Source organism: Lynx rufus, unplaced genomic scaffold (genome assembly GCF_022079265.1).
Source record: "Lynx rufus isolate CCGP_SWC_20201006 ecotype Redwood Valley unplaced genomic scaffold, mLynRuf1.p SCAF_4, whole genome shotgun sequence".
NCBI lineage: Eukaryota > Metazoa > Chordata > Mammalia > Carnivora > Felidae > Lynx > Lynx rufus.
This window is the reverse complement of record NW_025814856.1, coordinates 115,954,585-116,087,076: the sequence shown is the minus strand read 5'-3', so window position 1 is coordinate 116,087,076 and position 132,492 is coordinate 115,954,585. Positions and strand designations below refer to the sequence as shown.

The window sequence follows — 132,492 nt, the reverse complement described above, 5'->3', positions numbered from 1 at the left end:
ATTTGTTTTTCATGAGAGTTATTGAGGTTGGACCACTTGAGTTTCTTTTTCTAAAGTAATTCTAAACATAAACTAAAATTTGGGGCAAAGAAAATGCCTTCATTCATTTGTTTCATACTCTAAAGCCTCCTTCTTAAAAGATTCCATCACATTTTTAAAGCCTTCAAGTGTTCTTTTTTTAAGGAATGGAAACAAAAGTGGAAAGGCAGAACTGAAAGAATGGGGTTGGAAGAGAGCCAGGAGAAGCATCTACCATCACCCCAGTTGGGAGAATGTCTTAGTCTTTTTCCTACACTGTTCCTTTGCTGAGGGTAAAAGAAACAGAATTGGAAGCTCAGGGAGGGAAGAAGAGCTAAGAAGTTTGTACCTTCTGAGTGTCTCATTTATCTTGGATTTTAGGGGAATGAATTTAACTTAAGTAACTAATCCTGCTAAAATTAAGCCTTTGCATCTAAAAGTCTTATGCTCCATCCTACAAATTCCATGCCTATAAGAAAAATGGGAGAAGGTAATGCACATGTATTATAGAAAAAAGCAAAAGGCAAAAAGCAACAAGCAAACAAACAAAAAAGAAATATCTCCCCCATAATCTAATATCTAGTATAGCATGGTAGTTAAAGGCATGCACTTTTTTTTTTTCTTCCAAGTTTTTATTTAGATTCAAGTTAGTTAACATATAGTGTAGTATTGGTTTCAGGCGTAGAATTTAGTGATTAATCACTTACATATAACACCCAGTGCTCATTACAACAAGTGCCCTCCTTAATGCCCATCACCCATTTAACCCATCCCCTGCCCACCTCCCCTCCAGCAACCCTCAATTTGTTCTCTATAGCTACTCTATACCTAAGAGTCTCTTATGGTTTGCCTCCCTCTCAGTTTTTATCTTATTTTTCCTTCCTTTCCCCTATGTTCACCTGTTGTTTCTTAAATTCCACATATGAGTGAAATAATATGGTATTTGTCTTTCTCTGACTTATTTCACTTAGCACAATACACTTTAGTTCCATCCACGTCATTACCAATGGAAAGATTTGGTTATCATCGATAGTGTTGCCATGAAGATGGAGGTGCGTGTGCCCCTTCAAAACAGAACACCTGTATCCCTTGGATAAATACCTAGTAGTGCAATTTCTGGGTCATAGGCTAGTTCTATTTTTAATTTTTTGAGGAAACTCCATACTGTTTTCCAGATTGGCTGTACCAGTTTGCATTCCTACCAGCAGTGCGAAAGGGTTCCTCTTTCTCTGCATCTCGCCAACATCTGCTGTTGCCTGAGTTGTAATTTTAGTCATTCTGACTGGTGTGATGTGGTATCTCATGGTGGTTTTATTTCCCTGGTCATGAGTGATGTGGAGCATTTTTTCATGTGTCTGTTAGTCATCTGGATGTCTTCTTTGGATAAGTGTCTATTCATGCTTTTGCTCATTTCTTCACTGGATTATTTGTTGTTGTTGTTTTTCCAAAACATACTAGATTTTGTTTTTATTGCAGAGCACACACATCAGGGCAAAGTGCTGCACACACAACTACAAATCATTTTGGGGAAAAAAGCTGTAAAAAAATAAAATAAAACTGCAACCAGTTTAGTTATGCAGTCCTGACTTGAATCCACGCTGGCAAAGGAGTTCTGGCCTTTGAAAAGGGATGGTAACTGTCCCAGATTTCTGCACTCTCAGGCCTGGACCTCTGTAAGACAGGGTCCCTGGGGTGGTGGCAACCTGGGTACTGGGAGGACCTCTGCTCTCAGCAGGTCTGGGGCTTGGCCCTGGCTGGCAAGGAGACATTCCTAATGAATCTACGTCATCAAAACCTTGCAGCCTTTGAGGATCTGAGTAGGTGGAAACTGTCAAACACTTTATTTTTCTTATTTCTTAAAAGCCCCTTCTTAGCTCCCACGCTCCTGAGGCAGAGGAGCCACCAACCCAGTCTGCAGTCCTGAGCTCTGGCCTTGGATACATGCTATAGGCAGACAGAAGGGGTGGGTGGGTGCCTTCCTACGGGGGGGGGGGGGGGACATGGAGACAAGGCCCAAGCTGGCCAATGTAGGAGAAAGGAAAGGGTTAGGAAAAAGACAGAAGACCAAAGGAAAAAATAAAGACTCAAAAACAGAAGAAAACAAAAACCCTACCACACACCACAATTTTCCATACCCCAAATGCTCGACTTGGGAGGACACTAGTCCCTCTAAGCTAGAAACAATTCCTAAAACTGTTCCATACAATCACATGCATATGCTAGAAAGGAACAACCCAGCAAAGAGGCATACCCTTGGCAATAAAGGTCAGGACCACTGTAGCCAGCCCCTCTGCAGCCCAGGGACCTGTGGGCAGAGTAGGCCAATGGGCATGGAGGAAGCCTGGGGTCTCAGCCAATAACTTTGGGGTGGCAGAGGACTGCTGGAACCTCCACCCAGTCATTCTGAACAACGCTGCTACAGGAGGAAGAGGGTGTTTGCATGAACTTTCTAGGGTCTGTAGAGCAGGTGAGAGGTATACACACACACACACACACACACACACACACACACACACACACACCACATCTTCTTTATCCACCCGCGAGTCGATGGACATTTGGGCTCTTTCCATAGTTTTGCTATTGTTGATAGCACTGCTATAAGCATTGGTGTGCATGTGCCCCTTCGAATCAGTATTTTTGTATCCTTTGGATAAATATCTAGTAGTGCAACTGCTGGGTTGAGGGTAGTTCTATTTTTAACTTTTTGAGGAACTTCCATACTGTTCTCCAGAGTGGCTGCACCAGTTTGCATTCCCACCAACAGTGCAAAAATGTTCCCCTTTCTCCACATCCTCGACAACATCTGTCGTTGCCTGAGTTGCTAATTTTAGCCATTCTGACAGTGTGAGGTGGTATCTCATTGTGGTTTTGATTTGTATTTCCCTGATGATGAGTGATGTTGAGCATTTTTTCATGTGTCCATTAGCCATTTGTATGCCTTCTTTGGAGAAATGTCTGTTCATGTCTTTTGCCCATTTCTTAACTGGATTATTTATTTTTTGTGAGTTGAGTTTAATAGGTTCTTCATAGATTTTGGGTACTAGCCCTTCATCCGATATGTCATTTGCAAACATCTTCTCTCATTCCATTGGTTGCCTTTGAGTTTTGTTGATTGTTTTCTTTGCTGTGCAGTTTTTAAATTTTTTTTTAAGTTTATTTATTTTAGAGAGAGAGCAAAAGTGAGTGGGGCAGGGGCAGAAAGAAAGGAAGAGAGAGAGAATTCCAAGCATGCTCCCCACTGCCAGCATGAAGCCCGATATACTGTTGGATTCAATTTGCTAGTTATCTTGTTGAGAATTTTTGTATACATGTTCATCAGAAAAGCATGTGTTTCTAAGTCCTGTGTTTGAATTCCAATTTAACCATTTGCCAGTTGAGTGACCTTGGATAGGTCATTTTCTCACTTAGAAAATAAGGATCATGATAATAGGACCTAGATCATAGGGCTTGAGGATTAAATTAGCTAATAGATGTAAAATATTTAGGACACTGTTTGAAACACTGCAAAAGCTCATTAAACCTACTGGTTTATGGAGCTATTGGAAATGACATCAGTAAGATGGTAGAAAAGGAAGCCCTTCCCCCTTCTTCCCCCTATGGAGACACAGATTTAACAGTAATGCCTGAACCAATTGTCTGAAAAATCTAGAATTCAGTCAAGAGGTTCCTGCATTCCAGGTGAGTTCAAAGTCAATAATATTAAAGCCTGGTAGGAAAATATGTGGCAATTTCTCTTGCCAGAGCCCCTCCTTCTAATAGTGCTAATAGTGTAGCACTATCGGGAGGAAAGACTTAATTCCCATCTCCTTCATGTGCAAGAAAGAAGCAGAATGTGTGTCCAACATTCTTTTATGTAGACTGCCCAAGGGCCTAGTTTACATTTTGCCTGACAACCAGGAGCCAGGTTGGGAGCTTCAACTCTGAGAACAAGTGATCAACGTGCACCAGAGTCTGCAGTACCACAGATAGACACTAGGTGGAGCTCCAGTGTCATGTGGCATACTACAGCACCAGGATGGCCACCAGCAGACATCAGGTGGAAGTACTGCGTAAACATAGGCAAACCTCTTTAATTAAGTTACACACAAGCCCAAAAAGGACACATCCCCAGAAAAGGCTTGAGAAGTCCAGAATCTCTAGCAAGGTTGAATTGAGAATGTCATTCCTGTACAAAACCAGACTAAGAAGTCTGAGAGGGATGGGTGATTTTTAAAATGCCAAAATTTCAACAGTAGATAACAAGACATACAAACATACAAGGAAATATGACCAATTTAGAGGAAAAAATTAAATTTCCTGAAACTGACCCCAAATAAATGGAGACATATGAGTTACTAACAAATATGAAATAAGCATCAAATAAATGCTCACTGAATTAAAAGAGAGCACAGACAACTAAACAAAATCAGGAAAACAATGCATGAACAAAATGAGGATATCAATGATGAGATAGAAACTATGAAGAAGAGTCAAACAGAAATTCTGAAAATGAAAACAACAATAATTGCACTGAAAAATTCACTATTCAGCATCAGATTTAACCAGGAAGAAGAAAGAATCAATGAACTCAAAGATAGGAATTTCAAAATTACTTAGGCAGAGAAGTAAAAAAGAAAAAAGACTGAAGAAAAATGAAAAGAGCCTAAGTGACTTATAGGATACTATAAAGCAGAACGACACACACATTATGGAAGCCTCAGAAAAGGAAGAAAGGAAGGAAGGAAGGAAGGAAGGAAGGAAGGAAGGAAGGAAGGAAAAGAAAGAAAGCAAGCAAGCAGAAAGCCTACTTAAGGAATTAATGGCCTTAAATATCCTAAATCTAAAAATAGAAATGGACATACAAATTCATGAAATTAAAAAAACTCCAACTAAGATAAATCTAAAGAAAACTATACCAAGGCATATCATAATCAAACTGTCAGAAGCCACAAAGAGAATCTTGAAAATGGAAAGAGAAAAGTGCCTTGTCATGCACAAGGGACCATCTATTAGATTACCAGAAGATTTCTCAGCAGAAACCTTGCAGGCTAGAAGGCAGTAGGATGATATATTAAAAATACAGTAGAGGCACCAGGTGGCTCAGTCAGTTAAGTGTCTGACTTCGACTCAGGTCATAATCTCACTGTTAGTGAGTCTGAGCCCTGCATCGAACTCTGTGCTGACAGCTTGGAGGCTGGAACCTGCTTCAGATTCTGTGTGTCTCTCTCTTTCTCTCTGCCACTTCCCCACTCACACACACTCTCTCTCAAAAATAAAATAAACATTTAAAAAACATTTTTTAAATACAGTAAAACCTTGGTTTGTGAGCATAATTCATTCCAGAAACATGCTTGCAATCCAAAGCACTTGTATATCAAATCGAATTTCAAGAACCATTGGCTCAGTTGTGATCATGTGACATTTGGCATCATGTGCTACTCGTATTACAAGACACTGCTCATTTATCAAGTTAAAACTTATTAGAAATGTTTGTTCATATTGCACAACACTCACAGAACAAGTTACTCACAATCCAAGGCTTTAATGTATTGAAAGAGGGGTGCATGGGTGGTTCAGTCAGTTGAGTGTCTGGTTCTTGATTTCGGCTCAGGTCATGCTATCAGGATTGTGAGATCAAGCTCTGAGTCAGGCTCCACACTGAGTCAGGCCTGCTTAAGATTTTCTCTCTCCTTCTCCCTCTGCCTTTCTTCCTCTCATGAATACTCTCTCTCTCAAAAAAAAAATTACTGATAGAAACAATTGCCAGCCAAGAATACCATATCCAGCAAAACTACCCTTCAACAAATGAAGGAGAAATTTAGATTTTTCCAGATAAATGAAAGCTGAGAGAGTTTCTCATCACTAGAGCTGCCCTATAAGAAATGCTGATGCACTCTTTCCCTTGGAGGTGGCAGAGATGGCTTGTGCAGCCATGGCCAAGATTAAGCCCCAAGACCTTCAAGGTAAGAAGGAGGAACTGCTGAAATAGCTGGACAACTAGAAGATGAAGCTATCCCAGCTGTGTGTCACCAAAGTGACAGATTGGCATCCAAGCTAAGATCAAAGTTGTTCATAAATCCATCACCTGGGTTCTTGCCACATTGACCAGACTCAGAAAGAGAATCTCAGAGAATTCTACAAGGGCAAGTAGTACAAGCCTCTGGAACTGCAGCCCAAGGAAATGTGTGCCAGATGTTGCTGGCTCAACAAGCATGAGGACTGAAGAAACTGAGGACTAAGAAGCAGCCGTGGAAGACACTGCTGTGCCCACTGTGGATGTATGTGGTCAGAACCTGAGCACTGCAGTGTCAATAAACTGGCTGGGAATAAAAAGAAATGCTGAAGGGAGTCCTTTAAGTTGAAGTCAAAGGATGATAAACTGCAACCAAAACCATACAAAAATATAAAACTCTTGTGGTGAAAGTAAATACATAAATGTAGAACTATGTAGTGTTGAAATGCAGGTGCATCTATCACTTTCTGGTATAGAATTTTAAAAACAAAAACATGAAAAGCAATTATATATAGATATATGCTAATGGATATGTGATATAAAAAGAGGTAATTTGTGTCTCAATAACAAAGGGGGGGTGCAAAGATGTAAAGGGGCAAGTTTTTATGTGATTGAAGTGAAGCTATTAACAGTTTAAAATATATTGTTACAACTTTAAAATGCTTTTACAATGATAACCACAAAGAAACTATTTATAGAATATACTCAAAGGGAAAATGAGAAGGGAATCAAAATATGTCACTAAAAAAATTTTATAAAATTTTTTTTAACCTTTATTTATTTTTGAGACAGAGAGAGACAGAGCATGAACGGGGGAGGGTCAGAGAGAGGGAGACACAGAATCTGAAACAGGCTCCAGGCTCTTAGCTGTCAGCCCAGAGCCTGACGCGGGGCTCAAACTCACGGACTGCGAGATCACGACCTGAGCCGAAGTCGGACGCTTAACCGACTGAGCCACCCAGGCACCCCCCAAAAAATTTAAAAATTAATGAAATATTAAATAAGGTAGCAGGAAGAAAAGAAGGATAAAACAGCCATAAGATAGGCAGAACACAATGAACAAAATGGCAATAGTAACTCCTTCCCTGTCAGCAATTACTTTATAGGTAAAGGGATTTTAGATGTACCAACTGAAAGATACAGATTGGTTGAATGGGTAAGAAACAAGATCCAATTAATATACTGTCTACAAGAGATACATTTTTTTTATTTTATTTTATTTTATTTTATTTTATTTTATTTTATTTTATTTTATTTTATTTTATTTTATTTTATTTTATTTTATTTTATTTTATTTATTTTTTTGGGACAGAGAGAGACAGAGCATGAACGGGGGAGGGGCAGAGAGAGAGGGAGACACAGAATCAGAAACAGGCTCCAGGCTCTGAGCCATCAGCCCAGAGCCTGACGCGGGGCTCGCACTCACGGACCGCGAGATCGTGACCTGGCTGAAGTCGGACGCTTAACCGACTGCGCCACCCAGGCGCCCCAAGAGATACATTTTATATCTAAAGGCACCATAGGCTAAAAGTGAAAGGTTGGAAAAAGATATTTTATGCAAACAGGAAGCTGAAAATAGCAGGGGAGGCCATATTTAGACAAAATAGCCTTTAAGACAAAAACTATCACACAATACAAAAAAAGGACATTATATAATGCTAACAGGGTCAATTCACCAGGAAGATAAAACAAGTATAATATATATTCCCCTAACATTAGGGGTCCCAAATATATGAAGCAAACATTGACAGAACTGAAGGAAGAAATAGACAGCAAGACAATATTAGGAGATTTCATACTCCACTTTCACTTATGGATACAACAACCAGACAGAAGATCAGTAAGAAAACAGAGGACTTGAACAACACTATCAACCAACTGGACCTAAGAGATATACATAGGACAGTTAACATAAGAAGAATACATATTCTTTTGAAGTGCACATGGACATTCTGTAAGGTATACCACATTAGGCCACAAAACAAGTTTTTTTTAAATATATATATACTTATGTTTATTTATTTTTGGGAGAGAGAGAGAGAGAGAGAGAGAGGCAGGCAGAGTCCAAGCCGGGAAGGGACAGAGAGAGAGGGAGACACAGACTCCAAAGCAGGCTCCAGACTCCTAGCTGTCAGCAGAGCCCAATGTGGGGCTCAAACACACAAACCGCAAGATCATGACTTGAGCCAAAGTCAGATGCTTTAACTGTCTGAGCCACCCAGGTGTCTGAGGCCACATAACAAGTTTTAGCAAATATAAGAAGATTGAAATTATACAAAGTATATTCTCTGACCACAATGGAATAAAACTAGAAATCAATAGAAGGAAAATCCACGTATATGTGGAAATTAAACAATGTTCTTAATGAATGGGTTAAAGAAAAAAATCACAAGGGAACTTAGAAAATATGTAGAGACAAATGAAAACAAACACAACATACTCAAGCTTATGGGATGCACAAAAACAGTACTAGGAGGGAATTTTATAATGGTAAGTGCTTACATTAAAAAAGATCTTGGGGCACCTGGATGGCTCAGTCGGTTGAGTGTCTGACTTCGGCTCAGGTCATGATCTCGCAGTTCATGAGTTCAAGCCCCACGTCAGGCTCTGTGCTGACAGCTCAGAGCCTGGAGCCTGCTTTGGATTCTGTGTCTCCCTCTCTCTCCACCCTAACCCCACACGTGCTCTCTCTGCCTCTCAAAAATAAAGAAAACTAATAATAATTAAAAAAAAAAAGATCTCAAATCAATAGCCTAACTTTACACCTTGAGGAGACAAAGAACAAACTGAATCTAAATTTAGAAGAAAGAAAGAAAGAAATAATAAAGATTAGAGCAGAGGCAAATGAAATAGAGAACAGAAAAATAAAAGAAAAAATCAATGAAACCAAAAGTTGGTGTGTTATGGACTGAATGTTTCTGTTTCTTCTCAAATTCATATATTGAAGCCCTAATCCCCAATGCAATAGTATATGGAGGTCGGACCTTTTGGAGGTAATTAGATTAAGATGAGGTCATGAGGATGGGAACCTCATGTTGGGATTTATGGGCTTGTAAGAAGAGGGAGAGAGAGAGAAATCTCTGTCTTCATGCACACACACCAAGAAAAGGCTGTGTGAGCACACAACAAGAAGGCAACTATCTGCAAGCCAGGAAGTGGGTTCTCACCAGCACCTGATCATGCTGGTACCTTGGGCTTTCAGCTTCCAGAACTGTGAGAAATGCCTGTTTTTTAAAGCCACCTAGTCTATGATATTTTATGGTAGCTTGAGCAGACTAAGATATTGTCTTTTGAAAAGATTGACAAAATTACCAAAGCCCTAGCTAGACTAAGAAAAAGAGATAGAAGACTAAAATAACTAAAACTAGAATTGAAACTGTGGGTATAACTGATACCACAGAAATTAAAAGGATTATAAGAGACTACTATGAATAATTCTAAAACAACAAATTGGATAACCTAGAAGAATTGGATAAACTCCCAGAAACAACCAGCCTACCAAGACCGAATCATAAAGAAATAAAAAATCTAAACAGACCTATAACTGGTATGGAGATTCCAGCAGTAATCAAACACCTCCTAACCAGGACCAGATGACTCACTGAAGGATTCTACCAAACATTTAAACAGTTAACACCAATCCTCCTCACAACCTTCCAAAGAATTGAAGAAGAGGAAACACTTCCAAACTCATTCTATGAAGCCAGCATTATTCTGATATCAAACCTAGGTAAAGACACAAGCAAATAAAACTGTAGAAAAATATTCCTGATGAGTAACAATGTAAAAATACTCAATAAAATACGAGTAAACCGAACTAAACAGCACACTAAAAGGATTATACACTATAATCAAATGGGATTTACGTGTGGAATGCAAGAATGGCTCAATAATAAAAAAAAATCAATGTAACACACTACATTAACAAATGTAGGACAAAATCCACATGACTATCTCAACTGATGCAGAAAAAGCATTTGACAAAATATAACACTCTTTCATGATAAAAACACTCAAAACTAGGAGTAAAAGGAAACTACCTCAACAGTGAATACATATCATACTCAACCATGAAAGACTAAAAGTTTTTCCTCTAAGATCAGAAACAAGGCTGGGGTGCCTGGGTGGCTCAGTTGGTTGAGTGGCCAGCTTCGGCTCAGGTCATGATCTCGCAGTTCGTGAGTTCGAGCCCTGCGTCGGGCTCTGTGCTCGCAGCTCAGAGCCTGGCACCTGCTTCAGTTTCTGTGTCTCCCTTTTTCTTTGCCCCATCCCCACTCATGCTCTGTCTCTCTCCGTCTTAAAAATAAAACATTAAAAAAAAAAAAAAAAAGAAACAAGGCAAAGATGCCTCCTTTCAGGGCGTCTGGGTGACTCAGTAGGTTAAACATCTGACTTCAGCTCAGGTCATGATCTCATGGCTCCTGAGTATGAGCCCTGCGTCAGGCTCAGAGCCTGAAGCCTGCTTCAGATTCTGTGTCTCCCTCTACCTTTCTCTCTCTGCCATTCCCCTGCTAGCACTCTGTCTCTCTCTCTCTCAAAAATAAACTTAAAAAATATTTTTAAAAAAGGTGCCTCCTTTCAACACTACTATTCAACATAGTATTAGAATTGCTAGCCAAAGCAATTAGACAAAAAAAATAAAAGGTACCTAAATTGGAAAGGAAAAAAGTAAAATTATCTCTGCTCACAGATTATTTGATCTTATATGTACAAAACCTTAAACACTCAACACACACACACACACACACACACACACACAAACTGTTACAATTAATAATTTCAGCAAAGGGGCACCTGGATGACTCGTCGGTTGAGCTCTTGATTTTGGCTCAGGCATGATCTCATGGTTTGTGAGGTCAAGCCCTGAGTCAGGCTCTGTGCTGACAGTGTGGAGACTGCTTGGGATTCTCTCTCTCTCTCTCTCTCTCTCTCTCTCTCTCTCTCTCTGCCCCTCCCCCCACTTATGTTCATTCTCTCTCAAAATAAATAAACTTAAAAAAATTTTCAGCAAAGTAGCAGGATACAAAGTCAACACAAAAATCAGTTACATTTATATACACTAGCAATAATTAATACAAAGAGGAAATGAAGAAAATAATCCCATTTACTATGGCATCAATATTTAGGAATAAACATATCCAAGGAGGTAAAAGACTTGTACACTCAAAACTATAAAGCATTGCTAAAGAAAAGAAAGAAAATACAAATGAATAGAGACATCCCATGTTTATGGAACAGGAAACTTAATACACTTAAAATATACATACTATCCAAAGTGATGTAAATATTCAATGCCATCTATATTAAATCCCAATGGCATATATATATGTATATTTTTATATACATGTATACATACATACATGTATGTATATATGTGTGTGTGTGTGTGTGTGTGTGTGTGTATATATATATATATACTTTTTTTTTTTTTTGCAGAAGTAGGAAAAAATCCTAAAATTTATATGGAATCTTAAAGTATCCCAAATATACAAAACAATCTTGAAAAAAAACAAAACTGGCAGCCTCACAGTTCCTGATTTTAAAGCATAACACAATGCAACACTAATGAGACAGTATGGTACTGGTATAAAGGCAGATGTATTGACCAACGAAACAGAATGGAGCCCAGAAGCAAACTCTTGCATATATATACCCAAATAATTTTTGACACAGGTGCCAAGACTACAAAATGGGGAAAAGACAGTCTTTTCAACAAATGGTATTGGGAAACCTGGATATCCACATGCAAAAAAAATGAAATTGGACTCTTACCTTACACCATATATATAAATTTAAACGGATTAAATACCTAAATGTAAGACCTAGAACTATATAATTCCTAGATGAAAACATAGGAAAAATCTTCATGACACTGGAGTTGGCAATGGTCTCTTGAATATGATACCAAAAGCACAGACAACAGAAGCAAAAATAGACAAATGGGACTACATCAAATGAAAAAACTTCCATCTGTGCAAGGAAACAATCAAGAAAGTGAAAAGGCAATCTATGAAATAAGAGAAAATATCTGTAAATCATATATCTGATAAAGGGTTAATATACAGACTATATAGAGAATTTCTACAACTCAAGAAGAAAACATAACTGGACTAAAAAATTGGCAAAGGACTTAAATAGACGCTTCTCCAAAGAAAATATACAGATGGCCAAGAAACAACTGAAAAGATGCTCAATATCACAAATCACAAGAGAAATGCAAATCAGAACAACAATAAGATATCACCTCACACCCATTAGGATGGCTACTATCAAAACAAGAAAGTAAGTGTTGGAGAGGATGTGGAGAAATTGGAACTCTGCTGGGAATGTACAATGGTGCAGCTGCTGTGAAAAGTGGTGTAGAGGTTCCTCAACACACTAAACATAAGAGTTGCATTGACTTATCAATTCCCCATCTAGAAATATATCCAGAAGAATTTAAAGCAGGATCTCAATGAGATATTTGCACACCCGTGTTCATTGCAGCATTATTACAGTAGCTTCCATTGGGTGGAAGCAACCCAAATCCCATCAACAGATGAATGGTTAAAGAAAATGCGGTTCATACAAACAGTGGGATAGTTTCAAGTGTGGCAAGATGAAAGAGATCTAGAGATCTGTTGCACAACAATGTGAATGTTGTACACACCACCTAACACTACTATACACTTAAAAATAGTTAAGATGATAAATTTAATATTGTGAATTTTTTTTTACAGTAATAAATCTGAGCTATTATGAACTTTCAGGCTTTCCTCTCCCTATGAATATACAATTTCCCCCTAAAATGGACCACACTATACATACTATTTTATAATAGGCTTTTGTCCATTGACTACAGAAGAAAGTCTTTTCCAAGTTATTCTCTATCTTTTAGGTCATTTAAGTTTATTTGAGAGAGACAGAGACAGAGGGGGAGGGGAGAGAGAAAGGGAGAGAGAGAATCCCGAGCAGGTTCTGCACTGTCAGCGCAGAGCCCCATGCAGGGCATGAACTTATGAAACTGTGAGATCATGACCTGAGCTGAAACTGAGAGTCGGATGCTTAGTCAACTGAGCCACCCAAGCACCCCTCTTTTAGGCCATTTAGAAAGGCTGTCTAGTATTGTTGGACACTAGACTGAATTATTTTATTCTTATGAATAATACTGTGTAGCTAAATCATGTTATGCCTTTTTAACAGTGATAATCTCAGCTTTTTTTCTCTCCTTTTCTAATCAGCTCTCAGCTCTTAGACTTCTAATCTGTGATCAGACAACCAAGCTGGTTAAATAAGTTTACTTGTAATAAAACCTTATTTGCAATTCTGTAATTTGCTCCCATCCTGGGTAAACAGGGACAGCCATTGCAGCAGCTGTGAAGGGAGGTGGATTTTGCTTATTTGGGGGTGTACCTTCCAGTTAGACCAGCTCACCCAGAATTGGTTCCTGCCTTACTGAATAAATCTAGATGGTAGCACATGCTCTTGGGGTTGCTTTTTCCCTTCCACTCGCTCTCAGGGTCTTGAAATTCAATCTACCTGGCCACTACCTCATTGGTACCTGTTTCTATTTTCTGAAGCACTGCTGCCTCTTAGCCAGGTCTAAGCTGGCCTTCTTGGACTCCTGATACTGGCATGCACGCACACTGCTGGTTTCTACTGTGTAAACATCTTTGCTTTAGTTCCTCACACTGTTAAGTAACCCATAGCACTTCTTTGTGCTTTTTGACAGCAGCACTATTTGACAACCTTGAATCTCATTAAGTTCACCACACCGTGTGTGGGGGGTGGGGGAGGTGAGCACGTGTGCGTGAAAGCACATAAAATACACTTCAGCAATTACAACAGAACTCCCAAATCACGTATTACGGAGTAGTGTATATGCAACTAGATAGGCCCCTGTTTCCTAAATTTGCTTGTAGAATCTCATGAAACACTTGGTAAAAAACACATCCCCAGGTCTAGCCCTATGGATATGTATTATTCTGGATATATAATTTAACAAATACCTCAGGTAATCCTTCTCATCAGGCAAATTTAGAAACACTAGACCCTTAACCTGCATCCTCAGAGCCTCCAGGACACTGGGAAGTTCAGCTGGGACCCATGGGAGACTGGTAAGTCTGGTAGCACAGGGTTCATTCCATTAGGGTAGGAAATTCCTGGCGTCATCTGTAAGTTGGAATAAACATTGAAAAGTCTTTAGAGCTTGAGACCAAAGCAGAAACTTAGGATCTATTTACCATTTCAACACCAAGAATGGTTCCAAACATATACCCCTTGGCTATAGATTCAATCCCAAATTTTGGGTTTCCAGAACTGTTAGCTGGGAGTCATATAGTTCTTTGAAAGAAGTAACGACTGGATCCTCTGAGGACTGAATGCTTTGCATATGTGCTAAAATCATTTGGGGTGCCTTTTATTAGGGAAGATTCTGTTTTCACTTATATCAGCTCAACACCAGATCTATGTCAGGTAACTGCTCTTGTAGTGCTAGCTATGTCCTTCTGGAGGCTTGAGGGAGGAGCACAGAACTCTGATACATATGCCTCAACTCATGACAAGTCTTTGGCTTCTTGTGTCAACTGTGCATAAGAGATAGAAGCATTCCTCTCTCAATCTAAGGACACAGGGAGACCCAACATGTATGAGAATTCTAAGAGAAGTTCACTAGAGCTGGTGAATCTTGACCCCACCACAGACACTATTTATTCACATGAGACCACAATTTCCATTTCTCTTACAATCCTGGGCCCATTTAAGAATTTGCCTAAAACTGATGATGAATACTCAAATAGTGGTCCATGAGAAAGTTAAAACTGAGGGGGAAACAAAATTATGAGGGGAAAATGTCTCCACAGACCTGAAAAATACATTTTTGCCGTTTAAAAACTTATTTCTCTTTAAGAGAATTTTAACATAAAGGAAAGTGATGCTACTGATGTTTATTTGGTAAATAAGCTACATATTTAAGCATTTTTTCCCCTAATGGCTTTAGGAAAGATCTCCTTCCTAAAAAAAAAAAAAAATGTTTACAGGTAAACCTTTAAAGGGTATGACAGTAAAGTGATGTAGAATGAGAAAAGCACTTTATTCAGTGCACACGGACAGTTTTTCCAGTTCCATTCATAATTAAAGTAAAAAAAAAAAAAACCTCTTGAGTATTTTTTATGAAAAAAATATTGAATTTCAAAACCCCTGAAGTTACTATTGAAAGCTTATATTCCTTAAACGTGTATATGTACATATATACGTATATATTTGAACCACTCAGAGAAATTATATATGAACCACTCAAAACAACTTTAAGAGCTGTTCTTTCTGTATTTAAAATTGTCCTTTCAGATATTTAGAAGTTCCACAGGTGGTGGCTTTAATGGAATTTTTCCCAGAGTAAATTTCTTGGATTGAAACTGCTCCAGTTCTTCTGCTGTTAGTTGATCCTTGGGTGTGAATAACACATTATCTGTTGTGATGCTGCCATTTGAGACTGGTAAAGAGGTGGATATGCTGCTATTTCCAAAGGTGTCACTGGATGACTTGGAAAAAGCACTGTGAGAATGTGAGCCTAGATTACCAAAACCAGCCACAGAATTGCCACTTCCAAAGGCTGGGGCTCCAACAGAGCCTGCTGCCATGGGAGCTGGAAATCCTGAAAATCCAGGTGATCCAAAACCGGAAGCTGCAGGACTTTTAAAAGAAAATGAAGCAGCAGATGTGATTGCAGGTTTCCCAAATCCAAATGTTGGAGTGGAAGTAGTGATGGCAGAACTGGCAGGGGGTGCGGCTCCAAACGCTGGAGTATTCCCAAACACAGAAGGACTTCCAGAAGCGGCAGAGGCAAATCCAGAGCTTGGTTTAAAACTAAAATTCTGAGCATTAGCACTGCTGCTGTTATGCACTGGAAAACCTACAAAAACCAGAAAAAGGAAAAAATAACCTATGATAAGTCAGAAAATGTAACCATATTAACCACCCCTCCTTTTTTTCTTATTTCTGCCATGTTTGAATGTTGAGAAGCTTTATTGGAAAAAGTGAAAAGAAGCAGCTAGAACAAACCCATTAAAACCCTGTCGTCCTGTCTTTCTGCTGTACTGATCTCATTTGTACCATGATTATCCACACTCATGGAAACAGCTTTGAGAAACTTCTGGGATTAGGAGGTGGACTTTCGCTTTCTGTGCTCGTGTGCCCCAAGTAAATCAGCTATATCCATTATCAAAGACTCTTTCCTCAGCTATATTCTTTTATTTAAAAATTTTTTAATTTAAAAAGATATTTATTTTGGGGAGGGGGGAGAGAGAAAGAGACAGAGAGAGATGGAGAGAGAGAATCCCAAGCAGGCCCCATGCTGTCAGTGCAGAGACAAACGCAGGATGTGATCTCACCAACCGCAAGATCACGACCTGAGCCAAATCCAAGAGTCAGATGCTTAACCGACTGAGTCACCCAGGCGTGCCAGCTATATTCTTTTAAGCAAATACAGAGTGGTCACTTCATCTCAGTTTCCTCCTGTATAGATGGAGTGATTCTCAAGCCCCTTCCAGCTCTCAACTAAGATGAATATGATGAAATCATACTCTAATAATCGACATCTCTAGGTTTTGCCTAAATTTTTCCTGAGTTGCCATTTTTTGCATACTTTTTATGACAGTTGAAACCCTCAGTCCTACTTTGCATTTTATTTGTCTCTAAGAACCATTGTTCACCTGTGTCCTAACTTAAAAAATTTGTCCTTTAAACTAAAAAAAACCCCAAAACAAAAAGTGACACAGTATTGCCACGTGAGACAATACTATGCTGTTATACACAGTGAAAAGAAGGTCCTCAATTGTGGTGCTGCTACAACAGTTACTATGTATTCCTATAAAACTTTTGAAAAAACTCCTAAAATACACTTTGAAAGCTTGAGCCATAGGGTCTTTCAAAAAACATGCTCCATCTGACCTCCATTTCACAAATGACTGATGAGCCAAATTCTTTGAAACTCCATTATGGAAGACAGTAGAATCTGCAATGGTAATTTAATGTCCCTAAACACACCTTCAGACTTTATGATCTGAAACCTCTAAAATCCTGTTTCCAAAATGGATAAAGTCTTGCATCACTTTATCATTTACCTGGTGGCCCAAATGTTATTCCTTGCATACTGCCAAATCCAAATGTAGCTGCTGCTTGATTTACTCCACCCTTTACATCTGAGAGCTGTAAAAAAAAAAAAAAAGCAGGCAAATAATAAATTAGTTGATGAATAATTCTCAATTCACAGCCAAATTAAATTTTAAAAATGTGCACTTACCAGGCGCATAGGTGGCTCAGTTGATTGAGCATCCGACTTCAGCTCAGGTCACGATCTCATGTTCTGTGAGTTTGAGCACCGCATTGGGTTCTGTGTGAACAGCTAGCTCAGAGCCTGGAGCCTGCTTGGGCCTGTGTCTCCCTCTCTCTCTGCGCACCCCGCCCCCCCAACTCTCTCTCAAAAATGAATAAACGTTAAAAAAATTTTTTTAAATGTGCATTTAAAAATGTTTACCATAGAAAAATGCCCACAATATGAATACGCATAGGAAAAAATGGACTAATTTCAATGAGTTAAGAGCAACTCATGAATTATGAGTGATGAATTATGGGTGATTTTAATTTTACTTATGCTTCCAAAATATTTTCTAAATTTCTTCAATGAATTTATATTAAAATCAGACAAAAAAATTTAATAATACATTTTAATGACTAGGTTGATTATCAAAAAATCTAGATTTCAGGCAAAGGGCCTTTGGAGGCTACCTAGTCTACTTATTCTGATGCCTGAACTGAATTGATTCACAATTACATAATTAAAAACTTACTATTAAAATCTATTGAACATTTCCTATTCCTTGAAAATACTTTATGTTCTTACTATTTTCTACTCTAGAAATATCTTTCATCTCTGCATAGTGAAATCTCAATCTCCCTTTCTTTTATTTTATTTTTAAGTTTTATTTATTTAAGTGATCTCTACACCCAATGTAGGTTCAAACTCATGACCCTGAGATCAAAAGTCGGATGCTCTACTGACTGAGCCAGCCAGGCACTCCTTTAAAATCCCTTTCAAGGAACTTTTCCCTTACTCCTTACCTCCAAGAAGTTTTTCCTAACTAACTCAAACAGATATGATTTCTCTTATTTGGAAGCCTCAATAGCATTTTCTAAAAATCAATTTCATTGAGGTATAGTTTACACGCAATAAGATGCATCCATCGTATATATGTATTTCAGTGAGTTTTGACAAACTTCTAGTCACCACCACAATCAAGATTTAGAACATTTCCATCACCTCTAAAAGTTCCCTTGTGTTTTTTTCAGTCAACTCTCTCCCAAACGCTAGGTACAGGGAAGAACTCATCTCCTATCACTATAGATGAGGTTTGTTTTCTTTAGTGTTTCATATAAACGGAATCACATAGTATGTAGTTTTTTTTTTTTTTTGGTCCAGCTTCTCTCCTTCAGTGTAATATTCATTAACAGGTAAACAGATAAACATATATTCATACACTGGATTAAAAGAATAAAGAATGAACTACTCATATATGCTAAGCCCACTGTGGGTGGGGCTGTCCAAGATCTTAACCTATGGAGGGGCACCCAGAAAAGTGGCAAAGAGCAAGGAACTTCTAACCCTGAGGGTAGTTGTGTAGTTCTTTGGACTCAGTTATCCCCTTTACATCAGTAATGGTGATGGTGGGCTACCTCTCATGTACGGACAGAATCCTTCAAGAAGTCCTACTAAACTTAAATGGCATTATAACAACTAAATGGTGGAGAAATTAGCTTACCCAAGAGTCTATTTAGGAAGTACATATTTAAGAAAGGGGTGGAGCACTGCAACTGTCACACAGTCATTTACTAAGTTAGGCAGTGACAACCATCATATCCTTTTTAGAAGGTAGAGATATAAATCGTCTGGGAAACTCTAAATATCTTGTTTCAAAATAAGGTCCTTAAGAAGTTTTAATGGGAATAAAAACATCATAACTTTATTGACCAAGATAATGAATATGCTATAGTCAGGATCATGTATCTTTGGAGACAAGTGGGTATACATCTACTAAAGGCATTTCTATATAGGTCAGGGAATAGATGGTGAGTGTTTTCCAGTCACAAAAGCAAACAGTAGTCTAAATGTGTATTCAGATCATTTTTTAAGGCAATTTCTTTGTAAATGCTAATAACCTGGTATATTTGAATTTATGTAACATTTTCAAAACTAGACTACTTAAGTCAAAAACTTTACCCTAAGGAAAGCAAAGTTACCTGTGCTTTTCTGACTGAGGAACAGAGAGAAAGCAATTCCAGGACTGTGATTTTAAATGATACAATCCTGAGAATGTGTATCATAATTCTTGACAGAGAACTTTAGCTTTGCTTTCTAAATCCAAAGTGAAATTCTCTGCAAAAAAAGTAATAGATAAGACACTTCCCTGTAGAAAACTCTCCCAATACTCACCGAAGCTATGTTAGCCGATGTATTTAGATTTTTCAGTTCATTTACTCTGTTTCTCCACTGATTTATTAACTGTTGGAGGGAATTTAGCTAAAGAGAGAAGACAGAAAAATAATCAGTCAATTCTGAGTGTTTAAGTTAGTCTCTCTAACTTCATGTCTTTATTTGCTAAAATCACAAGTTTAGAAAACATTTTTATGGCCCATTACTCGTACAATTTGCCCAAGATGCTCCAGCTATAGTTCCCTCCCTGTTCTCCAAAATCTTGTGTCACCTGGTTTAGAATTTCAAGTAATGTGGCAGCACAGAGGTAGTTATATCTGGATGGGAACAAACATGTATACTAGTTGAAATGCATGATCATGACCGTAAACAACACAAAAATATACTTCATGTCATTTCTTTTAAGCACTAACTTATTGAACTCCAGCTTTTTTATTTTTTGACATCTCATATGTGAGAATGTTAATCTGTACCACAGACTGTGTCTTATTTCACTGCTTTTCTAGAATTCATCATGGTGTCTGTACCTAACAGATGCTCCATAAGTGTCAAATGATGAAAGGGTCTGACTTCTATGACCGATCACTGGATAATTTGCAAGAAAAATAGTGACATTCCTAGTTATATAGTCAAAATATATTATTACCATTTTAGATAACCAACCAATTTCAAAGAAAGTAATTTAGAAAATAAAAATAGCCTTGTCTTGAGAAAAATTATTAGACCTCATCCACTTTGCCAATGTACAAGCAAGCCACTACAAACAGAGAAGACTATAATTAACAGCTAATCTGGTATTAAGGTAGATGAATAGGAAACAAACTTACATAACTCTGTAAGTTATTGCTGGTTAAGTAGTTATGGTATTCAAGCCTCAATTCCTCTGGTGAAATGTCTGTAAAACCTGAAGTGAGGAATCAATTGGAATCTTTAAAATAAATACCAGTACTTTTGATAGTATAGTAAAGCTAGAAGTCCTAGACAAGAATATATGCTAACGTTGATCATAAAAAAATTTTCATAATCATAAGGAAAAATTTCAAAGCCTATATGTTTAATAAAGTGTAAGATTAAAATAAAATATAGTTGTATATTTGATATTTAAAGGGGGAAATTTTCTAAAGATAAATGGAGTGTAAGGAATAATACAAGAGTTAACTACATATACGTTCAAATTTCTGTCTAAAATAATATTCTGTATGCCAGAAACTATAATAAGCAAAATTAAAAGGCAAATGGAAAACAGTAACTTTAACATATATGACAGGAAAAGAGCTAATGTCAATGTGTAAACAACACTTACAAATCCATAGGACAAACAAATAGGAGCAAACATAATAAACAGGCAATTCACAAAAAAATTCAAATAGCCAGTAAATAAGTGAAATAAAAAAGTTCAGTTTAGGGGCGCCTGGGGGGCTCAGTCAGTTGAGCATCCGACTCTTGGTTTCTGCTCAGGTCATGATCTCAATTGGTAAGTTTGGGCCCCACATAGGGCTCTGTGCTAACAGTGTGGAGCCTGCTTGGGATTCTCTCTCTCCCTCTCTCTGCCCCTCCCTGACTTGATCTCTCTGTCCCTCTCTCAAAATAAATGACTAACTTAAAAAAAATTCTTTAAAAAAAAAGTTCAATTTAAAAATACAACTTAAAATACAGATAAGATACTTTACTTGATGGCAAAAATTAAAAATGGATGGTATTTATTGTTAGTAAGGGTGTGGTAAAATTGACATTCTCCTAAATTGCCTTTAAGGGAACCAGAAAGGCACTTTTCTAGGAGGACAATTGTCAGTACGTGTCAAATGCCTTAAATATGTTTGTACCTTCTGTCCTTAATAGAATTTCTAGGATTTAACCTCAGAAAATAATCAGACCTATAATCAAAGAGTTTTATGTATGAAGGTGTTCATTCTAGTATTTTTAGTAATAGAGACAAACTGAAAACAACAAAGTAGAATACAAAACTAGATTATGGTCCTAATTATATATATACAAACAGGAAATATGGTTGTGTGTGCGTATTTTGAAAGGAATAATCTGAAATATTATAGTTATCTTTGTGACACCAGGTGATCTTTATTTTATTTATGTATTTCTGTGTTTTTCAAGTTTTCTATGCCAACAGCTGTAAATTTATAATTAGGAAACTTTTTAAGAAAGGAAAAACAACATTCAGGATATTTCCTACAGATAATTACTTGTAACCCAGATATCATTAACTCCATGGACTTCTACACCCCAGAATAAAGAAAAGACTAAATGTTCAAATTAGAACCTTGGATTCCCTCTAACAACTTGTCGTTATACCATCTTTAATAACTGTTCAGGCCAAAAAACCTAGGAATCTCCTTGTATTTATCTCTTTCCCCACATCTAATTAATCAGCATCCTGCCAAGTTCTAATTCCAAAATGCACTACGAATTTGACCAATTCTGTCTCCACTGCTAGTGATTCTAACCCAGTCAGTCACCAGCATTTGTCTCCTAACTCATCTCCTTGCCACTATTTTAGTTTTCACCCCACAGCACTCCCTACAGACCACTTCTTTCATACAACAGTCCAACTGAGTTTTTTCTAATCAGATCATGTCCTTCTGCTTAAAGCTCCACATGGCTGTCCTGTACAGTTAGTCCAACATGATCTGGCTCTTGGCTGACTCTATGGCCTTATGTCCTATTACTCTTTCTCTCATTCACTCTCCTCCAGGGGTTCTGGCCTCACTTGTCTTCAAACTTGCCAATCTTGTTCCTACAAGGGTCTGTGCACTAGCTATTCCTACTGCCAGGAATGCTTTCCCCAAATCTTCCCATAAGAGACACCTTCTTCTCACTTAGGACTCCGCTCCAATCCTGCTTTGTAAGAATGGATAACTTACTCTAAAGAAAAACTGTCCCTCCAGTTACTTTATCCTCCTTCCAGCTGTTCCTCATCTGAACCACAGAACACAGAAAATTATCTGAGTGACTATTTTCACAGTTATCCCAAGGGGGTAAAAAAGCAGTATCATTTTAGATGCATAGAGAGTTAATTCATTACAACTGATGTCTAAGAACAGTTCTCCAACTTTTTGGTCTCAAAACCCATTTATATTCTTAAAAATCATTAACAATGCCAAAGAGCTTTTGCTTATATAGGTTATAATATACATATTTACCATATTTAAAATGAAAAATAAGAAATAATAGAACATACTTATTAATTCACATAAAAATAAGAATGCCAGAATTAAACATATGTTGAATTACATATCAACATAAATGAAAAAACTATTTTTCAAGCAAAAAATAAAAATTTAGTGAGATGATGGCACTGTTTTATGTTTGTAAATGTTTTTTTGCATACTTTAATGTAAAAATATTTTATTGCTAAAAAATGCTAACCCTCTTTTGAGCTTTCAGTGAGTCATCATCTCTTTGCTGATGGAGGGTCTGTTTGTAAATTTTTTTAATGTTTGGTTTAAGAGAAGACTGCTGGATTATTATATCTACTTCTACATTCAGTCTGTTGCAATATACTACCTGGCTGAAGTGTATGAAGAAAATCTGTTCTAACACAGATAGGGAGTTGGGAAGGAGGACTTTAATAATCTTTTCAGGTAACTGTGGTGTTAGGTTCTTACAAGTTTAGCTATAATGTAAATTTAAGCCTTAATATTAATTAACTTTTTGTATTATTATATTAAATCCAGTGGTTTATCTTGTGCTTAGAATGAATTTTTCAGCCATGCATGTTTTTATAACATCGTACATTGTCATTTAGAAACTACTGGTTCATTGAGTCATCTAGAACTTTCAAATATTGCCACATGCCATTTTACAATATCAAAAAACTCTTATTTGTTAATGTCACTGTCCATCTCATCAGAAGAGACTTAAAGAGATATTTAAGTCATCAAGCTGATAGTGGCAGAAAACAGTTTTCCATAATTCTAATTCTCACATGAAAGTTGAATTTTGTCACTGGCAATAAACAGTTGTTTTCTTTGAAGCAACAAACTCACTCCATTTGTTTTTTTAGAAAATGCTGCCAAATTCCTAAGTCTAGATAACCATAGCTGTCAGTCATTCTTTCAAGTAAAAACGGTCTATGGAAAAAGTGGCTGGTTCAGCTCACAACTCAAAGGATCACTCTGTGTCTTCCCTCAAGGAAGATAACCATCATATCTGAGTACGTGGCAGAAGCATTTCATGTGTGCTTCTCATTTTGTCACACAGATTAAAAAAAGTGTGCATACAGGACACCTGGGTGGCTCAGTCAGTTGAACATCTGACTTTTGATTTCAGCTCGGGTCATGATCCCAGGGTCATGGGATGGAGCCCCGCATGCTGCTCAGTGCTGAGTGTGGAGCCTGCTTGATTTCTTCTCTCTCTGTCTCTGTCTCTCTCTCTCTAAAAAATAGTGTGGGGCGCCTGGGTGGCTCAGTTGGTTAAGTGACTGACTTCGGCTCAGGTCATGATCTTGCAGTTCATGAGCTTAAGCCCCACGTTGGGTTCTGTGCTCACAGCTCGGAGCCTGGAGCCTGCTTCAGATTCTGTGTCTCCCCCTCTGTCTCTGCCCCTGCCCCACTCACATTCTGTCTCTCTCTCTCTCTCTCTCTCAAAAATAAATAAACATTAAAAAAAAATTTTTTTTAAGGTGTACACTCAAGGGTCGTGATTAATAAAATCAGTATTTTTACCTCTTCATCAAAAACTTTAAGTGAAAATGGCATTAAAAAGTTTTTTTTATTGGGGTGCCTGGCTGGCTTGGTCAGAAGAGCATGTGACTTTTGACCTCAGGGTCCGGAGTTCAAGTCCCATGTTAGGTGTAGAGATTACTCATAAAAATTAAAAAAAAAATTTTTTTTTATTGACTACTGTAGTCTGCTAGTACAGTTATGTTGCCTCTGCCTTGATTTATGCTAAGATACAAGGAGTTTGACCCATCAATGCTTTTGCACCAACAGTGCAAATGTCAACAGAGTGAAATGGCAATTAATGTCTTGGTATTATTATGAAAATATTTTTGAATTTGTAGAGCCTTTTGAAAATTTTTTAAAATTTATTTTTTTTAAAAGTTTATTTTTGAGAGAGAGAGAGAGAGAGAGAGTGCAGGGAAGGGGCAGAGAGAGAGAGTGCGAGGGAGGATCTGAAGTGGGCTCCATGCTGACACAGAGAGCCTAATGCGGGGCTTGAACTCACATACCTTGAGATCACGACCTGAGCCAAAGTCGGACGCTTAACCGACTGAGCCACCCAGGCGCTCCTGTAGAGGCTTTTTAAAAAAAGTTTGACAGGGGCGCCTGGGTGGCGCAGTCGGTTAAGCGTCCGACTTCAGCCAGGTCACGATCTCGCGGTCCGTGAGTTCGAGCCCCGCGTCAGGTTCTGGCCTGATGGCTCAGAGCCTGGAGCCTGTTTCCGATTCTGTGTCTCCCTCTCTCTCTGCCCCTCCCCCGTTCATGCTCTGTCTCTCTCTGTCCCAAAAATAAATAAACGTTGAAAAAAAAAAAATTAAAAAAAGTTTGACAGAAAGCATGTGTGTGTGCACTCAAGTACAAGTGAGAAGGGGAGGGCAGGGGGAGAAGGAGAGAGAGAGAATCTCAAGCAGGCTCTATGCTGTCAGCACAGAGCCCACCGTGGGGCTGGATCTCACAAACTGTAAGATCATAACCTGAGCCCAAATCAACAGTTGGACGCTCAACTGACTGAGCCACCTAGGCACCCCAAATTTGTACAACCTTTAAAAGGGTCTCAGGAATAGGGCTGCCAGATTTAGCAAATAATACAGGATGCCCAGGGGTGTCTGGGTGGCTCAGTTGATTGTTTGACTTCGGCTCAGGTCATGATCTCACAGTTTGAGAGTTCAAAGCCTGCACTGGGCTCCCTGCTGTCAACGCAGAATCCACTTCAGATCCTCTGTCCTCACCACCCCCACCTCTCCCCCGTGTACAAGCACTCTCTCTCTCTCTCTCTCTCAAAACAAACATTAAAAAAAATGCAGGATGCCCAGTTAAATCTCAATGTCAGATATATAACAAATACTTTTTTAGTATAAGTATGTCCTAAATATTACATGGGATTTCATATACTAAAAATATTTTTTGTTTACCTAAATAAAAAATAATTTAAATTTAACCGAGTGTCCCATATTTTATCTGGCAATCCTTCGTAGGAATCTATATTCCACAGTTTGAGAACCATTGCTTTAGGGCATTAGACATTAGGTTTAATTCCAAACTGATTAAAAAAGGTTCAGTACTTCTTTATTTTCTTTATAGAAAACACTATCTAAAACTATCTGATTTATTTGTATTATTTACTGTCTCCCTCCCTCAAGAACATAAGCTTTGTAAGCATGGGAACTTGTCTATCCTGCTCATCACTATATTCTTAGAACTTAGAATAGGGCCTGGCACAAAGGAAATTCAGTAAATATTTTGGTGAACAGCTGAGTGAATAAATAACTAAGGACTGGTGTGACAAATGCTCAGAGGGAATAAGCAGGCAGAGCTGAGACAGAGTAGGGATCCCAGAGTTCTGAGGGATTGCAGGGGCTCTCATCTGCGAGGTACTTGCTATTTACTCAACAGCACAGAGGTCCCAGGACCACCCAAAATAGGATTAGAAAAGTGTGGTGCTCTAGGTTTGAGTTCAGAAAGGGCTTAGGGACTACGCACAAAAGAAAACAGGGAGGAAAAAGGGTATTCTAAAGAAATGCTATCCCTGTAGCCAAGCTAAAGCTCTTTACCTTCACATGCTATCTCCAGAATAGGTCTCAACATGCTTTACAAAAAATAACTATCTTTGGAAGAAAATACAGGGAAGGGAGAAGAGAATCAGGCAGCCAAGGCCTTAATGACAAAAACGATGTGAATCTTCTATTCACTGTTAGCAGCTAAGAGTTTTGAAAGTTGTACCTATAGGGAACCAAGAAGGCAGAGACTCTTTGGGGCTTACAGAATTGGAATTGGGGTGGGTCCTGATTTCACTATTTTCCCATGAGAACTACATACTTTAAAAAAACTGTATCTTCTTTTAATTTTTTTTAATGTTTATTTATTTTTGACAGAAAGATACAGAGCATGAGCGGGGGAGGGGCAGAGAGAGAGGGAGACAAAGAATCCGAAGCAGGTTCCAGGCTCTGAGCTGTCAGCACAGACCCCGATGCGGGGCTCGAACTCACAGACCGCGAGATCATCACCGGTCATGATCATGATCGGATGCTCAACGGACTGAGCCACCCAGGCGCCCCCTCAAAAAACTGTATCTTCTAATCTCTATCTCTGAATTATGAAGTTCCGCCAGAAAAATGGAATACTTTAAACAATGTCTAAACTCTCCTAACTGTAGCTAAGTTTGAGATTAGTTTATTAAGCATGACCTTCGTTTTAGAAACTAAGAGTTATAAAACACAATTTCTCAATTACCTGAAATATTAGGCTTCTTTTTCACTGGCGAATAAACAGAAAACATCCACTGCCCTGATGATTCCCAAACTTCCATATCTTTTATAATTCCTTCTCTGGAAAAAAAAGAGCAAAGGAACTTTTTAATCTGCTTGTTAAAATTTATTGTTTATAATTTTCAATGACTCAAATTGTAAATTATAGTAAACATATAATTTCAGATTTTTTCAATTGTATTTTCTGAAGAGTATTCTTTTTTTTTTTTTTTTTAAATTTTTTTTTTTTCAACGTTTATTTATTTTTGGGACAGAGAGAGACAGAGCATGAACGGGGGAGGGGCAGAGAGAGAGAGGGAGACACAGAATCGGAAACAGGCTCCAGGCTCTGAGCAGTCAGCACAGAGCCCGACGCGGGGCTCGAACTCACGGACCGCGAGATCGTGACCTGGCTGAAGTCGGACGCTTAACCGACCGCGCCACCCAGGCGCCCCTGAAGAGTATTCTTTAAAGCAGAATTTATAGAATAAGAACTATATTTCATGATTTTAAATATTGTAATATTGGGGTACCTGGGTGGCTCAGTTGGTTGAACATCTGACTCTTGGTTTGGGTCAGGTCATTATCCCAGGGTTGTGGGATTGAGCTGTGTTGGACTCCACACTGAGTGGGGAGCCTGCTTGGGATCCTCTATCTCTGTCTCTTTCCCTCCCTGTACCCCTCTCCTTTGCTCGAGAGCTCTTTAAAATAAAAAAAATTAGGGGCGCCTGGGTGGATCAGTCAGTGAAAGGTCTGACTGCAGCTCAGGCTATGATCTTGTGGTTCTTGGGTTCAAGCCCTGCGTCGGGCTCTGTGCTGACAGCTCAGAGCCTGGAGCCTGCTTTAGATTTTGTGACTCCCTCTCTCTCTGCCCCTCCCCACTCATACTCTGTCTCTCTCTCTCTCTCTCTCTCTCTCTCAAAAATGAATAAACATTAAAAATGAAAATAGGGGGCACCTGCATGGCTCAGTCAGTTAAGCAGCCAACTTCAGCTCAGGTCATGATCTCATGGCTTGTGAGCTTAAGCCCTGCGTTGGCCTCTGTGCTGGCAACTCAGAGCTGGGAGCCTGCTCAGATTGTGTCTGCCTCTCTCCCTGCCCCTCTCCTGCTCGAACTCTGTGTCTCTCTCTCAACAATAAATAAATATTAAAAAATAATTTTAAAAAATTAAAACAAAAAAATATAATACCAAAAAAGTTTATAGTTTTGGTTTTCTAGTAAGCTGAACCATTAACCAATACATTTATTAAATGAGAACTATCCAACTATACATATTTAAAGAACTAAAATACAATAAGATATACAATACTAACTTTAATCTTTGTTATCATAAACATCAACGGCCATTTAACTGGAAAAAGACACAAAGCACCATATGAGTAATACAGAACCATGACATTTTAATTTTATGTATGTATGTATGTATGTATGTATGTATTCGAAGTTTATTTATTTATTTTGAAAGAGAGAGAGAATGAGCAGAGGACGGGCAGAAACTCTGAGAGGGAAAGATAGAATCCCAAATAGGCTCTGTGCCATCAGTGAGGAGCCGATGTAGGGCTCAAACTCACGAACTGTTAGATTATGACCTGAGCTCAAACCTAGAGTCAGACACTTAACTGACCAAGGCATTCAGATGTCCCTTTATTTAATTTGTTAAAAAAAAATTTTTTTTTAAGTAAGCTTCAAGCCCAGCGGGGAGCCCAATGCAGGGCTTGAACTCACTACCCTGAGATCAAGACCTGAACTGGGATCAAATCAGACACTTTAGCCACGTAAAGCCAGCCAGGCACCCAGAACCTTAAACTTTTTAAAGTGGGCAGGATTTGGGGCGCCTGGGTGGCTCAGTCGGTTAAGCGGCCAACTTCGGCTCAGGTCATGATCTCGTGGTCCGTGAGTTCGAGCCCCGCGTCAGGCTCTGCTGACAGCTCGGAGCCTGGAGCCTGTTTCGGATTCTGTGTCTCCCTCTCTCTGACCCTCCCCCGTTCATGCTCTCTCTCTGTCTCAAAAATAAATAAATGTTTAAAAAAATTAAAAAAAAATAATAAAGTGGGCAGGATTTTAGAGACCATTTTGTTTAATTCTCATATTTTGCAGAACGGAAAACAGACCCATGTCCATATAGTTATTTTATTGGCAAAGGTGTGGACAGATTTGACTCTAAATTAAATGTTTCCCTCCACTATCCAAAAAGCTACAATTAATAAAATTTTAGCTATCACAGAATTTTAAATAATTTTTAAATTATTTTACAACATCAAATATAGGAAGGAAGGCTTTATTTGCTCTTTTACCTTTAAAAAATCAATTGTATGTAGTACATCGCTCAAAATGTTTACCACTTGTTCTAATTTATTACGGGAAATAAAAGACTAACAAGTATATTTAAGTTCTGTCCTCAAGCGGGGAGCTGAGGCAACAGTTACAGAGAGTCAGGGAATATTTTGGCACCAGTCATACATTCTACCATGATCAAGAAATCATAAGGAATATACTCCACAGTAATGAAGGAAATCAAATGAAATCAGTTTCAATGGGGTAGGTGAAATAAAAATTTTAGAAAGAAAAATGCCAGATGTTGTAAGTACCACCAAGATTACAAATAGCTTAAATTACCTCATACTTTGCAAAGACCTCATAATTTGCAACAAATTTAAACAGAACTACTTTAGAAAGATATTCACAATATAGTGTTAGCCATAGAAAAGTGGGAAAAAAAATTAGCCCTGAGAGTCACTGTACTGGTATGGTAAGGTGACCAATATTTTTTTTAATTTTTACTTTAGAGAGAGAGAGTGTGTAAGTCAGGGAAAGGGAGAGAGGGAGAGAGAGAGAGAGACAGAGAGAGAGAGAGAATCTCAAGCAGGCTCCACAGCGTGGAGCCTGATGTGGGGCTCAGTCCCATGACCCTGGGATCATGACCTGAGCTGAAATCCAGTTGGATGATCAACTGACTGAGCCACCCAGGTGCCCCAAGGTAGTACATTTTTAAGTGAAATAAAGTCTACTGTGACATATGCAAAATAGTTATCTCTGAGTAATAGGATCATGGGTGCTTTTTGCTTATTCTGATTTTTTAATAATGTATTACTTCTTTTTTAAAGAAAATATTATAGGTACTTTTGAAAAAAATAAGCAAATGGGTAGTTAGTTTTTCTGAAGGCTTCCACTTACTGAAGTTTCTTTTCATCTTTCTGCTCATCAGAGCTGGGTGAAGCAAATGGATTCTGGGATAGTCCAAACCCCCTGTTCCTGCTATTTGAAGCTCCAGAATCCGAAGAACTGAAAGATGGCTTTTCTTGATCTCTGCTGCCCCCCCATGGTGTGGATTTGGAGAAGCTGGATGGCTGGATAACACTGGAGTATCTCTGGCTGGAGGGATTCCATCCACGTCTGTTACTACCTGAAAACAAACAAACAAAACAATTTTATTGGCAACTCCTTTTTTAAAACTCTAAAAATTTCATTACATTTTGCCTTATTATGTGCAGACATTATGCAAAGATTTAAGAAGCACATTTCCACTCATTTTAAATCACAAAATCCTTCATTTTTGATTTATATATTTACTTGTAACCAACACATCATGTAATGGTCTAGTGGCATTTTTTGTTTGTTTGCTTAAAAAGGTTGAGAGGCCTGTAAATCCATAGAAAAATAATGATATATTACTAAGTTAAGATGATATAAGCTTATTAAATAAATAATTGCTTGATAATGGATTTGGGATCTATCTTAAATCATAAGCTCCTTCAGGATAAAAAGTTCTGTCTTTACCATTTTTTGCTCTCCTACTGGGCCCTTACACAGCAGTAAAGTCTGAAAAATGAACAATGTATTAAAGAGTTTGTTGAATATAAAAAATTAGATCCTACCCTCTGTCCTTGAATAGATGCTTAAATCTATTTGACTCCATCTTCCCTCTGGGAAAACACCATTACCCACCTCTCTTTCATAGGGAGATTATAATTTACATGTGAATAAAATGAATTGAGTTCTATTATGAGCAGATTCTAATATTTCATAATTATTGAAATGAGCCAAGAGGACTCTCTCCTCTCACTGTATTTAAAAAAATCTTCTCACTTAAAGTACCTCATTTACTCATCACTTCCTAGTGGGGGCCAAGATAATTCACCTTGTTTTTGACTGAATTAGGAGATATGCCATGAAATATATTAAAAACTGGAGTGATGGGAGATATATTCCTTCTTGAAAATTCATCTCCCATTTCTAAAACTACTTAATAAAACCAATGAGAAAAAGGAGCAGATTGCTGGGCCAGATTCCTCATGTAAGGGTTAATGGTATTTTATTTTTCTGAAGTTTCAAATCCTTTGGGGGATGACACCCTGAAGAAATTCATTCTTTCTTTTGTATATAGCTTTTGGCCTTCACTTATTAATTCTAGAAGCATTCCTTTCTGGGAACTAAATACACTGTTTACTTAATGAGTTTCATTTACACTTTCTTCAACCATTAATCCATTCAACATTTATTTTTTAATTACTACATTTAGAGTGAGTCTTCAAAGAATGTCAAATATTAAGTGGTTTTTCTAGGAAATACACTCACATTTATCAAACCCCGAGTCATAATTTTTGGTTTGGAATATTCACTAGACTAATGGTGGGTGATGCAAAAGGACTGTCTCCAAGACGAGGAGGGATCAGACGTGAAACCACAATGCAACATGAAGAGTTGGATGAACAGTCCCACAAGAGGGAAGGAAAGGAAGAGTAGGAGAGGTGGTCAGCATCTTGTGACACTGTCAAGGGCTACCGTCAATCCTTAGAAAATAAAACCTAACTATTCATCTGAACTTTAAAACTTTGCATTGTAATATGGTTTCATTTTTGTTCCCTCCTCATCTTGAACACCATCCTTTCACATCATCCACGATTGGCTTAAATATTCCAAAAACTTTGACAATCACTAAGGCCCAGATAGTAGGTCAACGCGGTCCTCCACCCCCCTTCCCTCATAACTCACAGTTCTTAACTGGGCATCCCACCCTTCTAATTTTACCCCCAATGTTATGAACACGTACATTCACCTGGGGTATACCTTTGTAGCTATTATTAGATTTTGAAAGGAGTTTGCAACTTCTCCAAAGTTAAGAATCCAGGCTCTGACCCCAGTTGCTAGCCTCTCTCTGGAAAAAAGTTTGGTAAAAATTATATTTAAGGTGACAAGGGAAAAAAATAAAGTACTCAGAAGGGTAGTAAAGCAAGGAGGCATCTGGGTCGACCTACACCAATTCTCCGGACCATTACCACCCACAGACAAGGTAGCTTTCCACGTACTCCCGACCTAAAAACTCATTGTTTCGCATTAGTAACAAAGGCCAAGTCCCTGTCTTCATCCCCTCAACAAAAAACAACCCAGGGACTAACAAGCTAATAAAAGCGTCGGAGAGAACCTGAACCCAGCCCGGTGGGCGGGGCTGAAGAGGGGACGACGCCAGCAACTCAGCGTCACCGGACTGGTGCACAGCGCCGCAAAGCCTAGTGGCGGGCCTCACGCCTGACGCCCGTTCCCAACCGGACGAGCCCCGGGCCAGGCCTTCCCCTAGTCGGCTACCGGCGTAGGACCGGGGAGAACGTCACCTGAGGGCTGTTGCTGCCGTCCCCCGCCCGCACCCCCGGCGCCGGGATGTTCGTTCCAGCACCGGTCTCCAAAGCGGCACCGGCCTTGAAGGAAGAATTGACAAATGGTCATAGCGACGGCGTCGCCCACGGAACGGTCTTCAGGCGGCACCCTCAGCAGAAGGAGAGCCCAGTGCAACCACAGGTCCCACCCCGCTACCGTGATGTCATCTTCTCGCGCCCCTTTCTCTCTTGTCCCGCCCTGGGATGAGAGGCGTGGGTTTTACCCAATAGGGTTTGAGAAGAATGGGGCGGCCCCCACTCACAGAGCTTGTCTTGGGAAAGCGGAATGTTTGGATGGTTAACGCGGAGAAAGAGGCGTGTTTGCTCGTGGTACTAGGCCTCCGACTTTAAGGGAGGCTTGAGGGTCGGAAATGAGAAGAAAGCAGGTTAAGGAAACAGATCTTCAGCAAGGCCCTGGAGGACAGGAGTACTTGTAGTTTGAGAGACCGAGTCGTACTTTTCATTTCTGCTGTTGAGGAAGCAAAAATCTGCCCAGCCATTCATCAGGTGGGTAACACATAAAGCCAGTTATAAGGTTAACAGGAAACTGGTTCCTTCAAGGACAGACAGCAACTGAAAAGTATCATAACAACTCCTATAAACACTACATTCTTACACTGAGAAAGTTAGTTGTTTAAAGTCCACATAGGGGCGCCTGGGTGGCGCAGTCGGTTAAGCGTCCGACTTCAGCCAGGTCACGATCTCGCGGTCCGTGAGTTCGAGCCCCGCGTCGGGCTCTGGGCTGATGGCTCAGAGCCTGGAGCCTGTTTCCGATTCTGTGTCTCCCTCTCTCTGACCCTCCCCCGTTCATGCTCTGTCTCTCTCTGTCCCAAAAATAAATAAAAAACGTTGAAAAAAAAATAAAGTCCACATAAACACCGCTATTTGAAATTGTTTTCTTAAGAATGAAACATCCCACTCTTCCTTGGAGGAGCGAAGACAGAGAAGTAGCATCGATTTCTACCCAGGTGTGGAACTTCAGGTTCCTGAAAAGAGCATTCCATATTTTTCTTAATTTTGTAGTTTCCAAGAAAACGACCCTACATCCACTTCTCAGTCCAGATTGGATGTTGATGCCTTTACACACAACTCTGCTTTGCTTCGAGCTTACCAAATTTTACCTAAAATCCATCTTCCCCACAAAATCCTACAACTGTCTTTTCCTTTGTATGGTGAGACACCCTACTCTCCCCCTGGTTCCCAGTCTGCTTAGTTGCAAGGAGGCAATGAATATGAATTTGTTGGAATACAGGTTTATCCCTGGTGGTTTAGGATGATTGGTCATAGTTCTTGCTCACATCTTTGGATTTTGAGTACAATGGAATCTACCAAAGCACTGGGAATAACTGGTACAACCTAGCTTATTTAAAGTAATCTCTAGGGGTGCCTGGGTGGCTCAGTCGGTTAAGCGTCGGACTTCGGCTCAGGTCATGATCTCAGTTTGTGAGTCTGAGCCCCGTGTTGGGCTCTGTGCTAACAGCCTAGAGCCTGGAACCTGCTTCGGATTCTGTGTCTCCTTCTATTTCTGCCCCCACTTGTGCTCTCTCTGTCTCTCAAAAATAAATAAATGTAAAAAAAAAATGTTTTAAAGTAATCTCTGTGCCCAGCGTGGGGCTCAGACTCACGACCCCGAGATCAAGTCACATGCCCTTCTGACTGACTGAGCCAGCCAGGCACCCTAACCTAGTTTATTAAAAAAAAAAAAAAAAAAAAAAATCTATTCAATTCACTTACTTTGAAACTTATTGAAGGTTTACAAATACAGTATAAGAGACTATATTGCAGACTTGATACCCCATCACCCAAATAGTTCCTGTATTTCCTACAAAAACATTCTCCCACATAACCACAGTGCAGTCACCAAAATCAAGACGTTAATATTTATGTACTCCTGGGGCGCCCGGGTGGCTCAGTCGTTTGAGTATCTAACTTCAGCTCAGGTTTGTGAGTTCAAGCCCCGCATGGGGCCTACTGCTGTCGGCACAGAGCCCGCTTTGGATCTTCTGTTCCCCTCTTTGCCCCTACCCTGCTCATGCGCGTGCACCCTCTCAAAAATAAACAAACACATTTATATTAAAAAAAAAAAAAGGATCCAGTTTAGAATCATTGTTGCCTTATTCATATTTCTTTAGTCGTCTTCATTCTGGAACATTTCCTCAGTATTTCCTTGATTTTCAAGAGCATAACACTATTAAAGATCTTAACACTACTTCAAGACCTTGATAGCTAGTTATTTGGTAGAAGTTCCTCAATGCAGATTTATCTGATGTTTTCTCATGATTGGATTCAGATTGAGCATCTCTGGTAGGATTATCACAGAAATGAAGCCATGGTCTTCACATTGTACCTCCCAGATTGTGCACAATTTCAATTTGTCTCACTACCTCACTCTGATCACTTGATAAGGTGGTGTGTGCCAAGCTACTTCACTCTACAATGACTCTTTTCCTTTTTGTTATTAGTAAGGACTTTGTGGGGAGATACTCTGAAAGTATAAAAATGTCATTCCTCCTCAAGCTTTTTGGTTCATTCATTCATTCATTCCTATCAGTATGGCCTCATGATTTCCAGTTTTATTCAGTGGGTTATAATCTATTAGTCATTATTTTGAGGTTCATATCTTCCCCAATTTGGCCAGTGAGAGCCCTGTAAGCTCCTTTGTTTTTTGACACATCGCATGATTCTCTGAGCACTTCTTTACTCCTTGGCCCCAAAGACTGCCAGGCTCATCTTATGCATTCCTTGATCCAGTCTTGGAATCAGCCATTTCTCCAAGGAATCTTGGGTCTTTTAATGGTACTTAGAAGCCATGATCTGAACTTTAAGTTTTCTGATTGCTGTTGTGAGGTCTTTGCTCCCAAGCCCTTTCATGGGCATTGCTAGGAAATATGTACTATAGACAGACACACATTTACACCAACACATTATTTCTGTGTCTATGTGTATTAGAAACTAGGAGTTTACACTGATAACCTCCAATTCTACCAAGATCACAGGAGTTATCTTGCTCCTGTATTTCTAACTCCCTCCTTTGATTGGAAGGAGAAACTTGGTTCCCACTGTTCACATTTGAGTAATCCCCTTGTATTAACCAGTTTCTCATTGTGGCCACTGACTTGTCCATGCAAACACCAACATGTGTAAGGACTCTGCTGGGTTATCAAAGACCTAAAATAACGTCAGTGGTGGCTGAAGCTGTGAGGGTGAGCATGGTGGTGTGTGAAGGTAGAGAGATGGGCAAGCCCAGATCCCAATGGAGATCATCTTGGTGGAGTGCTGTGTGAGACAATAGAGCATAGGGCCAATGGATGCAGAATTCAGTAGTGATCAGTCAGGGAAGGAGGAGGTGGAAAAATCAGGAGTGGGGTCACAGGAAGGAATTCTGATTTCAAGATGGCGGAGTGAAAATACTAATGCCCCCTCCCCTTTCCTCTTAAAAATCATCTCAAAATAAGAGGGAAAAGCAAAAACACCATCTTTCATTATACTAGGAGATAACCAAAATCTCAAACCACAATTTATGAGGACTGAATGCACATGGAAGAATATTCAATTACTTAGAAGATCAAATATCTATAGGGTGCATGCTGATGTCCCTAGAGAAGGCTGAAAAGCCTCAGGAACTAAAAGCCTCTAGGTAACCAGAGAAGAGTAGCCTGAAAGTCTGTAAGTGGTGAAGTTAGAATCTAGCTCCATAAATCCACCTAGTGAGGCAACTATTCGTACCTGATGGGAGATAGGTTTTTTTCTTGGAAAAAAAAAGGGGCGGGTGGGGTGACAGGGGTAACCAGAGAGGCCTCAGAATCCAGGACATCAACGACAAAGGGGAAATTATGGTACTGACAAAGCAACCTATGTTTATTGTCCCCTTTGCCTGAGCTCCAGAAATCCTGCAGCCAGGCTTACAGTCCCCTTTTTCCCCAACTTGCCCTCCCCACCCAAGGTCCAGGAGTTTGGAAGTTTATTTTTTTTGAGAATCAAACATCTCAGAAAAGTATCTATGAATCTCCGATAGATCCCCAACAAAAATAAGTGGCCAGTTCCTCATCATATGACGAATCTCACTGATAAGTTTTACTTTTTTATAATTGTTTTTACAAGTTTATTTATTTTGAGAGAGAATGGGGGGGTGCGGAAGCAGAAAGAGGGGGACAGAGGTTCCTGAAGCAGGCTTGGTACTGACAGCAAAGAGACCAACATGGGGCTTGAACTCATGAACTGTGAGATCATGACCTGAGCCAAGGTCAGATGCTTAATTGACTGAGCCACCCAGGTGCATCAAAGCTCACTGAAAATTAAGCCCACCTCTGTACACAAAAATTATTTTTAAATGTCTCATTTTAAATATAAATACACAGCCAGGGATCAGATATTTGTGTAAAGACTCCAACAGAAAAGAGCAAACAGAAAAAGAAGAGTAAACTGAATGATATCAAGGTGTATAGAAAACGTTAAAGAAACTAAAGTATCCCCAGGACAGAATACTATAGGAAAGAATATTTTTTTAAAAGTGTTCTTAGAAATTAAACATGGCTAGTGAAAACAAATTCAATAGAGGGTTGGAAGATAAAGTCAGAGAAATCCCGTACAAGAACTGACTAAACCATATCCTGAACCCAATTACTGTTGTTATGAGAGGAGGCTTAAAGGTCTGGGAACTAAAAAGCTTTCTAGTTAGTAACATTTCAGACAATTTCCCAGCATAGACTTTAAAATTTTTATTTCTCCCAAAAATAGCCTTGCAAAGGAGGAAGTTAGGAAGGTGAAGATAAATTCAAACTTTTAAGTCTTTGGAGACAAATGTAAGAGTGTTAAAGGATTTATCACGATGAAAGATGCAGCCTGAAATTGTCTTTCATTTTACCAAATTATTGGGGCTTAATTTGGTGTCATGTTGGAATGGACTGAATTTTCTGACATTGTGGGTATATGTTAATGGCATCACCCATCACCCTTAAAAAGCAAAATTTCCTCCAAATATTTCCCTTACCCTGGCCTATGCGGCAAATCTCAAATTTTTGCTGTTAACAGTATATAAGGCAAAAGGAACATAGACTGCTTGGTTAATATGTGTTTATTTAATGGCTTATTTTTGTGATTCAAAATTTCCTTTAAGATTGTAGGTCAGGAAAGCTAGGTCAAAATTGTAATTGAGTACTGTTTTTTTATAGCAGCATTTTTTGAAGACATTAAACTTTTTATGTTCAAGTTGTGATTTTTAAAATTTCAACTAAACTTCTGTCATCAAAATCGTGTCACTGCAAAGGATATAGTATTAACATATCACATGGTGATGAAAAAGAAAGTAGAGACCTTTATATGAAGGACAGGAATTTTGTGGGGAGGAAAAAGGAATAGAAAAAATACTTGCCGATATATCATGTCATCATTACTCATTATCCTGGCATTGACAATTTTGCAGATTATTTCCAAGGCAGAAAATAGGTACTAATTAGTAATTACTAAGATTACTAACACCACCCCCCTCCCCCCAAACCACTTCATTACAATACATCAAATCTCTCTACATACTTACAGTGTGTTCTGGTCAGTTGATAAAGCCTAAAGAAAAGGCTAGTCTGTTTAAAAGATTTCACATAGGGGGTGCCTTAGTTGGTTAAGCGTCCAACTTCAGCTCAGGTCATGATCTCAGTTTGTGAGTTTGAGCCCCGACTGCTATCAGTGCAGAGCCTGCTTCAGATCCTCTGTCTCCCTCTCTCTCTCTGCCCCCTCCCATGCTCTCTCTCAAAGACAAACATAATTTAAAAAATAAAATATTTCAAAGAGTGCTGCATATTCCATATAGGAGATTATTGTATTAAATTAAGTAATATAACCAAATCATGTTAAATGGATGTTCTGCCCTCAAAGAAATTAAACTGGACATTTTTTTTCTAACTCAATTTCACAAAATTCACAACCCAACATAAAAATATTCAAGATAGGCAAATCCAGAGATGGAAAGATTAATGGTTGTCTTGTTTGGGGTATGTAATCAGGATGGATAATGTCCCCCTATAATTCATGTCCACTTGGAAATTCAGACTGTGACCTTATCTGCAAACAGGGTCTCAGCAGATGTTATTAGTTAAGATCATACTAGACTGAGGGAGGGTAGGTTAGATACAATGACTACTGTCCTTATAACCCCACACCAAGACACAGAGACACATAGGAAAGGACATGTGAAGACAGAGGCAGTGATTTTAATGATGCAATTTCAAGTCAATGAATGCCAAGGGTTTCCAACAACCACCAGAAGCTAGGGGAGAGGTGTGGGCACTTTCTGCCTCAGAGCCTCTACCCAGAAGGAGGCAACTCTGTCAACAACCCGATTTAGGACTTTTGGCCTCTTAAACTGAGAAAGAATAAATTTCTGTTGTTTTAAAGTCACCAAGTTTGTGGTAATTCATTATAGGAGCCACAGGAAACTAATAGAGGGGACAACGGGGACTGATGGCTAATGCGTATGGGGTTTCTTCTCTGTGGTGATGAAAATGTTCCAAAATTGTGATGCTGACTGCACAAGTCTGTGAGTATATTAAAGACCACTGAATGGTATACTTTAAATGGGTGCATTGTAGGATATGTAAATTACATTTCAAGAAAAGTGTTATGTGCATTAAAAACCCTACATAAATAAAAATACTATCACTATGCTTTTTATAATTTCTTTTTCATTTGAACATTTTTAGGATTTAAGATAACCCCCATATAAATAAAACAATGAAGATCAAAACAGAAACAATGGTTCACAAGTTTTAAAAACAACCGTTGCCTAACACATTTAAAATGAAAGATGAATAAAACTTGGCAGTCTATTTTAAGTTAAAAAATATTTAATATAATTGGATAAAAACACTGATGGTGACAGCTTTACATGGCTCATTCCATACATTCCATAATGTAAAAGGGCAAAACATTACTAGGAAAGAAATGAGTAGTTGGGTTTGTAAAAGATTTATTGACCACATAAAAGCAATTAATACGAGATGACAAACATTTAACTCAAATTATTACAAAACTTTTAGGAGATACCTGGGTCAAACCTCTCTGATGCGTCCTGCTAACAAAAAGAAATCATGTATCTTTTTAAATCCATAAGAAGTTCAAAGTCAACATTGATATTGTATAGCTATCAGTGCTATTCTAGTAACCTAGAAATTTGCTATAAATAGCTTTATCTTTTGCTAATCATTCTTACTATGATTTTATTTTATTTAACAGTGAGTGAAGAGGCATAATCATTTTTTAACCACGGGGTAAAACAGTACTATAAATTAACTGGCGTGCTAGGCTTGACATTTTGTGTTTAAAAGATGGAATATATTTAATTGAATATATTTCATGAGGACTTGTTTCTAAGCCCAAAATGTGTTTATGAAGTTTTGTGAGAGAATATGTGTATGCCTTGACTCACTCTGGCTTGCTTTTAAAATGGAATAAATTTGGCACTAAATGGAACAAATGAAGACAAGCAAAACTAGGTGAGACTAAGCTGCTTCATCGGAGTTGCCTGTCTTGACTTACACTTCATACTATGTCTTCGTTCTTGACTGAACAGAAACAAGTAGACCTACCTACATAGCACTTCTATGATGTATGAAAATAGAATCTAGAGCTAAGATGAGACTGCTTCACTGACGAGCCAATCCCCACTCTGCCATAATCATAATTACACATGTAAAATTCATTCAAGAATTTGTATTTTCACCAAATGCTTATGATTTTTCAAGTTTTCTCACTAGGTATGTCTTGGTTAAGTGGCCAGCTAAAATATGGTCTTTGAATTAAGTAAGGAAATTCATATAAAAGAAACATCTATTTTATAGCGATCTTACTTTACTTGAAATTTCCTTAAAAACAAAACAAAACAAAACACCAAACTAAACCTTTGTAACCAAACTCTTGGAACAAAGCACTGGTGGCCATATTTTTGAGTCTCCAATAAATCTTGAAGTCCATTCACTTTTCATGTTTCAAGTGTTTCTTCATTTGCTCCACAAGTATCAACAACACAAATTAAACAACTTGTTACTGGAAAAGCTCGGACTTTGGAGTTGGCAACCCATTTGTCTGTCTCAGTATTATATTCAAGGATGTGTCCTAATCGACCCACACCTTGAAAACCCGCCAAGACATAGACTATAGAGCCAACTGCTGCACACTTCACTGTTACACCCTTCCATGGCATTGGTGAGACCATCTTCCATTCGTTTAATTTAATATCATAATATTCCACGTTGTCCAGGCCACCTTCAAAAGAATAAAATTACGTGAACGACTATATGAACAATTCTAAGATCTCTTAAAGTATTATTTTTTCGCATTTTCCCAACATTTTATTGCGAACATTTTCAAACATGCAGAACAGTTAAGAATCTTACAATGAATGCCCAGAAATCTACCATCTATTCTTATTTTTACTTTAACATAATACAAATTTAACTTAATTTTTACTTGTTGGTTTAGAATCCTAAATATTTATATTTATTTTGCAAAATTAAAAATGTTCTATCTGTTCTGGAAAAGTAAATCAGTGGATTCTCCTTCTGATTAACTTTGATTATAATTATTCAAATTATCCTTCTGCCATTTATTAATTTAGCAACGGTGAGAGACAGGAAAAGGGAAAGGTATTTCTTTGTTATATATTTAAGTAATGCTAAAAGGTACTAAAATGAGGTTTGTGGACTATAGATTCAGTCCAGATTCTCCATAAGATTTTTTACCATAAATTATTTAAGAAAGTAAAAAGTCAAATTTACTTATTTAAAAAATAGTAATATTGGTATTTTCATGCAAATTTTAAAAATGTTTAGGAAATTATGCCATGCAGGGTCTGTATACAAATCTTAAAACTTGTATTTAAAGTTTTTTTTTTTTTTTTTTTAATTCCAATGTTTCTGTTACTCAATAAGTTCTTTGGTTATTATGATACTACTACCCAGGAAATGTGTGAGGTGGACATTACCTACATTTCATGGACAGCAATGTTAAATACACTGCAATGTCTCATAAAATAGTTCCCAGAAACTATAAAAATAAGTATAATAATGTGTGTGATAAATGCTTGTATTTAGATTTTAAGAAATGTTTACAAAATTTAAGAGAAGGAGGGCTCAGCAAATTCACTGGGAAAGTTAAACAGTGAATTAATATCACATACCCAAGCCATTCTGACCACCTACAGCAAATATCTTGTCTTTTACAAATACCAGTCCATGATTCTTCCTGGCCTCAATCATTGGACACAGCTCAGTCCATCTGAAAATAAAAGAAAGTTTTTAGAGTACTTGTTCACAGGAAGTAAAGTACTCATACTAATTTATAAGAAAGGTTTGTTATCCCAATTAAAGTGATCATTTACCACTCACCTATGTGTTCACACACAAATACACACACCTGAGAGGTTAGAAAACAAAAGTCTAACGTGGTTTTGAGGAATTTATTTAAAGGTCAGGTAAATGGGGATTTTACTCCTTTCAACTTCGATAGAGTATGAGAAATAGAGAATATCTGGAGACTGCTAACACGTCTTTGGAGGAAATCCAATCCCTGTAGTTCACAATAATTTGTTAAAATGGTAACAAAAAGAAAAAAAAAAGGGAAGGTATTTAAGTATAAAATACTAATATTGTCACACATGGTTTTAATTAATATTTATGTATGAGTAAAATACAAATTTAACACTGGGCTCTAGCAATCAGCAAATGAGTAGTATCTGTTACTATTCACATGTCCACCTTCAAATGTACACTTGAACTTTAGGCAGCTCTAGTAACAAAAGTACTGTCACTGTGTCTAATTTAATACCTTATTAGCATGTTATTTTGTTCACAGCCACTACTATATGTAATGAGACTGAGAATATAAACGTGGACACAAGTGTCGAAGAATACTAAATCATAGCTAACAGCCTCATACACACAGACAACTGTTACTTTTTTCTATGAGACTCAATCCCTTCTTTTGCATATAATCCAATATACCCAATTGACATTTCTGACTGTGAAGGGAGTACTGGCACACAGGCTTGTTTGTGTCTCAACAGCTAACATATCAAAAGTCTCCAAGCAAAAACAAACAGGAAATTGGACATAAGTGTAACTCTTTAATATGATTACTTATATCTCTTATTTAAAAAATTTTTTTCTTTAAATTTTGAGAGAGAGAGAGAGAGAGAGAGAGCGCACGAGCAGGGGAGGGACAGAGAGAGGGAGTCACAGAATTCAAAGCAGGCTCCAGGCTCTGAGCTGTAGGCATAGAGCCCGACGTGGGGCTCGAACTCACAAACCGTGAGATCATGACCTGAGCCAAAGTTGGACACTTAACCAACTTACCCGCCCAGGCACCCCTATCTCTTCTTTTAAAAGTTAAATTTATAATTTTTTCAAAATAATTAGGACATAATGATTAACTGAAATATTAGCAACTGTTTTGTTGCTTTATATCTATAAATTTTGTTTGTTTTAAAAGATATTTGAAAGTCACCACTCTCATTTTCAGAGCACTCTGTAAGGTGAGGTGGACAACACACTGGTCCTTTTTTTTTTTTTTCAGGGTAAATACACATGCTCGCCCATGCTGGTCTTTTCCAGCAAACAGCTCAGACATGGGAGCCACACTGGACCTCCACTGCCTTTCCACGCAGTGAGCTTCAGATGGTGAGCTGTCAAAATGCAATAAACATAGTATTTGACTTGGAAAAATTCAAAATATATACCCCTTTCTTCTCCACATATGTCCGTGATATAAAGAGTGTATTTGTATGTATGGTAGGTGGTCTGATGCTAATGATGGTTTGACTTACGATTTTTTGACTTTATGATAATGCAAAAGTGAAACACATACAGTAGAAACTGTGCTTCACATTTTGAATTCTGATCTTTTCATGGGCCAGCTGTACGATACTCTCTCGTGATGCTGGCCAGCAGCAGTGAGCCACAGCTCCCAGTCAGCCAGATGATCACAAGGGTGAACAACTGATACACTTAGGACCATCCCGTACTTGTACAGCCATTCCGCTTTTCACGTCCAGTATTCAATATATCACATGACCTATTCAATACATTATAAAATAGTTTTTGTGTTAACTGATTTTGCCCAACTGTAGGCTACTGTAAGTGTTTTGAGCATGTTTAAGGTAGGCTAGGCTAAGCTATGATGTCCAGGTTAGGTGGAGTAAGTGCATTTGCAAGGTAACAATATTTTCAACTTACATTGGGTTTATCAGGATGTAACCCCACTGTAAGTAGAGGAAGATCTTTGTAGCTAAGTCTCCTGAAGGTTTAGAGTAGGAAGTTTCCCAAAATACATTTTCTTCTTCCTGTAATTTCATATGTGGAGTATGTACTGTGTCCATGCTCTCCCCAACCTGAACTTTAGTGTTTAGAAGTTTTTCTTAAAGTTCTGACTGCATAAACTGTGTCATGTTGTTTCCACAGGCTTCATTTCTTAGCTTCTAATTAAACCAGTTACAAAACACTTAAAAAAGGAAATCACTGTAGCATATAACTTTTCATTTTGGGATGTGAATCATTATAGTCACACTAGCTTTTCACTTAGGGTAAAGTTAAGGGCATTGAAGAGAATATAGAGAATTCAGGTTTCATACATAAGCTCAATATATACAAAAGAAATGCTAAGTTGTGTAAGTTTTAAAATATTCCCCTAAATTGAATGTATTGATCCAGTTTTAAAAAATATTGAGGTTGTAGGCGCGCCTGGATGGCTCAGTCGGTTGGGCGTCCGACTTCGGCTCGGGTTATGATCTCATAGTTCGTGCATTCGAGCCCCGCACTGGGCTCTGTGCTGACAGCTCGGAGCCTGGAGCCTGCTTTGGATTCAGTCTCCTTCTCTCTCTCTACCCCTCCCCAACTTGTGCTCTGTCACTCTCTGTCTCTCAAAAATAAGTAAGTAAATAATAATAATAATAATAATAATAATAATAATAATAATAAAATATTGAGGTTGCAGAGGTGCCCGGGTGGCTCAGTCAGTTAAGCATCCAACTCTGGATTTCAGCTCAGGTCATGCATGATCTGATGGTGTGTGAGACTGAGCCCCATGTAGAGTTCTGCACCGGCCTGCTTGGGATTCTCTCTCTCTCTGCCCTTCCCCAGCTACTGCTCTTGCTCTCTATCTCTCAAAAATAAATAACTTTAAAAAAAATATTGAGGGGCAGAATTCCTTTATACTTCTTCCCTGCTGCTATGAATAAGAATATACTAATTTACACTGACAGTGCCTGAATAAAGATCTCAAAATTTAGAATCCTGGTGTTTATCTGGTATGGGTTCTACTTTAAGAGATTTTTTTAGAAATGAAAAAAATAATTAGGCAGCAGGATGAATGAGACCACAGTTTTCCAACTAATATGCAGTACTAGTTTTTGAGCATAAAATTTCTCAGAGGCAAAGCAGAGGAGGGAAGAGAGTTGGCATACACCCCCCTCCTGTAATTTGGGACAAGATGGGGTGGATAGCTCAGCTGATGGATGATGGGATGAGATAAGGGGTATCCCCAGGGTGTTCTGGCAAGTACAAAGGTATATTTTGAAAAACACTGAGGAATAGTAAATTTGATGATCTCTGAGAGATTTTCTAGTCTCAACACTTCAGCAAAGGTAAGTTTCAAGATAAGTTGCTTTCAATTCTATTACTAGCACTGGTAACCCGCTGGGCAAAAAAAATGAGAAAAGAACAACTGTAACTGCAGCTTTGTTTGGGGAAGGAATTACTGATTTTAAATCCTTTAAAAATAGGTGGAAGTGTAAGTAAATAATGGTACATGGCTAATCACATTTTGTAATTATTACTTTTCACTAAAAAAACCAAACCAAAACAAAAAAAATAAACAAAAAAAATAACAAAAATAACAAAATAACAAAATAACAAAAACAATAAAAAACAATAAACAAACAAAAAAAAAACAATAGCTGGAGTAGAAGACTTCTATGTTTTATAAGCTGGCAATATTTCCTAAATGTAAAACTTGAACGTAAGACTTATGGTGCAGTTCTTTGGCATAATGTTTAAGTTGAACATATTTACCTAATAATTGGTTCTGGTAAAGGAAGAACAATGCTTTCAAATCAGTAAGTTACTTGTCTTATCAAATCTCTTTGGCTGCTTCTGAGTATCAAAAAAAAGGTCTGACTTGGATATTACCCGTGGTCATTTCCTTATTAGTTTAATGGCATTTTACTTACCCATGCCCCCTACTGTTCAGTAATTTGCACATTAGCTTTGTCTTTGTCTACATTGAACAGGTTCCATCATTAATTATAAGGTCAGAAAAGCTGCCTAACCATTTATTTCTTTAGCATTTTGTCTTTAAAAAAGCAGTTACTTACTTCCTGGATTTAAGAATAGTCTTACTGGAAAAATATGTATCTACCCATACAAACTCAGAATTAAGACATTATACCTAGGAGTACAATTTATTAATGATACAAACCAATCAATATATGATATTCCCAATTAAAGGCAAATTTACTACTGATCATAAATTTTTCCCTCTCCTCCCCTACATTTCCTGACCTCAAACAAAAGTATTTTATGACTTTGATGAATCAAGTCATACTTGTCCCATTCACAGCATTTGCGGCACAAACAAGAACAGAAAGAGAGCAGCTCCCACAGGGTATATAAGGTCAAGCCATTTCTTAAAGCATAGAGGAGTGGTCCAGGCCATGAATGTCCCAAACCTAGCACATTCCCAAGCGTATGCACATTCTTGATACGAGAACTAAATTCTTCTGTTGGGCTCCTTTGCCTTTTGCCATCTTCTTCCTCTGAGCTTACATACAATTAACTGAAAGAAGACTTTTTTTTTGTTTATACAGTGTAGTTTTAATGAGTTATGCATAAGGTTATTCCCACACACTTCTACACATAAGTTTACAAACCCTTATATCTAAAGAACAATGTTACTTAAAAGATGTATTATACCCAGTGTGATTTCAATGACTTAAGAACAGGTCTGTTCTTGCATGATTTTAAAATAGGACTTTTAAACTGATACATACGTTTCTGTGGCAGGATCATAAACCTCACAGGAATTCAGCACGCGCCCAGAAACATTGTTCCCTAAACTTCCACCACAAACATAGATCAGGCCGTTGGCTTCCACCATCCCGTGGCTGCAGCGCTGAGTCAACATGCTGGGCTTTGTGTGCCAGCTTTCAGTTCTTGTATCATAGCACTCAAATAAATACAGCGCTGAGTTTCCTGTAAAAGAAAAGGCCCAACCAGACTTAGCTTAGTGTGTGTGTGGGCTTGGAGTGAGCTGATTGTAGAAGTAAGTCACTAGTTACTGGAGGGAGGAATTTACAGTTGTAGAGTCTTTTCTAAACTTAATTAACAATAACAGCAAAATGTAGGAATAGCTTTAAGAAAAAGCTAACCCTGTTTGTATAGACCTTAGAAAATATTTAAAAAAAAAAAAAAGGATCTGCTGAAGATACTTATTTATTGGTAATTAATTTAGGAAAAGAAATTGGTTTGAATTCAGAAGAAAAATTAAATAAATAACATTATGTATGTCTTCAAGCCCAGTTATGCATGATGGGAATTATCCAAACTTCAAATGTCTATAGAGGAGAAAACCATAGTTATTTATAGATGATAAATCCATACCTTAAACTCTGAAAACTATGATCTGATAATATTCTAAGGATTATAATTTAACATTCCGTAATAGTCACTGCACCATTAACAAAACTATTCTTCCTGACTACTCTTAGTGGTTGTGTGAGTAAGCCCTGAAGTCATGCTGGGCCATTCTGAAGTATATTCTCAAGGTACCACTGCATGACTCTGGTGTAATTTGATTATACGTTTTAATAGCAAAACATATATTCATCCTGTTTTGCAACTTCTGCAAGTTATAGGGGCTCAATAGAGAATTTTAGAAATAATACTAATGAAGAAACAGGTGCTTTTTTCCTTCCGAAGAAAAACGTTAAAATTTAACCAAATGATTTCTCATCTCCCACTCTTCTGGACTTTGCTAATGCTTAACAACACCCTTATAATTCTCAACCACAACCAAGGTCTACAGAAGGCAAAATTCAGGGAATAACAAATGGAAGAAGCAACCATCCTGATTAACATTAACTTCTTTTTAACTTTTAGAACATTTTCAATTTGATAGATTCAATTGGTTGATATTAAGGGGAAATACAGAGTATGTGGCAGATATAAGAAATTGCTATTTAAGTAAAAAACTCAGTAATTGCTGAAGAAGTAAAGTTACATATTATACTTTCTATAAAAAGTGTATCTATAGAACAGTTACTTTCTATTATCTTTAGTATTTATTGTGTTTGAAATATGTCTTCATAGACATTCTATAAAGAATGCTTTTAAAGGGGGGAAAAGAAAAAAAAGAAAAAAAAGAAAGGGGGGAAAGGTCACTTCTTAAGTCACATTTTAAAAATCTTTAATTTTTCTGGGTTTCTTGGGTGTCACGAGGATGAGTGTCCAACTCTTGATTTTGGCTCAGGTTGTGATCGAGCCCTGTATGGGCTCCCATGCTGACAGCACGGAGCCTGCTTGGGATTCTTTCTCTCCCTTTCTCTCAGACCCTCCCCAGTGCTTGTTCATGCTCCCTCTCTTTCAAAATAAACTTAAAAAAAAAAACCTTCCAATTTTCTAATATTTTAGAATCTAAATATTTTTGACATCTAGTGGGGGAGTAAAAACATCAAACAGATAAATATGCTGACCAAAAGTAAAACATTCTCTGGCCTAATATAAAATTATCAAAGAAAATAAAGACTTAATTAACATTTAAATTCTGTACCTTAGGTTTACTTGGTCTTCCTAGTTTTCTTTATAAACCCATTATTTAGCTAAAGAAATTATCTGAAAAGGTGAAAGCATGTAAATGCTATTATATATCCAGTCTGCGCCTAGAATATTCATTTAGAAAAACTACTCATTTAGAAAAAGACCACTCCTGATGCTAACAAATTATCCATTAAAGAGAAAGGTGTTTTACACCCAAGCCCATATGCTGTTCTAAAAAGGCAATATAGATTTTAAAAGCAAGAATGTAGTAAAGAGATCTTAAAGAGTCTATGAGTGAGCCACACTCTGAAATCGTTAAAGCAAATATTATGTATATTAAAGCAATCTACATAGAACTAAAATCTAGACGGCATGAGAGAAAAATGGGACAGTTAACGTAACTTAGGAAGCTGAAGTTCTTGTAAAATTAACGAAGTAAGGTAAACCTTCAGGGAAATGGGCTGTACAATGTGACAGATGTGTATGTAAGTTATGTTAAAAAGACCATACCAGTTGTTTATATAAATATGAAAAGCCAAGAAACTTTACCAAGATACTTGGTAAAACACTTTTTGCAAACAAAGATACCGAGTAAGTCCTTACCGACTTCGGAACCTCCAGATGTATAAATTTTGCCTTCCGCAGCACAGGCAGCAAGGCTGTCTCGAGGTGTCGGAGGGCCCAGTTTGGAATACCAGCTATCCTTCACGACATTGTAGCAATCCATTCGTTTTATGGGGAAAAGCTGTGAGCCCCCCAAAATGTACACTACGTTGTCCCAAAACACACATGCTGCATCCCTTCGTTTTTCAAAGGGGCAGCGGATGTCTGTCCAGCTATAATCCTGTAACAGGAAAAAAATGGTCAGTAATGCAAAACTTATCAGATGATAAGATGATCTTATCTTATTGATCAGATGAGGCATTGATCTGATGAGGCAAATCGATACAGATGAGGCAAAGACATAGTTGAGAAAATGCAAAATATGAGTTTGTTAATTTACTAGAGTACATATCACAATGTTTGGCTTGAGACATTATCTAACTTAATCTTGTGTGATTTCTTCAGAATGTCAGTTAGGTGGGGGCAGAGGGCGAGAGGAAGATAGTGGCTGCTTTGGGTGTTTTCTGGCTCCAGATTAAATGGTCACACATTTGAATGCATCCCTACCACCAGTCTCCTATTCCTTCTGTTACTAAGCATAATAATACAAGAAAATTCTAAAATAAGTGAAGTACTTTTGTTACTTAGACAAAGGCCCATTTCAAATGTAACTCTAGCCATCCCTTCCCTGCCAGATACACTGAGAGATGTAAATAATCATTGGCTAACATGAAGTTTAAGGTGCTGTGATCTTCCTGACATCTAAGGCGAGAAGGTATTTTGTGGACTTCTTTAATATTAACTTTTTAAAAATATTCAGTTGAGCCAGTTTATTCAGATGGACTCTTAAAGCTGTGATATTTACTATGGAATACTTGAAGAATCTGTTTCAACTAGTCTGGAAGCTCACTTTTTTCTTCCCAGTGATTAAAAATGAGCACATAATCAGTACTTCACAATAAGGGTGGTTCACAGCACCATTTAGTTTGCTCACTAGGTCTGATACATCCAAGGATACCTTTTTCTGTGTAAATGTATGGGGATTCTCCCAAAGCTACAGCATCTTTGATTCCACCACCCCCCCTCCTTTTTTTTTTTTTTTTTTTTGAACAAGGAAGCTATAGTGTTTCTGCTGCTTTCTGAAAATGTCTAAAAATAATTTGGGTCTGGCAGAAATCCAAACAATTCCTGCTGTCACTGAGCAAACAGTGTGTGTGTGATTATTAACGCTCAGTGCCCTTTGGGAAAATCTGATGGATATCTGTCACACTAGCGCCCACTGTTTTACGCATTCATCAGATTAGATCAAAGCATCATACAACACCAGGAAGTCTCAGGAAAAAGAGCCTCTTATGCAGAGCACCTTGACTCCTTGTGATGATGAACATTCTGCTCTTTAGGTGACCAGAAAAACAAGAGACTTTTTATTTTTTAATACAAATTCTCTTTTTCTTTTAATGTTTATTTTTGAGAGAGAGAGAGAGAGAGAGAGAGAGAGAGAGTAAGGGCAACAGAGAATCTGAAGCAGGCTCAGTACTGAGTGCAGAGCCTGATGTGGGGCCTGAACTCACAAACCGCGAGATCATGACCTGAGCTGAAGGCAGATGCTTAACTGACTGAGCCACCCAGGCACCCCTAGAAAAACAAGAGTCTTAATCCTTGCTTTATTCTCAATTTGGGACCCCCTGGGTTACTCAGTGGTATACCTATGGCAGGCATACAAAACTATAGGATAAATATAACATTTTCCCAAAGTTTGTTTTGCTCAATGGACACTGAAAAATGGGAAAATTATTTTAAAAATTTGTTTTCAGAGAGTTGCATACCACAGAATGAAAAAAAAAAAAAGTAATGACCATACTCTACAGGGAATGATCCTTCAAAAGTATAAACTAATGACTCTTACATATTCTGCAAATCTACTCATAATTCCTACCTGACCAACTTTATAAGTAGAGAACTTCAGTTTCATTAATAAGATACATTGTTAATTCACTGAATCTCAAGTCTTGCCACTTTTACACCCAATTTATTTGATATTATTAGAAAGCAATATGGGAACTTTCCCATAATTTCTAAAATTTTTTTTTTCAACGTTTATTTATTTTTGGGACAGAGAGAGACAGAGCATGAACGGGGGAGGGGCAGAGAGAGAGGGAGACACAGAATCGGAAACAGGCTCCAGGCTCTGAGCCATCAGCCCAGAGCCTGACGCGGGGCTTGAACTCACGCACTGCAAGATCGTGACCTGGCTGAAGTCGGACGCTTAACCGACTGCGCCACCCAGGCGCCCCTCCCATAATTTCTAAAGATATTCTCAAGAACATTATCTTTTCCTGCTCTTCCTTTATTTCAGGATGAGAAAGTGGGTGATATATCCTTTTAAATGATCTCTAAGACCCGCTACTCTTCAAATTAAAAATAACTGCCCATGTATGAGCTGGGATTAAACACACAAACAAAATACTTTTTCTTTTAGCTAAATGAGTTTGAACATTTAGACGCTAGGATATGAAGTTCCAAAAACAAAACAAAACAAATAACTCCCAAGAGTTTGATAACAGAATAGTTCTAACTTTTGATACTACCCAAGGGTTTGAGTAAGGAATAAATGAGTTCTCATATGTACCTGTCACATAGGGCTTAGGCTTCAAATTTAAGGATTAAAATAAATTGTGCTCTTAGAACTATAAGCTCAAGGGAAAAATGATTATCCAGTGTGTGTGCACACATGTGTGACCAGGAATAGACAGGCACATGCACATGCTTGTATCTACTTGCAATTTGGGCCCTGATTTCTTTAGAAATCCTCAAATTTTTAAATCTTTTTCAATTCTCCAAATACTGTCATTGGTCAATGTACATTGTAGACGCTAAGCTTGATAAATACTAACTACCTATAATATTCTTACCTAAGAGTTTATCTTCAAGGCAGATAGATGAAATAACCTTTGCAAGAATTTTACCTAGAATGTAAATCCGACTTCATTTCAGCTAAAATTTAATGTTTTATATTTTAGCTCATTAAATATACCTGTCAGGTATACACAGGTATGCACCTGTGCTTGAAAATACCTGGCTTTGGTTGTATCCATGTATGAGGGAAGGGAGCTTTTTTACTCACATGTACGTATGGTAGATCTCACTCCCATCTACTAACTCCCCCCATCTACACTTCATCCAAAACAATACTAAGAAGGTGATTTGATGTTTGCCCTTTAATAACTTGTTATACTGCCTAGGAGATAATGTGTGCAGTTGAGAGAGCAAGCAGAGAGGGTAAAAATACAGATTAGAAGTATGACTTAAAGCCTCTGTGGGTAGGAATGCCAGGTCTTATCCTAGCAATACGACCATTCCCAACCTGGGGCCTGCAGGTAGAGGAAGGGTTGCTTATGGCTCTGAGCTCCTAGGCTACAGGTCAAGTTAGACATGCAGCTTTCCTGTAAGTCCAGACACATACACAGCACTAGAGTTACATTGTATATGTTTGGGCATGGAACTGTTACTCTAAAAACAATGTAACTCAGTTAAGTTTTATTGAGTATCAATTTCATGCACGTTTCTGTGCCTGACTGCTGATATGAAAATGGGATAACTGGAAAGCCTGAAAAAGACACAGGTAGAAGGAAGTTTTGACACATCACTCATTTATGCATCCACACACATATACACTCGTGTATAAAATCCTGTCTTCCTTTGTCCTTAGCCTTTCTTGTCTCTGCTGTGATATACACCACATTCAAGATTTTTTTCAAGCTCAAGGCTTCTTTCCTTTTTGTAGGCTTCCCTGTCTTTTTCTGAATCCCCACCACACTTAAGTCTGGGCTTGATGACTGAGCACTCCATTACATCGTGTCCTGTATGATTTTCCAGCAGTGGTGTGGTACTACAGTGAAATGCTTCTTGAGGTGAGGGGCTGTAATCGCCTCTCTAAATCCCTCAAGGCAAAAATATCAGCTTGCTGTTTTCCTTGAGAGTAAGGACTGATTTTATACAATCTGCATTCTGAAAACACATGAATTTTCAAAAAATAAAGACACCACACACAGACATTTTAACAATCAAGACAAGCAAAATCCAAAATAAAAGAAATACTTTTTATTTTTAAGACTCGAGAATTTTATTTTGGATCATTTTGAGAGGAAACCAAGCAAACATAGGAAAGATGGGGTCTTAGAAAAAAAGGAAAACAAAATTAACAAAATGGCAAAAAAGATTAAATAAGTAAAAGAAAAAAAACCCTTAAGATTTCTTGCAGAAACTTCAAGGAGTCAATCTAATCGGAGTTTACATTGTCCAAATTGTAAGCACTATCTGTAAAGCCATTATCTGACTTATTTCAAGCACTTCCCCTTCCAGGAGCTATGCTGAAATATCTTAAAACATTTTATTTAATTTCCTCAATAACTCCATGAGGAATAAGCTTATTTTATAGATGATGATATCTTAGAGAGTTAAGTACCATGTCAAGATCACAGCGTTAGAAAGTGAATCCAAGATTTAAGTGAATCCAAGATTTAAGTCCCAATCTGTCAAGACTCCAAAGCTGTGCTCTTAACTCCTACACTGCCCTGCTCTCTAAAAATCTTATAGGGCCTCCTAGAAAGAACACTGGACTGGGAGTGGAATAATCTGGGTTCTTCTTATTCCTGTTGTATTTCTAGCTAAGTCACTCTGGGCATTTGACTTGACGTCAAAGGACCTGAACCACCCTCATCTACCAATCAAGATGTTGGCAAGAGGGCCACTGAGGTCCTCATGCACAGTCTCCATATCTTATCACTTAGAAAAATAATAACTGAGCACTAAAACCACAGCCTCTCTGAAAACAGTGATTTCCCCCATGTCTTTGTATGGTATTTGGCCGAGGGCTTAGCGTACTGATGGGAATGTTTTTATTGGGAGATAGGCCAGATTTGTGGAAATGTCTCATTCAGCTGAACCACCTTCATTTTTGACTTTCTAAAGGTCAAAGACTGTAGATGCTGCACGGGGCTCCTAGTCCAATGAGTCAGTTCCTCGTTGTAGTGATGTCTTTAAACTATACTGACTCCAGTGTGCATCTTGTCACTCTAGTCCCTGGGCCTCTGGTGGCTGCACTACTGAGGTACAGGAAACCTATGACCCACCAACAAACAGTACCTGATGTTAGGAACCAAGCTTTTATCTACTTTTTTTGTAAACTGAAAGAGTTTCCATCTTTATCCTTAGCTAGAACAATTCTTCTCCTAGGAATTTACTCTCCAGAAAAAATTGGGACATTGTAAAGTTGGCATATACAAGATGTTTCACCGCAGGGGTATTTTAACAGGGAAAAATGGGAACTAGGCCAAATGTGCATGAAGATAAGCATTAAACAAATTATGGTATATCCTTAGCTTCAGATAAATTACATTATATCCCTATGATGGAACACTCTGTAGCCCTTTGAAAGGATGGTATTTTCACTGACATGAAAATACTTCCACAATATAAATGCCGAAAGAGTAAAAAATAGTTTTTACAAGATAGCGTGTACAGTATGATCTCATATATGTAAAATGGGAGGACTGGAATGATATTCACTAACTTCTGAGAACTGTCTTTTGATACTGGGAGTGCTTTGGCTTTCTCCTTTATATCTTGCTATATTTAAATTTTCTACATGTGTTTATTTAAACAGAAAAAGTAGGGGCACCTGGGTGGCTCAGTCGGTCAAGCGTCTGACTTTGGCTCAGTTTATGACCTCATGGTCCATGGGTTCATGCCCCATGTCGGGCTCTGTGCTGACAGCCTGGAGCCTGCTTGGGAGCCTGTGTCTCCGTCTCTCTCTGCCCCTCCCTTGCACTCTGTCTTTCTCTCAAAAATAAACAGTAAAGGGGCGCCTGGGTGGCGCAGTCGGTTAAGCGTCCGACTTCAACCAGGTCACGATCTTGCGGTCCGTGAGTTTGAGCCCCGCGTCAGGCTCTGGGCTGATGGCTCAGAGCCTGGAGCCTGTTTCAGATTCTGTGTCTCCCTCTCTCTCTGCCCCTCCCCCGTTCATGCTCTGTCTCTCTCTGTCCCAAAAATAAATAAACGTTGAAAAAAAAATTAAAAAAAAAAACAGTAAAAACAAACAAACAGAAAATGTAAATACATCAATCAGGCAAATGGTAGCAAAAGTATGGTACAAGGGAAACAACTTCTCAGAGCAGATGTTTATAATAGTGCTAATGTTTTAACACAAAGGTGGAAGTAAAATTAATTTCAGGTTTTAAGAACTGAAACGCATAAATAGCTATTATACTATGAGGCTGAGTTTCAACTACAGGACAGATCAGAAGCAGTCTTTCTACCTTCCTTCCAAACAGCACACTTACCAGGGCACTCTGGTTTTCAGAAGTAAACATTTGATCATGCCAAGTAATTTCTCAGGCCATACCCATTTTGAAATACACTATTTTCAACAGGGTCACACAAATATTGCTGAGAACATATTAACTTTCCAAACTCCAGAAGGAGATTTAAATAATCAGCCATTAGGAGAATGGCTCTTGTAATTAAAGATTACAAGATTAAATTAAATAATCAGCCATTAGGAGAAAACACTCTTGTAATTTAAGTTCTTCAAGAAATACAGCATTGTAGTTAGGAAGACAGGGCTTCCACAGTGGGGGCTGGGTGGGGGTGGGTGGGGCATGGCTGTGCTGTAGTAAACTGTGAGATAAATAAGGAACAACAAGCATCTAAGTGGCCATTTCTCAGCTGTTAATGATTGTTAAAATTAACAAGGAGCCTGAAGGAAGGGCAGAGACCTGATAAAAGGGAATTACTGATTAAGAATAACTGCTGCTGGGTGTCTGGGTGGCTCAGTAGGTTTAAGTGTCAGACTCAGTCTCAGCTCAGATCTTGATCTTGGGGGTCATGAGTTCAAGCCCCACATTGGGCTCCACCCTGGGCGTGGGGCCCGACTTTAAAACAAAAAACCTGCTGCTTTATAAAGTCACAAAATGTCTTCCCTTCAACTCTCAGATGAATACCATACCACCAGAAAACAAAACTCAAACCTGAATTACTCAGAAATTTAAATATGAAATGAAGCTCAATGCAAAAGTGGACCCTGAGAAGGATGTTAGGCTTTATAACAGCCCTTGTGCTTTGCATAGAGAATCCATGAAGCACCCCTATGCTAGCACTCTGCCACTTACTTCAACACAAGATCTGCCTTTACAGCCCTAACGCGGGATTGCAAATCTTGGCACAGGAAGGCACACTACGCTTTAAATGACTGTCTCAAATCTTGAAAAGCAGTAACAGACTCATTTAATAAACTGTTCTCACTAGATGGGATGAACATCTGCTGTCTCAGATGGACAGAGTAGGGGAGATGCTGCACAAGGGCAAGAGGTTTGGAAGAGTTGGGGAAGGTGAAGAGACAAAGGAGATGAACAAAGGAAGATGAGAAGGCTTTTTATGTTTAAATATGGAAGATGAAGAATCCTAAAGATGTGGCAGGGAGAAGCTGAGTGAGTGAAGGTCAAAGAAAAGATGGAGTCAAATGAACATAACTGATGCTCACACAAATGCTGAGAAGATTTAAACTTTCTTAATAGACCAGAAAGCTGAAGTTTAGAAAGACTGATTTGCCTTAGTTCATATACCCTAAACTTGAAATGCTCTTTCTCCTAAAGAGGTGCTTTCATTTACAAAAACAAAACAGAACAAAAGTAACCAACCAACAGAACAAATAAAACAAAGAAAAAGAACCAAAAAAAAAAAAAAAAAAAAGGCATCACAAAAGAAAAATGACCAATGGCCTAGTCCTTCAGTTCTTCCACCTACATCTAATTTCTTTTTTTAAAGCACAAAGTTAGATTCCATTCAGCTAAGTAATACTTTGGAAGCTCACATGAAAAATTTTAATAACCATACTTATCAAACCAAAAAGATGCAAACATACTTAGGATTCTATATATTCTTGTCTTTTCTCTTTCTTCCTATCCAAACTCTACCAGTAAGTTTCCCTCAAGAAAACCTCCATGAAGCTTCCATGGACAAATCCAACTCAGGTGGAGCTCTTCATATCAACAAGGCCATTACTGTCCATCCCATATTGGGACTTTTGATTGGCTGTGTTCAGTGGCTTCCTCACTGACCTCAGCCTCTAACTGCTTCCTGCTTCTGGACACAGTCCATACAATATGTTCTGTTGTTTATAACCGCTGAGGATAATTTTCTCTTAAAAGCTGATCATCAATTTTCAAAGAAAATAATCACAGCAAACCTATTTGGACGTGATTTAATACTTCTAGGATGACAGATCTTAACTGTGCCTCTGGGTCATCATATGAACAATTACCCAAATTAGCCAAGAGAAAATTCCAAGTGCCATGGTAGTGGTAATTTTTCTACTTCTCTGAGGATTACCCTCAACCTGACCCTTACCCCTGTAGTCCTGTGTTCATATGCCCACTACTCTCCGGCTCATTTCAGAATGGCTGGAGTCTTTAAAACACCACCACACACAGATACCATGTTTAGTTTTCTCATTCCTTCCCCCTTACACCCCTTGATCAAATACCTACTGCTCTATTACAGAAACAAAACAAAATAATAAAACTACAGCTCTATTTCTGCTCTCTCCCAGACTTTTTTAGGGGATTGATCTGTTAATTTATGATAACTATGGCTTACAGAGAATGAGTCTGGTATCATCCCTCCTGTGGTTAGCTGTACTTCACTGGGGTTTCTTGCAGACGCAGTGACTAAACACAAAAAGAAACAGATCCCTGAAGGGTGACAGCAAGGGGCTGTCATGTTGATTTTAGAATAAAACTACAAAATAGTGTGTGGTGGAGATGCTTGAAAAGAGAAGAACTGAGGCTCTCAATATTTTAGAAGACATTTTAGGAAGGAAGAGCACTCTCCTGAGAATTTACTTCAGAATGTACTCCAGTCTCTTCCATATGAATGTGAGTACCACCTCTCTAACCAAACTGCATGCAAACAAGCTTACGGAACAGCTACTGTGCCCAAGCTGCAGAGGACCTTATTACCACTGGATGCCTATTATAACGACAACTAAGGAAGCTGAAGGGATACCCAGGGTGACCCACACTTGCATTCCAACAATGTCGGCCCCTGGGCACACAGCCAGGATCCAATCCACTTGGGATGACTGCTGCCCACTTTGGATATTTTGTTCCTATGGGCGCTCCTGATCCTTTTAGCAGTGCTCTTCCTTTTACCTCTGTGCACTGCTTCTACAGCACTTTTTTGCTGGTGGCAAACACAACTGATACACTCTCATAAAAGCTTTGTTAATTTTTTATTTAAGTAATCTCTACATCCAATGTGGGGCTCAAACTCAATCCTGAGATCAAGAGTTGCTCTTTGACAAAAGAGCCTGCTCTTCTAGGTTCCCCATGTGCCTTATTAACTTTTTAATTTAAGATTTACACTTCTTCGTGTACATGTCTTTTAAAATAATATGCAATGGGGGCGCCTGGGTGGCGCAGTCGGTTAAGCGTCCGACTTCAGCCAGGTCACGATCTCACGGTCCGTGAGTTCGAGCCCCGCGTCGGGCTCTGGGCTGATGGCTCAGAGCCTGGAGCCTGTTTCCGATTCTGTGTCTCCCTCTCTCTCTGCCCCTCCCCCGTTCATGCTCTGTCTGTCTCTGTCCCAAAAATAAATAAACGTTGAAAAAAAAAAAATTAAAAAAAAAATAATAATATGCAATGTATAACTGCCCATTTCCACCCTGATCACAGAGTGGGACTGTCTCCTCAGTGAAGGCCTGTTTAAGAGGTAAGGTGGCTATGATGCTGTGAGAAAAAGCACTGGGAAGCACACTGATACCTATAACAAACAGTATTTCCAGTAGGAAAATGTGTTCTGAGTGGAAGGTAACTTCATTTCTTTTGATTCAGGGGCCACCTATGTTTAAACCCAGTCCTATGGGGCGCCTGGGTGGCTCGGTCGGTTAAGCGTCCGACTTCGGCTCAGGTCATGATCTCACGGTCCGTGAGTTCAAGCCCCGCGTCGGGCTCTGTGCTGACAGCTCAGAGCCTGGAGCCTGTTTCAGATTCTGTGTCTCCCTCTCTCTCTGCCCCTCCCCTGTTCATGCTCTGTCTCTCTCTGTCTCAAAAATAAATAAACGTTTTAAAAAAGTTAAAAAAAAAAAAAAACCCAGTCCTATAAAACTGACAAAACTGCTTGTGAAGTGTTATATAAAGTTATCTTGGTGTATTCATCCTTTCAAACTTGAGTGTCCACATTGGGCCAGACACTAAGCTCAGTGATGAATCTGTCAGAGTTCTGAATGAGAAAATGTACCCAGGGTAATCCTTCTGAACCTGATGGTTTCATATGACACGGCACCATATGGGTTTCTGCCTTTGTAATTTACAGGCTCTGGCCCTTACCTTGTTGGGTCTTAGTCCTTATTTGTTTTTGGCAGGGAATAGGCAGAATCCCTTTTTCTCTAGGACACGGTCTCCTATTTCTCCACTATACTGAAGTGGCAAGCCAAGACCTTTACCAAGTTCTAAGCCCTTAGAGCTCATCATTTTACCGGTAGTAACAGTCCAAATAAAAACTGGTCAATTAAGTCAACTTTTATTTAGGCATTAATATCATAAGACATTCCCATCCTACAATTTGAGAATACCAGTACTAAAAGAGTAGAGCATGGTTACACATAAATAACTTAGTAATCACTAAGCACTTGAAAACTTTAAAAACAGGTACAGATGGGAGAAAGGAAGACTCAATAGACTTTATAAAAGGATCATAACAAGAATTACATCATTTCAATTCAATACAGCAACCCAAGACTCCTTCTTTCTGTCAATACTCAGGAAAAAAAATAAGATTTTATCATTTTTCAGTCAGCAATTAATATAAATATTTGCCTCTTCTCACCAGTGATATCCAAGGAATATCTAATGATAATAGTTTATAGGGATACCACCTTAATTCTAGACAATTCAATTAAGTAATAATACTGCTTAAATTGCCTCCTTTAAAGGAGATCAATTCAATGAAAATGATAATTTTTGGTGCATATAGCACACACACAAATGGGGCCCACTTGATGACTGTCAAATCTGAATTTCTGAATTCTAACTGATGAAAGGTTAAGTTCAATAAAATATAATTCCTGTATAGTACTTCTTATTAAGCAATCTACTTGAATAATGAAATAGTGTTCACTTTGGGAGATTCAAGATAAATAACAATAATTTATAATGAAATCAGCCTTCCCAATTATTTAAATATTAGACATAATAAAGACTAATCAACTTATATTAAAATATTATATATAAATAATAGTAATGGGTGAGTTTTTCAAGATAAAATTTTATAGCAGAAAGAAGGGAGGGTGTGATACTTCTAATAGAAACATTTAATAAACATTTAGTGGAATTCTAATGGTGTTAGCTTCAGGGCATAAGAGACAATTGATGGAATGAGTATAATTTTATTTGTAGTTATTTCCTCAATTATTTGAATTTTTCCATTGAAAGCCTAAAAATTTGTGGTTAAATACAGGAAAGAACATTAAGTATGTATCAGGCATTTATAAGAGCAAAGTAAGACAATGAATGAGAATTCTGGAGTTACAGTCTCACTTTCAGGCTTGTATAGAATATGTGTCTCTTTTTGACTGTCCAGTAAAAAAAAAAAAAAAAAAATCAAGGAAAGGGTTAGAACTACAAACCAAAAATAAAGTGCTAGGAGTCATTCCACATTTGCCACATTCTACAATGCTCAGCCTCGTAAATGAAATTAAGATCTCCTTGTCCCTCCATACATCAAAATAGCCACCTACTTTAACAGAAAATATTTTCTACCAAAATGTAGTTTCATTTCCTTTTAAAGAAACTGAAGTATACTTAACACACAATGTTACATTAGTTTTAGGTGTACAACATAGTGATTTGATAAGTCTGTATGTTATGCTCTGCTCACCACAAGTATAGTTAGGGTTTTTTTGTTTTTGTTTTTTGCTTTTAACTGTAAAAATCAATACTGTAGTTAGGCTTTGGGTAACAAGAAGGGATTATTATCAACACTTGAAAGCCGTGGTTCATAGAATTATAAACTCCTATGATTTCAATTTTTGCTTGGAAAAAAAAGATCATACTTGTAAGTTTCCTGCTCTTTATTAAAATGGATCCTGAAAAATTAAAAAACAATGAAACAGTGAAATGTCAAGAAGTCTTAACTTTACCTGGTGTGAAATAGATGGGTAGGTGTATCAATCACTTAAGCACAACACCATCGTGCTTACTGGGTTGTACCACATACGCCATGAAGCCTTGTTGTACCTGCCAGACACCAGTCTTCTGATAAAGGAAGCCAGATGTCTTTAGTAAAGAAAATACAGCCTATATTCTGGAGATGGAAGAATGGGCCAGAGATGGATGGATGAGTTGAGACCAGACCAACAGGGACAGTCCAAACATGATGGTTTTTAACCAATCTAACCCAACCCTCCCTCCTTGGAGAGGTCTTCTTGCTATCTGGCAGTATATTTACTCATGGGTTATGGTTTTAAATACTACAGTAAGAAGGAAAAGCCTTCTTTGGTAAGGCCTCCTTTTCTACCAAAACAGAGGAGGAACTGCTGCTTTGTAGAACTGCCGAGACTGATGCCTCTAATTGTTGCAGCAGGGTCATGTGTGGTCTTCTGACTGGACCAGATTGAAACTACTGCTAACACTTGGTGTATAGCTAACACTCTGCCATGAGTATTTCTGTTACTGTCTATTCACACCATTCGATGGGATTTCTTTTCAGCTGGCAGGGAAAACAAAATCATTTCATGGTCTGACCTCAAGTCAAGAGAGGACTCTGTATGCTATAATCTAAGCTGCAGGACCCTTGGTCTATCTCACTTTACCAAAGGTTGTCACACCCTGATTTCCTATATTGATGCCCATAATTCTGATCAGTTCTGGAGAACAGGAAGTGGTAAGACAAGTGCTTGACAGGACAGAAGCTTAGCCTAGAATACAGTCACTACAAAGTTCAAAAGATGTGCACAGGTCTAGAGCTGGGTTGGCAAACTATGGCCTACAGATGGCAAAACTGGGCTGGCAAATCACTGCCTATTTTTGTAAATAAACAAAAACACACCCATGCCCATTTGTTCATGTAGTTTATGGCTGTTTTCCTGCTATAGCATCAGAGTTGACCAGTAATGACAGAGACTGTGTAGCCTACAAAACTGAAAATATTTATTATGAAGTCCTTTATAGACAAAGTTCATTAAGCTCTGATCTACAGCATGTTGGTATAGCTCCTTGGAAACGAAGGCTATAGCTTGCTGCCCCAAGTATCTCCTACATACTACAGATGGAACAGATCCTGTAACTGAGTGTCCCACTTTTATATGTTTATAGGGTAAACCAAAAAGCTGCCAGTTGCAAGTGAAAGCTAGAGCAGGAGACAACCTTCTAAGTAGGACAGGCTATAGTAGAATGGCTTGGCTGCTCAGGTTACTTTGTGATCCTGGGGCATCAATGTACTGACCAGTGTGCTGCTTATAGCTTGGGGCATGTTCCAGTATGATCATGGAGCATGCCCCTGGGATTCTGGAGCAAGGCCAACCCATTTTTTTTTTTTTCAGTACATAGCTCCTGGCTGGCCACTAGGTTGTGACAGACAGCAAATGTCTGACACCAAAGGAAACCAGGTTGACCATATCATTAACCTGTTTTGAACCATTTTACCTGATCTATCAAATCACAAATAGCATGCCTTTGACCAATCATTTGGTTTGTAAACATAATCCTGCACTTATGGAGGTCCCAAAGGCACAGAATACCTGAAAGGACGAATCACAACTCCTTCCTAGGAGGTCTTCTCCTTCGACCAGGGTTATGTCTTTGCGGAGGTGGTCCCTGATAAATCAGCTGATAAATTTGAAAGACCTGAGCTTGGATCATTTGTGATAGTACTAGCCAAGAGGGGACTGCTAAAGCATTTTAGTCCCTTCAAAAATGGTACTAAAGGACAATTCAGAAGAAACCTTCTGATTTGGCAGAATTTCAAGTAGTTCCTTTTATTTTCCATTATGCCCTTCAGGAGAGACAGGCTAAGGTCAGTTTTTATCAATTCTTGACAGTAGCTAATGGTTCACCCAGATGGATGCACACCTGAAATAAGCAACAATGTAAGACTGTTGACAGAAAGATTCGAGGAAGGATAATGTAGATGGCCCTCTAGAAAGGACACAAACTTGCATCCCATATGAATTCTTAACAGAACGCCCACCAGTAAAGTCTCTTAATAATTACATAGATAGGACTGCCATCTATACCTTCCCTTTTCAATCTGATGCTTGTGCTCAATGGGCTTATGAGTGACCACAGGGTCAATGACAGAGGCTGCATACGCTAGCAGCTGTGGAAGCTAACATACTTTCCCGCCCTAAGGCCAATGTGGCTATCCACTAGTCAGCTCCCACTTTGTCAGGAATATTGATCAATCCTAAGCCCTTGATTTGTTACCAAACCTTGTGGGAACCAGTTAGTTATCTAATACCAGGCTAACTGCACTGGGACCCCTCCACTGTTAAAGGGACAATGCTCTGCCCTCATTGGAACTAATACTTTGGACTTGGCTTGGACTTCACTCTCTCTTGTACACTTGACAACATCACCATATTACAAATGCTTTGTACATCACTACTACAGTATGACATAGACTGCCTCCAAAGAAACAAGTATCAGATAAGCATCCTGATGTCAAGAGGATGCTCTGGACTTATCAGGTATCTATCATCAACCAAAAATGGGCCAACAAAATAATAAAGAGACCATTATATGCTTAGATTCAACACCAGTTATGGGTACCACCTTGCAAGGTTGGGGTGTTAGATTTTAGGACTGTGATATTTGCTCTGCCCCAGCAACACATTTAGTACTAACAGAATATGGTATTATCCCTTCCATAGCCAAAACATACAAGACTAAGAAACGAGGGGTAGAAATGTAAGTGGCCTTTCTCAAGGTTATAATTAATAGTCTATTAAAAATTGTATTTCTAGACCTATGACTCAGGTTCTGCTGGTCCAAATGGTATAACATGTACTGGAAAACACATTAAAATTGATAATTATTTCTACATAGTTAAAGGTAACTTTATCTGTTTTCTTTGTGATTTTCTAGGTTTTCAAATTTTCCAGAATGAGTATGTATTAATTTACACTAAAACATAATTACTAAAGTAAAAAAAAAAAAAACAACAACAACCCACATACAGCTCCAGAACCATATTGTCATTGAAAATAGCACCTAAAGGAAACAAGGAGTCATAATGAATGCAAGGGGTTAGTAACAAAATGAGATAAGATAGGAGAACTAGTTTTCCATTTTCTTTGATACAGTGGTTACTACACTGCATTCCAGAGCAATTACTGAAACATTTAAAATCTGAGTAGCCTCAATTTCTTTATTTGTTAAAGAAGACACCTGTGTATATCAAAAGATATGTGAAAGAACAACACAAACTGTAACTTCTCTACACGTATGAGCTATTATTACTAGTGGCAGATGAGTGTTTATGTGCTCTGAGCTTTCAAAAACAAAAACAATAAAAATCAGTTACCTTTGGGTTAAAATATCTACAAGATTGTGGCTGGGAGCCTCCAAACAGGGCTATGCGGTAGTCATGTTTCTTTCTTCTGGGCCTTGTGCCTTCTACCAATTCCTCTCGATCCTCTGGAGACAGCAGATGATACCTCATTCCACCTGTAGAAAAACATATAGCAACTTTTCAAAAACTTTAGGCACTTTAATGCTTTGAAAAGGAAATAACCAAATATAATAGTGCTTTTACTTCTGTAACTGTTTTTCTATTATCCTTTTAAAGCAGTTAAGGAAAGAGGGGGAAAAAGTAGGAAAATGTGTAAGGGTTGGAGTCCTAACCAATTTATTATTCTCAGCAATCACGATTAGGCTAAGAACGCCAAACCCACTTACTTTACACCAGGTAATTATCTGGCTCTTCAAGCAATAGTTTGCCAAAATAATAGTTACTGAAATTCAGATCTCCTAATCTATCAGTTCTCAACCCTAACTGTACATTAGAAATCACCTCGGAAATCTCTGAAACTACCACAGACGAATAAAGTAAAAAACTCTGTTGGAGGGGCCCAGGCACAAGTACTGCCACTTAAAATGTAGTTCAAAGACCAACAGCTTTAGCATCTGGGAGCTTATTAGAAATAGTGAACCCCAGAACCTACTAGGCTTAGTGAATCAGAATCTACGTATTTAACAAAATCCCATGGTAATTCAGATACACACTTCGAGAAAGTAGATGCCTTAGATGATTTGAAAATGCAATGACAGTTCAGAATTAGTGTGATCTAACCTGATCCTTTTCATTTAGCATTTCCTTCATTTTGTCAATGGCCATTTAAGAATGAAAAACTTTTAAGGTATTATTTCAAACCAGCATGGGAAGGTGGGTTGCTCAATAAATCATGTTAGATAATGATATAAAGAAAAAAGTTATGGGGCGCCTGGGTGGCTCAGTCAATTAAGTGTCAGACTTCGGCTCAGGTCATGAGCTCACGGTTTGTGAGTTCGAGCCCCGTGTCGGGCTCTGTGCTGACAGCTCGGAGCCTGGAGCCTGCTTCAGATTCTGTCTCCTTCTCTCTGCCCCTCCCCCACTTGTGCTCGGTCTCTCAAAAATAAATAAATGTAAAAATTAAATAATGTAAAAAAAAAAAAAAAAAAGGAAAAAGTTATACCCCTACCTCATAATTTATTCTAAGTTCCAAATCAAAAGAATACCTGAATATGCAAAAAATCTCATAAATGTACTAAGAGAAAAATACAACAGTTTTCTTTTTTAAAAATAGGCCCCAAGTGGAAAAGCTAAGGCAGAAAACATAGAAGCCATGAAAAACAAAAAAAAACAAAAAAACTGACTTAACTACATAAAATTTTAAGTTAAATTGCTGCATGGCAGAAAGAAAAAAACAAAACCAAAAGACAATGACAAACTAAGAAAATATTTATCAACAAAAGGGACAAATATTGAAAGATACCGTTAACAAGATTAAGACCAGTTACTAACAGAAAATTCCATTAAGTAAATGAACACAGTTCACAGAAAAAGAACTACTTAAATATACTAACTCTTAAACATACAAAAAAGATGCTGAAGTGCTCTAGAGAAATGCAAATTAAATCATACTTTTTCACTTATCAAATTGGCCAAGATCAAACTGTCTGGACACAGGGTAGAATACAGGTGTGGGGAAGGTGTGCCTTCTATACAGTGCTGGGGGGGGGGGGGGACGTGAACAGGTACTACTATTTGGAAGGCAATAGTGTGATCCACCGAAATTACAAATGCACACACTCTTTATAGTCAATGATTCTTCTTAATTCTTCCAGGAGTTTATCAACCTAAAGTTCAGTTAGGAAAGTGGTTAAAAATTACTGTATATCCATATAGTGGAGTATTGTATGTGGCTGTTAAGAAAAATGAAAAAGGGAATATGTACCCATGGAATAATCTCCCAAAACTAACATGGAATAAAAAAAAAGCAATATGGGGCGCCTGGGTGGTGCAGTCGGTTAAGCGTCCGACTTCAGCCAGGTCACGATCTCGCGGTCCGTGAGTTCGAGCCCCGCGTCGGGCTCTGGGCTGATGGCTCAGAGCCTGGAGCCTGTTTCCGATTCTGTGTCTCCCTCTCTCTCTGCCCCTCCCCCATTCATGCTCTGTCTCTCTCTGTCCCAAGAATGGATAAACGTTGAAAAAAAAAAAAATTAAAAAAAAAAAAAAGCAATATGTAGCAGAGTACACAGTATGATACCATTTGTGTTTTAAAATGTACGTCTTATGCATATATACACAGTTATATAATTTATACAAGTATGTACATAAATGTGTATGCAGACTCAAGTAACCTCCCGCATGAGGGAACAAGGGGATAGGGGACAGACTTTTCACTATATACCCTTTTGTATCTTTTTGAATTATGTATGATGTGCAGTATTATAGATCCAAAGACAAAATAATGTCAACAATTCTTAACACATGCAAAACACTTTGTTCATGATGCTGTGCTGGGCTTTCAAATAAAAAGACAGGTTGGAGAAGTTTGTGAGGGAATGAAAATCAATATTTAGCACCTCCTTCATTTCAGAGTTTGAGTAGAAGCACTTTGTATTGGAATGGCAGGAGACCTTTGCAGCCAAGGCTCTGGCACATGCTCCAGGTCAGGGGTCAGCAAACTTTTTCTGGAAAGGGCCAGACAGTAAATATTTTAGGCTTTGCGAGCCACAGATGGTTTTTGTCACTACTCTCCATTTGTTTGTTTTTATAATCCTTTTAGCTCAGGGCTAGCTTTAGCCTGTGGAGTGTAGTTTGCTGACCTCCCCTTCAGCCCTCCTGTTCCTGGTCTGAGATAGTGGTTCTTGCCTGACCATCACTAGTAGCAGCAACGCCTGGAAACTTGTTAAAAATACAAATTACCGTACTTGACCCCAGACTTTGTGAATCAGAAATGCTGGAATTTGAGAGCTGCTGCTCTAGGAGGGCTCCACACAGGCACAAGTGTACTGTGGATACTCCCAACAAGAGAAGACAGGTAGCAAGGAAGGAGAGGGACAGGAGGTAATGGTTTGCAAACAACAGGCCACTGGGTAAAAGTGGCTGACTGTGGCCAACTGTGTTGACCTCTGTAGGAAGCATAAGCTGGGGCTTTACTGGTAGGCTTTTTCTCTGCAAGGACAGGGCTAGAAACAAATACTCTGACATCTTTCCTGGGGAGCTCTTTGCTCTTTAGGCTTATTGCTTTGGGAGTTATTCCTTTGAGAGTCAGGTATTGTCACTTGCAAATTTTGAGTAAGAAGTTGGTCTGGCCCTTTGCAGTGGCTTTGTGCTTTTTGCTTCCGCTTTGAAAAGATGTTAGGAAGGTAATTAATGATCTGAAGAAGGGAGGTTTGAGGTCTTATTTCCTCCATTTAGCTCTGCCCAGGTCCCAAAGCCTAGAAGAGTCACAGCTGCTTGTATTAGTCAGGGAATTTTAGAATAACCTACTGTCTTTATTTTTAAAAAAGAAAAAAAAATGAAATAAGAGCCTTGATTGGCTTTCTGGAATCCCTATACTTGGTTGGATTTCCAGAATAATCCTGCCATCCTGTTTCTAAATCAATTCAGAATCCACATAGGAACTAAATAATGTACTTGAATGAGATTGGCTAGTTGTCTTTAACAGCTCACATCATGTATGAAGAAACAGGTGCAGTGCTTTATCCGATGAAACCAGAAATATAACACACGGTGTGGGAATGGAGGCATGACAAAAAAATCTAATATTAACATGTGTGAAATCCAAAAGGTGAAAGCCCTTATCTAAAGGTATCTTTTTGGTCCCAATTTTTTCTTTCATCTTTATGAACTTAAGAGACTAGTGGGAACCTATGCTGTACTTCTTAAAATTCTCTCTATACCTTGGTTTTCAAGACACCATCCTTTGGTTCAAGCAGTTTAATAAATTCTCCTTTCCTGGTTCTTTTCCTTCTACCACTGCTTAAATGTAGGTATTCATAAAGATATGTCCCTAACTTATACCCTCTTCTCTTTTTTCTCTTCACACTTTAACTGGATCAAAATATTCCTAGTCTTTTAAAAATTCTTTATTTTCATTTAACAAAAAGATAGTATACCATATACTGTTTCATGCTTTTACCACTTATGAAAAATTTCCAAATTACTAGATATTCATTTAAAATATTTTTAGTAAATACAAAGCATTCCATTGTATGGATATATCATAATACTTTTCCAATTTAAGGGACAATATTGGGTCAACCTACCTAATGCCATAACAATATTATTAAGTAGTAGCAGTGTGATAAATCTAATGAAAATTTTACTTAACTTCCAAATTAAGAGGCAAGTGATACTATTTAATTACTAGGACACTCAAACTTAATGCCACTCCTGAGAAAGATGTCCTAGGCAGGAGGGAACATGCTCCTTTCTCTTTCATTTATTTCCTTAACTTTGCGCCTGAAACCAGCTATACCTTAAATGAAATGTCCAGATAAGGCACCAAAAACAACTTAATGGTTCAAAGTAGGTTCCAGCTACCTTCTATGAGAGGCTTTCTTGATCATCACATTAATTGAAATCTTACAGTTGGTCCCATTTGTGGATACTATCCATGTGGTTTTTGGTTTAGGATGACTGGGAATTCAAGAGCCCTGGAGAGTTAGCATTAGTATACTTAACTTAGCATATTACAGTCATTGCCTGCACATTTCAGGCCTCTTCAAAGAATAAGCTTAACTTCTACTTATAGCAGCATGACAGTTCAGACTTCCACAAAAACAAAATAACTTTAATGCTGGAAATAATAAATGTTAAAACATAGTTTTATGTTTTAAATGCATTGCTAAGGGGCACCTGGCTTGCTTGTCGGTAGGGCATACAACTCGATCTTTGGGTTGTGGGTTTGAGCCCCATGTTGGGCTTACTTAAGATTAAAGTAAAATAAAAAGTAAAGAGTAAAAAGAGTAAAAAAAGTAAAAAGAGTAAAATAAAATAAAATAGTTAAAATGGAGAAAAAAAAAAAAAAGCACAGCCAAGATCAGAGGGTGAAAAATGAGAAAACTAAACACTAGAATGGTAAGCATTTAGAGACCCTGGAGCGACTCTGAGGGCTTTTGATAATATCGGAAACATAGACATTTATTTTATTGGCTGTATGAGGGAGAGAAGATAAGGTCTTAGATTTACACAAGTAAGGTGTTGGAACTGAGATCTTGGCCTAAAGCCAATTCACTCGGACTTGTTATACCTTTAATGAAAAGATGAGCCAAAACAAAACAAAACAAAATGCCAAAAAACTAATCTGCCTTATGGCAGAATGGGAAAATAATACTTTGCCTATTTAAATTTCAGCTCCAGGTAGAGGTAAAGTTTCCTTTCCTTTATAAATTCTATACGAAGAATTTATAATGATGGCCCTGCTCTTGTAAAGGCTGAGGTTTGAATTTACCTATCTGTAAATCTAGGAAACTGTAAGCCAAGATAAATTCAAAGTAGTCTTGGATTTTTGTGCCCCAGGGCACTTGGCAAAAGCAAATACTATTCTCCTCTTGAGGAGAGCAGGGAAGACTCACAGGAATACAACCCAGGTCTCCCCATATTCTTGGAGATTAATATCAAACAAATATAAGCTCACAATACAAAAATCACAAAACACATAAGGAATTAAGCAACCAGAAATGAGTCAAAACAAGCAACAAATAGCATCTGGTCTTCGAAGACTTCACATATTGGTATCATCAAACATAAAACATAAAATAACTATATTTAAGGTGTTTACAGAAATAAAAGAACTGAAAACATGAGCAAAGGCCACTGAAAATGACCAGGCTGCTATGAAAAAAAAGAAATATCAAGTAATATTCAAAACTGAAAGGATAAGTTAAACAATTGACTAGAATAGAAATAGATGAAAGAATCAGTGAACTGGAATACAGACTTGAAGGAATACCCCAAATGCAACACGAGACAAAGATGAATGGAAAGTTTAGAAATCACAAAGGCAAGACCTGCCAACATTTCTAACTGAAGAATTCCTGAAGCTGTGGCATTATTTGAAGAAAAAAATGGCTGAGAATTTTCCAAATGATGAAAAACACAGATCATTGGACTCAGGAAACAAAACAAATACCAAGCAGGATAAACTAAAGAAATAAACACCCATACACATTTGGTGCTAAACACCACAAATAAAGAAAAGCTCTTGTAAAAAGCCACAGAAAAAATTCAGATCATCTACAAAGAATGACAACTAGACTAATAGCAGGGATCAACAGAAATGATGCAGGGTGAAATAACACCTTCAAGTATTCAATCTAGAATTATACACCCACTTAACCTTTCATTTAAGAATAGGATGAATAAAAAGACATTTCCAGATAATCATTTACAATGGCTATTACAATCAGACCATAAATGTAGAAATATGGAAAATAATCTCAGAAGGAAGGGCTAAGGTACAAGAAATGGTGGGCAAAGAAACTGGTAAACATGTATATATCTCAACACTCACTATATTTTTAAAAAATTATAAAAAAAATTATAATGTCCCACTTGGAAAGTTAAAAAAAAAAAAAAAAAAGAAAAGAACTAAAATACAGAACAACAAAACACCTAAAGAGATACACTGAATTAAAATGTCCTAAGACCCTTGTTTTCTTCTAGAGAAGGGTAGAAATCAATCTATCTATGTTTATTTTTTCATTTTGAGAGAGAGAGAGAGAGAGAGAGAGAGTGCACATTGTGTACATGCACAAGCAAGGGAGGGGCATGGAGAAGGAGAGACAGAATCCCAAGCAGGCTCCTCACCATCAGAGCAGAGCCCAATGTGGGGCTCTTATTCTCAAACTGTGAGATCATGACCTGAGCTGTGACCAAGAGTTGGATGCTTAACTGAATGCACCACCCAGGTGCCCTGAAATATATATATTTTAAGTTTATTCATCTATTTTGAGAGACAGAGACAGTGCGAATGGGAGAGGGCAGAGAGAGAGGGAGAGAGAAATCCCAAGCAGGCTCCGTGCTGCCAGCCGCAGAGCCTCATGTGGGGCTCAAACTCACGAACCATGAGATCATGACCTGAGCTGAAATCAAGAGTCAGACGAGCTCAACTGACTAAGCCACCCAGGTGCCCCTGGAAGCAGGTAGAAATATTAATGTTTAAGGTACACATATTAAAATATAAAGCATAACTATTAAAAAGATTGATACAAAATATAAAACTTCTCTAACAGTAGAAGGAAAAAATGAAGGGCATAAACCTCAACCCAAAAGGAGATTAAAAAAGCATAGAAAAATTGGGATGAACAAAAAGTGCAAAATAAGGTATTAGAAATAATTAAGAATATAATAGTATTTACAATAAATTAAATGGAATATAATTTACCTGTTAAAAGATAGTAAGAAAGGGTTTAAAGAAGAAAATAAAGCTATATGCTGTTTTTAAGAGATCTAACTAAAATATAAGGACACAAAATGTTTGAAAAGAAATGAATGCATAAATATAAGCTAAGAAAATAGTAACCAGATAAAAAGTGGTTTAGTTACATAAATATCTGATAAAATAGAGAAAGGCAACAATCTTTATTAGGGAAAAAGAAGATCATTACATAATGATAAAAGGTTGCATTCACCAGGAAGATAACATTTCTAAACTCATATTTAGAACCCTCAAAATATAGAACAGAAAAATTAACAGAAGTACAGAAGAAATGGAGAAATCCACTATAGTGGGTGAATATAATACAACTTTGTCAGTAACTGATAAATTAACTAGACCAAAAAATTAGTCATAAAAGATACAAAACAACTTTACAAATATTGACAACTTTCAATAAATATTAAAAAACGTATCTGATCATAATATTCTTAGACCACAATGCAATTGAGTTAAAAATCCATGACCAAAGGCATTTAAAAGCATACTTTTACTAAACTTATTGGTCACAAGAGAAAACATAATGGAAATTAGAAAGTATTTTTAAAAGCAAGTTGCAGGGGGCGCCTGGGTGACTCAGTCAGTTAAGCGTCTGACTTCAGCTCAGGTCATTATCTCATGGCTCATGAGTTTGATTCTGTGTCTCCCTCGCTCTCTGCCCCTCCCCCACTCTCACTGTCTCTCTCTCCCTAAAGAATAAACATTAAAAAAGTATATTAAAAGCAAGTTGCAGGGACGCCTGGGTGGCTCAGTTGGTTAAGTGGCCGACTTCGGCTCAGGTCATGATCTCGCGGTCCGTGAGTTCGAGCCCCACGTCGGGCTCTGTGCTGACAGCTCAGAGCCTGGAGCCTGTTTCAGATTCTGTGTCTCCCTCTCTCTGACCCTCCCCCATTCATGCTCTGTCTCTCTCTGTCTCAAAAATAAATAAACGTTAAAAAAAAAAAATTAAAAAAAAAAAAAAGCAAGTTGCAGAAGAATACGTACAGTATACCATTCATGTAGCATTTAGGAACAGGCAAAACAATACTAAATGTTGCTTATATATATGGTAAAGAACTGCATGCTGATCAAACACCATATTCAGGGCTATTGTTTCCTCCTAGGTAGAAGAATGTGAGCCGTCACTGGGGAGGAACACATTGGATGCTTCATCTGTACTGACTTCTCAGGGTGCTAGGTAAGTTCATGAATATTTTCATTATTAGTTTTTATACCTTTCTGTACAGCTTAAATATGCATACTAAATTTTAAAACGATACTTATAGCAATATTTGCCAAAATCCTCAAACTCTCAGAAAAAAAAACAACTGATGGGTGCTTATTAAAGTTTAGAGTTTAGGAAAATGAAAGTACTGTCTTAATTATAGACACCCACTCTACTCATATCCATCTAGTACCACACACACACAGCCAACCACAGTCAGAACCCAGATCCACAGCACTAGGACTAAAGGTATTTCCAGAAAGGAAAATACAAGGCTGCCATTGATCATTATTAGTTAACTGCACACTGTCATGAAAAGGCTATTGAAAGTAGTCAATGTAACAAAATAAAAGGTATAAATAGTAGAGGGGAGAATCTAAAATTATCATTACTTGCAGATAAGAGATTAAATCCCTAGAAAAAGCAAGAGAAATCAACTGAACAAGTTTTAAAAAGAAATGAGTAATGACAAATGCAAATACAATTCACAACAGCAACAACAAAAATATCTAAAAAAAGATTTTAAGAAGTGTAGAAGTTTATAAAAAGAAAATTATAAATTCTCCAGGACATATAATTTAAATGAGGTACAACAGTAATTAAAAGGTACCAGAATGAAATGGAAGAGAAACTGATTTTTGTGTATACAGATAAGGAGAAATTTAGTTCATGGTGTTCAAATCAGTGGGAAAAGATAAATTATTCAATAATGATATTGGGCCATCTTGCCAGACATTTAAAGAGGAAAAAAAGATAGACTCTTCTGTATTCAAATAAATTTCAGTTGGATACAAGGTTTCAACATTTTTTTTAAAAAGGAGAAAATAAGAAATCCGTTAAGTGCACAAGAATTTATGAAATTAAAAAATTACCTTGGAATAAGGAAGACATTTCCAACTACATCCCTAACACTAGATTCAGAGTTAATAATACAAAAACACTGATTCAGACTTAACAATAAAAAGAACTTGAGACTGAATGTGCCAGTTTTAAGACCTTTTTCTCTTCTTCACTTGAAAGCCATCCCAAACAACAATGAAGCAAGAAACAAACTCTACCTTTGATAATACTAGAAGATCTATATAACCCTGAAACTCAGTAAGTGAAGACATATAGCAGATAGAATGTTAACCGGAAATGGTTGTGGGGGCACCTGGGTGGCTCAGTTGGTTGAGTGTCTGACTTCAGCTCAAGTCATGATCTCACAGCTTATGAGTTCAAGCCCCCATCGGGCTCTGTACTGACAGCTCAGAGCCTGGAGCCTGCTTTAGATTCTGTGTCTCCCTCTCTGCCCCTCCCCCACTCGTGCTCTTTCTCAAAAATAAAACATTAAAAAAAAAGAAAAAGAAAAAAGAAAAAGAGATGGTTGTGGAAGGAGACACCAATGAGAAGCAAGCCAAATAATCTTGCAGAAGCCTGGAAAGATTCATAATGGGAGATAGGAAGTACCCCCAGAAAGTGGGGTGGGATGAAAACAAGAGAGCTTTAAAATTCTGAATAAACAACACTTTAATTGTCAGGTTTCCTTCCCCTACTGCACAGTCCAGTAACCTGCCATGCCTTCTCCAAGTAGGATATATGATGACTGGTCTTTGGAGAATCACACAGAGAAGGGTATGAGTCTGATGACAAGGATTAAGTGAAAGTCTACATATCAAAATATTCCCCACCCAGCTCCCAAATGCCTGTATCCAACTATCTGAGAAAATATTTATAGATACTAACATTGGAGGAGTCCTCAATTAAAAACAAAATGTGTGTTGGGGCACCTGGGTGGCTCAGTCAGTTAAGCACCCGACTCTTGATTTTGGCTCAGGTCACAATGTCAAGCCCCACATCGGGCACTGTGCTGATGGTGTGGAGCCTGCTTGGGATTCTGTCTCCCTCTCTCTCTGTCCCTCCCCTGCTTGCTATCTCTCTCAAAAATAAACAAAAAAATGTGTGTTTACACTGATTACCCTACAGTTCAGGCCAAGAACCAAGAGCCCACTCACATATACAGTGCTATTGGCTTTATTAATAACTTAGTCTTATAAATATGACTCACAGATAACACATTAAGAAAAGCTTCCAACAACAAAAACAGAAAAACAAAATTCAAAGGTAATACAGAAAATGCAGACAAGATAAACATGAAAGGCACTATAATGCTACTTCAGAATAAGGTATTATAACCATGAAAAAAGGAATTAGAGAATAAGTAAAAGCTCACAGAAATTAAAAATAATAGCTGAAATAAAAGTGATGATAGAAAAATTAAGGCTGTCTCCTGGAAGACAGATCAGAGAAGCAGAGACAAGAGTTGTATTGAAGAATCACAATACCAGTAACAGAGAAATGAGAAATTTGTGATTGAAAAGACAATGTCCAACATGATTACTAAAAAAACAAAAAACAAAACACAAAGTTACATTATTGTGAACCTCCAAAACATCAGGGATATTACAAAAAAATTACAAAGAGGAATAAAAAATAAAAGGATCAGACTGGCATCAGATTTCTGAAAAACAACACTGGCAGCTAGTTAATGGAGCAATGCCTTCAAAATTCTAACTTGAATTTTCTAAAATGATTTTCAACAAAATTCTATATACCCAGTTTAACTATCCTTCAACACTTTATGGTAAAATAAATACAGGAGATTCATCAAGTCTCCTAATATTTACTGATGACATACTCTTTCTCAGGAACCTGTTATGGGATACATTCCATTCAACAGGGAGAATTAAAAAAGGGGAAGACCTGAGGTCCGGGAAGGCAGTGGATCTAACAAAGGAGAGGAGTGAAAGGACATCCCAGGATGGCAGAGAAGGGAAGTTCCAGGACAAGAAGAGTGTCTCAGGGTTAGAGTGCAAATAGTCCACACTGGAATACGTAGAAGGCTCTATGAAGGATGTTTACAAGAAATAAAAGCAACAGATTGTTTAATTGTACAATTTTATTAAGTAGCATTTTACAGAGGGGTTGGGACTTAGCCTGCAAGCCAAGAAAAACTAAGTAAATGACAAAATATGGCAGTTGTTGGCTGATCAAAAAGGAAAAAAAAGTGATCACAGTATATTATTTGGCTGAGTAAAATAAAAAGGAAACACTAGGCACAAAGTACATGAAAGCTATTATACACAAAAGGAGACAAGGCATAAGTAATTTTTACCTTCTATCATACACATTCCTATAAAATGAGGGCTGGGGCTAAGTCTCCTCCAGGTAGACAGCTAAGAACCCCAGTGGATTATTAATCTAAAAAAGGTAAGTCTTGGGGCACCTGGGTGGCTAGGTCAGTTAAGTGTCTGACTCTTGGTTTCAGCACAGTGTGTGGGTTCGAGCTCCACATTGGACTCTGTGCTCTCAGCTCACAGCCTGCTTGGACATTCTCAATCCCTCCCTCTCTCTCTCAATAAACAAACAAACAAACTTAAAAAAAAAAAAAAAAAGAGCTAAGTCTTGAATGGAGTCTGATCCATTCTAAAGGGTTTTAAGCCCATGAAAAACTGCCTACAGGATCAGGTTATAAATGGGTATTAAGGCAACTTACTTATCACCATCTTAAGGCATTCAGGATTGTCTTGAATAAGTGGTTCAGCTTGTACTGTTTTACTTAAGAAATTCTTTGATATAAGAGGAAACCTGACTTTAGCAAGGATATCGACCATAAATGGCTGGCGATTAGGTTCATCATATTTCAGCCATCTGACAGCAGCATCATAAACCTAAGGGGGGAAAAACAGCACAGTAAAGTTCTTACAAGGCAGTAACATTTCCAATTACCTATGTTTACTCTCACACTGAAGGTCAGGGGAGGATCTCATAAAGACGCAACCACTTATTCCCAATATTTTATCAGACATTTTCTTTCATTCCCCAACACTTGCCTGTACTTCAGAACAGCTTACACACTGCTCTAATGATTCTTGTCGGTAATGTATTTTTTAGAATTACTACTATATAATGACAGGGAGGATACTGAACTTATTTTTTGAAACAAAATATAACCTTTTTTCAGAAGGAGCTGTGATGTACATGTCTACTGAAATAAATCTACTGGTCAATGATAGTGTCAATATATGTTTACTTGGTATCACAGAAATACTTTAATTTCCTAAGAGGATGTCCATCCCGAGAGAAATGAAGTTTCATCTATGATTTTATTTCAATATGATATTCCTGAATTGTGAACTGATAGACTTGTCTACATTCCAGAAACTTTATAAGAATTCTATGTTTAAAAAATACATTACAGATTATATAAGAATTTTTTTCAAAATAATACTGTAGTATTTACCTGTCCAAGTTCATCAACACAACCTGATTTATGAATCACTAGTTTTTTATTGTTATTGTTAGTTTTATACTGGTTTCATGCCCACCATGCAGCTTGAGCTCATAGCCATGAGATCAAGAGTCACATGTTCTAATGACTGAGCCAGTCAGGTGTCCCCACAAATCACTAGTTCAGACACACTGAAAACACACCTGCCACATTTGAGTTACTTAAATTAGTTAATTTGGGATTGGTGTTAATATGGCCTAAGTTCTGACCTCCATATGAATTTTTAATGGGAATTGGTCTATTTAAAAAAAAAAAAACCTCTTAATTTTGGAGAAGTTTTAGATTTACAGAAAAACTACAAAGATAGCACACAAAGTTCCGATACACCCTGCACCCAGCTGTTAAAATGTTACATTAGTATGATACTCCTATCACAGCTAACGATCCATTGTTAACTAAAGTCCGTATTTCCAAAAAAACTTCTTTAGTTTTTTATCTAATTTTTTTCTCTGTCCCATAATCCCATAAAGGAGAGCACATCACATTTACTCATTATGTCACCTAGGGTCTTATGGACTGTAACAGTTTTGCTGACTTTCCTTGTTTCTGATGACTTTGACAGTTGTGAGTTCTGGTAAGGTATTTTGTAAAATGTCTCTCAATTTGGGTTTGTCTGAGGTTTTTCTCATGATTAGACTAGGAGCACTGTGTTTTGGGAGGAAGACTACAGAGGTGCCATGCATATCAACGTGACTTATCACTGACGGTATTATCCTATAAATAGTGCTCATCAGGCTTGATATAATAATAATCTGTAGATAATGTTTGCCAGGTTTCTTCAGACTAGTTACGTTTTTAATTCCCTTTCCATAATGCATATAAGTCAGTTAATTTTAGTCATGGGTCACAGAACTAAGACTTTTGTTTGTTTGTTTGTTTTTCCCTAGTCAGGTCTTCCAGGTCCAACCTGTCAACTTGCAGACTAATACAATACGCTGGGCCATGAAGAAGACTGGACAAAAATGGCCCAGTGCTAATCTTTTATCTCGAGAACAAAAGTAACTCAAAGCATATGATCCTACAGTACCTCTATTAGTTTGCTACTGCTGATTTAACAAATTAAATAAAATACAGAGAAGGATGTGGGACTGAAAACAGGGAATAATTGAATGACTGCATTTCTAAGTGTTAGTCCACCCAGCTCCCAAATGCCTGCACCCAGCTTACACCTCCGGCAGTTTAATCTGACAGTTATGGAGGTTGAATCCAAAATAGGTCACAATGGGTCAAAATCCATGTGTCCGCGGGGATGCCTGAAGGCTCTAGAGGAGAAAGCATCTCCTTGCCTTTTTCAGGATCCAGCAGCCTCCTCCTGCATTCGTTGGCTTGCAGCCTCTTCTTCCATCTTCAAAGCCAGCAATATCCAGCCAAGTCTTTCTCACACTGCATCACACTGACACTGACTCTTCTGCCTCCCTCTTCCACATTTAAGGACGCTTGAGATTACACTGGGCCCACCTGGATAATCTCTCCATCTCAAAGATCTTTAACCACATCTGCAAAGTCCTACCGCCATGTAAGGCAACATATTCACAACAGGTTCTGACAATTAGGATGTGGATATCCTTGGGGGGAAGCACTGTTCTTCCTACCATGGTACCCAATAGCTTTATTTCTACCAAATGGTCTCTCTCTCAAAGAGCAAGCCTTACAAGCACGCAAGACTTACTTTTCCTATGAAAAAGACTTTGGAATACTCTGTTTAATGTAAAGAACACATTCTCTCCTACTATGATTCTTTTCCTTGTCATGTATCCAAACATGAAACATAAGAAATCAGAAAAGATATTTTACTAAGAAAAAACTGAGAAGACAATTTAGTCACCTGGTCCTCTGCTCTCACAGTCAGAGTGTCCTGGTTGAGGAGATGTGTAACTCGCTTAACATCAAGTTGCAGAAATTCATCAGTTTTATAAACTTCAGTAAAATGCTGATGAATAAAGTCATCTGCAGTTGCTTTCAATTCAGGACAGTCCAGACACTCTGCTAGCACACTTATACCTAAACATAGAAGAAAATAAATGAATAGAAAATCACTTAAAAAATCCCCAAACATACATTGGAAACAAAAAAACGAGGCTGAGTGAATTTAACAAATCTGGATCCTTCTCTGTTCTACTGGTTTATTCCTATCCCTATGCTACGCTGAATTAAGTATGGCAAATATTGATACTTTGTAGGAGAAGCCCCTTCAATGTTTTCTCAAATTTTTGTTGGCTACTGTTAAACATTTTTCTCTTGCAAATAAATTTAAAAATAAGCTTATAACATTCTACTGTAAAAAATCCTGGTATAATTTTACTTAGGACTGCAGTGCATTTCTGGATTGCTGTGGGGACTGTTCCGCAACACAAGAGGAGCTCCTCTTAGGAACATGACATGTATCTCCATTTACTCAGATTTCTTATGATTTTCAATATAATTAACACAGATTTCTTTATATAAACCCTCATACATTTCCCATTCAGCGTTTTCCTAGCTATTCTATATTTTTGTTTGAGAGGGAGTGTCTCCCCAATTGGCTATTAATGTTCCGCTTCAGGAATCTGTAAAGTACTGTCCATGAGCTAAATCCAGCCCACAACCAGCTGGTCAGCAGCTAAAAACATTTTTCATGGTTTTAAAGGGTCATAAAAAAAAAAAAAAAAAGTGGGGCAGAGGGAGAGGGAAAAGAAGTGTCAAGGACCATGTGTGACATGTGCATGGCATACAAAGTCTAAAATATTTAACTATCTGGCCCTTTACAGAAAAAGTTGGCCAATCCCCCTTCTAAATAAATCCACTGATTATTGTGTGTGATTTTGTTGCAGGCCCCCCTTCAAAGTCAGAGGTTGAATATTTTTCAGTTCATTATTTTTGATTTTCTGTTTCAACTCATGTTGCCTTAAGATAATGAGTTTTGATACTTTCACATTTATATCACAGAGGTTCTCATAACTGATGCCTGGTAATGAACTTGTCAGATTAACTGCTATTATCTAATACCAACCAATGCCATGGCATGCTAGATGCTCATGGTGAGCAGTCTGCTATAGCTTGTATCTATGCTCCCAACAGAGAGAGGGTATCTTCACCAAGAACCAATATTTGTTTATTAACTAATTTCTGGCAGTTGAATTTTCTGTATTTATGCAACCCAATTAAGTATCATGCTTTTCAATAAAATATGAATGTGAAAAGAAAGTTGTTTCTATGAAAACTAATCTTCAGATTTCAGACAAACTTGAGAAAAGCTCAGATTAGGCATATGACCAAGACAACTGGTGAGATATGAAAAAACACTGCAAAATTCTAAGGGGATTCTGTACTCAGACTAAGTTCTCAATTCATTTCAAGGAAACTAAAAAAAAAAAAAAAATTATATATATTATTGGTGTGATTTATTTAAGACATGACATGGATCAATACTGAGAGACTAGGTTTGGGCCTCACAGTCAAAGACTGGAAGATTGGTATACTTACATACTACGTTAAACACCTTTACAGCAGAGCCTCTCTTATTTAACCACTGTTTTAATGACATTTTAAATTAGACAACCAATTAATGTTCTGATTATGCCTGATAAGGAAGCTTTTATTGTTACCTTATTTTGTCTTCACTGATTGCATTAATGGACATCTCCAGCAAAAGTTGAATAGTAAGTAGCATCTTTCCATGTAAAGAATATTTGCTATTGGTTTCAGACACAGGTTAATTAGATATTCTATTTCTAGTGCAAGAGTTTTTTTTTTTCTTTTTTTTTAATCAGGACTGGGTAATGGAAATATAAAAGTGCCTTCCGTATCTGTTGCTATGATTATAAATATTTATTTTTTTCCTATAGCTTGGTAGTATATTATGTTAGATTCTTAAGCATTCAATCATTCTGACATTTCTGAAGTCAATCCTACTGGGTCACAAAGTATTATTGTTTTAATTAACAAACTTTAATTTCCACAGCAGTTGTAGGTTCACAACAAAATTTAGTAGAAACCACAGGGTTCCCATATACTTGTTTTATACATAAATAATCTCTTCCGTTGTCAACATCTCACACCAGGGTGGTAAAGTATTACAATATTATTTTTTTTGGTAAAGTATTATTTTTAAAAATATATTCATTGATGGATTCAATTTGCTATTTTTAAGGAATTTAAAATAAATCATTATTGTTAAAAAATTTTTTTAAACGTTTATTTTGGAGAGAGAGAGAGAGAGACAGAGTGTGAGTGGGGGAAGGGCAAAGAGAAAGGGAGACAGAATCCGAAGCAGGCTCCGTCTGCGAGCTGTCAGCACAGAGCCCGATGCAGGGCTTGAACTCATGAATCGTGAGATCATTACCTGGGCCTAAATCAGATGCTTACCCGACTGAGCCACCCACAGGCCCCATAAATCATTGTTCCTAAGTGAAACTAAAATCACATGTGTGCGTGTGTGTGTTATCTGTCCAATCCTGGCACCTCAATAATCCTACTCTTGTAGAATGAGCTGTAAAGTTTTCTATCCATGTCCACTGGATTTAAGTAATACAGAATTAATCTATTGCTTGAAAGCTTGGTAGAATTAACACATAAAACCATCAAACCTGGAGCATTCGTTGGGAACAAATCTTTACCTTTTCAACATTTCTATTTCTGGGTTTTCAACTTTTAAAGACAATTTTGACTATTTCTCTTTTGTGTTCATATCTTGATGTTGTTTCTTTGACCTTTTCTAATTCTTGTTGTTTGTTCTATGATCTTTCCTTCTTGATTAGACTTGTTTACTATTTTATACCATTTTTTGAAATAATTAGCTTTTGTTTCCCCGGCCAAGTCTACAGTCTATTAGTGTTCTTTTTCCATTTTATTAATTTTGCTTTGAAAGAGATTTTCTTCTACTTTCATTAGGTGTTTAAAGTTTTTTCCTATCTCTTTGAGTAGAGTACTCAGTCAAGGAAAGATAAAAATAAATGCATTTATTTGGAAAATATTTTAAGACTACAAATTCTCTTCTAAGAAATACTCTGGTCACTGGGGTATCTGGGTGGCTCAGTCGGTTAAGCATCTGACTTCACTTCAGGTCACGATCTCTTGGTTTGTGGGTTTGAGCCCCTCATCGGGCTCTCTGCTGTCAGTTCAGAGCCTCCTTTGGATCCTCAGTATCCCTCTCCCTTTCTGCCCCTCCTGCGTATGCACTCTCTCTCAACAATAAACATTAAAAAACATTTTTTTTTTTTAAAGGAATACTTTGGTCACATTCTAAAGGTTTGGGTTGTTTTTTTTTTCTGTACATATTGTCATATATTTCTATTTGGCCTGTAAGTTCATTAACACCTCTTTAAAAATATTTTTCTAAATTTCTCAATTAAATATCTAGTGTTCAGAATGGAGTGGGAGGAAACAGCTTTCCTTTTGAGGTTAGTTCACAGCTTTATTGCACTGTAATCAGTGGATGTAGACTGTGTCTCTTCTCTTTTAGGTGCTCCAGATTTTGTGGCTGCTGATTACTATTTGTAAACACTCCAGAGGTGTCTGAAAACTGTATGTGTTCTCTGATTACTGAGTAAAACACTCTGTGATATCTACCTAAACAAGTTTGTGTTGTTCAAATTCAGACTTTTACTAAGCTTGATTTGAGATTTCTATGCAATTTTGTGTATTTAATTTTGTGTGTGTATTTAATTTTTTATTTTAAGTAAACTTCACACCACACTTGGGGCTTGAACTCACAGCCCCAAGATCAAGAGTTGCATGCTTCACCATCTGAGCTGAGCCAGCCAATTCTGAGTTACTCAAAAGCTTTCAATAAATTCCTTTTCTGTTTAAACTAGCAAAGTCAGTTTATTTCGCTTGCAATTAAGGAAGCTGATGCAGCATATCCCTATCTTGAGATCTTTACCATACTTTGCTGTAGTAGTTCCCCCAATACTTTTCTCAGAAGGCTCCAGGTGGATTATACATTGTGTCTTTGCAATATCTCAAATGAACAATGTTTTTAAATGTAATTCTTTTTTTCTCTACGATTTGCATATCTAATGCTGTGGTCTTCTAACTTCCTGTTGCAGATAAAAAATTAATGTCATTCAGATTCTCCTTCTTTTCTAAGTAAACTTTTATGTTAATTATCTGTTGATGCAGGAAAAACAACACCAAAACTTAGTGGCTCAAAATAACAATGCACTTCTATGGGTCAAGTGGGTGGTTCTTTTGACCTGGGCTGGTTTAATCTCTGCAGCCAGCTGGTTGCTTAGTGGCGACTGTATAGTCTAGATTGGCCTCATTCACATACTTGGTAATAGGCAAGCTGGTTGGTGAAGGGGACATCAGCTAGTATAACTCATCTGTGTCCCAAATGCTAATTTTCTTTTCATGATGGCAGAAGAGTCCCCAGCAGCAAAGTAGGGCAAGCCCCAGAGCACATTTGCTTAAGCTTTTGCTCATGTCACATTTGTAAATGTCCCATGGGCTAAAGCAAGCCACACGGCCAAGCTTAGATTACAAGGGGGAAAAGACTCCACTTCTTGATGGAAGAGCTACAGTCACATATATAAGGGGTATACATACAAGGATGAAAAGAATTTGTGACCAATTTCTGGTAACCTATCATACATAACCTTTCTAAAAACTTATAAATTCTTTTTATTATATTTTTAAAAATTAAGATACAATACATGCAACATAAAACTTACCATTAGTGATTTAGTGCATTCACCATGTTGTGTCACCATCACCACTATCTAGTGCCAGAACATTTTTATCACGTCAAACGGTTTTCTTGGGGCACCCGGGGCGCTCAGTTGGTTAAGCGTCCAACTTTTGGCTCAGGTCATGATCTCATGGTTGGTGAGACTGAGCCCCAATCAGGCTCTGCACTGACAGCATGGAGCCTGCTTGGGATTCTCTCTCTGCTCCTCCCCCACTCATGCTCACTCTCTTTCTCAAAATAAACATACATTAAAAAAAATAAAAAGTTCTCTCTTGATTTTGGAGGTGAAAAAATATCACTAGGATATGTTTAGGAGAGGAAAATCTCACTCCATCAGGTCTGGTACTTGGTATAAGTGTGAAAGTTCAAGTTTTTTAAGTCTCAAATAAGTTTTCTTTTACGATTTCTTTGATATCACTTTTCCTCCACTTGTTCCTTGTGGAATCCCTACTTCACATCAGTGTCCCGTATCTTCCTTTCAGGTCTTTTATGTTTTTCACTAATGATTTCTATTTCTTTGCATTTTTGTGTTGTTATCATAAGGCAGTTTTCTCTGTTTTATTTTCTTTAGGTTGATTTTTAGGAATATCCATTCTGTTTTTCAATTCAATTGAATTTGATGGAAAATCATGGCTTTCCTATTTAAGGTCTCCTCCATTTCTTAAATGAAAATTTCTACAGGAGCCATTCATTTTGGCTGTTTAGCTTGATTTCTGTCCTCGAACTAGCAGGTTTCCTTTAACCTGGTATGATATCTTTGCCCACTTCCATCAGATACTATGGGTGCCTTTAGAATTCATGGAAGTCAGCTTGTTGGGATCTCTGGGGCAGCAGAGAACAAAGGAGTTCTCTAATCAGTTCACAGGGAGAGCCACCCCAGGGCTAAAAAGAATGCAGGCTGCAGCAGTTCCCTTGGGTACTGAGAGTAGCTGCACTTGGCTCAACTGGACGGGCCACTATCTTTACCCCGGCTTAGAGAATGAGGCTCCCTTCTAGGCTGCTACACCATCCTTCCTCGCTTGAAAGCAATGATCCAGAAGGCATCCAGAAGTAACACTCCCAAATGGTCTCCTCAGAAGCCCAAAGCCTAAAATGAGATTAGCACAAACTTGCTCCAGTTCCACCATATCCACTCCCTACTCTGGCTGTTTTTCTTTCTAGTTGAATCACCTGGTTGGAAGTTTAGAGTGCTAGGGAGTTAAGGAGAAGTACTTAAGCCATCATCTTCCAAAAATTCCTTTGAATTCTTTTTACAATATATTTTGTGAGACTACATATTTATATAAGGGGAAATAAGTAAAATCTCAGAATATAAATTTTATTGATGAATGGAGCCCCAAACTATGGCCCAGAGAAATAGAGGGACTCATTCCAGAGTGTCTCTGCTGCACAGATAAAGATTAGAGACTGGCCTTTTATTTCCTAATATATGGGTCTTTTCGTTTGTGACCTACAACCACCTTTAAAATAAATTCCACCAGTATATTCACCTGCATAGCTATTACCTGTCCTGTTCCATTTGGTCCATTTCCTTTTTTGGATACCAGCCACAAACTCATTCCCATCCCCTTTGCCTGCCTTTTATCCCTAAAATTTATTCTGCTTCCTATTTACCTGCCTACAAAGATCTTTTGCTCTGCATTCACAGTAGGGGTGTGTGACAGATGGAGTGATGAACCGTCTAGTTCATTACTAGAGGGGAGCCTAGAAAAACGGGGGAAAGAGAAGGCTTGCAAACTTCTCATGTATCTCCAGGAGCCCTTTGCCCAGCTGTTGGCTTCTTGTCAGCACCCCTCATCTTCTCTCATATGTCAAAAATCTTTGCATTGGTTGTCCTTGATTCAGCTTTCCTCTCCTCCCTGCCTTCCTAGGACTCCTACCCTGATTCTTTTCCCCTCTGAATCACAGCAAGGGTAAGAAAATACAACTACAAAGACCTGGATGTTCATTTATGTGCCACTAAAGATTATTTCACAGTGGAAAGCATACCATATCACACCTTGGGAAACTCTGATCAACTATTTCTGCTTTTCCTGACATGAAATATAAAATACTTTATTAATGGCTTTAAAATAGAGTGCTGGGGCACCTGGATGGCTCAGTTGGTTAAGCGTCTGTCTGGCTCTTGGTTTCAGTGCAGGTCATGATCTCATGGTTCGTGAGTTTGAGCCCGCATCAGGCTCTGCGCTGACAGCATGGAGACTGCTTGGGATTTCTCTCTGCCCCTCTCCTGCTTGCAACTGACCTCTCTCTCAAAAATAAATAAAGACTTAAAAAAATAAAATAGAGTGCTAGAGCAGTCTCTTACTTAGTATCTTAATTTATAGTCTAGGCTTTTTAAGTGTTCTAGTATACAATAACGTATTTAATAATGTGGAGAGGCAACATGGGACAGTAGTTAAGAACAAGAGGACTTGAATTCCAACTCCAGCTCCTCCACATACTAGCTTTAAGACCTCAGGTAATATACACAACCTGTTTTCTCATCTATGACAGACCAATCGTAAGTACTGCAACAAAGGTAAACATTCATGTTTATGACATACCACACCACCACCAGACGCAATCCTTACTTTTTGTTCTAGACACACAAAAACTCATTATTAAAGCTATTTTATATTTTGGAAATTTTAATGGGCTTGTTCCTGCCCGGGTTAATAGGCATCTCCCTAAATGTCTCTTAAAATGTATTTTAAGTGTATTTTCTAGTGGACAATGTCTTTAAAATTAAATGAGGACACTTAGAATGACACTTTTTTTTTCCTTTATTAAAATGCACATTAAAGTTTGTTTTGGTTTTTATTTTAAATAGGAATATGACTTCTTACCAAGACAATTTGAAGCATCAACTTGTTCTTTCAAAAAATCAACACACATTTTCTTCACAGGTTCAATCTGGTACTGGTTTGCTGCATCTAACAAAGACTGAACGTTGTTGCTATTCACAGAAATTCTGCAAAGAAGTTAAAGTGAATTTAATTTCCTATAATTTTTTATTACTTAAATAATGCTTTGTAAAATGTATCCTACTAGCTCCTGAAATTAAACAAAAAATTAAACTTTTCGGTCCTTGCTTGCATGAGTATGTATGGCATAAGCTCCTCAAACTTCCCCATCCTTATGGTTTTTCCTGTTGAAGAATTTGGAGCACATCAATTTGTCACGATAATGCTCTGCCATAGTAGATCCCAACCTTACTCCTCCACAACAGAAATGATCCTTCTTAACTTACCTAGCAGTATAAGCAAATTCCACAAGTTGTTCAATAATGTCAGGTTCAGCATCTTTGAGTTCAACTTCAAAGGACTTTGATTCAAGCATGTTAGCTAAAATGAAAAGAAGAAATATAAATGACATGACTACTATCACCAGGTTAACTGACGACCAGATCATTCCAGGCCATGTTAAATGTGGAGAAGAATAACAGGACAGAGAGCTCTCTGTTAATAAAGATCCCAGGAAGCCCAATATTCCTATAACAAATGCAAATTAATTCTCCACACTTGAGATGTGTCTTAAAATAAGGTAAGAAATTAGTGGATTAGTGTACTTCTTTAAAAAAACAAAAAGGGCCAAGTAAACAGAGATACATAAAACTAGATTTAGTATTCCCCCAACTCCTAAAATGACTTAGTGGCACTCTTCTAAATTGCTGTGAGCAAAACTACATCTGATATAGCTGGAGCCAATCTATGAGAACAATGACAATTGTTCAACTAGAAACTGCATCTCCATCAATAAAGCCTTTGGGCGTCTAGTGCTAGTGAAAGGACATTTTTCTTTTGATCAAACATCATCATAACCCCTTTCCAATCTCTTCAATGTTTTATGGCCTTAATATCTTAAGGGCTTTAGAAGGATATTTTCTTCTTTTAAAAAAAATTTTAAGTTTATTTTGAGAGAGAGAGAGAGAGAGAGAGAGAGAGAGAAAGAGAGAGAATATCCCAAGCAGACTTTGCACCATCAGTACAGAGACCCAAGTGGGGCTTGAACTCATGAAACCTAGATATCATGACCTGAGCCGAAACTAAGTTGGACACTTAACTGCCTGAGCCACCCAGGTACCGGAAAGATATTTTAATTTAGACTCTAAGTCATTCTCATGGAAAAAATAACATGTTTTATTACTTTAAGATACTTACTTGTGAACATTAAGTTGAAAAAATGACTGGCTGCTGCGAGAACAACTCGATGAGCAGGTATCTTTCTTTCCTGGACCATAAGGATCACATCACACAACGTTTTCTAGTCAAGAGAAAAATAAATGAAATTAAAAGGGGCTCACTGGGCCTGGCTTAGCACACATATAAAACTGGTGCTTGCCAAAGGTTTTATCTCTATTTTCTGTTTAAATCCAGTCTTTTTTCAGCACAGAATCTGTTTATAAGACCTATTTAGGAAGACCTTAGAGAGGTGCTATCATGATTTGCTGTATCAAAATGTGCTATTGAGTTTCCCAGTAGTAAAAACAGAAAAAAAGAAAAGATCTTTACAATCAGAAAAGAAGTATTCTACTAATCTGTTAGGGAAACCATTTTTTTTTTTTTTCTGACACAAATTCTTAAGGGACTTCTCATGGTAAAATTTTAAGGGGACACTAAATGACATAGGAGCAATGCCCTTGATGGTTTCTCAAACAGAACAATCTGGGTTTTTTAAATTATCTATTTGTTTTGAGATGCAGTGTGCACACTGTATTTCCCAAGAAAGTAACCTTCACAGAAACAACTCAGAATACACAGAGTGGACGAAGCAAATGACCATTCAGCACTCTTTCCTTAAGTAACACTTTTCTCAAATGCACTTCTGACAAGCTGGATACCAACCACTTTTATATTATGATCTCTAACCAAGGCAAAAATGGTATCACTCTAGATTGCTGAAAGAAGGCAGAGTCAGATTACATACTTACGATGCTAAAGAAATGAAATATTAAAGAAAAAATTTAAGGTTTATTGGAACCCTTAAACATGAATTTCAAGGAAAAAAACCATCTTTTTTGTCAAACAAAATTTCAATTTCTTAATGAAGTTACATATGTAACCTCCAGGTTAGTCTCTTGCGATATATTAGGCACTCTCTTAGGCACTGGGAATATGAGGAAAATAATGTTATCAGAGTAAAAGAAAATCTATCACATATCTAAATGTCGGGTTAGTAGCTCAGAGGATGTGGCCTTTTGTAAATTTTAAATACTTACTAAAACTATTAATACAGTTTCTGATACTCTCATTACAAAATGAGATGGTAATGCTTAGAACAAGAAAAGAAATGGGCTTTATTTATATTTTATAGTTGGGTAAGAGAGAAACAAAATTTCACTTTTACAGCTATGTGAAGATTTTTTAAATAAGGCCTATGGTCTATTGCTTAGAAATTATATGCAGATTATTTATAGTTAAAGCCATTGTTATCCCAATAGTGTCTCGAAGTTTAAAATTTTTATTTCCTTTGGTCAGTTTTCAGGTGATTTTGCCACATACCACACCAAAAATACCAGGTAGCAAAACCAAGCCAAATATTTGGTTACCACCAAAAGAAACTGATCTAGTTGCTCAAAAGCAAGAAAGAAAAATAAAGGTGGAAGGAAAAGAAGGAAAGGTGGGAGAGAAAAAGAACACTGATAGAGAACAGCAAATCAGATAAGGGAGGGGTCTATGGCTGCTGACAGGAAGTTCCAGAAGATGTAGAACTGTATGGAAATGGAGCCAAAAACCTTTTCAAAATATACACTCAGCAACAGGGAGTTCTAGTGGCATGAATTTACAGGCACTGAAGAAAGTTAAAGAAATCAGATCTCTGCAAAGCAATTCAGTCTTCTCTAAGATTAATCTCCAGCTGGATATTAATGTTGTAGAAGGAAAGGGAGGAACTTTTTGTATCCAAATTGTGCATCTGACTGTACTACAGGAGATTAATAGGTTTTAACAAGAGATAGGACTGACTTAAAGAGAGAGGCTCCTATTGGGAAGAGTGTAACCACAGAAAACCGGAAGACAGAGACTTGCGTTACGTTAGACAGTATGAAAGATAACAAGTCCTATCTATATGAACTGAGGAGAAACCTACACAGAACTACCCTTTGAACAATACATGTTCACTGGACAAAACAAGAAAAAAAAATCTTGTAATTTTTTTGTTTATATTCCCCCATATTTGTTACATCTTTGTATTTATTATTTTCAGCTTTTGAATTTTTAGCCTCTTATAAATTGATAGCTTTAGGTGATTTAATTAAAAATTCTCACCATCTAAGATTACTTTCTTTTTTTAAGTTTTATTTATTTTGAGATAGAGCATGTGCACAAGTGGGGGAGGGGCAGAAACAGAAGAGAGAATCCCAAGCAGGCTCTGCACTGTCAGCACAAGCCCAATGAGGGGCGAGAACTAATGAACTGTGAGATCATGACCTGAGCTGAAGTTACTTAACTGAGCCACTCAGCACCCCCACCCCCATCTAAGATTACTTTAAGTCAGATTTAGTTTAATCTTCATATTTATTACTGATAACTTATGTTTCATCTTACATATGCCATGTTCTTTTACATTACTTATTATGCTTCCTTGCTTTTTTCTTTTCTTTTCCTTTTCTTCTTGATAGAGAAGCAGAGAGAGAGAAAATCTTAAGCAGGCTCTCCGCTCAGTGTGGAGCCTGATGTGGGACTCAATCCCATGACCCTGGGATCATGATATGAACCTGAAATCAAGAGCTGGATATTCAACCGACTAAGCCACCCAGGTGCCCCATCTTCTTTTTTTCTTTAAATACCAGTTGCTATTTTGATCACATTTTCTTTGCACCTTTTTCTTCTTTTAGAGACTTAGAGATCTGTCAAATAGTTGCTGAGTGAATTCAGAAGTGTTACTAGTCAAATATTGTTCTAGGAATGCAAGGAGGGTTCAAGAACAATAATTCTTTAATAGAATTCAGCATATATACAGGTTAAAAGAGAAAAACCTCATGTAGAAAAACTTCAATAGATGGCAAAATTAAACATTCATTTCCTTTCATACTCTTTAATAAAGAAAATGATGCATCTGTATAACGAAGGTCATTCGAATCAAGAGGAAACACCTGGGTGGCTCATTCGGTTAAGTGTCAACTTTGGCTCAGGTCATGATGTTACAGTTTGTGGGTTTGAGCCCTCAGTCAGGGTCTGTGCTGACAGCTCGGAGCTTGGTTCAGATTCTGGGTCTCCCTCTCTCTCTGCCCCTCCCCTGCTCACACTGTCTCTCTCTTAGAAATAAATAATGAACATTAAAAAATAGATTAAAAAAAAACAACAAAGAAAGAGCAAACATCACGTTGAATGTCGACACAGAAGAGGCATTCTCATCTAAGAAACATATGCTGTCACTACTTTTTTCAATTATTGTTCTAGAAATTTTACCCAAATTGAAGCTGATACCTCAGCCCCTCTGGCCAACTTAGTAGTCTTTAAGTTTCAGAAAGCACTTTTAGCCCATGTGATTAACTAAGCCTTTCTTTGTATATCTACAGGTTATACATTGTTCCCTAGAAAGAACCAAATCCTCTTGCACAACCTCCCCCTGCGGCACCAATACACAACCTCCTGGCACTGTGATGATGATGTCTGTAGCTGGCATCAAGTCTGGATACAATCAGGAAGGGTTACAGGCCACTGTGCTCTCTTTTTATTGATTAAATGCCCTAAAGTTCCTTTAAAACTCTTTGGACCAGGCAGAATAGTCAGAATTGGTTTTCAGACGAGAGTTTCCCTTCTCCCCAGATGGCCAGCCTCCTGAATAAAGCTCATATTCCTTTCCAATCAAAATTCCTCCCTGGAGTATTGGCTTTTCAAGCAACAAGTAGCCGAACCTGGGTTTTTTGGTAACAAAATCAGTAAGAAAATAAAGATAAATAAACCTAACACTTGTAGAACTAAATGAAAAGATGGCTAGACACAAATAAGATAAATATGAAAAAGCAACTAGCTAACCTATATGTGAGCAGTAAGCCATAAAAAAACACAAATGAGAAAACAAAACAAAAAAAAACAACCAAAACAACCCATCATAGCAGCAACAAAATAATTAAATGTTGAGAAGTAAACCTAAGAAATGTGAGGGATCTACACTAAGCAGGAATTTGATGTATCATAAAGATACTATTTCAAAAATGTGGTAAGAAGGCAATGTTTAAGGCAGTGAAACTATTTTGTATGATAGTGTAACAGTGGATACACGTTATTATACATTTGTCAACATCCACAGACTAACACTTAGAAAAAACCCTAATGTAAACTATGGTTAATAATAATGTAACAATATAGGCTCATCAATTATAACAAATGTATCACACTTGTATTAACAAGATGTTACTAGTAGGGGAAACTGGGAGGGGGAGAGGGAAAATGGAAACTCTGTGCTTTCTGTTCAAGTTTTTGGTAAACCTAAAACCTCTCTAAAAAACAAAGTCTATTAATTTAAAAAGTGGGATGAGAGAATGGATAATTGGAAAAAAATGGTATAACTGTTACCCATTTAGGGGAAATTAGATTTCTCTCTCATAATGCTCTTCCTCTGGGGAAAGTAAGTACTGAGAAGCAAAGTGCAGTCCTTTTCTCCACTGTCACTTGTGGAAGAGTGTGTACAAGATGAGCAAGAGTTAAGGCAGAGGTCACTGACCATAAACTGCCCGGTCTGGTTCATTCTCTTCTATAATTTTGCCCCAAAGCGGAACATAACTCATCTCAAATGTTTGGAACCAACAGTGGAAGAGGGCTGTTGAAATCCATATGCATAGACACTCCAAGCCCTGTAGACAGAGGCAGAAACTCTGGTAATGCTTTAGTGCCTGCAAACATTAGGGACTTCTGTGGGAAGCGTCCTTCGGTCAGGAAACGTTCACTTGAAAAGAGGCAAGGATTTCAGGCAAGTGTTGGTAGAATGACCTTTTGCTCTCTTTACAGGTTTTCTTAGTAGGACTGCAAAAGGTAGGAGGCTCCATGTAAGCTCCGCAGCATTGCAGGAGGTTCTAGCTTTTAACAATGTGTGCTGGCATTAGTAGGAGGCATGCAATCCGCTGTCCCAAATTCTGTTCTTCATCGTATCCCAAGAAGAGGACCAGGGAATGACTAACCTTTGGGTTTATGTAGCTTGTCAACAAGGTTCTGCAATCAGTCCTGCACAGCGTGATTTCAAGTTGGCCCTGGGTATAACTCCCTGAGTAGACTGCAGATTCAACTATAGTTGGGTGGTGGATTTAAATCACTGAAAAGATAAAGGGAAATGGAGCCCTTATTATATGGGGGTAAATCTTCTCGGATTGAGATACTAGAAAAGCCTCAACAAAGCTATGATAAACTCAAAACCTAAGAGAAAAATTAAAAAGCCTTCAGAATCATATTTTCTCAGAAAGCCAAGAAAAACAGCACTGGATTTAAAGACACATAATCACAATAAGGCCAGTGGGAAAGGAAAGAAAAAGTTAGACACCAGATAAACAGAGGGAAAAGGGGACTTCTTCCTTAACGGAAACACAGGGCATGTTAGGTCAAACAGCTTCGAAAGGGAAAGCATATACAGTTTGGTATAACTGCTCTTTAAAAGATAAGACTAGGAAAAAGAGTTATTTTTGCTTTATGTATTCAATTTAGGTGATACATACCAAAGAGATATAATGGAGGAAGAGAAATAAAACTCAGAAAAGGCCTGGATCTAGGAAATTTTTAAGAGCTCTTTCAAAGCTAAAGGTAAGGAATCATAAACATAATGACAGGATTGCCCTTAAAGAGTAGGACAGTTATAATAGGTGGTTACATTAAATTCAGATAGATTTGTAAACTTTTGGAAAAGGAAGATCAGCAATAAAGTAGTTCCTCCACTACATAATTTGCAAGGTGGTGTGTCTGGGAAGACAGGAAGGCTACAAGCTATAGTGGAACATATCTGGGAAATGTGCGGAAATAAGACTCTAAGGGAGAGTACTAGATCACATTAAAGGGAAGCCAAATGACCCAGCCATAATCCAAGCCTAAGTGAATACTGAACTTGTCCATAATTGGAATTACTCTGCTGAAGGTTGGCAGTAACTGAATCAATACTGAACACGTGGACCTCTTTGTTTTCACTAGGACAGTGTCTTTTAAGAAAGGCACTAGAGAAAGAAGAAGCAAAACAAACATTTGGGCCCAAAATCAAAAGGAAAGGAAAAGGAAGTTATTCTGATCTGAATAACGTTAGCTCCACACTATGTAGAAAGGAAAAGATTTAACTTAAACAGGTTAACAACTCAGCTGGTGATGCCTGAAAGAAACAGACAACAGAGACACAGCCCATTTTGACATATACAGGTAACAGAAAGGAATATGTGTGCTACTACTGAGTTTCCAAGGTCTGGAAAGCTCAAATAACGAGAAAAGGTAAGATTCTGAGGAGCACAATGCAAGGGCCATGTTGGTCCCCATAGGCTTTAGAGGAATCAGTCAAAGGCCATTCTCCAGCTGAGAAAAATGGAAAGGAAAAAGGACCCCTTCAGGAGGCAGGATTAGTAGATACAAGGAATTTCGCAGCAGGACAGGATCATAATGGGGACACAAGGGTGCAGAACTAGGAGGATCAGAACGGTAGAGAATGCAAGGCTACAGACTGTGCTTTGCCTGCCTGACTGCCTGCTACAAATGTGGATCATCCTCTCTCAAAGGACAGAACTCAACTATTCTAGCACTGGGGTGCGAGGAACACAAGGTTGAAAAAAGAAATAAAAATTAAGCTTTAAATGTGCAGGACAAAGGGGAACAAGAGAAATTCTAGAAGACCTGGCAGCTGGGCAAATCCCCCTGGCAAATTTCTCTAAGTACAAAATATCCTATGCCAGTGAAACATTACAATGCATAGACAAAATTCTTCCCTATATGGTAAAGTGTCCCTATTAGCCTCTTGATAAGTGATTCCTCTTAGCTGAGTTTAGAGTCTATAAATTATAGATAGCCAACACAAACTGGCAACCTGTGGCAAGCCAAAAGCCAAGATATCCTGAAATTTTCTTTGAAGATTCTCTGTTCTCTAGAAACCGACGTTTCTGTTGTTTTTGTCTGGGAACAATGTGGGTCAGGACTGTATAGTAAGGTGTCAACATCTATTGTAGAGATGGGAGATTTGCTTGTATCTTTTCAGGTTTGTGGGGATCAGGATGATGCTGTACTCATCTTAAGAGTCCTCTGAACCCTTTGACATTCTGAAAACATGTGGCACCAACCACCTTGACATTGGAAAAATTCAGCTTTGGAGGTGCTAAACTAACTTAATATATGCCAGTGGAAGATAGCCCAGGCTGCAGCTGCTGAACAAAGTCCCAGAACCTACCCAAACACTTAAGTGAAGGCTTTTTGGCTGAGACTTGGCATATAAGAAACCAGAGAGAACACACATTTGGAACTCCCTTTAATTTTAACCCACAGGGAAATCACAGATGTGGGAATTTAATAATGAGTGGGTTCATAACAGTCAGATTTGGGGGATTTTATATTGCTAGTATGGAATTAGATGGAGCGCTTTAAGCTGTCATTTGTTTCACTCCAGATAATCTGGAAAGCTATGAATGACACCTTGGCTGAGAAAAATTTTAGATGGGAAATGCAAGTGAATTTCCAGTCTAGAGTTAATAGATTATCTACTCATTTTAAAGCTTTCTGGAGTAAAAAATTTAAATAATCTTCCTAAGGTGGTCTGCAGAAGACACATGGAAGAATAGGTATTGATAGAGGATGCCTTTAACATAGAACAAAACACTCCCGGGGCACCTGGGTGGTTCAGTTGGTTAAGCATCTGACTCTTAATTTTGGTGCAGGTTATGATATCATGGTCCATGAGATTGAACCCCCGTCAGGCTTCACACTATCAGCACGGAGCCTGCTTGGGATTCTCTCTCTGCCCCTCTCCTGCTCATGCATGTGTGCTCTCTCTTAACACAAATTAAAAAAAAAAAAAAAAAAAAAGAACAAAACGCTCCCTGTACAGGTTAAAAACAAACAAAAAACAGAAAACTTAAAACAAAAACAAAAAAAAAAACTTGGAAATAAGAACTTATAGCTACTTTGTCCAGTACATTCTGTTGGGAGTTGGGATGGGGCTCTGATGCCTGAATACTATTATTCAGCCCTCTGAGATTCTCAACTCAGGGAGTTTATGTAAAGATTTACAGCCAAGTGAGACAAAATAAAACAGATGGGTGAGTGCTTAGTAATCCCCACCTACTCACACCCATATACTCCAATAATCTAATTTTTTAAATTTGCATATTCATATGGGGGGGGAGATAGCGGGGCCCAAATCCACCTTATAGAGTCCACAAGACATATCCTACCTGTCCTCCTTAGCAGATGGAGACCTTAAGTAGAAGTATACGAGTCTCCTTAAAGATAGAGAACTGAGGGCTGAGGGAGGGAGCTGGGTGCATGCGTAGGGGATGGGCTAGATGGGTGATGGGTATTAAGGAGGGCATTTGTTATAAGCACTGGGTGTTGGATGTAAGGGATGAATCACGGGATTCTACTCCTGAAACCAATATTGCACTGTATGTTAACTACAATTTAAATAAAAATTTGGGGCAAAAAGTATGTAAGTCTCAAAAGAGTAACCCTACCATTACTAAAACAACGTCTTAAATCCTAGCTTCATTGGAACTTCTCTCTCATTGGGCAAAATTTGTAGGAGAGAGAGAGATGAGTTCAAGATACCTTGTTTCCTCTTTCAGTAAGGTGAAGGTCAGAAATGTTTTTCCCAGCCCACACCACACACACACACACAGACAGAATATATATGTCTTTTCCTTTCAGGGAAAAGCCTTATAACAGTGGTTTTCAAACTTTTTAAGCAGTAGAATCCATTTTCAAATGATGTGATTACACATATTTTAAACAGAAATAATGTTTTCTCTATAGCCAGAGTTAGCCTGGCAACCAAAGGATGGAAGAAACTCCCCTCACTCTTATGCTTAATGATTCACTCACAAATATTTTGCTTCTGATCTCAGCAATCAGTCTCTGGAGGTGGGTTCTGCTAGTTTAGAGATATGAGGACCCAAAAGAAGAATGATTCAAGTGATAGAATCATGTTTCCACAGAATTAGAAGTTAAAACTGCAACCTGGCCATTTTGGCCTCCTCCTGCCACTGGGTATAAAGAACAAAAGTTACTACATTTGGGTAGTTCTCTGAACCTGGCAATGAAGGGGGGGTGGGGAACCATTGCTCTTTATGGGACAGAAGATAGCTGGAGCTCAGGGGATCCCCTTGGGTATCTTTTGTCTGTTGGGAGAGAAGAGACCTCTGTGGATCTCTTGAATTCTTATATATTTTAAAACCCGGACACGTCAAGAAGGCAAGGCCCTGACACTTTTTCCCTGGGCCACCATTTCTCAGGATTATGTTGCCAGCAAGCAACCATAGGGATGAGATACCTTCTCCCTCACAAGAATAAGGAGCAGGCTTGCTTATTGTTTGCTATAAAAATGGCAGATTCCTTAAGCTCAGTGTTCATTCCAGAGCTACAACACAAACCCACTGTGTGTATAATATCCATCTGGGCCCCGGGGAAGGTCACCCTCATAGTACTTGTGGGGCAAGAGGAACTGACACATACATACGGATGCTCATAATGCTATGCTGTGAGTAATCAAGTCTATTGTCTCTAATCTAGGAGTCTCATGTCTTCTGCCAGCATCCATTAAAGAGCAACAGGCTGGGGCACCTGCGTAGCTCAGCTGGTTAAGCGTCCAACTGGCTCAGGTTATGATCTGATTCGTGAGTTCGAGCCCTGCGTCGGGCTCTGTGCTGACAGCTCAGAGCCTAGAGCCTGCTTCAGATTCTGTGCCTCCCTCTCTCTGCTCTTCCCTCACTCACACTCGCTCGCGTGCTCTCTCTCTCAAGAATAAACATTAAAAAAATAAAATAAAATAAACAGCAACAGGCTAACCAATCAACTTATAAATATCATAAAATCAAATTCCTGCCTAAGGCTCGTACTGCTAAAGCTAGTAATAAGCATTAATGGAAGACTAATGTGACTTTATAGGTAATACCAAAGGTTCAAGATACCTAGGAATAAAGGATTAGATCATCCCATCAGAAAAAGAACCTTGAGGAGTTGGCTAAAGACAAATAGGAATAGTCAGGGAAGGATGAAGTCATGAAAACAATGCATAATAAAAATATTAAATAACAACAATGTGGCTTGCATTTTTATTTTCATCTTTGCACACACACGTGCGTGCACGCACACACACACACATATATATTTATGTTTATTTGAGAGAGAGAGAGAGAGAAAGAGAGCATGCACATGCACAGGGGAGGGGCAAAAGAGAGGGAAGAGAGAGAATCCCAAGCAGGCTTTGTGCTGTCAGTGCACAAGAACTCAACAACTGTGAGATCATGACCTAAGCCAAAATTGAGTTGGATGCTTAACCGACTGAGCCATCCAGGCACCCTTTTGCTCTTATATTTATATAAGTCTTAACTATGTGAAACTCTCCCCTTTACAATCAAATAAATCTATTAAGACTTAGGCCTAAGAATCTTGAAAAGACTATAGAAGAAACTGGTATCACCAAAAATATTGAACTTCAGGATATGGTAAGTGAAAAAGACTGATGACTTTTTTTTTTAATTATAGGAATGAGAATAAGTGCATACATGTTTGTATTTAACAGCTTGAGGTATATAGATCACAGTAGACATTTGTGGATTCTGGCAACCTAGCACCCAATTTCCTGCCTATTAAAACCCGAAGCTCCCGGGGTGCCTGGATGGCTCAGGTCATGGTATCACTGTCTGTGGGTTCAAGCCCCGCGTCGGGCTCTGTGCTGACAGCTCAGAGCCTGGAGCCTGCTTCAGATTCTGTGTCTCCCTCTCTCTCTGCCCCTCCCCTGCTCATGCTCTCTCTCTCCCTCTCAAAAATAAATAAACAAATTAAAAAAAAACAAAACCTAACCGCCCATTTCTGGAAAATTTTCTCATTATGAAAATGGTGAGAGGGCAATTCTCAGAGCCTGACTCTCATTATGGAAACTAGAAGTCAGTTGTTTCTATTATTCACTTACCAGAGCCAAAACCTGGCAAACAATCTAAGGCCAGTCAATTATATGCCAACTTTCAGGATTTTGAATCTTGAGCAAATGATAGAAAGATGGAGGAAAAATCTCTTTACGGTGGTGGCAGCAGCAGCAGGTAGTCAAGACTGTGCCTACACTGTAATGAACTCCAGGGTTTGTGAAGCCTAGCTAACGGAGAATGCCTGATTTCTGCCTGTTTGCCATGCTTGCTCATCTTCCAGCCTGTGGTCAACATTATAAGCTTCTGAACTTCTTACAATAAATTATTTTGACTTAAGAACGAACATATTTCTTTTGCTGATAACCAAGAATGCCAGTAGACTCATTGTGATAACAATATCAACAATATTTAACATTAAATAATTTATTAAGAGTTTTCACATTCTCTCTCTCACTATCCCCAACATCAGTAAGGTAGATCAGTATAATATTATAATCATTATTGTGTAAATATAAACATAAAAGGCTAAAGAAGTTGACTTGCCCAATGTCACACAATTAGGAAGAGCTAGGATTCAAACCCAGATCTGTTTGATTCCAAAACTCAAGTTATTTCCACTATAGCATATTGTTTCCCATAGCAATGAGTGACTAAAGACAACATGACTAAAAGAAGTTTTATAGAAGATACAAAGACATTTTAAAATCATTGTTCATGATAAAAGCTTACAGTATAATATTAAATTGTGATTGAATTTAAGTGCAATTCAAAGGTCTAAAAAACTAATTTCATTCTGGCAAACCATTTTCCAGTAGACTAACCTGATACTGAGTATAGAATTTATGACATTTAGCATAGATGGCATATTAAGAGTGCCTCTCTTAAATATTAATCAACCACATTTTAGACAGTTCAACAGAATGTAACTAAATTATATGCTATATTATTATGTATTAAAATATATAATATGCCAGCTGTTTTAATGATATGAATCTTTGTAATAGATGCCCACTGGAGTACCCAACTTGTAATTCTCCATTCCCCAGAAATGGAATACATAAAGTACATAAAATAACCCTTTCAAGATCATGTTTGTGCTACATGACCTTGTTCTCCTTAGCATAGATCATTGATTCAAAGGGTTAACATTCAACCCAAACTAGGTCTATCAGATCCTCTCTCTCCAGGATTTGAAACTCTGAAAGAGAAACAGATTGGCGGTAGTCAGAGCTGAGGTGCAATGAAGGCAGTGTCCTAGAGAGAGGTTAAGAGGCCTCTGGGGTTGGCATGGTTCTTGCAGCTCCCAAATCTTGATTTTCTTCTCCTCAGAGGGAATTTTAATACAATCATGTCTCCTTTAAGATGTGCTTCTGTATTCATTTCTTCAACACACATGTGGTAAGTGTCATAATGGCAGTATGCACTTTATACTACCAGAGTTTTTTTTTAGAAGTACATTTTACTTTTTTGAAGTTTTTATTTAAATTCTAGTTAACATATAGTATAATATTAGTTTCAGGTATACAATTTAGTGATTCAACACTACCATACAACCCCTGTGCGCATCACAAAAAGTGCATTCTTTACATCCCCTTGTTTATCCCACCCACCCACCCACCTCCTTTCTGGTACAGTTTGCTCTCCACAGTTAAGAGTCTGTTTCTTGGTTTGCCTCTCTCTCTCTTTCTCCTATGCTTGTTTGTTTCTTAAATTCTGCATATGAGTGAAATCATATGGTATTTGTCTTTCTCTGACTTTGTTTTGTATAATATTCTCTAGCTCCATCCATGTTGTTGCAAATGGCAAGATTTCATTCTTTTTTATGGCTGAATAAAAAGTGTGTGTGCATCTGTGTGTGTGTGCTTGCATGCGTGTTGTTACCCATTCATCAGTCAGTGGACATGTGGGCTGTTTACATAGTTTGGCTATTGAAGATAATGATGCTGTAAACGTTAGGGTGCATGCATGGTTATTTGAATTAGTATTTTTGTATTCTTTGGGTATATACCACTGGTGTTTAAAGAACATTAATCTCATCCTGGAAAGCCTTGGCCACAGAGGAGGCAGGTCCCTCTCCATGTACTCACCATTCTGTCCTTCCTTTGTCCTCTAAAATCTGCTCCCTCCCCCACCATTCCATTAAAACTTTATTTGCTAAATGCACCACTTTTCAAACCCAGGGAACACTATCTTTTTTTGGCCTCCCTACTACATTTGATACTCCTGTCTCCTCTTCTTTGTAACTTATATCTAGGTTTCAATGACATTATTCCCTGCTGTCTTTCTTCCTTCCACACCTCAATCTCCAATGCACTTTTCTTTCTATCCTTTAAAATGTTGATGTTCCCCTAGAATTTCATCCTGTCTTTTCTTCTTACTTCCTCCTCAATCTCTAGGTGTTATCAACCATACCTATGACATCAACTATTTACTTAACAAATATTTGACACCTATGTGGTAGATGTTGGCAATATAGCACTGAATAAGACAGATATTGTCCCTGCCCTCAAGGAACTTAGCGCCTAGTAGCAAAGACATACATACAAAGTGTTTATCTGTCTAATAAAGAAGATCAATGGGTGAAGGAAAGAAATAGAGTATATGTAGTACATGCCCTTGACACAATGAAGGGCATTCAGGGAGGAAGTGCCATTTATGGTAAGAACTGAGCATGAGTAAGAGGGAAGGAGTTACAAGCACTGATACAACATTTTAGGCTCTGAAGGAAGACAGGTGCCTTGGAGTGAAATGGCTATGAGAACAGTGGTATGAAATCTGACTGAAATAGGATGGGATCAGGTCAGGTTGAAAAAACCTTCAAAAATACTGCCAGCCATCATACCATTTCCACTCCACAAAAACTATTTTCCTCAACCTCTAACTTCATTTTCTTCTTCCTTCATTTCAGCAGATGGTCTCATTTGCTACTTTTCAGAGAGACAGCCTCTGACAGAGGCTCTTTAATTCTGATTCCAAACCTCTCTTCCAACCACCACTCTTCCTTCCCACTCTGATGAAAGAGAAACTATCCTCCTCCCATGACAGATTAATTACCTTTACTTTAGATCTTATCTCAGGAATCATCTATCAATTATACATTGTTTCATATACATTCAACCTCTACATCTCAAATGAATTCTTCCTTTCAGTTTTGAAGCACACTTATATCTCCCCAGTTTAAACACATGAAACCAAACAACCTTCATTTGGACTCCCCTACTCCCTTCTGGGCCAAGTTTCTCCAAAAATATTGTCTCAATGGTCTCATATCCTACTCATGCCAATCTGACTTCCATCTGTCTTCCAATCAAAACAACACACTACAGTCAACAACTCCCCTGTGTTGCTATATCATATCTTGACTTCTCATAGGCTTCAAAATTTGCCATCCTCCTTCTGAAACAATTTCTTCCCCGATTTTGAAAATTCTCACTTTCCTCTTACTCTTCTGGCCTTTTTTTTGGGGGGGGGGTGCGGGGGTCTCCTTTATAGGCTCCTTCCTATTCTTTATCCCAGACTCCTGACTCTCCATAGTTTCAACAAAGTTATCTTCTATCTGCAGATAATCACAAATTTACACTTAAAACAATTTTTTTAAGTAAACTCTTTCCCCAAAATGGGGCTTGAATTCACAACCCTGAAATCAAGAGTTGTGCACTCTCCTGCTCTACCTACTGACCAAGCCAGCCAGGTGCACCACAAATTTATACTTTTAACCCACAACTCTCAAACCTGTCAGTTCATTATATACCTTACTGTCTCATGGCATTGTGGACTGAACATATCTAAAATACAACCTATAATCCTTTCCTCAAAGCCTTGATCCTTTTCTCTAGTGTCTCCTCTCTTGGTGGCTAATGTCATCATCTATCTAGTTATGAATTCTAGAACCTTAGAGGTCATAACTGACAACTTGTATTAAATCCCTCAGCATCAAATCAACCACCATATCACAAGAGGAACAAAAACAGCCAACGTTATCAGGTCATGCTTTACTTTACTTTGGCTATCTAATTTAGTCATCACAACCACATGTGAGAGTTATCACCAAGATTATTGATTTTACCTCCTAAATCTTGAATATGTCATCTTTTCCTCATTGCTACTGCTGCTGCCACCTTAGTCCAAGGGACCATCTGAGTTACTGAACAACTTCCTATTTGGTCTGCCAACAACCACTCTGAGAGTTCTCCCATTTGGCCACAGATTAGGCACCATCTTTTTCAAAAGAAAAATACTCACAGATCCCTTTTCTGTTTCTGTCACACACACACACACACACACACACACACACACACACACACCCGCATCTGAAGGGGTTTTAGGATAGAGGCAACCCCCCCTAATGTCTTATGAGACTAAGCATGGTCAGTTCTCTAACTACTTCTCCAGTTTCATGTTCGCCGTCCTCCCCCTTATGTTCTGTGCTCCAGTCACACTGGCCTTTAATCAGTATCTTGCACTTGCCATTCTATGGTAAGTAGGTCTTTTGACTCAGAACCTCTGCATTTGTTGTTCCATCTACCTAAGAGGCTCCTCCTTAAGGTGCCCTTACTCTTATTTCAGCTCTCAGTTCATTTACCAGTTTCCTGGGGAAATCTTCCTGATGTCAAATGATTTATTCATATGCCCTCACTGTACTATGTTCTTCTCTTTAATAATACCTACCACTGTTGCAATTTTACATTTGTGTGTGTGTGTGACTGCTTGACTAATGTCTCTCTTACTAGACAAAACCCACATGAAGACAGGGACTGTCTGGTTTTGCTCATCACTGCAACTACACAATCTAGCAAAATGCCTAGCATACACAGTGGGTCTCAATAAATATTCATCTGAAGGGCTGAGTTAGAAAGTCAAACTGAGATAAGGGAATAAATCAACAGTGAGCCAAAAAAAGGCAGTGAAATCTACCCACCTTTTGGTTTTAACAAGGGGGAGAGAGGTATTATTTACAGGGGAATGTTGAGACTAAGAATAGGTGGATTGGTTTGGTTGGCTTAAAAGCTAGGGAGGTTAAAACATGACTGAATGTTGATGGCTAGAGTCTAGTAGAAAAGAAGAAGTTAAGGGTGCTTAGCAGAGATGGAGTAACCAACAATATAACTTTTCTGACCAGACTGAGTCAAAGCCCAGGTGAAATCACTGGCTTTAGATGGAAAAGAGGCAGCTTCTTCACAGTAGCAAAATAAAATGTGACAAAATAGGCTTAAAGACTTGGTGGTAGAAAGTTAAAAGTTAGATAGTTCCAAACTAATGTCTATTTATTTGTGATATCACAAGAGGGATGCCCTACTGAAAATGAGGATATAGAGAAAAGACTCAGGTTAGAGAAAAACAGTAAAATTAATGGAAAGTAGGATTGATCACCAGTACTGACAGCCCTGTTGAAATTAGGACTTACCTAGCAGAGGACTGTTCAATAATGGGATATTCTCCAGCTGTGCTTGGAAGCCTTGCACAAATAAGGTAAATTGTCATCAATGCTTTTGGCCAGATGGATGTGAAAAAAAGGCTGAACGTCAAGAAAGCCTGGGGCATTTGAAAGGGAGTGAAGAGAGAGATGATTATCTCCTAAACTGGACAGACAAAAGGAGAAGGCAGCAATTAAGAATAGGAAGGTCTGAATGATGGGAGTTGTATATGGGAACTGTTAGCTGAATTAAGTAAGACAAAGCTGGTAGAAAATACATGCCCAAGAAGTGTTTCTCTTATTGAAGATTTAATGCAGAGGGTTTAGATCATTCACAAGAGACCCTAAAGAAAATGACTACCAGTAATTAACAATCTTTAAGAGGTGACTGTACAGAAGCTGAGTCCTTTTAGTTGGTAAATAATCCCAGTTAACTGCTCAGCATTCAGTCTTCAAATCAGTTTTTGGTTCTCTCACATAATTCTCAATAGGGCTTTAACATAAGCTTTTAAATTCTAATTATGCTTTAATTCACTTAACATGAGAAAACTATAAACTACAGTGGTACTCCGAAAGGTCTCAAAACATATCCCTCAAATGTTAAGGGTCTCCTAGACTTCATTAACACAGTGACAGCAACTGGATAGGAGCAGTAGTGACTATGACCCAGCCCTCCTTTGTAGAGCCCCTCTCTAGTGTATCAGGTAATAAAATTAATCTAAACAAAAAGTTAGGGAAATAAAAAGGTGCTCAACCTAATAAGATGCTACAATACACCTGCTAGAATGGCTAACGTTATAAAGACTGACAATACTAAGTGCTGACAAAGATGAGAGCAACACCCTCTCTCGTACACAGCTGGAATGAGCATGAACTGACACAACTTTGGAAATTACAGGACAGTGTCTATTAAAGCTAAATGTAGTGTAACCTAGGACTCCACAGCTCCGCTCTTATGTAGTTCCCAACAGAAATGCAGACATGCACACATCCAAAGACATGTACAAAATATACAGGACATTCCAAGTAGAACTAGTCTTTATAGTGCCAAACTAGAAATGACTCAAATGTCCATAATGATGGAAAGGATAAATGTGGTGTATTCATACAATGGAATACTAAGTACAACGAGGATGTACTAAAGTGACACAGAACGACATAATAAATCTCACAAACATAATGTTAGCTTTAAGAAGCCAAGACTCAAGAATATATACAGTAGGATTTCATTTATATAAGTTCAAAAACAGAAAAAACAAATCTATGGTGATAGAAGTGGGAACTGTGGTTGCCTTTGGTGGGGGGGTAGTGATTCAGAAGAGTGTAAAGGGGGACCTCTTGTGTACTCTTCATGTTCTATTTCTTATCGTTGATGGTGTGTTTAGTTTGTAATAATTCAATGAGCTGCATGTTTATGATTTGTATCCTTTTAGTGAATTCTCTACTTCATTGGAAAGTTTACTTAAAAATAAAAGGCTAGAAATGACTGCAAGGATGATGAAGGAAAAGGGGCCCATAAGAAGCTGAGGCTGCTGGCTCTGTACAACCTCCTTGGCCACTACGTATAGAATTGACTGCTATGTTATGGAGAGATGAAATGACCTAAGTCATATTTATCTAAGATCACAAAACTAATTAATGGTACAGCAGGAATTTAAATTCAGGTATTCTAATTTCAGTGTTCTCAAGTTCTTGTAAGAATGTTTCTGGGTGTGTACAGAGGGGTCCTTGTCATCTAGGCACTCATTATCCTGATCCCCAAAGTAATGAAGTCATATGGGAAAGAAAAAAGAGTCACAACACAAAAATATTCACTGAAGAACAAGAACACTTATAAAACTGGTTCTCATTCAAACATTCTTCCTCTGGCTCAGACCACTTTCTATTTCTGCCAATCCCATCAAATGCCCTTGTCAGTCATTCTTGGTGAGTCTCTCCTGTGTTACGACGTTAAACAGAACAATACGAGTACAATGTACATCAACTGCAAAGGAAACTGCACATCTTGCAAAAGGATTCCATGAAGTTGGTGAAAATTCTACTGGAGAATACGTTAAAAACATGCAAAGCCATTGACAAAAAGAGAACCTGCAGATTAAGATCAGTGAACCACTGTGGAAGAGATCTCTGGTTGTTCCAGCTCTATTTTCCCCTACTACACGGTAACAGAATCCTGATTTTTCAGTAACTTTATTTCTAGTTTAACAGTGGATAAACAGAGGTTAACATAGTCTAAAGCTAAATCTAAGAAATGGATACAATTCAATTTTTGAACCCAAACAGTTAAACATACAATCCCCTTTTCCTCAAGTAAACAGCTGATGCTGCAACCCAGCTGCAACCTATCTACATAAGGAATGAGGCAAGCTTTACAACGCTGGAGTCCACAGATGAAACCACCTCTCTGGGGATGGGGGAGGGGGTCGGGGGGGGGGAGGGTTGCCGGAAACAAATTTGAGCAATGGTTAACTGTGTTCAACTACCCTTTAGGAGCACACACTTGTTAAATGCACCAGTAATTTGAAGTCACCGGTGTTGCAAATATAAAAAGGTTTACATGAAAGGAACTTGAATGTATACATGAAAATAGATACATGAAAGTCAGTTACATACAATACTGAATGCAGACATTCACGGCGACCTCGGTACAAAAGCCGGGGAAGATTTAAAGGCATTCAGACAGATCTCTACCGCATTCATGCACCATGCCAGGAGCTGATGAACAAAGACAAGATCCCTGCAGTCAGAGTTTGCTTCAAGAAATCAGAAGCTAGGATCTTCTTACAAATCTCAAATTCCTGTACTGTTCTCCATATTCCCATCAAAACCACTAGATAAGCAAACCAGGTTTTGCAGTTATTCATACACCCTGCTTTTGTCTTCTTTGGAAACAGGACCACAGTTACAGAACAGAAACATTCCCACATCTAAGATGCCTATTTGCTATAAATAAAGCTTACGGTAACCAAGTGACTTTTCTATACTTACTGGTATAAGATGTTATGGAATTAAAAAAAAAACCCACCAAAAAACCTCTCTTGTCTACATCCTCCGCGTTAAAATCCGTTCTTTTCATCACCCACCTTTCGCCGACGTGAAGACGGTCATTAATGCGCCACACGTCAAGGACAGAACAAAGAGCTCCTCTTAATAACAGAGGCGCAGAGGAGCCTTAAAAGACTGCGCGGTATTTATCGGTGACTGTTTCTGCTCTAAATTAACACGTACAGGAGGATTTGCCTTCAACTAGCTCCACCCGGGGAACACAGACGAGGGGCGGGGATCCTTATCTAAGAGTAGCTGATTTCAGGCCAGCAATGCTTCTCCCTTCTGAGGGGGCTTCGGGCTGGGCTGTGCCAATGGGCTTCTTCGCACGAGATCTCACGACACCTTAACGCGGCGGCTCGCCAATGGAAGGATCCTCGCCTCACAAAGAGATAACTAGGGCAGAGCTGTTACACAACCGATACGCGATGCCGAATATGCCAGCCCAGGAGTCTCCCAGGAGCCTGACTTGCGAGCCACGCAGCACCGGCAGACGAGGAGACGCTTCTGCTCGACAAATGGTTAACGCGACCCTCTACTAACAGCAGCTCGGCTGGCGTGCGAAAATGGAAGGAAAGGCGAGGACAGAGGAGAGTCGCGATCACCACCGGGCGCGGTTTCGGCCCAGGGAGCCAGGGGCGCGAGTCCCGGACCCCCTCCCCCCTGGCGTCCGTCACTCCCACAAAGGCGGTACCTGTTTCCGCATGTTATTCATGACGCCCATGAAGCCCGCCAACAATTTAGCTTCTTCTCGAGCAGCAAGTTTCTTCTCGGTCTTCTTCTTGCTGCTCTTCTCCACCCCGGAGGCTGCCATCCTCCGTCAGCTCCGTTCACGCCCGGGGCTGTGGCCGGGCCGAGCGGCGGGGGGCTGCACGCTCAGGGCACGCCGGGGCTTCTGCTTACCAAACACCGCGGCCGGGACTGCGGCTGCAGTGCCCTGCTGCCGGCGCGGCCACTGCGGAAGGACAAGGCCTGGCGGCCCCCTCAGAAACTCACCGGGAGGCGACGTCGCGGGCTCAGCGGCTTCCCGACCGAACTGGAGCCGGGCTGAGGAGTCTGCGCACTTCGCCCACGGGGGCGGGGCACTATGAAGGGAGCGGTGGGCGGGGCGTGCGCGTCACAGAGACGCGCCGCTCCCTGCTACGCGGCGCTGGGCGGGAGGCTGGGTCGCCACCGGGAGCAGGAACGGTTTTGACTTTCAGCGGCCCCAAGGACGAGCGTGCGCTTCCATTTCCCCAAGTCAGATTTTATAAATTTAGGTTATGTGGTGAGATTATATATATATTTTTGGAAGCGTAGGCGGTAGGACACATTAGGGTGTCTCCCGTTAGCGTAAGCTCCTTAGGAACAGGATTGGTGTTTTCTTCACTGCAGCATCAGACGCAAACTGTAGGCGCTCAATATATATTTATTAAATGATGAAAGATGTTCACGTACTGCCAGTAAAAGGCGTATTACACAGAATACAAGATTTATTTGCTTGGGATTCATAGAGCAAAAACGTACAGTCCCGTTGGCGTCTCCCTGATGTGGAACGCCTGCCTACTTAGGCTGGATTACTGTGTTTGAAACCAGAAGATCAGGTGTCAGCTCCAGAAATCTTCATTAGTCTTCCCCAAATATTCTACCGGAACTCAATCACAGAACGCAAGAAAAGACTTTTGGTGACTCTAATAATCGTTCTAGTGCATGATAATATACAAGATCATTTGAAATTATACATTGTTTCACATTCTGAAAAATTTCTACATAACCCAGAGGGTAGAAGATTTTCTACCTATGTCTATATGGGTATATATGGAGACATGTTTTATGGAAAATAACATGCTATTGAAGTATTATGCTTTCTTTTCATGAAGACAAACTATACAATAACTCAAATGAAAAAGCAAGGGGTATATAAGCCTCCATTTTTACGAAAGTCTAAGGCATTTATGCCTCTGTGCACTTTATCTTTCTTCTCTTAATCTAGAGGTTCTCAGATCTTGTATTTTAGCTAGTTCATAATTTGAGGTTTTATACTGGACCCTGGCAATAGAAACCATTTATTCCTCATGAAATTAGAAATGAGGAAAACCCTATGTACTTCATCAAATGCCCCAGGACACTGAAGAATATGAGTGCATTTAAATATTTATTTTAATTGAAAGGAAATGGAAACCTGTCTTCTAACTCTTGAGGCCTTGGGAGTCACTAAGGATCCATGATTCCAAAGCAGAAATACAGGTGAGGAGATGGAATACTCATCTGTAACAAGGCAAAAAAAACCCAAGAAACAGTAATCACCTACTTGATGTTAAATCAATCCTTTTACATATTGCAGAATATGCCTCCTTTTATTGTGCTTTGCTTTATTGTACTTTGCAGGTATTGCACTTTTTTAAATTTAAGGTTTGTGGTAATACTGTGGTGAGCAAGTCCTCATTTCAGTCTGCTGATAAGCACAATTTTTCCAACTGCATTTGTTTACTTTGTGGGTCACATTTTCGTAATTCTAGCAGTATTTTATATTATTATGTTTGTTATGGTACTCTTGATCAGTGACCTTTGATGTTACCATTCTAATTATTTTGGGGTGCCACAAACTGTCCCTATATAAGATAGTGAACTTGATAAATATGTGTGTTCTGGCTCTTTCACCAACCAGCTGTTTCCCTGTCTCTCTTTCCTCAGGCCTCCCTATTCCCTGAGATGCATCAATGAGGGAATTAGGTCAATTAATAACCCTAATGGCCTCTAAGTGTTCAAGGGAAAGGAAGAGCTACACATCTGTCACTTTAAATCAAAAGCTAGAAATGATTAAGCTTAGTGAGGAAGACATGTTGAAAGTGAGATAAGCCAAAAGCTAGGTCTTTTGCACCAAACTGTTAGCCAACCTGTGAAGGCAAAAGAAAAGTTCTTGATGGAAATTAAAAGTACTACTCCAGTGAACATACAAATGATTAAGTGAAACAGCATTACTGCTTATATGAAGAAAGGTTTAGTGCTCTAGATAGAAGATCAAACCAGCCACAACATTCCCTTAAGCCAAAGCCTAATCCAGAGCACAATCTTAACCCTTTTCAATTCTATGAATCCTGAGAGAGGTGAGGAAGCTGCAGAAATTTGAAGCTAGCGGAGGTTGGTTCATGAGGTTTAAGGAAAGAGCTATGTCCGTAACACAGAAGTGCAAGATGAAGTGGTGATGATGTAGAAGCCATATGAAGTTATGTACAAGATCTAGCTAAGGCAATTAATGAAATGTAGCTACATTGAACAACAGATTTTCAATCTAGACTAAACAGGCTTCTATTGGAAAAGAGGCCACCTGGTATTTTCATAGCTAAGGAAGAATAGTCAATGCCTGATTTTAAAGTTTCAAAGGACAGTGTTACTCTCTTGGGGCTAATGAAGCTGGTGGCTTTAAGTTGAAGCCGATGCTCATTTACCATTCCAAAAATCCTAGGACCCTTAATAATTATGCCAAATTTACATGGAAAAACAAAACCTAGGTAATGGCACATTTGTTTACAATATGATTTACTTAATATTTTAGCCCCACTGTTGAGATCTGCTTCCTTTCAAAATATGACTGCTCATTGACAATACCCCTGGTCACCCAAGAGCTCTGATGGAGATATAAAACAAAGATTTTCATGCCTGCTAACACAACATCCATTCTGCAGCTCATGGATCAAAGAGTAATTTTGACTTATTATTTAAGAAACACATTTCGGGGCACCTGCATGGCTCAATGGATTAAGTGTCTGACTCTTGATTTTCGCTCAGGTCATGATCTCATGGTTGTGAGAGTGAGCCCCAGGTAGAGCCCTGCGTTGAGCCCTGCATCAAGCAGATTCTCTCTCTTGCTTTCTGCCTGTAGACGCCGTCATGTCAGAGTCTCCCAAAGAGCCTGAACAGCTGCGGTTTTCATCAGAGGTTTGGGCTTTGAACCAACCGATGAGAGTCTGAGGAGCCATTTTGAGTAATGGGGGAACGCCTACAGACTGTGTGGTAATGAGAGATCCAACACCAAGCGCTCCAGAGACTTTGGGTTTGTCACGTACGCCATTGTGGAAGAGGTGGACGCAGCCATGAATGCAAGGCCACACAAGGTGGATGGAAGAGTTGTAGAACCAGAGAGGGCTGTCTCAAGAGACGAGTCTCAAAGACCTGGTGCCCGCTTAACTGTGAAAACGATTTCTGTCAGTGGCCTTAAAGAAGACCCTGAAGCACACATCCTAGAGATTATTTTGAACAGAATGGGAAAACTGAAGTGACTGAAATCATGGCTGACCGAGGTAGTGGCAAGAAGAGAATTTTGCTTCTGTAACATTTAATGATCATGACTCTGTAGACAAGATTGTCATTCAAAAATACCATACTGTGAATGGCCACACTGGGAAGTGAGGAGAGCCCTATTTAAGCAGGAGATGGCTGGTGCTTCAGCCAGCCAGAGAGGTCAAAGTGGTCCTGGAAACTTTGGTGGTGGTTGTGGTGGGAATGACAACTCTGGTCGTGGGGGAAACTTCAGTGGGCGAGGTGGCTTTGGTGGCAGGCGAGGTGGTGGTGGACGTGGTGGCAGTGTGGATGGCTGTAACGGATTTGGTAATGATGGAAGCAATTTTGGAGGTGGCGGAAGCTATAATGATTTTGGCAATTACAACAATCAATCTTCAAATTTTGGACCCCTGCAAGGAGGGAAGTTTGGAGGCAGAAGCTCTGCGCCCTATGGTGGTGGAGGCCAATACTTTGTCAAACCAGAAACCAAGGTGGCAGTTCCAGCAGCAGCAGTAGCTATGGCAGTGGCAGAAGGTTTTAATTACTGTCGGGAAACGAAGCTTAGCAGGAGAGGAGAGCCAGAGAAGTGACAGGGAAGCTACAGGTTACAACAGGTTTGTGAGCTCAGCCAAGCACGGTGGCGGCAGGGCCTAGCTGCCACAAAGGAGCCATGTTTTAGACAATATTCATGTGTATGGGCAAAAACCCGAGGACTATATTCATGACTAATTATATAACAGTTTACTTTAGTTTCTGTTCTGTGGAAAGTGTAATGAACTCCAACAAAGGGTTTTAATGTAGATATTTTTTTTGCACCCATGCTGTTGATTTCTCAATGTAATAATCTAATCATGATGCTGTATAACTATGTCTTTAAAAATAAAAGATTCTCTCTCTCTCTCCCTCTCATGCATGGAGGAGAAGAAAATAATAAATAGAATAAATAATAAATAAAAGTAATAAATATTTTTTAAAAATAAAAATAAAAAAATTTTCTTTAAAATAAATAAAAATAAAAATACATTTATAAGGCTATAGCTGCCATAGATAGTTATTCGTCTGATAAGTCTGAGAAAAGTAAATTGAAAATCTTCTGGAAAGGATTCACCATTTTAGATGCCATTACAAGCATTCATAACCCATGGGAAGAGGTCAAAATGTCAACATTTACAGGAGTTTGGAAGAAGTTGATTACAACCCTTATGGATGACTTGGAGGGGTTGAAGACTTCAGTGCAGGACAGAACTGTAGACGTGATGGAAACAGCAAGAGAACTAGAACCAGAGATGAAGACTGAAGATATAATTGAGTTGCTGCAATCTCAAGATCAAACTTTAATGGATGGGGAGTTACTTCTTATGCAGGAGCAAAGAAAGTGGTTTCTTCAGATGGAGTCTACTCCTGGTTAGGAACTGTGAAGACTGTTGAAATGACAAGGATTTAGAATACTACAGAAACTTAGTTGCTAAAGCAGCAGCAAGGTCTGAGAGGATTGACTCCAATTTTGAAAAAATTTTACTCCTACTGTGAGTAAAATGCTATCAAACAGCATCACATGCTACAGGGAAATCAGCTGTGAAAGGAGGAGTCCACTGAAGCAGCAAACTTCATAGTTGTCTTATTTTAAGAAATGGCACAGCCACCCCAGGCTTCAGCAACCCACCACCCTGACCAGTCAGCAGCCATCAACATCAAGGTAAGATCCTCCACCAGGGAAAAGATTATGGCTTGCTGAAAGTTCAGATGATGATTAGCAATTTTTAGTAATAAAGAATTTTACAATTAATGTATGTACATTGTTTTTTAAGGCATAATGCTATTGCATGCTTAATAGACTATAGTGTAAGGATAATTTTTATATGCATTTTATATATGAATTCATATATATATATATGAATTTTTTATAAAATTCATTTGACTCACTGTATTATGATTTTTGCCTTATTTCAGTAATCTGGAACTGAACCATAATATCTCCAAGGTATGCCTATGTAGCACAAGGTTAAGCATGAAACCTTGCCTGGATGCCAGTCAAGCAGCCCCACTCCTTAGTTGTTCAACTTGGGGCAAATTGGTCAACTTCTCTTATGCCTCAGCGTCTCTATTTGTAAGAATAGAACCTACCACATGGAACTGGTATAAGGATTACAAAAATGCTTGATTGGTGCTACGCTGAGACAAACAATATTACTTTACTGAGTAATAATTTCACTGTTATTATTTAATCCAGAATTCCCCAAAATGTGTTCCTCAGAATTCTAGTGCTATGAACAATCCCTATCCCCCTGAAATAGGATCCCTGTGAATACAATTTTGGGAAATAAGATACATGTTCTTAGAGAAAACCCCAAATATATTTACATATGAAGTTTTTGGCAAAGACTTTGCTGTACCTATTACTTGAACGTAATCAAGTTTGCCATAATATACTGCCTTGGGCATCAGGTTAGCCTGTTCCTATTTTCCATCCACAAATTATTTGATATTCTATCCACTTACAGTATGGGACTCTAAAGCTACCCTTGTCCTATGAGACTTTACTTATACTTGGTATAGCTTATTGGATCAAAGTTGAACACCTGAGCTGAAGAAAGCCAATTAATAAACTGGTGGGGAGAGCAATTAGCTTCTCTCTGGAAACTGGACAAATAGATGTTAGTGAGCTGGCACTTAGCAATTCTACAGGGTATATGTACAAGGGGCTCAGGCAGCCATCTTAGGGCCATGTGCATACATAAGCAGAGTAAAGCAGTCTGCAGAAACTACATAGAAGAAAAGAAACCCAGAGATCCAGAGAGAAATCAAAGGAGAGACCAGGTGGTGTGTGTGTGTGTGTGTGTGTGTGTGTGTGTGTGTGAGAGAGAGAGAGAGAGAGAGAGAGAGAGAGAGAGAGAAATAGAGGCAGAGACAGAGACATATAGTGAGGTTAAACTTAAAATTCAGGATCTCTAATAGGCCCTTTTCAAGGTTGGAGTCCTAGCAATGTGTTCATATAGTCATTTGGTTTTGTAAAATTTCTAAAAGATATTGTAACCATACTAGGTTGAGTCTGTTGTCTCATTCTACTCTGATTTTATCTCTATATATTTCTTTTACTATAAAGTGGTGTGGGAGTGGACATGGATTTTTTGAGACATGACTAAGAACAAATTGAGCTTGGGATACATTTTGTTGGGGTTTAGTAGCATATACTTTTGTGGATCATAGTTACTTCTATATAATTAGGTTATTTTCAGCCCTTCAATGTAGGTATGACTTCCAGGCATAGTCCTTGTGCCCACTGTGCCAATTCTGTGCTGCAATGTAAAGATGTAGGGCCAGAGATCTTATCACAATATATTCTACAGTGCCCAATACCATAAGGAGTGGAGGAAAAACAAGTGTGAAATATATAAAGCCAGAAGCTGGTATGTGGAAAATTCTTTTAATCTTCAGTTGTGTAAAATGGTAGGCAAAAAAGATTTAGTGTTCATTGAATTCTAGTCAAAAATGGTAGAAATATGCTTGTCATGCATATATTTTATAATACAGCATATAAGTTACAAGCGTGACCTCAGCTTGCAAAATGGTGGAGTAAGTTGGACCTCTGAAAATCGATTCCTCCCTGAAAGCGACAAGAACACTAGGGAACTGTCAAAATCAGCTTTTTCAGGTTGCTAGAAACTAGCTAAAGGCTTGAAATAATCTAAGGAGTATTTTTTTGTATCTTGTTTTCTTTCCTCAAATATTATGTGTATGAAGCTCATCGCTCTTAATACTTACAGCTTTATCATTTTTTTTTTACCGCAATGTAATTTTTTGTTGTGTCCATTTCCATCCTTTATCCATTTTCCTATTAGGGTATATTTAGGTTGTTTAGACTTTTTTTCTATCACCAAAACATAGCTATTCATATATAAATACATATCTCCTTGGATATATGTGTGAGATTCTATGGTCCAGGTGTGGAATTGCTTAGAGAGGAAATATGCATTGTCAACTTTACTAGCTTTTGTCGAATTGTTCTGCAAAGTGGTTGTACCAAGTTATATTCTTACCAGCAATGGATAAGTGCTCAACTATTTCAGAACCCCAAATTTTGTTTATACAGCTCATAATCATAAGTGGTAAGGAAGTGGGGGATTTAAGCTGACAATTAGTCTTTATTATTTAAGCCATTTTTTCCTTCAATGAAGTCAACAAAGATTAACATTTAATGAGCACTTACTATATTCCAATCACTGTTACCTATTTTCTCTATATCATTCCCTTCATCTTCATGGCCCTCTGAACTAGGCACTGATAATTTGCACTTCACAAGAGTCAAGAACTTCTCTTCAAAAGGCACTGTTAAGAGAATGAAAAGACAAGCTACAGACTGGGAGAAAATATTTGTAAATCACATACCTGATGAATGACTCATTTCCAGAATATAAAAGAACTCTCAATAGGAAGAAAAGAAACAATTGGGGGGCGGAGGCAGGAAACCAAGAAAGCAAAATATTTGAACAGATACTCTATCGAAGCATATATATGGATAGGAAATAAGCATCAGTAGACGTCAGAAAATGCAAATTAAAGCCACAATAAGATGCCACTTCATGCCTAAAAGAATGTCTAAAGTTACAAAGACTGACCATATCAAGTGTGTGTGTGAGGATTTGGAAAAACTGGTGCTCTCATGCACTGCCAGTGGGAAATGTTAAATGCATAACCACTTTGGGCAATAGTTTGGCAGTTTCTTAAAATTAAACATATGCCCATTAGATTAGATATTAGATAAATCAACCATTCTATTTATAGGTATTTATCCTAAAGGAATGAAAGCACATGTCCTGTAAAAACTTGTAAAAAAATGTTTATAGAAGACTTATTTGTAATAGCCTGAAACTGGAAAAAACTCCATATTCAACAGGTGAAGATACAAAAGAAAGTGATATACCCATACAGTGGAATACTATGTGCCAATAAAAAAGAATGAACTACTGATACATGCAAAAAAATGGATGGATATCAAAATAATTTTGCTGAGTAGAACAGGACAGGCAAAAAATAATACACACTGTATGATTCCATTTTATAATTCTAGACAATGCAAACTAATCTGTATTGATAGAAAGCAGATCAGTGGTTGCCTAGGTTATGGGTTGGGGACAGGGAGGGACAAAAGGGAAAGATTACAAAGGGGCACGAAGAAAAATTGGGGGGAGCTCTAATGGTGATGTCAGCAAGATGGCTGAATAAGACCTCCCTTGCTTGTATTCCGTCCTCAACAATAACAATTTGACATCTATCCATGAACAAAAGTGCCTGTGTGGAAGCTGCGGGATTCAGATAGGAGACTGTGAATTTCCTGTGCAGTCCAAGAATTAGGAGGGGTATTTTGAGAAGACAGGCCTGCACCCAGGCAGTTGACCTATCTACTGTAGTCCCAGCTGTAGACCCAAAACAGTTTCATATCCTTGAAGACTTAGCTGTAGCCTTGTTTGGCTTTAGTTCTGTTACCAGCACTATATACCAAGGGATTTGAGAGAGGACTTGCCCGCTTGTGAGTCAGGTAGTAGACATGCAGACCTTGGTTTGGGCTGTGGAACCTGAAGTAGCCCATGAACTGGCATCTGCCTATCTTAGCTATAGTCCGGGAGGTCCTGAAGAACACTGATTTAAGCAATCACCCACAACGAGAGATCCTTTTTGGAAGTTCAAGTGTCCAGCAGATAAGATCCAGCACAATGTTGGAGCCAAAAACAAACAGACAAACAAACAAATCCAAGACAGTGCAGTGGTGAGGGTAAGAGGAACAGTTTGACTCTACCTGTATCAACTCTCCCACAAAGCAACACAGCTTAGTACTAAGAGAGCCCTTCTCAGCACGTGATTTCTCCCACAGGGGAGTGTGAAAGCATGTGAATGAACACCTGGCTTTCCCACTTGTGCAGGATGCTGCCAAAAGGACCCATTTATCTCAGGGCACCTGAGTGGCTCAGTCAGTTAAACATCCAACTTCAGCTTGGATTATATCTCACAGTTCATGGGTTTGAGCCCCATATTAGGTTCTGTGCTGACAGCATGGAGCCTGCTTGGGGTCCTCTCTCTCTCTCCCCCTCCTTCATGCATTCATTCACTCTCTCTCTCTCTCTCTCCCCCTCCTTCATGCCTTCATTCTCTCTCTCTCTCTCTCTCAAAAATAAACTTTTAAAAAAGACCCCATTTCTCCCTAGTCCCAATCCGGAGTACTAAGTCATGAGCTGCATGACTGGAGGGTGGTGAACAGCTGAGAGAATAGCATCCAGGACTCAGGATGACTGTATGAAAGGGACACAGATCCTCTACACTGACAAGCATTCCATTGGGAGGCTTGCCCATGAACCACTGGGTATGCCTTGCTTTCAGATCCCCCCAGCTGGCCCACAGGCACCCCCAGCACTCTATTTGTCTCACCCACACACATTCCCATTCCATGGCCAGTTCCCTGTGTATACTCCCAATGGCAGTGAGAGGGAGCTTTTGCAGACAGCTAGTGAGCACATGCAGAAAGCCCAAATCTGTAAGCCTGGGAGAGACCACAAACTTGAGAATTTAGTACCACCTTTATAAAAGCAAGAGGGAGACTATTAGTACTTGACCTGTTGCTTTGGAAGACCCAGACAAGTTTAAGAATTTTGCCACAAGAGGGAGCAATAGGCGTGAAGCAGGCATATTCATAGGTCTGAGAAAGCCTTAGAATCTGTAGCAGGACTGATGGAAGGTATCTCTCTCCCAAAGTTAGTCAGTGAAGACCTGAGAAGGTGACTGCCACTTAAAATGTAAAGACAGCAACACAAAACTTCATGAAACATAAAAAATCAACGAAACGCGATCTCACCAAATGATCACAACAATTTTCCAGTAATCAACCCCAAGACATGAAGATCTGTGATTTACCTGCTATAGATTTCAAACAACTGTTTTGAGGAAATTCAATAAGCCACCAGAAAATACAGAGACAATTCAATGAAATTAGGAAAACAGTACATGAACAAAATGAAAAGTTTACCAAACAGATAGAAATCATAAAAAAGAACCAAAAAGAAAGTTTGGAACTGAAGAATACAATGAATGGAGTAGGGGGGAAAATACAATAGAGAGCATCAACAATAGAATGGATAGAGCAGAAGAAAGAATCTATAAAGTGGGAGACAAAACCTTTGAAATTATCTAGTCAGAGGTGAACAAAGAAAAAATAATACAAAAGATTTTCAGAAAGCCTACATAAACTATAGGATACTATTGAAAGAAGCAGTCTGTGAATTACTGAAGTCACAGAAGGAGAAGAGGAGAAGAGAGGGAGGAGGGGGCAGAAGGCTTATTTAAAGAAATAATGGCTGAGAACTTCTCAAATCTGGGGAGAGATTTGGCCATCCAAGTTTATCAAGCTTATAGGTCCTCCTAAGAATTCAACTCAAAAAGATCTTCTCTAAGACACAGTGTTATAAAACTGTCAAAAATAAAAGACAAAGAGAATACCTTAAAAGTGGCAGGAAAAAAAATGTCTCTTAAGGAATCCTCATAAGTCTATCAGCAGATTTTTTAACAGAAATCTTAAAATAGCAAGTGGGATGGTATATCCAAAGAGTTGAAAGACAAAAAAACAAACACCCCCCCACCCCAAAACCCTGCTATCCAATAATACTAATCCAGCCACATCATCATTTAGAAATGAAGGAGATAAAGAGTTTCCCAGACAAACAAAAACAGGGAGTTCGTCATTACTAGACCTACGTTGCAAGAAATGCTGCAAGGAATCTTTCTCTCTTTCTTTCCTTCTTCCTTCCTTCCTTCCTTCCTTCCTTCCTTCCTTCCTTCCTTCCTTCCTCCCTTCTTTTTAGAGAGAGAGAGAGTGCTTGCACATATGAGTCAGGGAGAGAGGCAAAGGAAGGGAGAAAAAGAGAGAGTGAGAGAGAATCTCAAGTAGGTTCCATGCTCAGCTCAGTGCGGAGTCATGACCTAAGCCGAAATCAAGAGTTGGATGCTCAACCGACTGAGCCACCCAGGTGCCACTGTGAGGAATTTTTCAAGATGAAATGAAAGGATGATAATAAGTAACATATGCAAATATATTACACAGGTAAAGGTAAATATGAAGTCAGATTCAGAATATTCTAATAGGGTAATATGGTGATGTGTTTACCACTTAACTCTAGTAAAAAGGTTAAAGAATAAAAGTATTAAAAATAATACTATAGCTACAGTAATTTGTTAATGAATAAACAATATAAAAAGGGGAGATATGTGACATTAAAACATAAAAGGGGGAGTAAAAGTGTAGAGATTTGGTATGCAATTGGAGTTAAGTTGTTATCAATATAAAATGTACTTATAAATATACTATAAGATGTTTTATATAGCCTCATGTAAACACAGTGTAGAAACCTACAGCGGATACACAAAAAACAAGGAGAGGGAGTCAAAGCATACCACTAGGAGAATTATTAATTCACAAAGGAAGATAATGAGAGAAAAAGAAAGGAACAAGAGAATGACAAAACAGGCAGATGACAATGAATAAAATGGCACTACTAAGTCTCTTGTATCAATAATTATTCTGAATTTAAGGGAATTGTATTATCTAATCAAAAGGAATAGAGTGGCTGAATGGATACAAAAGCAAAGCAAGACCCAACAAGAGACTTATTTCATCTTTAAGGACACACATAGTCTCAAAGGAAAAGGTTGTAAAAAAAATATTCTGTGCAGGTGGAAGACAAATGAGTTCAGGGGTAGGTATACTTATGTCAGACAAAATAGATTTTAACTCAAAAGCTGTGACAAGAAACAAAAAAAGGTCATTATATAATGATAAAGGAGAAAAATAATCCAGGGGATATCATAATTGTAAATACATATGTACTCAACATTAGAGCACCCAATATATTCAGCAAATACTAACAGATCTGAAGGGAAAAATATACTACCATGATAATAGAGAAATTTAATACTCCACTTTCAAGAATAGATACACCATCAAAAAGAAAAGGTTGGACTTAAATTGTACTTTAGATCAAATAGACCTAATAGCATATACAGCATATACAGAACATTCCATCCAGCAACAGCAGAATACACATTCTTTTCAAGCACACACAGAACATTCTCCAGGATAGATCATATGGTATGTCGCAAAACAAGTCTTAGCAAATTTGAGAAGATTGAAATCATACCATGTATCTTTTGTGACCACAGTGGTATGCAACTAGAAATAAATAACAGGACAAAATTTGGAAGATCCACAAATACATGAAAATTAAAAGATGCCTGAATACCAATGAGTCAAAAAAAGAAATCACAAAGGAATTTTTTTTAAAATCTTGAAACAAAAGAAAATGAAACTACAACAAACATAAAGGATGCAGCAAAAGCAGTTCAAAGAGGGAGGTTTTTAGTGATAAATCGCTACTTTAAGGGGAAAAAAACTCAAACAACCTAACTTTGCACCCGAAGAAACTAGAAAAAGAACAAACTAAGCTCAGAAAAACTAAAGAAAGAAAATAATAAGTGATGGGCATTGAGGAGGGCACTTGTTAGGATGAGAACTGGATGTTGTATGTAAGTGATGAATCATGGAATCTACTCCTGAAACCAAGAACACACTGTATATACTATATGTTAGCTAACTTGACAATAAATTATATAAAGAAAAGAAAGAAAATGTTCATAATGAAATGTTGGATTAAAAAAAGAAAAGAAAATAATAAAGATCAGAGAATAAATGAATAAAATGGAGTCCAGAAAAAAAAATATGAACAAAAATAAAAGCTGTTTTTTGAAAAGATAAAAGAATTGACAAAGTTTTAGCTAGACTAATCAAGAAAAAAAAAAGAGAAGACTCAAGTAAATAAAATCAGTAATAGAAAGAGACATTACAACTGACACCACAGAGATACAATGGATCATAAGAGACTGTTATAAACAATTATAAACCAACAAATTGGATAGCCTATAAGAAATGGATAAATTCCTAGAAACATACAACCTACCAAGAGTGAATCATGAAGAAATAGAAAAGCTAAATGGACCAGTATAAGTAAGGAGATTGAATCAATAATCAAAACCTTGCAACAAAGAAAGGCCAGGACCAGGTGGTTTTCTTGGTGAATTCTACCACACATTTTAAGAAGAATTAATACCAATTCTTCTCAATCTCTTCCAAAAAGTAGAAGAGGAAGGAATTCTCCCAAACTCATTTTATGAGGCTAGCATTACCCTGATACCAAAGTCAGATAAGGATGATACAAGAAAAGAAAACCACAGGCTAATGTTCCTGATAAATACAAATGCCAAAATTGGCAACATTAGAAAACTGACTTCAACAGCATATTAAAAGGATCATACACCTTGATCAAGTGGGATTTATCCTTGAGATATAGGATAGTTTGGCATACACAAATCAATAAATGTGATACATCATTAATAGGATGAAAGATAAAAATCATGACTATCTCGATAGATGCTGAAAAGTTTGGCAAAATACAACATCCTTTCATGAGAAAAACTCCCAACAAGTGGGTATAGAAGGAATGTAACTCAACATAATATGACAAGCTCACAGTTAATATCATACTCAATGGTGAAAGGTTGAAAGTTTTTTCTCTAAGATCAGGAAAAGACAGTTACTCATTCTCATCACTCCTATTCAAGATAGTACTGGAAGTCCGAGCCAGTAAAATTAGGCAAGACAAAGATATAAAAGATATCCAAATTAAGAAGTAAAATTGTCTCTGTTTGAGGATGATATGTTCTTATATATAGAAAATCCTATGGGGCGCCTGGGTGGCTCAGTCAGTTAAGCGTCGACTCTTGATTTTGGCTCAGGTCATGATCTCGCAGTTTGTGAGACTGAGCCCCATGTTGGGCTCTGTGCCAACAGTGCTGAGCTTGCTTGGGATTTTCTCTCCCTCTCTCTCTCTCTCTCTCTCTCTCTGCCTCTCCCCTGCTTGTTTTCTCTCTCTCTCTCTCTCTGAAAATAAATAAATAAATAAATAAATATTTAAAAAAAGAAAATCCTAAAGAATCCACCCAAAACCTGTTGGAACTAATCAATGACTTGAGTAAAGTTACAGGATACAAAATCAACATACAGAAATCAGTTGTGTTTCTCTACACTAACAGCAAACTATCTGAAAAAGAAATAAAGAAAACAATCCCATTTAAAATGGCATCAAAAGTGATAACATACTTAGGGATAAATTTCACCAAGGAGATGAAGATTGGTACACTGAAAACTATTAGTCTCTGTTGAAACAAATGGAAAGATACCCCATGTTTATGGATCAGAAAAATTAATATTGTTAGTGTCTCTCCTACCCCAAACCATCTATAGATTAAATGCAATCCCTATCAAAATTCCAATGACATTTTTCACAGAAATAGAAAAACAATCCTAAAATTTTATGGAACCACAAAAGGTCCTGAATAACCAAAGCAATATTGAGAAAAAAAGAACGAAACTGGAGGCACCACACTTCCCAATTTCAAACTATTCTACAAAGCTATAGTAGTCAAAACAGTATGGTACTGACGTAAAATAGACTTATATGCCAATGGAATAGAATTGAGAGCATGGAAATAAACCCTCACCCATAAAGCTAGCTAATAGTTGACAAGGGAGACAAGAATACTCAATGGGTAAAAGATAGGCTTTTTAATAAATGATTTGGAAAAATGGGATAGTCACATGCAGAAGAATGAAATTGGAGCCCTAAATTATACCACTCATAAACATTAACTCCAGATGGATTAGAGAATGAAACGTTAAGACTGGAAATGTAAAACTCCTAGAAGAAAACATAGGTCAAAGGCTCTGTGACATTGGTCTTGACAATGACTTTTTTGGATATGATACCAAAAACACAAGCAACCAAGGCAAAAATAAGTACATGGGACTACATAAAACTAAAATACTTCAGGGGCACTTGGGTGGGTCAACTGGTTAAGCATCTGACTCTTGGTTTTGGCCAGGTCGGGATCTCACAGTTTCATGGTGTCGAGCCCCAGAAAATTGGGCTCTTTGCTGGCAGTGTGGAGCCTGCTTGGGATTCTCTCTCTCTCCCTCTGCTCCATCTCTCCCACTCACACTTGCACATACATTTTCTCTCTCTAAAAAAAAAAAAAAAAAAAAAAAGATAGGAAATTAAATCTGCCCAACTCTAGCATTCAGCATTCAGGTGCTTAACAACCATGCTATATACCTTTCTGAATTAAATTTATTCTTGAAGTTTTTATACTGTGTGGAAGGTAATCAAGAAATGAACAAACATTTATCTCACATTTTCTATGTGAGAAATACTGTAGGAGAAGTCAAAGAAGTAGAACATGGTTCTAGGCTCCTTCCACCTCCCCCCAAAAGCTTAGATTCTTTTAGGATTACAAGACACCTGAAAGCATCAAAGGCATCATGGTAGCAAGTGAAAATAGGTGAGTGGCTTGTATGAGTGTCTTTTCATCTATCCAGATCCTCTGCTGCTCTCAGGAGTGAGTGAATGAATGAACATTTAGAAGAAATCAGTTGATTTTTGTTGGACCCGTACTGTTTTCTCAGCTTTTCTAAATGTCAGAAACTCCTCTGTTCCTTTTGTGAAGATAACTGATGAATGGAGGGATCATTCACCTGGAGAGAAGAGTCCCAAGTAGACAGAGGAAGCTGGTAACAAGCTTGTAGACATTGGGGTCACCTTTTTAAAAAGAGCTTAAGATATGGATTGTAACAGTAGAAGCTTAGGTTTTGGGGAAATCTTTATCAATATGACAGGCCAAAAAAAACGATTTTCAATGTTATTTAAAGACTTCCTAATGAAGGGCACCTGGGAGTCTCAGTTGGTTAAGCATCTGACTCTTGATTTCAATTCAGGTCATCATCTCACAGTCATGGTCAGGCTCTGCTCTGAGTGTGGAGCCTGCTTGGGATTCTCTTTCTCCCTCTCTCTCTCTCTGCCCCTCCCCTGCTGGTTCTCTCTCTCTGTCTCAAAATAAATAAATAAATTTAAAACAATATTAAAAAATTCCTAATGAGATAGAACATCTTTTCATATGTTTATTGTCCATTTGTGTTTTTTTCTATTGTGAATTGCCTGTTTATGTCCTTAGTTCATTTTACTTTTGGATTTTGTTGAGGTGGGTTTTAGGCAAATTGAGTTTGAAATAATGCATGTGTAAAAATGTCCAGTAAGTCATTGAAGATGCAGGATGAAGTCTCCAGGAAAAGAATGCAAATGAGCAAAAGTAGATTACTAACTCATAGCTCAAAGAGAAAAAGGATCCGGCAGAGGCAAAAGAGAAGTATTCAGAGTGACCTGGAAAAACATGTCCTCATATGATCCTTATCAGTCACACTTCCTTTTACTACATAATTTAGTGTGACATGCATATTCTTCCTCCCCAAGTATATTCAAGAAGACCCAAGGGTGCTGATTCATGTTCAGATGTTTGTCATTCTGACTATTATTTTTTCTTAGCAAACCCAAAAGTCAGTGTGCCCCCTTGAGGCTAGAGGAGTCCACAGAACTGCCCTGGTGGTGTAACTCCAGAATGTGCTGCTGCTGCACTTTTGGCTAAGATGCCTAGTATACTGCCTTCTGAAACCAGAGCAGTCAGAAGACATGCCCCAACTAGGCCATGTGACCCATGTGACCATGTTGGCCAGTGACCATCTGCATTATCACTACTGTTGCCAAAGCTGAACCTCAGGGTTGCTGTCTGCTGACCTTGGCCAAGCAAGACAGCTGTGGCTCAAGCTGTGGCTCTAATTATGCCACTAAGGATGTTGGATGTTGTAGATCCTAGTCCAGGCTATGGAGGTTCTTCATTGTACAGGGACGAAGTGCACAATTTATTGTCAAATGGGATCTACACCAAATATAGCCCAGGCTTACCACCTTCAAATGCTTATGATACACATGGGCCCGAGTCTGCCTCCAGCCGACTGTGTTGGGAGCATATCCACTAATGAATCCAGACTCAGGATTCACTTTTCTCAGCTCATCTCTTCATCTATTTTCCCCTGTCCTCATGGTAAATTATCTCCTAGGGATCTTGTTGCTCTTTCCTGTTGGGTTGGGCTATCCAAATCCATCAAACAATTTTGATTCATTTGAACATGAGAGGGAAAGAAAGAAGTTCTCGCTTCCATTCCTCCCCAAAGTACTGGGATGTGTTGAGGGCTCTGACCAATACGCCCTCATTCCCAGCAGTATCTAAGTTTTCAACAGCAGTGGATATGTTTAGGCACAGAGTGGGGGTTGAGGGAGAGAGGGTATTATTAAAATGTCCTGTTGCATTGGGGCGCCTGGGTGGCTCAGTCAGTTAAGCGTCCGACTTCAGCTCGGGTCATGATCTCACGGTTTGTGAGTTTGAGCCCTGTGTCGCACTCTGTGCAGACATCTCAGAGCCTGGAGCCTACTTCAGATTCTGTGTCTCTCCCTCTCTCTGCCCCTCCCATGCTCATGCTCTGTCTCTCAATAATAAATAAACGTTAAAAAAATTTTTTTTAAAATGTCCTTTTAAAAAAGCACCTTCTCTCACTATTAACCAGGCAAAGTTAACCTGAAATGTTGAATCCCCAACAGAGGTGGGCTATGATGTTAATGAAGCTTAAGTGTTACTTGCTTCTACCCCTTCCAAGTAATAGGAAGGGCCCTAGCAATGTGTTCACGTGCTCACATATTTTGGTACACATCACAAAAGTAAGATATTTTTATATTGTTTTTCTTAAAGAAGTTTTCTCCCCCCAGTTATATGACCATTAGGCTCCACAAAACCTGGATCTATCCTTGATCTTGGGCAAAACTTTGTGAAGTTTTTGTTGTCTAACTTTTAAGAAGCAAAGCGGAGTATTAGAATCAAGCCAATCTAATTCCATCCCTGTTTCCACTTCTAACTAGCTGTGTAATCCTAGGCATGTTACTTAACTTCCCTGAACCTGAGGTTCTTCAGCTAGAAAAACAGAGGTAATAATCCATGCTTTGCAGAATTGTTATGGGAATTAAAGCACGTAGCATAGTGTTTGGCACATAGTAATCAATCAAAAGCATTGTGTGTTATTGTGGTTCTTGTTATTATTACTTTGTTAACCACAAAAAGATCTTTTCTTTGGGGAGGCGGGTACTTATTTCCCACATTTCCTACATATCTATTTATTCTCTCTTCTTATCCAGGCCTGATCAAAAAGAGCCTTGAACATGAAAGGACCCGGAAGAATGGGGCTCTGCTCTGAACTCTTAACTGAGTAATTCAGTTGCCAAGCACTATTGACTAGATTGCCTTCACTTTACCAATGTTATACTACAAAAAAAAAAAAAAATTCATATCCAGGTAAGAAGGCTAGAAAATGTCTTTCAAAACCATTTACTTTGGTTCTAAATCTCAAAGAGGAAATTTGATATTGAAAATATAGTTAATGAGTCAATATTCTTTCAAATGTGATGGGAAAGGGACAAGGTGGTAGGTCTTCAGCGCATGTGCCAATATGTCAATACAGGTGGCCATGCCCAGGAATATAGTGGTTCTTTTTTTTTAATTAAAGTGCCAAACATATTTAGTCTTTCAAGCGTATGCAAAGGGGGAAAAGTATAATTTAGTCACATACTCAGTTTAAAAAATGATGAAGTTTTGGAGCACCTGGGTGGCTCAGTTGGTTAAGCATCCAACTTCGGCTGAGGTCATGATCTCGCAATTTGTGGGTTCTAGCCCCTCATCAGGCCCTGTGCTGACAGCTATGGGCCTGGAGCCTGCTTCGGATTCTGTGTCTCCTTCTCTCTCTCTGCCCCTCCCCTGCTCATGCTCTGTCTGTCTCTCTCTCTCTCAAAAAATAAACATTAAAAAATTGTTTTAAAAATGATGAAGTTTTGGGGTGATGGTGGGGTGCTCCAGAGTCGACAGCCAAGAAGGAATTCTTGAAGACGTCTTTGGTGCGAAAGGTGATTTTATTAAAGCACAGAGACAGGACCTGTGGGCAGAAAGAGCTGCACTGAACTTGTGACAAGTAACTGATTATATATTTTTAGGTTGGGAGGGGGTTAGGGATAAAGTAAGTCTCTAAGGTATTTTGGAAACAAGGTTTCCAGGACCTTGAGGGGCTAGCTGCTGTTAGGAAAAGAAGCCATTTATTACCGTTTCGGAAAACCTCAGTCTTGAGACCCTTCAAGTATATATCAGGGGGCCATAAGCTTGGAGTATGATTGCCAGCATATATCTTGGGGGAATTAGGATAAAAGGAGTTTCCAAAGGAATTTTTATATGTTAAAGTAGACTTTCATAGAATCCTGTGGGGTCAGGATAATGTTAAGCCAAGATTCCCTTTTGTGTCTAGCAAAGTCTCATCGTCAAGGCAGCTGAGCTCCTAGGAGGAGGTCATTCTGTCTGTTTCAAGGACTTGTCAATGGGCTGTAGACAGTAAGGGAATTTAATTTTTCATTTGCCTTAGTTTCCTGAATTACCATGGCAAGCACTTAAACCCCTTTCCTTTGACTTGGGTAGCCAGGAGCGTTGGAGAAATATCACACATACCCCACCTGGGGAAGGGGGGTTGCTGTTAGCCTGTACTTTGCCCTCAGCTTGCACCATGCTTTCTCATCAAGAAGTATGGAGTATACACATAGGTGCTCTAGTAAAGAAGACTCAGGAATGAAAGACAATACCTCAAATACACTCAAGGAGTTATTTGGAACACAGAAGAAACCAAAGGAGATGGGTACATTTCTTATAATTGCTTAATTGACTGTTTTGCCTGTGGGTCACATAGTAACTTACCGTAACCATAGCTTGTAATTGAAATGTTGTTTTAGTTAAGAAGGCAACATGACCATGAATCCTTCTATGAAAGGATTTCAGCCCAAGGCATTTAATTCTGTTTCAGAACTCAGGTCTACTTGGGGGGAGGAAGCACATTCTTCTGAATTCCTTAATGCTGAACTTCAAAATCTTTGTCTGGCTTATCTTTTTTTTTTTTTTTTTTTTAATTTATTTATTTTTGAGAGACAGAGAGAGACCGAACATGAGCAGGGGAGGGGCAGAGAGAGAAGGAGACACAGAATCTGAAGCAGGCTTCCGGCTCTGAGCTGTCAGCACAGAGCCTGATGCAGGGCTCGAAGCCACAAACCGTGAGATCATGACCTGAGATGAAGTCGGACGCTTAACCAACTGAGCCACCCAGGCACCCTGGGCTTATCTTGAATACACCTCTGCTGCCTCTTCTTCCAGTACCACCGTCCCCCTACCAAGAATAGTTGTTCTCCTGCAGTTATATTTATCTTCATTCTTCCACATTGCCCTCCCCTCAACCCCACAAACACACATATGAGAGTGGCTCTGTAAAGTCAGTGGGAATTCTGCCCTCTAACTCCCTTCTCACTGAGGCCTTGTAGACCACAATTTTAATTTCCACCTTCTCTAGTCTTCTTTTCTTTCTTTCTTTCTTTCTTTCTTTCTTTCTTTCTTTCTTTCTTAATTTGAATTCAAGTTAGTTAACATGTAATGTAGTATTGGTTTCAGGAATAGAATTTAGTGATTAATATATAACACCTGGTGTTCATCCCAACAAGTGCCCTTCTTAATGCCCATCACCCATTTAGTCCATCCTTCCACCCACCTTGCCTCCAACAACCCTCAATTTGTATATTTAAGAGTCCCTTTCTGTTTTTATCCTATTTTATTTTTCCTTCCCTTCCCTTCCCTTATGTTCATCTGTTTTTTTTTAAATTCTACATGTGAGTGGGAGCATGTGGGTGGCTCACTCAGTTGAGCATATGACCCTTGATTTCATGAGCTCAGGTCATGATCCCAGGGTCATGGGATTGAGCCCTGTGTCAGGCTCCGCGCTCAGTGTGGAGCTTGCTTAGGATTCTCTCTCTCTCTACCTCTTCCCCTTTCCCTTGCTGGCTCTCTCTCTCTAAAATAAAAAAAATAAATAAAAATAACATTAAAAAATTCCATATATGAGTGAAATCATGATATTTCTCTTTCTCTGACTGACTTTTTTCACTTAGCATAATAAACTCTAGTTCCATCCATGTTGCTGCAGATGGCAAGATTTCATTCCTTTTCATCGCTGAGTAATATTCCATTGTGTGTGTGTGTGTGTGTGTGTGTGTGTGTGTGTGTGTGTGCATGCGTGTGTATATATATATATATATATATATATATACCATGTCTTCTTTATCCATTCATCAGTCAATGGACATTTAGGCTCTTTCCATAATTTGGGTATTGTTGATAGTGCTGCTATAAACATTGGGGTGTATGTGCCCCTTTGAGTCAGCATTTTTATATCCTTTGGATAAATACCTAGTGGTGCAATTGCTGAGTCATAGGGTAGTGCTATTTTTAACTTTTTGAGGAAACACCATACTGTTTTCCAGAGTGGCTGCACCAGTTTGCATTCCCACTAACAGTGCAAAAGTGTTCCCCTTTCTCTGCATCCCCGCCAACATCTGTTGTTTCCTGAGTTGTTAAGTTTAGCTATTCTGACAGGTGTGAGGTCATATCTTATCCTGGTTTTGATCTGTATTTCCCTTACAATGAGTGATGTTGAGCATCTTTTTACGTGTCTATTAGCCGTCTGGATGTATTCTTTGGAAAAGTGTCTATTCATGTCTTCTGCCTTTTTCTTCACTGAATTATTTATTTTTTGGGTGTTGAGTTTGATAAATTCTTTGTAGATTTTGGATACTAACCCTTTGTCTGATATGTCATTTGCAAATATCTTCTCCCATTCTGTCAGTTGCCTTTTAGTTTTGTTGATTATTTCCTTCATTATACAGAATCTTTTTATTTTGATGAAGTTCCAATAGTCCATTTTTGTTTTTGTTTCCTTTGCCTCCAGAGCCGTGTCTAGTAAGAAGTTGCTCTGGCTGATAACAAAGAGGTTACTGCCTGTGTTCTCCTCTAGGATTTTGATGGTTTCCTGCCTTACATTTAGGTCCTTCATTCATTTTGAATTTATTTTTGTGTATGGTGTAAGAAAGTGGTTCTACTCTTATTTTCTATCCTCTCCTCCACACTTCGATCTATCTTTCCCCATATTTCACAAGCATTTCCAACAATAGGCAAAACAAATGGAAAATTACAATGATTTTTTAAATCTCCAAATAGGTTGAATACAATTCATTGCTATACCAACATTCAAAGTCTGTTGGGAAAGTCTTTCATAATTGTGAGGAAAGGCTTCAAAAAGACAGCCTCTTGGCAAGATAGCAGAACATATTGAAAATACACAGAGCGGCACCTGGGTGGCTCTGTCAGTTAAACGTCTGACTCTTGATTTCAACTCAGGTCATGATCTCACAGTTCTTGAGTTGCACCCCCACATGGGGCTCTGCACTGACAGTGCGGAGCCTGCTTGGGATTCTCTCTCTCTCCCCCTCTCTCTGCCCCTCCCTTGCTCTCTCTCTCTCTTAAAACAAATAAACAAAATTAAAAAAAATATAGTGTTTAAAAAAAGGAAAATACACAGAAAATCTGTCTGGAAAGCAATTATAAACCAAATTGCTAACAATGCTTATATAAAGGGGATGAGAGATATTTGAACAGAAATAAAAAGGAGAAAATATTCTCATAATCCCTCAACATATGCTCTTCTTATTTTAAGTTTTCCCATTTATTTTAGGAAAACAAATAAGGAATAACAGAAAGAGCAAATACAAGGAAGTGACAAATATTGCAAAATTCTTTCAGAAAAGGTCCCTGGGCTCATTTCTCTTGGCACAAAGCTTTGGTATTTTATTATAATAAGACTTTGGTATTTTACGACGGTAAGATTGTTATATTGGTGTATTTAAATGGTCCAGGTCAAGTCCTTCGTGGTGGCAGACAGCTGATGATAGGCTGGGAAGGAGAGCTACAGGGAGCTACTGTGGGCAAAAACTTTATCTCTATTGGGCACAACCACAAAGTCATCAGAACTATTAAGAAAGCAATACTCTGGGGTGAATGTAAGATGGCTCCCTTCTTCATAGACAGGGTGGGAACTAAGAAGAAAATGACATAGGTCAAGTACCTGTGAACTTCTGTCAGTCTTTGAAAAGAAGGTAAATATGTCAGAGAAGGTGTGGAACAATACAGAGCTTTTAAAAGCAAAATTCTTGAACAAAGTCTTTTTTTCAGAATGGGCCTAATTTTAATTTAAATTACTGGTGTGGGAACCAGGAATTAGACAATTAGACAAAAGAGCTGGTTTCCATCAATGCTTTCTTTCACACACACACACACACACACACACACAAATGTCTGTACAGTTAGCCAAAGAAAACATTACTGAGACACAAAACTGGTTAACATTCTATAGGGCAATAAACATCTTCAGTGTTAATTTCTCTGAAGACTATAAAATCATAATTATAACACTATATCAAATCCTTTGAGGGTAACCTCCAACTTTAAAGGCTGTAGCCCTTTTATCGGTGGTAAGTTGTTAGTCAACTATACTTTGAAAACAAAGTTACAATGATCGCTAGAATCAGTTGAGGGTAAACCAGGACTGCATGGTTTCTCCATCCCTCTGGAGAGACTCCTAGTATTATCTGTGAAGGCTGTCAGTATTTATCTTTGTAAAGGAGCCTTTGTAAAGGTATTTTCCTATACCAGCATTACTAGACTTGTGTGTAAAGTAGGAATA

At 38.4% G+C, this 132,492-nt stretch overlaps 2 protein-coding genes and 1 pseudogene across 4 annotated transcripts; 1 reads left to right on the top strand and 2 right to left on the bottom strand.

The window, feature by feature from the left end:
• Positions 1 to 15,064: 15,064 nt before the first annotated feature.
• On the bottom strand, positions 15,065 to 32,660 carry NUP42 (nucleoporin 42). The gene is made up of 7 exons (XM_047097207.1): positions 32,509 to 32,660; positions 30,074 to 30,302; positions 26,885 to 26,979; positions 20,306 to 20,382; positions 19,479 to 19,565; positions 17,113 to 17,197; positions 15,065 to 15,902 (listed from the first exon to the last, which is right to left on the bottom strand). The coding sequence occupies exons 1-7, from the start codon at positions 32,618 to 32,620 to the stop codon at positions 15,334 to 15,336; spliced, it is 1,254 nt and encodes a 417-aa protein (XP_046953163.1). The 5' UTR covers positions 32,621 to 32,660; the 3' UTR covers positions 15,065 to 15,333.
• Positions 32,661 to 39,371: 6,711 nt separating this feature from the next.
• On the bottom strand, positions 39,372 to 108,650 carry KLHL7 (kelch like family member 7). 3 transcript variants are annotated; one of them, XM_047095919.1, is made up of 12 exons: positions 108,304 to 108,391; positions 93,239 to 93,369; positions 88,278 to 88,380; positions 87,368 to 87,461; positions 86,964 to 87,088; positions 79,294 to 79,469; positions 76,674 to 76,848; positions 64,530 to 64,672; positions 48,951 to 49,191; positions 46,583 to 46,784; positions 41,720 to 41,817; positions 39,372 to 40,806 (listed from the first exon to the last, which is right to left on the bottom strand). In XM_047095919.1, the coding sequence occupies exons 3-12, from the start codon at positions 88,354 to 88,356 to the stop codon at positions 40,523 to 40,525; spliced, it is 1,617 nt and encodes a 538-aa protein (XP_046951875.1). In that variant the 5' UTR covers positions 88,357 to 88,380; positions 93,239 to 93,369; positions 108,304 to 108,391; the 3' UTR covers positions 39,372 to 40,522. The 3 variants fall into 3 exon arrangements, with proteins under 3 accessions (XP_046951875.1, XP_046951874.1, XP_046951876.1); XM_047095918.1 differs by lacking the exon at positions 93,239 to 93,369 and having other exon boundaries at positions 108,304 to 108,650; XM_047095920.1 differs by lacking the exons at positions 93,239 to 93,369; positions 108,304 to 108,391 and adding an exon at positions 108,606 to 108,626.
• A 2,829-nt stretch (positions 108,651 to 111,479) lies between these two features.
• LOC124523435 (heterogeneous nuclear ribonucleoprotein A1-like) lies at positions 111,480 to 112,410 on the top strand (annotated as a pseudogene).
• Positions 112,411 to 132,492: the final 20,082 nt, after the last annotated feature.

Excerpts from the sequence above, each read along its gene's own strand:
- KLHL7 (XM_047095918.1), bottom strand. The coding sequence starts at position 108,423 with ATGGCAGCCTCCGGGGTGGAGAAGAGCAGCAAGAAGAAGACCGAGAAG. Across the intron at positions 64,673-76,673 it reads ATGCCTTAAGATGGTGATAA|GTGGAATGAGGTATCATCTG; the intron begins GTAAGTTGCCTT and ends GTTTTTCTACAG. Across the intron at positions 41,818-46,582 it reads TATGATCCTGCCACAGAAAC|ATGGACTGAGCTGTGTCCAA; the intron begins GTATGTATCAGT and ends TTTTATTTTCAG.
- NUP42 (XM_047097207.1), bottom strand. The coding sequence starts at position 32,620 with ATGACCATTTGTCAATTCTTCCTTCAAGGCCGGTGCCGCTTTGGAGAC. Across the intron at positions 30,303-32,508 it reads ACGGCAGCAACAGCCCTCAG|GTAGTAACAGACGTGGATGG; the intron begins GTGACGTTCTCC and ends GTTTGTTTTCAG. Across the intron at positions 20,383-26,884 it reads AAAGAAGCCTAATATTTCAG|GTTTTACAGACATTTCACCA; the intron begins GTAATTGAGAAA and ends TCCTCACTTCAG.